Source organism: Nomascus leucogenys, chromosome 3 (genome assembly GCF_006542625.1).
Source record: "Nomascus leucogenys isolate Asia chromosome 3, Asia_NLE_v1, whole genome shotgun sequence".
Lineage (NCBI taxonomy): Eukaryota > Metazoa > Chordata > Mammalia > Primates > Hylobatidae > Nomascus > Nomascus leucogenys.
In genome coordinates this window covers 100,157,367-100,301,545 of record NC_044383.1, presented here as the reverse complement: position 1 = coordinate 100,301,545, position 144,179 = coordinate 100,157,367, and the positions used below count along the sequence as shown (strand labels likewise).

Sequence of the window (144,179 nt, the reverse complement as noted above, 5' to 3'; positions counted from 1 at the left end):
ATTAATAATGTTAGCAATCATTGAACTAGAATATCCAAAGGAATATTCTTAATCTGGTAATTAAATTTGAAAGAATTGTTATAGAAATGCTTTTGTATTTTTTTAGCTAATTAATTTTATGAGACTAGAGAAGATTGTGGTTTCACTGTGTGAGTTTATCTTATCAAAAATAACTGTCACTGTTTGAATGAAAAAAAATTTCTCATTTAGAGTAAGAACTATATATTACTTATTTCTTTGTCCCTTGTTCTTCTGGGAGTGCCTGGGAAATAGAAGGTTGCTCACAGATGTATTTTGGATAGAATTTTGATGTTCTAAGATTTTTTTTGTAATCTTTAGGATAGGTTAAACTAAACTCCTATTAGAGAATTTGATTCTCTCCTCTTTCCCTTACATTACCCAGTATGTTTACCAATATTGATCAACATATATAATTAAATGCTTGTCTTCAAAATTCAAATAAGTGAAGCTATAATTAAAGTCTAGCATGTGTTCATTTAAGCTGAGATTCACTTTAGAAACCCCAAGTAAGAACAATTCTACTCAGCAAGATGGAAAACTAACGATCAATGTCATAGGGTATGAAGTTGTATTAGACCATTCTTGCATTGCTATAAAGAAATACCTGAGACTGAGTAATTAATAAGAAAAGAGTTTTAATTGGCTCATGGTTCTGCAGGCTGTACAGGAAGCATAGCACCAGCACCTGCTTCTGGGGAGGCCTCAGGAAGCTTCCAATCACGGTGGAAGGTGAAGGGGAGCCGGCGTCTTACATGGCAGGAGCACGAGCTAGAGAGAGAGTGAGGGGGTAGGTGCCATACACTTTTATTTTTTTTTTGAGATGGAGTCTCAATCTGTCGCCCAGGCTGGAGTGCAGTGGTGCGATCTCAGCTCACTGCAAGCTCTGCCTCCTGGGTTCACACCGTTCTCCTGCCTCAGCCTCCTGAGGAGCTGGGACTACAAGCGCCCGCCACCACGCACAGCTAAATTTTTGTATTTTTAGTAGAGACGGGGTTTCACCGTGTTAGCCAGGATGGTCTCCATCTCCTGACCTCGTGATTTGCCCTCCTCGGCCTCCGAAAGTGCTGGGATCAGAGGCGTGAGCCACCGCGCCCGGCCGGTGCCATACACTTTTAAATGACCATATCTCATGAAAACTCACTCACTATCATGAGGACAGCACCAAAGGGAAGATGTTAAACCCTTCATGAGAAATCTGCCCTCATGACCCAAAATCATCTTTCACCAGACCCACCTCTAACATTGGGGATTACATTTCAATATGAATTGAATATCAATTGAATATCAATATGATATTCAAACCATATCAAAGTTGATTGCTATTCAGTGGAACCACCCATGAAATGCCAACTAGAAAGATGGAAAGAAAGCTGGCCAAATTATTTTCTACAACTTTAAAAAAATGTGAATAAGGGCTTATGAAACAAGATTCAAATCAAGTACAGTAAGCATTTATTGAACATCTACCATGTGACAGAAGCTGTGCAAGTTATAGCTCTGGTTTGATTCTTACAATAGCAACAATGTATCTGCTCTAAATTAGTGATATGGTTTGGCTGTGTCCCCACCCAAATCTCATCTTGAATTGTACGCCTATAATTTCCACGTGTTGTGGGAGGGACCTAGTGGGAGATAATTTGAATCATAGGGATGGTTTCCCGCATGCCGTTCTTGTGGTAGTGAATAAGTCTCATGAGATTTGATGGTTTTATCAAGGGTTTCCACTTTTGCATCTTCATTTTCTCTGGCTGCTGCCATGTAAGAAGCGTCTTTAGCCTCCTGCCTTGATTCTGAGGCCTTCCCAGCCATGTGGAACTGTAAGTCCAATTAAACCTGTTTTCTTCCCAGTCTCAGGTAGGTCTTTATCAGTAGTGTGAAAACAGATTAATACAGTAAATTGGTACCAGTAAAGTGGAGTGTTGCTGAAAAAATACCCGAAAATGTGAAAGCGACTTTGGAAGTGGGTAACAGGCAGAGGCTGGAACAGTTTGGAGGGCTCAGAAGAAGACAGGGAAATGTGGGAAAGTTTGGAACTTCCTGGAGACTTGTTGAATGGCTTTGACCAAAAGCCTGATAGCGATATGGACAGTAAGGTCTAGGCTGAGATGGTCTCAGATGGAGATCAGGAACTTGTTGGGAACTGGAGCAAAGGTGACTCTTGTTATGTTTTAGCAAAGAGACGAGTGGCATTTTGCTGCTGTCCTAGAGATTTGTGAAACTTTGAACTTGAGAGAGATGGTTTAGGGCATCTGGCAGAAGAAATTTCTAAACAGCAGAGCATTCAAGAGGTGACTTGGGTGCTATTGAAGGCATTGAGTTTTATAAGGGAAGCAGAGCATAAAAGTTTGGAAAATTTGCAGCCTGACAATGTGATAGAAAAGAAAAACCCATTTTCTGAGGAGAAATTCAAGCCGGCTGCAGAAATTTGCCTAAGTAATGAGCAGTAAGAGGGGATGTTAATCCCCAAGACAATAGGAAAAATGTCTGATGACGGTGACCCCTTTCTTTAAGAAATGATGGGATCTGGATGGGAAATGTACATCTTTGGAGTTGTTTCAACTTGAACTAATTTCGAGAGAATATGCATTTATCAATGAGGACTTTTTAAAGTGTTTATTTAGTTAGAGACAGAGTCTCACTCTGTTGCCCAGGCTGGAGTGCAGTGGCATGATTATAGCTGACTGTAACCTCAAAATACTTGGCTCAAGTGATCCTCTCTCTTCATCCCTCCAAGTAGTCAGGGCTACAGGTGCACTAACATGTTCAGCTATTTTTTTTTCTTTTTCTTTTTTTTGTAGAGATGGGGTCTCAGTATGTTGCCCAGGCTGATCTTGAACTCCTGGCCTTAAGTGATGTTCCCGCGTTGGTCTTCCAAAGTGTTGGGATTATCGGCATGAGCCAAGGATCATGGACCAATGAGTACTTTTTATAGTGACGAATAATAATATTACTTCCTTGGAACATTTATAGTAAATTAGCTGATACATTAATCAGCTGATAATTACATTTTGGTGCAGTCAGAAACTCAATAAACACATTATTGAAAACTGATACTTACTAATTATAACAATAATACTAGATCCTAGATATTGAGACTCATCGTGAATATTATGGAGCCTATTTGGTAACAAGCAAGAAAAAAATTGAAAATGTAGGTTCAGTCGTAGCAGAAGATAAACTACTCATTAAAATCAATATAAATGCGTGGCAGATTTGATAAAGCAGTAAAGATTATTTTTGGCCACTAGAGGGAGCTCATACTTTAAAAACTGTTTGGAGCACCCGTCGTGTTTCAAGGACCACTGCAGGTTTTAAAAATCAGTAATGATTTGCCCTGAATTGTTTTTGGAGGCTTCTTACACCCTAATATACCAGAGGGATGGGTAAGTAACAAAAATTGTAAGTCAATGTGAATATTTCAGGACTGGCTATAAATGTTCAAAAAAAAATCTCTGATCATACATATTTAAAGTTAGGGATTTAATTTACTCTTCTCCCCCTAAACATAAAGTATTTCTTTGAAAAGGTATTTTCTTTGAAAAGCCACATTTCTCCCAAAAGGAAAATCTGTGGAATTATTTGTTTTCACTTATTCAGGGAATAGGAGAATTTGGGTTATAATTTTGTCATTATGTGTATTTCACACTCTTATCTACCTCTGGAATGTCTCTTATGCCTACTCCCTTTAATCTCAGTCCCATGGCCAGCCTTATTCACGGGCTCAATGCTTCTCCCCTGGCCTGTCATGATAGTTTCTTCACCAGTCTCCCCATCCTCACTGACCACCCCGTCTAGTGTCTCCCAAATGCAATTGCCTTGTACGTCCATCATTTTCAGAACAATGTTTTCATGAAACATATTTTTGATCACATTCTTTTCTGCTCAAAACGTCTTAGTAGCTCCCTACTTCTACAAAACAAGTCCACAAACTTCTACTTGGCGTTCAAGGCCCAATTCATTTATTTTATTTTATTTTATTTTTTGAGATGGAGTCTCGCTCTGTCGCCCAGGCTGGAGTGCAGTGGTGATCTCGGCTCACGGCAAGCTCTGCCTCCCAGGTTCACGCCATTCTCCTGCCTCAGCCTCCGGAGTAGCTGGGACTACAGGCGCCCGCCACTACGCCCAGCTAATTTTTTTTCTTTTCTTTTTTTTTCTTTTTGTATTTTTAGTAGAGACAGGGTTTCACCGCATTAGCCAGGATGGTCTCGATCTCCTGACCTTGTGATCCACCTGTCTCGACCTCCCAAAGTGCTGGGATTACAGGTGTGAGCCACTGCGCGCGGCCTCAAGGTCCAATTCAATGCTACCTCCTTTTCAGGCCCACTGGCTCCAGGCTGGAATAATTCTGTCCCTCTCTTTTCTGAGTTCTCATGGTAGCCATTTTCTGTACAGACCTTGTGGCATACCTCCTTACTGCTTTATTTTATAGTTGCTTATGAGCATGTCTTATATCACCTCTATGGCCAACTTCCTTAAAGCATGCCTCCTTGCTCGGAAACCAGAGAAGAAGCTTTGCTTCAGCAAGGAAATGATGTTGAAGGCCAATTTAAGAGATCCAGATTTGGGAGAAATTCTGATGTGGAATTGATAGAACTGGATGTTCTGGCTGCATAACAAGCCACCGCAAAATTTAGGAGCTTCAAATGAAAGCTTATTATTATCTCTGAAGCTTCTGAGGGTTGACTAGACTCAGGTGGTTCTCACTTTGAGTTTCAAGTGTGATTGCAGTCAGATGGTGTTTGGACTGGGGTCCTCTGAATGCTCAACCAACCTCAACATCCAACGCGGCTTCTTCACTTGCATGTCTGGACCCCTGGGCTGGGATGGCCAAAATCTCTATGGTTTGGCCAAATATCTTGCTTTCTCCACATGGCCCCTCCATGTGGCTAGCTTGGGCTTCCTCAGTGCATGGTGGTCTCAGGTTAGATGTCTTATATGGTGGCTGACTTTCCCTAGAATAAGGAGGGAAAGAGCCCTATTCCCTAGAATAAGGGCCTTTCAAAAGGCCCAGGTAGAAGCGGCAAGGTTTCCTATGCCCTAACCTTGGAAATCCCACAGTGTCACTTCCTCCAAGTGCAGCCCAGACCCAGTGTGGGAGAAGACTGCACAGGAGCATGGGTGCTAGAAAGGGTGCTTCCTCAGGAGGCCATCTCTGAAGCATGGCTACCTCGCATGCTAACATTTTCAATGGGAAAAACATCCTGCTCTGAGGAAGGGAAGGGATAAGCTAAAGACACACCAATCAGAAGAATGGGAAAAGATCAGCATGACAGAAACTTAGTTTCAAGAGAAAAAAAAGTGGTCAGTCACTACTGTTTAATATGTCTGCAGACCTTTTTACATTCTTCTCACTGAGAGGTAGGGCTGTATTTCCTCCCCTTGAAACTGGGCAGGCTTTTCTGAATGTTTTATCCAGTAGAGTATAACAGAATTCATGCTATGCAGCTTCCAAGATAAGGTCAAAATAGGGGATGCAGTTTCTACCATGCTTTCTGGAATATTTGTTCTTGAAATCTTCAGCTACTATGTGAGCAGTCTGATTTTTCTGAGGCTGCCATGTTGTGAGAAGCCCAAATTAGTCCACATAAAGTCCACATGGAGAGGTTTTGATACTACATGAAGAGAGAGATGCACAGCCAACCCTTTCCCAAAACCCTGACCCACAGAGGCCGTGAGCGATAGCATGACCGTAGCTGTTTTAAGCTGCTATGTTTTGGGGCGGTTTTGTTGTTGTATTTTGTTTTTAAAAGACAGGGTCTCTTCTCCCTCTGTTGCCCAGGTTTGAGTGAAGTGGTGCAATCACAGCTCACTGCAACCTCAAACTCCTGGACTCAATTAATCCTCAGGCCTCAGACTCCCAGGTTGCTAGGACTACATGCATGCACCACCACAGTTGGCTAATTTTTTTAGTTTTTTATTTTTTTGTAGAGAGAGGTTCTCGCTATCTTGCCCAAGCTGGTCTCAAACTCCTGGGCTCCAGGGAGCCTCTCACCTTGGCCTCCCAAAGTGTAAGCTACTATGTTTTGGAATGACTTTTCATGCTGCAAAGTATAACTGGAACAGGTGAAGACTGAAAAAACCTTATATATAATGACTACGTGATTGTCTTCCTGTCCTTCTTTCTGTCTTTGTTTTTAACAAGACAGAAGCTTCTCATGATGCAGCTGTCATTCCCCACCTGCCTCCTTCTAGACAGGGGCTGGGGCCCTCCACGTGAGGCCCGCTGTCCCAGGGCCCTCCACGTGAGGCCCGCTGTCCCCGGGCCCTCCACGTGAGGCCCGCTGTCCCCGGGCCCTCCACGTGAGGCCTGCTGTCCCCGGGCCCTCCACGTGAGGCCCGCTGTCCCCGGGCCCTCCACGTGAGGCCCGCTGTCCCCGGGCCCTCCACGTGAGGCCCGCTGTCCCCGGGCCCTCCACGTGAGGCCCGCTGTCCCCGGGCCCTCCACGTGAGGCCCGCTGTCCCCGGGTCCTCCACGTGAGGCCCGCTGTCCCCGGGTCCTCCACGTGAGGCCCGCTGTCCCCGGGTCCTCCACGTGAGGCCTGCTGTCCTTGGGCCCTCCATGTGAGGCCTTTTGTCCCTGGTCCTATGGCTGCACCTCTTCGTGGATGCAACCACGGCCATGTATCCATCTCATCTCTACCACATCTGAGTCACAGTTTCCAGAGCAGAAAACTCTTGATAACATTTAGGATCTAGACAGCATCTCTTTGCTTCTCTTTTCCCCATTTTAGACTTCCCTTCTAAGGAATGAAAACCATTATAATTCTGAGAAACCTAGGCCAGACAAAGCCTTCCGAAGCCTCATGGTCATTTTCCTCAGCTCATAGTGCCCTGCTAGGCCAGGGGCAAGGCCACTCTCCCTGCAGTCCACCCATCCTGCTCCAAGTCAGGAGCCCTCACAGAGTTTCTCAGCTTCCCACTAGTAGGTCTTTGTTCATCCCATTCTCCCACATTGAAGCAAATTGGAGCTACGTTCTTTTTTCCCTCCTCTTGGGAGTTGCTTTATTTTGGGTTTCTTTGTACAAATTGTTGCCATAGCCCTCGATGGGAAGGATGAAGATGGATCCTCTCATCCTTCCCTTTACTGAGCAGAAGTGTCTGACCCTCTGGCCTTCTATGAACCACTGGGACCCACACACATCATGTCAGATCCAAAGAGCACTGGCCTCCGAACATGGAAGTAGGTGGGCAACTGAAGGAAAGGTGAATAGTGAGAACAGGGGAGGGGAGGACAAAGGGAAGAAGGGAAGGGCCGGGAGATAAGACACTGACATGTGCAGTGAGCTTAGCTGGGCATGGTGGTGTGAGACTGTAGTCACAACTCCTTGGGAGGATGAGAGGAGAGGGTTGCTTGAGCCCAGGAGTTCACGTCTATCCTGGGCAATATAACGAGACCCTGCCTTTTAGAGAGAGAGAGAGAGAGACCAGAAGTCCTGGACACAGCCAGGCTGTGGGCAGCCCACGGATGAGGTGAGATGTCAATGTGATCGTCCCTGGAAGTGTGAAGGAAGGTAGGGTGGGGTTATTGAATACACTGTGTCATTCAATTACTGTCATCATTTGGATTTTATACGGGATGGGGGCTGGGAATTCCTGGTCTACTTGTGCTGGAAAGATGTTTAGGTTTTCAAGGATGGTTGATAGAGGGCACCAGCAGTTGTTTGGTGGCATTGGAGGAACAGATTTTGTATCCCAAATGACCCTTTTCAGATAAAATTGAAGCTGGATTGAGACTTTGGGAGGATAAGTATAAAGTTGTAAGTGGGTGGGATAGAGAACAGCCATGCGAATGTCAAATCTTCTGCCTTTTCACTCCTGTCTTAGGCCGAATGTGAGGTGCCCCGTTCTTTCCTTTGGTGGAGCCTTTGAAGATTTTTCTTTTCTTTAAAGCTCACTTAGCAGTTAAAGACTTGAGATGGGCTGTAAAGCTGTGAAAAGCCGGGGAGGAAATGGTGTTGGCATGAAGGGGTAAAGCCAAGCTTGGAGGGGTGCCAGTGGCAGGGACCCACACTAATTCCTCTTGTTCTTATGCCCTTCTAAATATGTCTCTGAAGCACAGGAGAACATTCTTAGGGAAAAACAACGTCCATTCACCTCATTCCAAGAAAATCTGTAACAACATCCACTTGTCTTTGAGAGGAAAGAAGACGACATTGGGAGACACGGCATCTAGAGGAAAAGCGAGAACCACCGGTCTTCCTTTCAGACTTCACAGTGGGATCTTGGCGCCTCAGATAAACAAAGGCACTGGCAGGAAGGAAAGCAAAAATCAGAGGACAGGTCTGGCAGGCCACAGCCAGAGCAGGGGCAGTGGGTGAGAAAACCCTGGGTTTGAGGATCCTGCTTCTCTACCCTAACAGCCTTTGGGTCCCTCTTTCTGAAACAAGGCTTGAGAGCATGTCCTCTGGCCTGGGGGACTTGGGTGAATCTGAAGCACCCCAGGTAGCAATGATGGCAGGTTTTGCGCTTGAGCTGGGGAGAAAGCCAGTGGTGCTGAAAGCAATGGAGATTGAGGTACAGAGATCTTCCTGCCAAACCCATTCCCAGGCTTTCTGCCTCTCTAGGAATGAAGAGAGAGAGAGAGAATGCCTTGGCTGGTTTCCTGAAATCCAGTTCGTGGAGCCACAGCCCCAGCGAGTGCTCACTCAGGAAACAAATGCTCAAGAAAGGACAGGCACCAGCTAGGAAACTCCACTCCGAAGGCGATCAGCTGTTGCGCTCACAGGCACACTGCTTTGGTCCAGGAAGTCAGTAAAGCGCAAACAGGATCCCAGCGAGGTCATTTGTTTTGGAGAAGACAGAGGGAGGAGGAGGGAGGCGCAGCCGTGTGAACGTGCAGTTATGTCAGGGCCTCCCCCGATCCCTGGAACATCCTGCCTGAGCACACCAGGGAAAACCTCTCCCTGCTCACTAGCCCTCGGGAAGTACAGCTCTCACTGAATGTCTGTCAGCATAATTAAAAAATGAACACCCCTCCAATCGCAAGATCAACGCCAAGGGTTACCTTCCTGGGGAGCTGCCCAGGGGGAGCATGGTTTCCTGAGAAGACTTTTGTGATCTGCATAGAACATTTTTGCTCCTATTTTTTTTTTTTTTTTTCTGAGACAAGATCTGGCTTTGTTTCCATCAGGACATGTTTGGATGTTCTTCCAGAAAGTCTACTGGTAAGAGAGCTCAGCTGGTCTTCCAGGAGAGATAATTGTTGACATATCAGGGGCCAAAGGCTCATCTCTTCATTCCCTGCGCTTGGGGAAGAGGTGGCATCATTTCACTTTTAGAGCACAGGATAAATATTATGATTATTCAAGCAAAAAGACATTCTACTGGCTACTTTTGATTTAGCATTACAGTTTCTAATTTATCCCAAAGATGTACTGACAGAAATGGAAAGATGTATTCACAAGGCCACCTATCAGAGCACGATTTGTGTATTAGAAACAACTCAAATGTCCATCAATAGGGGACCCTCAACGATGGTACATTCACACAATGCAGTAGTACACAGCTGTAAAAAAAAGAAGAATAAATATCTCTACATGCAAGTATGAAAAGATCTCCAAAATATATAGTTGATAAATATTAAGACATAATCATTAAAACTCAAAACAAAATGAAAAAAGTTAAAGCTAACTAGATATTGAGTTGGTGGCACATCCTCTTGGGAGAAAGTATTTCAAGTGACATTAAAACCTGGGAATTGACTGTAGACCTCAAGTGGGATATACCTTTAGAACAAAAGGAACTGCAATAACACACACACACACACACACACACACACAAACTTCAAATGTTTCCAGTAATTACATTGTCATGGAAAATTTTCCTATTGTTATTCTGAGACTATTGTATATGTTTCCTGGTATAAAACAAGTGAGTAATATGTAGGTGTTATTGAGAACCAGAAATTTAGGTTGAAAAGAGATGTAAATTTAAGTGGGATCAAATAAAAGCTGTATAGTCCTGAATCAGACTTTGAATTGGAAACATTCAATTATAAATATGATGTTTTCTCTACATTATCTGTCTGTCTGTCTGTCTGTCTGTCTATCTATCTATCTATCTATCTATCTATCTATCTACAGATCCATTCATTAACCTACCTCTAATCTCCTAGCTTTGTTCCCTGAAAAGGCCTAGAAACAAAGAACAACCTGTTAGCAATGATCATCCCTAACACACAGATAATGCTCCCCTATGAGTCGGGGCTCCTTAGAGAAATACCGAGCTCCAGGTCTTAGTGAAAGATGTGCAAGATGCACCTTTAACACATGGTCCTACCTGAAAACAAGTATACTGTTGAAGACTACCATGGTTGTGTCACAAAGAGTCAAGAGCCAATTTTCAGGGATTCCCATTTGAATATCAGAAACAATAACTGCAATAAGTTAAAGCACATCAATTAAATTTAAATTTATGGGTTTATAATGAGTTTATAAGAAAAGAAATTCCCTGGGACATGATATCTGTGTGTCAGTGACAAATCGCAATGATAAGTCCAGAGTAATAGTGTGACCACAGCAATACCAGCAGCAAGGCAGCAGAGCAGGATTCAGGGATTGACACTGGCGTAGCGGTGGCAACAGGAGCCTGAAGGTCTTGAGGAGAATGGGTGCATGATGCTGGGGCCTGGCCAGTGGACAGGAAGGCCGAGAAGGGCACAAGTGGGACTGAGGTCCAGGGAAGACTGATGGAGACTGCAATCTACAGGGAGGTCTCACTATTACATTCACCTCCACGTTGTTGCCTTCCTGGTGCTATGGCCCAAGGAAATTTTGTGTTAGCATTAAGGAAATTGAAGTCTGTCACCCCGAGAATCTCATATTATTGTAGAAAAGTCTAAACTCAGAGTTTTATTATTAAAATCAATCAATTTTATTAGAAACCAAAATGTTTTTCTGCTCTTTTATTTCAAGTAGAAAATTTGTTTGAAAACTAAGATCCTCTGCAGCCATCTCACTGGGATTCATATCTGCAAGAGGGTTTTCTCTTGTAATTTAAACTCTCCACAGTCCACCAATAATTCCTCTTCGCTCCTGCCCTCCAAGAGCTAAGTAAGTGATTCATTTCAGTTTAGCTTTAAATTGTCTGTAGATACTATCAGGTCCTTCTGTGGGGGTGTGCCTGAGCAGTGATTGAGGCTAAGCTTGCTTGGCTCAGGAGGCCCGATGTTTTTCCTGACTGAGGTGCCATGATTCAATTTATGTTTTTTTATGACTGTAGGCTTATTTCCTGGTTTTTCAGGTTTAAAAAGTACATTTGAAATAATAAGCTGCCTTGTTTTCTTTTGATTGAATCTATGGTGGTAATAAAAAAATAAAGAACAGCTGTGCGGAAAGGTAACAATGACTCCATAACTTCTAGCCAACTTTGGATAACAACGAAGGCCTACAATGCAAGAGAATGGAGATCTTCCTTGGGATAAACATTCTGGAAAAACCTAACACTAACCTTTGTGGTTTGCGTAATGTTCTGTATTTGTAAGAGAGAAGTAAACCACAGAGTTTAAAGCCTGGAGACCCAGGAGTTGGGGGAAGCAATTTGGTAGATTTTCCTCTTACTACCTGGTCTGATGTACTGGTAAATCTAAAACCCATCATTTCTCTCTCATCTTCCTCTGTCCAGGTTACACTCCCTTGATCCCCCAATGCAAGTGAACCTTTCAACAACTGGCCTGACCTCAGACCCAAAGCAGAAAGGAGTTGAACATTGACTAAAAGATTTAGATTCCTCATCTTAGGTAGGGAGATGCAAAGTGCATAAAAACAGACAGTTTTCTTATTTGATATAAACACCCAATTTGACCTATATCTAGTGGTGGGCTTTATGTTATACTGCCACGTGAGTCTTAAAAACAAGGTTCTGGAATGTCATTCTGGCTTGCATGTTTGATTCTATGAAAGGTGTTTGGGAACTGAAATTCTATCTCATTTTCCCCACTAAATTTGCATAGTTATACATAATTTTCTAAAATTGTGCAGGGCCAATTTCTGATGCCTGCTCATGGTTCATATTTATACAAGGACTCAGGAGATTGCTGAAATGGCTGTATCCTGGGAAAGCTTTATAGGATAGATGATTTATGAGAATTGTTTGAAGAAGGAAAAAGGTAGGCTGGTGGAAAGGAGAGGCCAGGGAAAAGTTTGGAGGGGAGTAAAAGGCTTGGAATTGCCAGAATAATGTCAAGTGATGTGGAGGGATAAGAGGAATTTACTGGCTAGAACAGAGAAATCCAACTTATGTAGGTGGGCAAAGGGATGCTGTGGAAATAGTCATTGGTAACTAGCTTTATTTAACTAAGCGTAATTGGAAACTTTAATTTAAGTAGTGGAAAATTGGTAACTCGGATTTGTTGAATGATTGAGTGGTAGCCGTTGATAAGTTTCTGAGTGGGGATATACATTTCAGAGTGGTGAATTATGTCATTAAAAAATATAGAGGGGCTAGGTGCACTGACCCATGACTGTAACCCCCGAACTTTGGGTAGCCAAGGCAGGAGGATTATTGAGGCCAAGAGTTTGAGACCAGCCTGGGCAACATAGGGGAGACTGCATCTCTACAGAAAGATTAAAAATGAGCAGGGTGTTGTGGTATACACCTGTAGCCCCAAGTACTGGGGAGGCTGAGGTGGGAGGATGACTTGAACCTGGGAAGTCAAGGCTGCAGTGAGCTGTGATCATGCCACTGTATTCCAGCTTGGGTGACAGAGCGAGACCCTGCCTCCAAACAAACAAAGGAAAAAGAAAAGAAAAGAAAAGAAAAAAGAGATATGAGAAAGTTCCTTCTTAGTTTCGATAAGGGAATCTGGAAGAAAGGCATCTAGAGAAGGTTGAGGAATCCACACTGAGGTCCAAAGGGCCTTGAGTCAGGTCAGTAGTAAGTCAAGGGCTCAAAGTGTTGTATGTAGGAAAAAGAAGTATTGTGAGAGGGCAGCTCCAGGGCTAGGTATGAGGCAGAAGAAAGTTTTTGGTTGAGGGGAAACCCAAGGTAAAAAGTCAGGAAAATGTGAAGAACATAGTGCCACTTCTAACAATGAAGCAAATAGAAGAAAGAGGGATTGCTGCAGTAAAAAGAGTGATTGCTGTGTGTAGAACACGGCATGCAACAGCTTTTTGAAAGCTAAAAGTTCGCAGAGAGTTATGGTGCATAAAACATTTTGCAGATGCCTGAAGATTATATTTAAGTTTTATTGGGATGGTGTAAAAGAGTTTTCAGAAGGATATTTATTTTGGTCTTTGCCTTAGCAATGGCAGTTTGGGTTCTTCCAGTGGCCTTGGGGAGGCACAGTAGGAGACCTGCAAGGAGTGCACCATGTGGGCACTGAGGCACATCCACAAAAATAGAAGAAACTGGGAAAGCAGGCCAGTTAGAACAGACGGAATAGACCACACCAGGAGGTTTAGATTTTACTCAACAACTAATGGAGGAATTGCTGCAGAAATTGCTAAGATGAAGGCAATTGATGCTTTTTCAATCCAGAGAATGAATGGCATGGTCAAATGTACATGTTAGAAAAATCCAACTGGCAGCAGTAAGGACGACAGACTGAAGGCGAGGAGACCCTACACGTGAGACCGTCACCTAGAAAGGAGTTATTTAAAGAAGGACCAGAAGTCCCATTTACTAGAAAATGTTAGTTATGAAGATGCCAAGATGAGGACAGTTAAACAACATGGGCTAAATTCCCATGACATTTAGACTTAGTGCCATAGCATCTATCGTACAGCCAGAATACTGGGGGTTCTGAAACAGTTAGGGGTTAATTTGCTGCAGAAATTGCCAAGATGAAAGCAGGAAAGCATTTGAATGAGCAGAACCCTAAATGGGAAAAAGATAAAGAGTATTCTGGTTAAGACATAAATTACAGAAACTGCCTGTATCAGTCAGGGTTCAGCCAGAGAGGCAGAATCAATAAGATATATATGTTTATAGGAAGGGATTTGACTCAAACATGCATGAGGGCTGGCTAAGCAAGCCCAAAGTCCATAGAGCAGGCAGCTGGGAAGGGAAGGTCATAAGCTAGCTGGAATCCCATGAGCTTGAGCTGAAGCTTGGAGTCTCTGAGCTTTAGGAAGAGTCTAGTTGCTCCTTAAAAGGGCTTTGGCTTGACTAAATCCGGCCCAACCAGTATGATGCCCCTTTTTTATTAACTCAAAATAAACTGACTTGGGACTTTAATTATGTCTATATAATCTCTGCTCAGCAGCACCTAGATTAGCATTTGGCAAAACAATTGGAATAAGGTGTGGATAGTCCACAAAATGGCCACTGCTCCCATCCATCCTCCAACTCTGAAGAGAGAATATCCTTGTGGTCCACCCTATCCAGAAACATGCTAGAGAGGGAATTCTGGGGGGTACAGTCCAAGCCATAACACTGCCATTCTAAGACAACTTTTCAGGTGGAGGATACAATTCTTAAGATTCTGAAAGTTGAAAATACAAATTATATTCTGTCTTTAATAGTCATAAGGTGTAAGTTTCTCCATGAAGTATTGCAGGACTTTATTACTATTAAATGAGAATGTCTTATTTCAGAATCCATTCACATTTTAGTTATATTTTATTTTGTATTAAGTAATATACACATTTAATTTAACAAAGTAGAATATATATTTATAATTTAAATAAAAGATATTCATAAATAGGACCAAACTTACAATCAGGACACTAATTTTATAAGGAAAAGTCAAAGGACCTCTGTTTCCATCCATGGCTTAGCTTCTAATTAGCTTAGTCTCCTTGGCCAAATCAGTTACCCCATATCTGAGTTTTCTCATGAATAATATAAGGTAGCTGACTAGACTTACTCCAAGGTCTTTCAAGGTCTAGAAATCTGTTGGCAGCATTCACAAAACAAATGATAAATTATTTCTTAAAAACTGTCTATTTGACGTTATTGATTGCTTACATACAAATTCACTCAAATGATTCAATATCTCCTGAAAATTAGCAAAAGTTTCTATTGTTTCTTGTATTCATTACTTTCTAGAAATCTGTATTTTATCATGGACCGTCGACCTCCTTCAAGCAAATCCTCTTAGGCAAGCTTCAGAATGCGTCAGCCTTCTCTGGATGGAAAATTTGAACTGCAGTGGGCTCCCTATATCAAGGTTGAACTGACAGGCTGGGTGTGGTGGCTGACGCCAGTAATCCCAACATTTTATTTGGGAGGCCAAGGTGGGCAGACTGCTTGAGCCCAGGAGTTCAAGACCAGCCTGGGCACATGCAAAACCTCATCTGTACAAGAAAAAAAATAAAAATAAAAATTAGCCAGATGTGGTGGCACACACTTGTAGGTAGACATGCCTGTAGTCCTAGCTACTAGGGAGGTTGAGGTGGGAGGATGTCCTGAGCCCAGGGAGGTTGAGGCTTCAGTGAGCCATGTTTGTACCACTGCACTCCAGTCTGAGTGACAGAGTGTGACCCTGTCTCAAAAAAAAAAAAAAAAAAAGAGAGATGGAACTGACATGTATTAAAAATACCCTTTTCTTTTTCTACCATCAGCATTCCCTCATTCTGAACCCCGTGCCTCAGAAAGGCTATGAGGTCGGCAGAGCCGTGCAGGGGAAAGGCACCTGCAGGTAGAGTTTGAGGAGGAGAGCTCCAGTCAGGGCCCTGCCATGACCCTCCTCTTGGTTTGGTGGGACATAGCACCTTAGGAAACAGCTAGTGGGGCAGGAAGTGTGTTGTCTTGAACTCAGCCCTGGTTTTAAATTCTGGCTGCAGCTCCAACTAGCTTTGCTCTGGGCGAGCCATTTAAGCGGCAAGCCTCCCTCTCCTCTTCTGTAAAAGTGACAATGTAATCCCTATTTCCCATGATCGCAGAGCTCATCCTGGTAAGTGTCCTCCTGGCCTCCCTCTGGGCCTCAATTTCACTAATAATGAGCCCCTCTGTATTTGGGGCTTCTAACCACGGCAAGAGAGCCTATAATCCAGGTAGAGAACCCTTCAGTGTAGAGACACAAGCCAAGCTCTCTTCAAGTAGAAAAGGGAATCTAGAGACAATGACATTCAGAGAAATGACTGCTTTGGCTTCCAGAGCCAAGGCTCCCAATCTCTATTTGAACTATTGAGCTTCCCTGGAAGCTCAGGGAGCAGGAAAAGAGGATGTGTTGTATTATCTGGTGTTAAAATAATCCAAAGGTCCATGCAGAAAAACAGGTGAGCAAAGCAAGCTGGCTGGCTGCCTTCAAGGACCCCAGCCCTCCTGCATCATGCTGGGCACTGTTTCTACCTCCTTCCATCCCTGTTTTTTCTGTGTACCCCCCACCTTGGCTGCATTAGGTCTCACACTTGTAGGCTGATGCACTATGATTTAAGGGTGATCCTCCCTGGAGGATTCCAACTCAGAACTGTGACTGCTCCACACACCTTCCCCTCCTTTCCTCTCCTCTTTCACAACTGCCTTTTCCCCAAGTGTTCATACTGTAGTCTGCCAAGAAGAAGCTCTCAGCAAAGATAGTGGCCTGGTTTGGCCCTGCCTGGGTATTGGCTTTCTGAGTTTCCTTAATTAGTGTATATAATGGTCCGACCATTTCGCGGTACCTGGGAATCCATATTCAGCAGAAACCTGTTATGCCAAGGAACCCTCTTAGTTGTTTTAGGGTTTTGGGATGAGGATAAGTCAGTATAGGCTGAATGCATTCCTCACTGAGGGCCCTGGTGCCTTTGGATAATTTTAGCCCTAAGTATTTAAACTGCTGTGAGCAGAGTTGAGCCTTTGGTTTGGAAATCTTGTAGCCACAGGTGGCGAGGAAATTTAAGAGCATTTGGGTGGCTTGATGGCACAAAGTTTCCGAACAGGCAGCTAAAAGTAAATCATCCACGTACCGAAGGATAAGAGTGTCCAGGTATGAGAACTGGCTCAAGTCTTGGGCTAATGCCTGGCCAAATAGATTGGGGCTATCCCTGAACCCTTGGGGTGAAATAGTCCAGGTGAGTTGAGATGTTTGGCTTGAAGGATCTTCAAAGGCAAACAAGAATTGAGAGTCAGGATGTACAAGGATGCAGAAAAAGGCATCCTTAAGGCCCAGGACTATAAACCACTCTGTTTCCTGTACTATTTGGGAAAGCAGAGTATAAGAGTTAGGTACAGCTGGGTATAGAGGAAACAACAGCCTCATTGATAATCCTGAGATCTTGCACTACCTCCACTGTCCGTTGGGTTTCTGTACTCCTAAACTTGGAGTATTGCAGGGGCTACTGCATGGTTTTACTAGGCCTTGGGCTTTTAGGTCCTTAATCTTTTGGAGTCCTTGGTGGGCCTCGGGTCTAACGGGGTACTGCCTTTGGTAGGGAAAGGAGGCGGAATCCTTTAGTTTAACTTGAACAGGATGGGCATTCTTTGCTCGTCCATATTGTCCTTCTGTTGCCCAGACTTCAGGATTAATTCCTTCCTCAAGCAGGGGACAACAAATGGGTGTTCCTTCTTCTATGTTCAGTTGTATAACGGCCCCTGCTTTTGCTAGAATGTCTCTCCCTAACAAGGGAGTGGAGAAGCCTCATTTTCTTATTTGAAGTGTAGGCTGCCTGTGTCTATAGCCGGCTCTCCATCCCCTGTCCTCCATAGTCCTGACACTCCACTCTTTGTCCTTTTATCGATCACAGTTTTTTTTTTTTTATCTTCAGTTACCTTAAAATAGAAATATCCCCCACATTCCTCAACTTCGCCAGTAACAGATTTTCCTCTCCACCTTGGCCACCATACATATCATGACTCTCAATGACTCCAGAGTCAAGATCTCCAACTCCAAACATCTGCTTGTTCACAGTTACCTGTCACTTTGCCTTGTCCTTTCCCCCAATGCATATGCATGAGCACAGATGCACACACCCCTACAGAGAAAGACTCGGCCTTCGACTTCCCTGATAAAGTTAAAATGATCCTTCAGTTCATCTCCACACCTCCAAATTTCTGAATGTCCCCATTCTTTTATTCTTCCTTTCTTTCTATTTAAAAGATGAAGTGTATTTCAGTCTTATTACATCATCCTTTTTAAGGTTAGACCTGTTTCCTTGGTGTCTCACAAATTCTCCAAGATCTGGCTTTACTTATTAATCTTCTTTCTGGCACCTTCATTTTTCCCCTGTCCACTCATCCCTCCTCTTAGAACTCTAAATATGATAAAAAGTATCTTCTTAAACACCAAGATAGCATTCCTATAACCACACTGCCCCCTCAAGCATCTGCCCCCTCCTTCCTATCACCAAACATCTTGAAAGAATAGTTTGTACTGATTTCCTGTCATCCACTCTGGCCTTTCCAATGAGGTCTCTGCCTCTGTGCTGTAGCTTTTTTTCCCTAACAGCTGAGTTAATTCCATCTGTTATATTCCGTGGCTTCTTGCCTTCCTCTGACCAAAAGTTTTATGTTAAACTCTGTTTTCATTTTACATTGTCTTTCCTGACAATTTCACCCTTTCCTAAGGCTTCTAACATTATCTCTATTTCTATAATTGCCAAATCTTATCTCCATCCCTGAATTCTCTTCATAGAACATAGGCATGACTCACAGACTGCCAAAATGCAAAAATGTATAAAACTCTGAAATGAAAGTGGAGGCAGATGGTCCTAGATGATAGATGGCAGGTATGATTAAAGCTGCCGGAGATGACAGAAGTATGGAGGGATCCCAAGCCCTTCCTCCCCAGGTCATCTTTTCCCAGCTTTGTATTATCTGCCAAGATGCTCATGCTGTGCTCACATATTCTTTTCTCATCAAGACTATCCTTTCCTCTATTCCCTCATGTTCTTCCTCAATTCTGAGTTCAGATACCTCTTAGACACAATTCTCAATATTCTTGGCCTTGCCTCTTGTTCTAGCACTGTTTATAACATCCATTTCCACAAAGGCTTGGACTGACTTCAGGCAAGAGCAGGAAAACCCAGTGCCACTACCTGGGATGACTGTGGGGGAATGGCCAGCACAGTGCTCGGGCAACCTGGAAGTGTGAATGACAGAATGCCCTGTGGGACAGTTGTTGACCAATGGAGGATGGAAACTGATGGATAAATTCTTCACTTGTCTTCTTATTTCGTAAGTCTTCTCAGAAGGCTCCAGTAGAATTGAGCCTCCACAATGGTGGCTACCTGCTAAAGCATCTTTGTCCTGGCTTCCTGCTTATTCCCTTTTGCATTTTCTCATTCCTCATTCCTACTCCCTGCAATCACATTACCAAAAAAACTACTGTCAAATGACAAAATTACAACAAATTTAGTTATAAATCATACGGGCTTTCATTTGTGATTCATGAATCCAGTCAGCTTCCATTCTAAAAAATAGGATGAGAGTTCCCACTGGACAATGACAAAATACTAGGTTAGGCAGAAACAAGGAAACAGAATAGTAGGGGGGGAAAAAGCTGATTGGTTAACATCAGGTTACTTCAGGCTACTTTTTTTTTGGTGAAGGTTAAAGCATAGGGAACTTCCCAATTACACTGACTCAGCAAGACTGGACTCTCCTGTTTTCAGGAAAAACAGATCTGTTTAGGGATCTGTCTGTTTCCTTAAACTTTCCGTTCAACTGTGTGGCATTTGGTTTGTTCTGTACAACTGGGGCCTCATGGAGGAGCTCAGTAGAAAACAGTGGCTTCCCACAATTTTTGTTTAACATTGACCACATGTAAGTCTTTCTTTCAGGCTTTACTATGGGGAAATCCAAGCTAAGATTTCAAAAAAACAGTTAATCATATTATGTAGCCTGTAAGATATGTTATGATAAATATGCATTACAGTGAAAACACAAAGGAAGGCACCAAAACTATACATAGGAATTGGGGAACTCTTCCCAGAGGAAGTGATGTCCACTTGAGAGTAAAGGGTAAATAGCCAGAGGGAGTGGGAGGAAAATATTGGGGGCTGCGGGAGCAAACTTACAAGACAGAAAAGGATGTATAAAGGCCTGGAGGTGATAAAGAATATGACACACTTTTATTAATAATGTCACAATGGTCCCAGTAACCCAAGCTCAAAATCTCCTTGTGACCCTTGATTCTTCCTCCACTCAGGACCTTGACTCCTGCTAATCACCAAGTTCCACTGGTGCTGCCTCCTCCACATTCGTTCCACTACCTTTCCTTCTTAGGGTGACATCCTCGGTTCAGGCCCTCCTCCCTCTCTGTTGGCCACTGCTACAGCCTCCTAACTAGGATCTCATGCTCCTCCACCAATTCATCCTGCACTCTGCAGTCAGAACAATGTTCTCAGAACTCTGAACTCACCTCTTTCCTATTTGAACACCTCCAGTAGTTCCCCCAGTTATGACTGCTTTCCCCTCAAGTTTGCTTTATTGCTAAAAAATGCTAATAATTATCCGAGCCTTTAGCAAGTTGTAATCTTTTTCTAGTGGACAGTCTTGTCTTGATGTTGCTGGCTGCTGATCAGGGTAGCAGTTGCTAAAAGTTGGAGTGGCTGTGGCATTTCTTAAAACAAGGAAATGAGGTTTGCCTCATCAATTGACTCTTCCTTCCACAAAAGATTTCTCTGTAGCATGCAATGCTGTGTGATAGCATTTGCCCACAATAGATTTTTTTCAGAATTGAAGTCAGTCCTCTCAAACCTTGCTGCTGCTTAATCACTAAATTTATGTAGTATTCTAAATCCTTAGTTATCATTTCAACAATGTTCATAGCATCTTCACCAGGAGTAGATTCCATCTCAATAAATAATGCTATTTGCTCATCCATAAGAAACAACTTCTCCTCCATTTAAGTTTGATCACAAGATTGTAGCAATTCAGTTACATCTTCACATCTTCATCTCCACTTCTAATTTTAATTATCCAGCTATTTCCAACTCAATCTGTAGTTACTTCCTCCACTGAAGTCTTGAACCCCTCAACAACATCCACAAGGATTGAAATCGACTTCTTTCAAACTTCGGTTAATGTCAATATTTTAATCTGAATCTAATGGCCTCTAGAATGGTGAATCATTTCCAGAAGTTTTCAGTTTAATTTGTTCATCAGAAGAATCACTATCTATGACAGCTATAGACTTATGAAATGAATTCTTAAATAATAAAATTTGAAAGTCAAAATTACTCCTCAATCTATGGGTTTCAGAATTAATGTTGTCTTAGCAGGAATGAAAACAACATTCATCCCCTTGTACATCTCCATCAAAGCTCTTGGGTCACTAGGTGCATTGTCAATGAACAGTAATCTTTTGAAAGGAATTTTTTTTTCTTCTGAGCAGTAGATCTCAACAGTGGACTTAAAACATTCAGCAGACAATGCTGTAAACTGATGTGCTGTCATCTAGGCTTTGTTGTTCACTTACAGAGCAAAAGCAGAGTAGATTTAGCATACTTTTTTGAAGACCTTAGAATTTTTGGAATGATAAGTGAGCACTAGCTTCAACTTAAAGTCACCAGCTGCATTTAGCCCCAATAGGAAAGTCAGCCTGCCCTTTGAATCTTTGAAGCCAGGTATTGACTTCCCCTCTCTAGTTATTAAGTCCTAGATGGCATCTTCTTACAATACAGTATAAGGTTGTTTTGTCTTCATTGAAAATCTGTTGTGTTCTACCTGAGAAAACTGATTGAGAAAAAAAGAAGGAAATGTATTGTTTAGTGTCGCCACCTTCATCAGTGACCCTTGGGTAACTTGCTGAAGCTTCTATATCAGCACTTGCTGTTTCACCTTCTACTTTTATGTTATGGAGATGGCCTCTTTCCTTACACTTCACAAATCAACCTCTGCTAGCTTCAAATTTTTCTTCTGCAGCTTCCTCACCTTTTTTAACCTCTATAGCATTAAAGAGAGTTGGAATCTTCCTCTGGATTAGGCTTTGGCTTATGGGAGTGTTGCGTCTAGTTTGATCTTCTATCCAGACCACTAAATCTTTCTCCATATCAGCAATAAGGCTGTTTTGCTTTCTTTCTTTTTTTTTTTTGACGGAGTCTTGCTCTGTGGCTCAGGCTGGAGTGCAGTGGCACAATGTTGGCTCACTGCAACCTCTGCCTCCCAGGTTCAAGTGATTCTCCTGCCACAGCCTCCCGAGTAGCTGGGACTACAGGTGTGCACCACCATGCCTGGCTAATTTTTGTATTTTCAGTAGAGACAGGGTTTCACCATCTCTACTAAAAATATGGAGTTTCACCGTGTTGTCTAGGCTGGTCTGGAACTCCTGACCTCAAGTGTTCTCCCACCTCAGCCACCCAAAATGCTGGGATTACTGGTGTGAGCCACTGTGCCCAGCCTTTCTTTTCATTCTTGTGTTCATTTGAGTAACACTTGTGATTTCCTTCAAGAACTTGCCCGTTGAATTCACAACTTTGCTATTTGGCAGAAGAGGCCTAGCTTTGGCCTATGTTAGCTTTGGACATGTCTTCCTCAGTAAGCTTAATCATTTCTAGCTTTTGATTTAAAATGAGACACATAGAACTCTTCCTTTCACTTGAATACTTAGGGGCCACTATAGGGTTATTAATTGGCATACTTTCAATAGTGTTGCATCTCAGGGAATGGGAAGTCTTGAGAAGAGGGAGAAAAATGGGGAACGACTGATCAGTGGAGCAGTCAGAACACAAAACATGTATTGATTAAGTTAGCTGTCTTCTATGGGTGTGGTTTTTGGCACCCCAAAACAATTACACTATAACAGCAAAGATCACTGATCACAGATCGCAGTAACATATATAATAATAATGAAAAATGCTTAAAAGATTGAGAGAATAATCAAAATGTGACACAGAGAAATAAAATGAGAACATGCTGTTGGAAAAATGGCTCTGGTAGACTTACTCAATGCAGGGTTACCACAAACCTTGAATTAGTAAAAAACACGGTGTCTGAAAAGTGCAGTGAAACAAGGTATGCCTGTATATATATGTGTGTACACAAAGACACACACACCCCACTTTTCTGCACCTTGGATTTTCTCTAACAATATACCTTGGATATTGTTGTGTTTATTTTATTTTATTTTTATTTACTTACTTTTAGCGACAGGGTCTCACTCTATCACCCAGGCTGGAGTGCAATGGTGTGATCATAGCTCATCTCCTAGGTTCAAGCAATCCCCTTGACTTAGCCTCCCGAGTAGCTAGGACTACAGGCATGTGTCACTATACCCACTAACTAAAACAATTGTTTTTTTGTGGAGACAGGGTCCTGCTCAGGCTAGTCTCAAAACTCCTGGCCTCAAGGGATCCTCCCATCTCAGCCTCCCAAAGTGCTGAGATTACAGGCATGAGCCACTGCACCCAGCCTGTTTTTTTTATTTTATTTTACCTAAACAGCTTCATTTTATTGATGTGCCATAGTTCATAAACAATCACCTCAAGATGGTTAAGTTTTTCTGATCTCTTGCTATAAAAATGGTGCTGTAATGACTATTGTTGAATCTACATCACTTTGCTCATGAATTAAATTTTTTTTTTTTTTGGACCGAGTTTTACTTTGCCACCCAGCTGGAGTGGGAGTGCAGTGGCATGATCTGGGTTCACTGCAACCTCTGCTTCTTGGGTTCAAGCAATTCTCATGCTACGGCTAATTTTTGTGTTTTTAGTAGAGATGGGGTTTCACCATGTTGTCCAGGCTGTTCTCAAACTCCTGGGCTCAAGCAATCCACTTGCCTCCACCTCCCAAAGTGCTGGGATTACAGGCATGAGCCACTGTGCCAGGCTGAATTGAATATTTGATCAACAATTTAGTGACATGGAAGAATCACATCTGAGATTCTGTTCAAGCTTTATGTTTTGCTGAGATATCGGAAGCTATGAAATTCTCACCGTATAATGCTACTTTTTTCATCTTTTGCATATGCCTGACTCATACGACTAATTGTTTAGATCCTAATATAGCTTTGACAGATACAAACATGTTGAACATCCCCAGCATCTTTCTCCTTATCTAGTTTTTTTGATGAGGACACACTATAAAGTTCAGCTTAAAATCAGTGAAATAAAGGAGGAGAAATCACAAAGTCCCATGACTCCATGACTCCAGGGTGCTTCCTACTGAGTGGCCCTTCTGGAACACAGCAACCACATGTGGTTTTCAAAGTGTTACATTTCAGATGTAAGAAAATAGAAACACATGAAAACAATTACACAAGGAAAAAAATCAAGAAAAGTTGGAAGTATTTTTAGGATAACATAATGCAGCAAAAACACAAGTTTAGAAACATCTTTGAAATTCAAACTAGAATTCTTAGGTTATTTTTGAGTAGCTGAAGGCAGTTGAGAAGAAACAAACATGTAAGACACCAACAAATCCCATAATTCTGTCACTGTGTGGTAACGGATAGGGGTGTGTGTGTGTGTGTTTGTGTGTGTGTGTGCTGCGTTTAAGAATACAGTGTTCAAGAAAAAATGTCAGGCCAACCATATATAAACAAATCTCTCAAAGTTCCAAAAATTTCCTGATGGAATATCTTACATCATCTCAGAATTTCAAAGTCCCTGAAAATAAGCTAATCAGTTGAAGGCTGACCTAAGAGGTTACTCTCTAGGCCAAGTGTTTCAAATGCCCATTGCAAAGTGATGGCAATGGATGTCTGAAGGCCATTTCTGCACTTGTCAGGGTATTCATCCCTTGGTAGCCCTTTAAAAATGCAATGTTAGAAGAGGAAGCTTCACCTTTGAAGGTTACTTACTGATCTTTCTCCAGGCTTGGTCCATGCAGAAGAAAAAAGTCAGATGCACTTCTGGGTTTCACTTGGAAGAAAAACTGAAGCTGTACCTGCTCTCCTGCCTCTCAGATGAATGAATGTGGCCCTATGGGCTCAGTCTACCCTACTACCTTGGATCTTAATCATGACTCATAGTGACTTACTCGGAAAAGCCTATGAGCTCCTAGATTGCAAGGCATATAGTTCCCCAGTTTGAGGTGAGGCTGGGCACCTGTCTGCAGTTGAGCACACATCATTTGTGGCTCACCTCCTGATGTTCCTGGACTGGGACCCTTTCTCTGGGTAGAGCCAAATATGCAATGCCTGCCTTCTTCCTGCTCCCCTTATCACTCATGTCCTCCCCTCACTTAATTTTTCTCTGACCTCTAACTCCATACCTCTTCAGTCTGACACAATGGACCAGATACCAGCTTTGGAAACAAACAGATTTAGTTCAAATCTGGCTCTACCACTGAACCAGTGTGTGAACTTGTTGTTGCCTAGAAGAGTTAGCTCCTGCCTCCCCTCCCAATACCCTAAGCCTAAAGAAACCCATGTTACTGCAAAACAGATCTTAACCTTACATGTGTACATAAAACCAGTCAAAAATTATATTTAAGACACTCGAATACAGATTATCTGCTGGAGAGGGCATAGGAACTAGGCTATTGTGGGGCAAAAACGGGAAGTATACTTTCTGTTGCATCTCTTTTTAAATTTTAAGTATTTGAATCATTTGAATATATTATCCACACAACAAAAGTATAAGAAGAGAAATGAATAAAAATACATCTTAGAAAATTTTTATGCAAATCAAATGACTTTCCCATAGATAAAATATAATAGATTTATTTTATTTAATATAGTTTGACAAATAAATTTACTGAAATAGCCACAAATATGAAATGTAATGAACTGTATTATATCTGAATTATAATCTAAGGCAATGAACAAAAACTGCATTATTTCAATTCTCTTTCCTTATTCCATCGAGTGTGTGATAAAAATTTATTGAGTAAAATGCTAACGTTGATAGAGCACTTAACAGTTTACAAAGTCTTTCATGCACTCCAATTATGATCTTCCACTCACAGAAGCAGCCAGGGCAGGCATGATTATTTCACTTCCCAGCTGAGGAAATAAATTCCCATTTGTCCAAGGTCACAGAGCAAACAAGTGGCAGAATTGGAATGTGAATCCAGTTCTCCTGGCTCTGAATGAGGCCATAATGTTTCCCCTAATTTCAGGCAGAATTCATACATTAATTGTTTAAATTTAACTCAAGAGACTGGAAAAAGAAAAGTAAAATTTAAATAACTATCCTATTGACATCACCACTATACTCAAACATACTGTGTTTTACCCCTCACTGGTTCAATTTCTCTATTCTGAGACCACCAGCGTATTGCTCAGGAACACCTGACACCTTCTCAGACCACAAAGTGGACATATTTATGGTGCATGCCTACTTTGAATGGAGTTAAGAGTAGAGAATTGGAAACAGATGGTCTAGGTAAGAAATGAAAATCAAGGCTGGGCGTGGTGGCTCACGCCTGTGATCCCAGCACTTCGGGAGGATGAGGCAGGCGGATCATGAGGTCAGGAGATCGAGACCATCCTGGCTAACATGGTGAAACCCCGTCTCTACTAAAAATACAAAAAATTAGCTGGGCGTGGTGGCACATGCCTGTAGTCCCAGCTACTTGGGAGGCTGAGGCAAGAGGATCACTTGAACCCAGGAGGCGGATGTTGCAGTGAGCCGAGACTGCACCACTGCACTCCAGCCTGGGCGACAGAGCGAGATTCAGTCTCAAAAAAAAAATAAAAATAAAAAAATAAAAAATCAAGGCTTCTCTTACCCTGAAGAGCATGATGAACTAATACTGATACTATACAATGACAAGATATGCTATGTTGCACATTGGAAAAAGAGAATTTTTACATATTTAGTTTATTTAAGGGAAAATGGTAAATTGAATTATGTGTGCACTATGGTATGAAAAAATGTGAAAAAGGAGAATTTCACTGTTTTGTTTTTTTCTCCCACTCCCACAAGCAATTCTCTTTTTAGCAGTAACTAAAGAAAGCTAAACATTTATTTTTATCTTTTAACTATTCCATTTTGTCTTGTCATCACCTTTTGGTTGCATATAACTGAGTGTTTTTTAATTTAATCAGGGAGTTTAGGGCAATCTAACTGCAGGGATTAAGTGTGCACATGCACGCATGTGTGCGCACACACACACAGACACACACACACACAAGAACTATTATTTCATAGCATAGTTGTTGAAGGGCTTTGGAATCAGAAGGCCTGGGTCATGCCCTGATATTTAATACCTGTGAGACTTTGGGCAAGTAACTCAGTCATTCTAAAGATGACTTCCTACCTTAGAATGATGTGACAATCAAGCTAAAAAACATAGGTAAGTAAAAGTGTAGTTCTTGGAACATGGCATTCATTTGCTCACGTATTCACTCATCATTTGTTCATGAATTCATTTGATGACTAGTTACTAGCACCTATTTCATGTAGGCCCTGAGCCAGGTCCTGGGGATACAGCAGGGAACAAAACAGAGCAACTCTGGCCCCAGACAGTTTATATTCTCTGAAAGGAGACCAACAATAATATGTAAGGTAAAATTTTAGAGTGGCAATGAGTCTATTAAAAAAGTAATAGGTATAGGGGACAGTGTCAGGGGTGCAGTTTTGATTGGAGAAGGCTATGCTAAGAAAGAATGGGTTTAATTCAAGTTAGTTGTTAAAATTATTATAATTGTTGCTGGGCACAATGGCTTCCGCCTGTAATCCCAGCATTCTGGGAGGCTGAGGAGGGCAGATCACTTGAAGCCAGGAGTTCGAGACCAGCCTGGACAACATGGTGAAACCTCATCTCTATGAAAAATGCAAAAAAAGTAGCCAGGTGTGGTGGCACATGCCTATAATCCCAGCTACTTGGGATGCTGAGGCAGGAGAATCCTTTGAACCTGGGAGGCAGAGAATGCTGTGAGCTGAGATCGTGCGACTGCACTCCAGCCTGGGTGATACAGCGGTACTCTGTCTCAAGAAAAAATTATTATAATAGTAATATATTCTATATTCATACATTATATTTGCAAGTCTTTGTGAGTAAACTAATGACTGTGATATAATTATAATAGCAAGCACAGAAGATCATTAAACACACATGGAAAATGGCCACGCTCAGCTTTCTTCTCTGAAAAGAATTTAACATCCTAGAATTGTTCTGTGGCTCCCTATTATTAAACACTTAGTTTACATAAAATTTTATAGCAGATCTTGAATAAAAGTTATAATAATATTATGGTGAAAACTGGCCTGAATTTACCAAGCAAACGAAGGAAATAGATCTAATTCTTCAAAATAAATGCTTTCTGTAGTGTGGAGTGTCCATTTTGCAGTTCCTTGACTTGGCAAAGTTACTTGCTCCTGGTCTGAAGCTTCCTTTGAAGCAGTTATTACATCTGGAGAAAACAGGCCCCTGTACCTGGGGTCAGGATATAGGGAAAGGTATTTTATTACTCTTTAGAAAATAGAATCTTTATTCAGATTCCTTTTATTCTCTTGGCCCCACTAGTTCTTCCCTTTATTTCTTCCCTTTTAATTTTTTTCTTTCTACCTTTTCCTTTCTTCTTTACTTTCTTCTCTCAGATTCCTCCTCTTTCTCTCTTCCTTCCTTCTTTTTGTTAGTTCTCTTCTCAGTGCAAGCTATGTAAAGAATAGGAAGCATTTTACCATCAAGTGAGAACATTTCAGACTACACAGAATGAGAATCTTCATAGTCGATAGGCTCCCTTCACTCAGGAGAGCTTGAATCATCTGAAAGCTTTGCCCAAATCTCCAGTAAGAGGAGTGGTGCCATGCACCAGCTGTGTGTCTCTGAGAATTCAACCTCTCTGAATCTCAGTTTCCTCAACAACCGCAATTACACATTCTGGTGGAAGTTTGTTTTATCCATTAGAAATACTAGATGAAAGTGCTTGGCCCTTTGGCATTGCAATGCGGCAACTGCTGAGTGATGTCAATGCATGAAATTTGAAAGGATGGTGATGGATTCATTACATGTTCCAATAAAAATATTAATAAGTTATTTTTAAAAAGTGCTTGGCATTCTATAGGCACTAAAAAATACGAGTTATTGTTTCCTCACTCGGAGGTGTTCTCTGCAGTTTTCTCTTCAAGCCCAGTCCTTCCTTTCTGTCCTCTTGAGTGTGTCTGTTCTTCTTCTCAGTCTAATATAAGCTTTTCCTCAGTTTCTTTGGGTTACTGAAGCAGCAGGTCCTTTCTCTCTGATTCTAAAGACCTTTGCCTAGGTCTGTGCATGCATGAGCTGATCACTGTCTTTCTCAGTTAGTTGCTGGCAATGCCAGGGCAGGAACCAGGGCTCCTTGACTATGGGTGTGCGGCTTTTCCTTCATGACACCATATGGCCTCTGAGAGCTGGCATTTGATTTTCATGTAATTGAAATTCTCGTAGAAGATCATCAACAATACCATTAGCAGGAACCAGCTTTTTAAATGGTCAGAATAGTCCTTGTCTGTTTTTGGAGATGTTGTCCTGCTCCTAGAGTAGCTGTGAGTATGTGAACTCATCAGTGATGCGGACACTGCCCAAATAGTAATCAGCAAAGAAATCTTATAAAATTACCAACAGATTACTGCTTCAGCCTGCCAGCACTTTCAATGCCAGCCAGCCTGTTTTTGTTTTTCTTTGTTTGTTTTCCACTGCAATAGGTTGCAATTTAGAGTAAGTCTTTGTGGACTATGAATGAAAATAGAGTTTCACACTCAATTGATAAGCTTTGACAAATGAAAAAACACATACACGGTATATTTGGGAGAATAAACAGAAACCTAGAAAACTAGGGATTCATCTCCCCCTTTCCTTTATCTTAATAATATGAGACAAATGTTATAAAACTCTGTCTTACCCCCATCATAATGCTGTACATGTAAGGAATGCCAAAGAAGTATATGATATTTCTTGTCCTTCATGGATAAATGTCAGAAATTGTATCACAATGACCATGGTACAAATAATTCACTAGGACGGAAAAGAAAAAGAGGTTAAAAGTTTCTATTTGCATATATTTCAATGCATTTTGAAGCCCAAAGGATACAAGTTACATAACATATAAGTTAGATGCATTTCCCCAAGTGCAAAAGTAAATATCTTAGTGCTACCTCTGCTTGCTGTTGCTCACATTCTCACTTTTCCCCAATGCCTCCTTCAGCTATCCCTTAATGACTTCTCTAAGTTAACATTTTATAGATTCTTCAGAGAATCCTTGCTTCTGTGAGGTTACCTAAACCAGGATCCCATAAAATTAAGACAATAAGACAGGAACCACTGAGAGCACTGCAGGTGGCAGAGCAGCTCTCAAATCACCAGAGATTGACGTCACCAAATGGCTCCAGGCCTGAGCTTCTTCCACGAGCTCCTACCTACTTTCTACCTCAAGGGAACTGTTCATTTTTAAAAAAAACAGGTTTACTGCTATTGCTATCCAAACAGCTATGCACTATTTTTTCTACTCTATTCTATGTCCTTCCTTTGGAGGCATTTTGAAATTCTGTTTTGAAAGCATTTAGATATTTGGGGAGCATAAATTTTTTAAGATTTAAATCAGTTTTGTCTTCACTAGTGATTATTTGCTTTTATTTTTAATTGACACATAATAATTGTACATACTTATGGGGTACCATGTGATATTTTGACACGCCTACACACTGTGTAGTGATCAAATCAGTGTAAATAGCAAATTTATCACCTCAAAACTTTATTTCTTTGTGTTGGGAGCATTCAAAATCCACTCTTGTAGGTTTTGAAGATAAATTATTCACAAAAATTGAAAGGAAATTTTTGTTAATTGTAGTCATTCTATAGTGCCATAGAACACTAAGATTTATTCCTCCTATCTAGCAGTAACTTAGTGTTTGCTAATCAACCTCTGGCTAGCTCCCTACCACCCCACCCCCAACACACACACCTTTCCCAGCTCTAGGAGCCACTGTTCTACTCTCTACTTCTATGAGGCCAACTGTTTTGCCTTCCATAAATGAGTGAGAACATGCAGTATTTGTCTCTCTATGCCTGGATTATTTCACTTAATGTAATATCCTCTAAGGTTCTCATTTTAACCAAACAACATGTCCTGGTATAGAATGTGAATTTAGATTTAGCAGGTCAACTTTTATTTCAACACTGTGGAGTTTGAAAAGCACCCAAGAAGTCAACAAGAAACCAAACCTTTTAAGAAGCCTGGGGCAAGTGCATTTAAGTCCATTTTCCCATCTATCACCAGGGCACTGGGCGAGGCCACACAGGCTCTGTCCTGCACAACTGCAAGGAACATGCAAAGAGGCAGCCTGTGTATAACATGACGAAGGATGGACAAATTAATTGATCTTCAAAGTCCCTTTGAACTGAAATGTAATCATTCTGACAATGGATACTCCAGTATTTCTCTATATCTTCTTCACATTTGCTTTTTAAAATGTCATTTTTTAACATTTATTGTTTTAATAACTGTTCTGGATTAAATTTGGTTTAGAAATAATTTTCAGTTTGTTTGTGTGCTGCTTTATGTAATAAAATGAAATAGTAAATATTTAAAATGTTAATGAGTTTTAAAACATTATAAACCTCAGGAAAATCAAAATCTAGTAACTCATCTGTCAGGCCATAGGCACGGTGATTTAAATTGCGATCACTAACAAATGTAAATGGATTATTAGATGTCAAATACTTTTACTTTCCATCGTAATTCAAATTGAATATGGGTAAGGCTTAAACATCACCATAAACACTATTTGCTCTAGAGTGAACCTCCTTATAAGAATTACCGGTCTTGGAACTCAACCAAGGGAACTTAGTTACTGAACTGCTAACAGGAGACCCAGGGTGAAGTGATTCTCCCTGTTAAGTGACTCTAATAGTAGCAGAATCCAGCTCTTTTGTTTTAGGCAGTAGTATATTTATGTCAAATCACTATACTTCATATCCAAAAAAGATGCAGGGAAGCTTCCAAGTTTATTAATGCCATCTTGACTGATATTCAGTAAGTTTTCCTTTCTTTGCAATTTTCATCTCAATAGTATCTTACAGTGCAATGTGCCAGGAAGTCTACAAACTTGAAACTAAGCCTTTCCTGCTATAAATTAAACCTGTTTCCTCCTTAGTACAAACCAAATGCTTAATTATCTCTCTCCTCTTTCACAATCCCTTCATAGAGGCCAGGACTCTTTGATCTTCCTATTTTTTTCCACCTCTAGAAATGGGCATTATTTTAAAACTTCCACCAGTTTTATGGTTCATCTGGAGTCTACACCAACTTAAAAACTGGGCAGAGTATTCACTTTGATGTCTGAGTGCTTACTATGTGCCAGGATTAAAGTTCACAATATCGTGTGATACATATATTATTACCTCATGAATCCTCACAGCAATCTTAAGAGGGAGTTCTGTTATCCTCCTTTTACAGGTGAGGAACTTGAGGCAGAGAGAAGCTAGGTAAATTGTCCAAGGTCACGTTGAGCAAATTCCCCAAAGCAGAATGTGTGCTCATAACCATTGCTCTGCACTCCTTGTCCATTACATTAAGCTTGCTGGTTTGGTTACCCAATTCCTAAACACTGATGACCAATATATACTAAATTGCCTCTGGAACATTTTTCTGGTAAGTAGTATTATTGAAGTCTAAAAGCAGGTTTACCCATGAAACATATTCAAGTAATCTGAGAAATTATGCTCTAAGCCTGGCGTAGCAGCTCACACCTGTAATCCCAACAATTTGGGAGGCTGAGGCGGGAAGATCACTTGTGCCTAGGAGTTGGAGACCACCTGGGGAACATAGCAACACCTCATCTATACCAGAAAAAAAAAAGCGAGGAATGGGGATGTGCACCTGTAATCCCAGTTACTTGGCAGGCTGAGGTGGTAGGACTGCTTGAGCCTGGGAGGTCGAGGCTGCAGTTATCCATGATCGTGCCACTGCACTCCAAACTGGGTGACAGAACAAGCAGAGACTCTGTCTGAAAAAAAAAATAGAAAGAAAGAGAGAGAGAGAGACAGAGAGAGAAGGAAGAAAGAAAGAAGGAAAGAAAGTTATGCTCTAAATTCGTCTCCTCATCCAGCACAATCTCCTCCCAGACCACTCCCACCCAGTTTTGTGGATTTCTTTTTTCAAATGATGATTTTGATATTCAACCCCTTTTTCATGTTGAAAATATGGTATATATACACCAAGGAATACTATATGGCCATAAAAAAGAAGGAGTTCATATCCTTTTGCAGAGACATGGATGGTGCCAAAGGCCATTATTCACAGCAAACTAATGCAGGAACAGAAAACCAAAATACCGCATATTCTCACTTATAAGTGGGAGTTAAATGATGAGAACACATGGACACACAGAGGGCAACAAGACACAGGGGCCTTTGAAAGGGTGGAGAGAGGGAGGAGGAAGAGAATCAGGAAAAATAACTAATGGGTACTATGCTTAATACCTGGGTGATGAAATAATCTCAACAAGAAAACCCCCAGGATACAAGTTTACCTATGTAACAAAGCTGCACTTGTACCCCAGAAGTTAAAAGTCAAAAAAAAAAGAAAACATTGAATTCTACTTTAACTATCAGATATTGTCTGTGCAGCATTTAAAAAGGTACTAAAGCGGCCAAGCCAAGTGGGAGATAAAAATAATAATAAGGTAAAAAAAGTAATGTACTAAAAATATGGAGATTATATAGAAAACTATAGAAAATTTAGACTAGCATTGGTAACTGAAAAGTAAAATAACAATCAACAAAATGATAAATATAAAAATAATATATTATTCTGAATTGTTCATAAGATAGACGAAAAAGACTTCCTAAGGAACAATTTTCTACACATTATACTCAGCCACTGCATAGTATAAATGTGTGTTTTCAGATAATTGGGACAAACCTAATAACTTTGAGATAATAGAAATCAAAACAAACTGAAATCCTAGTTTGAAGGCTAAGACTATAATTTCAGTAAGTCTAAATTTAGTGCTTAATCCACTAAGGAGTGTCCTTGGCAGTGAAATTGAGATACAGTACACACCAGTGACCTCTTCGTGTCACTGGTGAGTTTTCCCCGGCTCCCTTCTACCTATCTCTTCAACGGGTTCCCACTCCAGTGCTATCGGTGTGCTTGCAAAGGCAAGAGCTAAAGAGAACAGGTTTTTAAAAAAAATTTTAAATCACAGCTAATCTTTTCCCAAGACAAACAGTATTCAGTGTGAAAAGAAAGCTCCCGGTTAATTTATGTTGCTTAGAAAACCGAAACAGATAAAGGAATCTCCTTTAAAAATCACCACCAGACTGTAATATAATCAGGAACTGGGTAAATTCAACAATAGCAGGAAGTCAAATAGACTGACCTTTCCCAAGTTGTTTTAAAACTGACATGTGAGTGGAAGTTACTGGTGTGGTTTTGTTGCCGCTTCTTGTTTTCCTAAGGAATTTGGAATCTGAGCAGGGAAGTCGCCTGTTCTTTAAACTAGCAGTAGAACAAGAAAGAATACGCTCATCCTTCTGGGGGACAAAAAAATAAAGTTATTCTAGCTGGGATGCACCTCCCCAAAAGAGATAGATAAAATCACCAACCAAGAATTTGAACAAGAAGTATTATTTATCTCTTACTATTGGCCTGTACTGTCCTAAATATTGGTAGTGATGAAGGGAACAATTGTGCAAAAGGAGTATTGAAACACACAGAGTTCATCAATGGTCTCTTCTCTCAAGAAGTTTACAGTCTAACTCAAAATTGTTGTATTTTAAGCATGTTTGGAAGTATTTAATTTTTTTCATCATTGTTATTTGTCATTCTAAAAGTTACTGCTATAATGTCTACAGAAACTGTGGTTCCTGAGTTTTCTGACATAGAACCAATATATTGTTATATGTTACATGTTATTTTGTCTTTTCATATAAATACATTAACAAATTACCAAAATGTAGGGGCTATTGCTAAGCCATCTGCTTTAATTTGGGTTTATAAAATATGATCACTAGAACTATGCCCCAGGTTTTTAAGGGCGCTTATCCAATTTATATTTTTCAGTCAAAAAGTATTGTCTCCAAATAAAACCTAGAAAAATAGGTTTCTAACAGCCAGTATTAGAAGCAGAACTCCATGGTCAGTCATTCCAGTCTAGGTTGTATCTTCTTTCACCCAGAATTGTTTCATGTTTGAAATCTTCAACTTCAAACCAATAATCAAATTATCTTCTATTCATCTAACTTCACTACCTTCTCTCCCATTACCATCTCTGAGTCTGCATGGGTGCTGCTGAGTTTCCATTGTCTACTGTTTCTTCTGGGTTCCTGTGCAGGACTGTATTGTCAGTGGCTTTTAACATCTCTCACATCAGTGTCCTTTCACATTCCTTCATCCTCCTCCCACACCTGCGCTGTTCATCCTCAGCCCTGCATCAATTCATGATCTGTTTCCTCTGTAACTGAGTAGGCAGAAAAAAATCTCATCGCTGTGTTGATGACAGTGTGGCAGATTCATGAATTTTTTGACCTGGCTATTCTACTTGTTCTTACTTTTTAAATTCATTTCCTATGGAAATGCTGTTAACTTTTTTCATTCTCTTCAAGTCTTCCTCTTCATTCTCAAAAAATCATATTTAAGAGATAACTTTGCCTCTTCTTTCACATAAAAAATAGAGGCTGGGTGCAATGGCTCATGCCTGTAATTTTGGCACTTTAGGAGGCCGAGGCGGGTGGATCACTTGAGGTCAGGAGTTCAAGACCAGCCTGGCCAACATGGTGAAACCCCATCTCTACTAAAAATACAAAAATTAGCCGGGGGTGGTGGCGTGCTCCTGTAGTCCCAGTTACTCGGGAGGCTGAGGCAGGAGAATTGCTTGAACCTGGGAGGCAGAGGCTGTAGTGAGCTGAGAGCGCACCACTGTACTCCAGCCTGGGCAACACAGCAAGACTCTCTCTCAAAGAAAAAAAAGAAAAGAAAAAAATAAAACCATCAGGTTTGACCCTTCTCAGTCTTCTTACTGCAACTTACCAATATTTATAGGTCATCATTTCACTCTTCAAGACCTAGCTCAAAAGCCATCCCTCTGTTGTGGCCACCCTGGATCATTCTCTTCCAGTTCCGGTGTCAGTCTTCCATCAGTCACATTGTGAAGATAATCACTATCAAAATGACAGATATTTTAGGAATATATTTCAAATTTCCTGCTCTCTACCAAATATCTCTTAATTTTTAGTTCAGGAAATGTAGCCTATAATACGTGTTGTAATTTTTAGAGTTTAACTTTTAAAATAAGGTAATACATTCATATTATTCAAACTTCACCAGGCACAAAGATGAATTAGTGAGCATTCTTACACTTTTGGGCTTAACTACACAGTTTCTTGTGTATTTTCTAAAGATATTAATGTAATATGTAAGTAATCAATCTTGCATCTTCTCCTGTGCCCATACTTTTTGCATACATACATAGTATAGTATGTTTGTATCATTATACTGTACTGATGTACACCCATCACTTAACAATAGGTACTAGAAATTATTCCAAATCAATACATAAAGTATTACCTCTTTCTATTTTATAGATACATAGTATAGATTAGAGACTGCCACAAACTCCTGGCCACTTCTTTAATTAAGAGGTAGAGTCCACTTTTCTCCCCTTGTATCTGGGCTGGCTCTGAAACTTATTTTTCTTTATAGAATGAGGTAGCAGTGATGCTGTATAATTTCTGAGATCTACAGCTTTTGAGATCTTAAGATATCTACAACTTTATGTCCTGAGAAGACTTACTGTTGGAAGCTAGCCACCATGCTGGAAGAAGCCCAAGCCATGAAGAGAGGCCACATGGAAGGAAGCTAATGCTAAAACCCTCCAGTTCAACAGTCTATGCTGATTTCCCATCCAACAGCCAGCACCAACTAACATGCATGTGAGGGAGCCATCTTGGATATTCCAGCCGATTTAACTCTCCAGATGACCCTGTGATGACCCCAGTGGACATCACACAGAACAGAGCTTCTCAACTAAGCCCAGTCACCCATGGAATTGTGAGAGAAAATAAATAATTGTTATTGTTTTAAGCCACTATGTTTTGGGTGGTTTGTGACTATCAATAGATAACCAAAACACATAGTAATCCATCATGTGGGTATATGCTGTTTTATTTAACCCAACCTCTACTGATGGACATTCAGGTTGTTTCTCCTCTTTTGCTATTATAAATAATGTTGCAATTAATAATGATGTAAATATATCACTTTTTATGGGTGACTGTATCTGTGGGATGAGTTCCTAAAATTAGAATTTCCGGATATAAGAGAATATGCACTTACAGTTTTGATAGATATTACAAAATGGTTATCTGGGAGATTTCACCAACCTACACTTTCAGCAGTAATATATGAAGTCACTATTCTCCTACACCTTGACTAATACTATGTTATTAAACTTTCTGATTTTTGCTAATCTAATGGGTAGAAAATGGTATAATTTTAATTTGTATTTCCATTTTTAAAATAACATTGATCATATTTTAATATATTTAAGAGCCATTCGTATTTTCTTTTTTCTAAATAGTCCATGTTCTTTGCTCAGGTTCTACTGGGATGTTGGTTTTTTAAAAAATTGATTTATAAAAGCTCTTTAGAGATTTTAATCATTGATTTATGAGTGGTAAACATTTTTTCTCAGTTTGTCATTTTTCTTTTGGCTTTACTTAGAGTAGTATTTGCCATGCATAGCTTTTTACTTTTATGTTGTCAAATTTATCAAAATTTTAACTACTTTGATAGAATTTCTGCCTTGGATTCTTCTAACACTTTTTTTTCACATTTAAATTTTGTTGTATCTTTTAACATTTAAATCTTCTCTGAGATATGAATTTCCTTTTTTAGGTCATTTTCTGCTGTATTTAATTATGTTTCAAATCTTGCCTATTGCCTGTGTGCTTCTCAAGGGCAGGAAACCTGTCTTTTTCATGGCTGTATCCTGAAAACCTAGCACAATGGATCATATATAAAACACTCTCAGTAAGTATTGATACCATATGAAATAAACTTTAGGCCTGCACTGGGTTCCAAAGATAAAGCCACTCTTTCTGACATCATCTGGGAGGAATTTGTTGACCACGAACAAAGAAGCTATGTTTTGAACAAGCATGTTTGAAACTCTAGAACTTAAGGCTCAGCAATAAAGAAATATTTTTGAGTCTCTTTTTTCTCCAGCTATATTTACTGTCTACCATGTCTGACTTCTCTCTCTTCTGATGCTAATTAATTAATACCCCACATGCCAAACCCTTACTTACCACCCCACACACACAGACCTCTATTAGAAGTCTGGAATGTTGATGGTTGGGTAGGTATTTTAACCTAGCTTAACCTCTATCACAATAATTAATTTTAATTGCTTTTCACCTTGGTTACATGATCCCCCAACTCCATGGAAATGATATAACCTTGTAAAAAATAAAAAAAAATAATAAAAACCTTGACATGAGCTTCTCAAAGAAACAGACGTGAGATTTGACTTGTGCATTCAGTAACCAAAGGTATAAGATATCCAAAACAAAGGAAATGTGGTGCTTTCACTGCTTGTTTTTAGTGCTGCCACTGCTCTCCCAAGGAATGTCGCTGCCTTAAACTCTGTTCCGTGGCAGATACTTCCTGCCCCTATACATCACCTTCAGATGTACTAAATGATCAAGATCTTTACCATCTGGCCACTCCTCTAGCTCTAGTGTTCCAAATGGCTTACATTTTTAATGGTTCTTTGTGATCTCCCTGATATAGAAATACATGTATGCAAGGACATGTGCACACAAAAATAGTCTATCTTCCTTCTTTGCATTCCTGTGTGCTTTAGCCAGAAGAGATGTTTTAGGATGGTGGTACAGTGAGAAATTTATGAAACAGGGGCCACTGGGCCACTGAGATGACTATTTGTGGTTAAGTGGAATCCAAAAGGATGATATGGGGTATTTCTTTCTTTACAAGTAGTAGCCACTGCCATTGAACAAATATTTAAATAATACAAACAATTGTTAATAATTATTTAGCTCCTCTTAAATGAGTCACGTGTCCCCTTTCCATGTATAAAAACTGTATTTATACTTTGTTTCCCTTGTGCTACTCAAAAGATCACAATAGAAACATTCTCTTGAAAAATTTAGTTTATTTCACTGACTTAGAAAAATTTGTTTTTACTGCATTTTATGCTAGATTCACATATTTCACATGGTGGTTGAACATATAATGAAAGATATATTTTTACCATGGCTTGATAACATTTCTTCAAGATGCTATCCTCTCAACAGATTATATTTATTCAGAAAATTTGAAGCCATCTATTTGAAATTACCTCTAGTAGTTTGTTAAAATGTAACAGCTCCATTTATAGACTTTTAAAAGATGGAATTTGTATAAAGGTACAGTTTGTTTGTTTGTTTTTTAGACGAAGTCTTGTTCTGTTGCCAGGCTGGAGTGCAATGGCACGATCTTGGCTCACTGAAATCTCCACCTCCTGGGTTCAGACGATTCTCCTGCTTCAGCCTTCCTAGTAGCTGGGATTACAGGTACACGCCACCATACCCAGCTAATTTTTGTAGAGATGGGATTTCATCATGTTGGCCAGGATGGTCTTGATCTCCTGACCCATTGATCCACCTGCCTCAGCCTCCCAAAGTGCCGGGATTACAGGCGTGAGCCACTATGCCCGGCCAAAGGTACAGTTATATGTCAATTATACAATAGATTCCCAATAGGGTAAGACCCTAGGGGAGTAACATCACTAGAATCTGATGTGTTCATCTCAAATAGTTTTTTACTGAATTGATTATGTCTCAATACTATTTTGGAATCTTGATAAAAACTTACATGGCTAAAGTATACCATTAACATGACAATATTCTATAATAAATAAACAATGGTATTTACCATATTACCTTTACCATGTGTATTTGTATCCAAAACACACTCATTTATACCATATCAGGGCATAGCAACTCCAGCTTGTTTGAAGAATATTACTTGATAAACAGCAATGAAGACAGAAGAGTCGATGGAAATTCTGATATTACTACCACCTCCTTCCCCTACTACTGCCCTTGTAAAACACAGAAATAGTTTGTTCGTGTGACCAAATTGAAGTCTTCTTTCACTCAGGAATATAGAGTATCCAACATGCATTGTGGTGCTTTAAAGATGGTCAAAATTCTTTGACATTATCTCATCAAGAGGTGGTGTCAATGTCCTTCTTTCCCAGAATCTGGGTGGGCTCATTGACTGCTTTGACCAATAAAGCATAGTGGAAGTGAAGCTGTGCCAGTGTCTCGGGCTCAGCCTGAAAGAGACTGGCAACTTTCACTTCCTGTCTCTTGGAAGTCTCTTGAAAATTCCGACCGGGGGGAAGTCAGCTGCTGAGTGAGAAGTCTGACTATCCGGAGATCGCGGTGAGTATAGAGAATTTCTGCTAAGACTCCTGTGTTTCAGCCATCCTAGCCCAGGCACTACGGCACATTATCAAAGGACTATCTTGGACCTTCTCATCCGAGCAAACATCCAATGGAGAAGAATCAAGACCCCAGACATATGATCCCACTCTAGCCATCCCAGGAGCCCCCAGCTATCCAAACAACTACAGCTGTGGCCACAAACATCGTGTATCAGGGACAAACTCTCTCTGCTTATGGCTGCTCTAATCCTTGACCTACAGAATCATGAAATTTGTGGATATGGTCATGATCTTGATTTTGGTGATGGTTTCACAGGTGTGTACCTATGTATGCTTACCAAACTGTGCACTTTAAAATGTGCAGTTTATTATATGTCAATTATATATAAAGCTGTTCAAAAATTTAAAAATAATTGTTGTTTTATACCACTGAGTTTTCAGGTGGTTTGTAATATGACAATAGATAACCTGAACATGCACTTCCTATGTTTTATGTTTATTTCTTCCTGATATTTATTAAAATAAAAATATTATTAAAATACAAACTTGGCATATAAAACTTTTCTAGGTATATTAAGTACTTTTTTTTGCAATATTCAATTTGTTTTTATTAAATGTCTATAATCTAGACTATAGATTGTACAGTCTAGATTATAATCTAACCTATTATATTAGATATAATAGATTAAATGAGTTGGCTTTAAAAAATCACATTATGGATTATTATTGATAATATTAGTATTGTTTTTTACTCAAGTGAATTTCTTACTAGAACAGATTCTAGGCATTTGTACATTCACTCTTAAGTTTCTAGACCCAAGTCCATTCCCTAGAACATATTAGATATTTAATAAGTGTTTGGTAAAAATATAAATGAAATATGGAATAAAATCTAAACCTTTTCTTTTGTTTTAATATCTTTATCTAGTATATCTTAGTTTAAATGTATTGCAAATGATTTCAGGACACCAGTGTCTACCTGAGCTAGATTGCTCTCAAGTTTTAGTTTAATATTCAACCAAAAATGCACATTATAAAACAATGTACCTTCTATTACAAAAAGTTCGCATGTGATGGAGCCAGGTCCCTTTGAGTCCAGCACCTAAGTGTCTAATCACTAATTCATCCTCGTGACCCCATCAGGAAATAACATGACCACAAGTCTAACTGACAGGAATGAGACCTACAGAAGGGACAAAAAAGGAAGAAAAGTTAATAATCTTTTTTCTGTCCATTTTCTTCTTTATTGTAGCTCAGATGTGCGTGATGGTTACCATTATAACTACATACTATGAAAGATTAATCAGCGGAAAAAAAAACAAATTAAAGACACACAAAAAACTTCAGAGAATCAACTTCTGGTCAAAAAAGTCCTCCTTTGGCCAACTCTAAACCTCATTCAACCATTATTCTCTACACTCTTAGAAAGCATTCAGAAGATATATTTTTTAAGGACTTCAAGCAGCAAATGGCAGAAGTGACAAAAGTTGAAAATAGAGGAAAATTTTGTTTTGTTTAAAGAATTCTAATTTTAATAATGGGAAGTATGCATTCATATTTATGCCTGATTCACATATATGAAATATATATATATATTTCTTGTAAATGTACTTTTGCTAACGAAATAGGAATTCAGGACAATAAGAAGGTCTAGAGGAAGCACGCTTTATGAGTAATTGGTTTCAATGATCGTATTCTTAATCTAAACAATAAAAAATCAAAACTGCATTTTCTCAATAAATATGTTTTTCTCTGTGTTTTAAGTCTCAAGAAGTTATGGTAGAAATGCTTTACAGAAAATATTTTTCAAGCCTGGCATGGTGGCTCACACCTGTAATCCCAGCACTTTGGGAGACTGAGGCAGGCAGATCACTTGAGGTCAGGAGTTCAAGACCAGCCTTGCCAACATGGTGAAAACTTGTCTCTACTAAAAATACAAACAAACAAAAAAAATTAGCCTGGCATGGTGGTGCACACCTGTAATCCCAGCTACTTGGGAGGCTGAGGCACGAGAATCACTTGAACCCAGAAGGCGGAGGTTGCAGTGGGCTGAGATGGCACCACTGCACTACAGCCTGGGTGATGGAGCAAGTAAGACTCTGTCTCAAGGAAAAAAAAATATTTTTTCATATGATAATACTACAGCTAGAAAGCTAGAATTCTTTTTTACTGATTGTTATATTAAGTCCTTTCTGTTCACTAAGCATTACTAAGCATGAAAAAAATCTTTGTGCTGTGGTAAGAATGCTGAAAAATGTATAATTCAAATCCGGATATACGAATAACAACTTTCACTACAGTTTGGAAAATAAACTGGTATTGGTATATTTTTTGTTTGTTTTAAATAAACTCATCACTGGAGTTCTAATAAATTTTGCTTCTAGACCATGTGAAAATTTTAAGTTAGAAGCTGTACAGCAACTAATTTTCAAATTAACATAAAAATTCTCATTTATAATGTTCTGAAAAATTTTAAACATAGGCAGTTGCTATAATTTAATACATTCCTCTGTCTTTTACTGTCACTTAATACATTTTTCTGTCTTTTCTGTATCCCTTGTATTTCCTGGCAGTAACTCATGCTTTCAAAATATCAGGAAGCAAATGAGAAAAGGAAAAAAAGACATTCATTGTATATTGTAAGCCAAATAATGAACCAGCTAGATAGTGCCTCAGAGACTGGAGGAAAATGGCATTGTTAACATAATTGTTTTTCCAGTTAATAATTAATATTGTATAATCTGACCTTAATCTATAGGCTTCTCTTTCATTATAATCTCACCAGAAGTCCTTAATTCTACTCAAATGTTACCTATTTTAGATTATCTATTGCTTCATCTAGTGGTTCCCAGTTTCTCAAATACACTAAAATAAATAGCTCTAGTTGGTGGTTTACTTAGAAAGAAATGTTACCCCGTGGTCACTTAAATCCAACATCCTCAAAAGTTCTTTTTTTTATATAAAGCTGTGAAGTAATCCTGCCAAAGGACACTCTGGGCTCCGCAGTGAGTATAATTTTTCCTTAAAAATTGCCAATTTCTTGATCTATATTCTATGATAAAAGTTTTCACATTTTGCTGTTAATTAGTATTGCCTATTGACCAACATGTTCTATTTAGTGTACTGCTTCACTAAGTGCCAACGTGTATGTCTCCAGTGACTGCTGATGGCTGAGTCTCCTTATATTAGTAAATTTCTAAACATTTTTCTTAGTACATGGAGTAATGTGTTATGTTGCTAAATGTCCGATGACACTTAAATGTGACTACACTGCAGTATTTCGAAGGTAAGAAAAAGTTGCCATGACTCCCATTTCTTTGAAATTGTGTACAATGAAAGGCTTCTGAGCATGATACCCCAACTAAAATTTAGGGGTGTGACAGCACTTATAAGTAAATCCATTTTGTTTGAGTAAATATTGAGTTTCATTTACCTTTTAGCAAATTCCCAGGTAGCATCTCCATAAATTTAAACTGATTTTACTTATTGAGTTTTATTATTAACTTTAAAAGACAATCTACTTTGGATCATTTTGAGCATCACATATTGCTTACATAAAATAAGTTTAAATTTGAATCAATAATGATACTAAGCAAACAAATAAAATCATTGGTCACTGTATTAAGTCTGTTTTCATGCTGTTGATAAAGACATACCCATGACTGGGCAATTTACAAAAGAAAGGTTTAATTGGACTTACAGTTCTATGTGGCTGGGGAAGCCTCACAATCATGGTGTAAGGCGAAAGGCACATCTCACATGATAGCAGACAAGGGAAAAGAGCTTCTGCAGGGGAACTCCTTTTTCAAAAACCATCAGATCTCGTGAGACTTATCCACTATCACGAGAACAGCACGGGAAAGACCTTCCCCCATGATTCAATTACCTTCCACCAGTCCCTCACATACTACATGGGAATTCAAGATGACATTTGGGTGGGGACACAGCCAAACCATATCAGTCACCTTTGGAGAATACTAGAGAATTAACTAACTATTCTGAAAATCAGTAAATAAAGGGAAAGAAGCAAACATTTTTTCTGTCTTTCCATAAAAAATTGTACTTTGAACAACCAAATGGGTGATAATGAAAGAAAGTTTCTCTTTATAAAAGTAACTGAAGAGGCCAGGCGTGGTGGCTCATGCCTGTAATCCCAGCACTTTGGGAGGCTGAGGTGGGCAGATCACTTGAGCCCAGAAGTTTGAGACCAGCCTGTGCAACATATCTAGACCCTGTCTTTAAAAAGAAAGAAAATATTTAAAACAGTAACTGGGCATCAGCTATTGTGGGCACACTGCCTATGGGTAGCCCGGCTCCACAAGGAGCAGTTAAAAAAAAAAGTAACTGAGTAGATAAATGAGAAAGGAATGATAATTACAATAACAAGATGTGGCAATCCTGATTTAATTAACGAATCTAAGCAAAAAGAAATGGCTTTGAATAGAACACAGAAAAGAAACAACTAAATATTATGTGCCTCCTGGTTCAAATATACACAATTATCTATGATTTCATCTTTTGAATCTGAATCTGATCAAGCCTCTAGATCTATTCATCAATTTATATAAAACACAAGAGACACAGAAAAGACAAAGGAATGTACTAAACTGCAGCATGAGGTACAATCAGCAAAATTCATACCATGGAAACTATAGAACAAACAATTTAGCTTCTTGCAGAAATAAATTGCAAGGGAAAAATAAAGACATGGATAAAGACACTTCGGAGATATGCTTACCAGATGCAATTTATGGATGTGTATTAGCGGCCTCCAGAGAAACAGAACCAAGAGGATATATATGGGTATATCAGAGGGAATTTGTTACGGAAGCCAGCTCACATGATCATGGAGGGTGAGAAGTTCCACAACATCCCATCTGCAAGCGGTACAACCAGGGAAGCCAATGTTGTAATTCAGTCTGAGTCTGAAGGCCAGAGAAACTGGGGCCATTGGTGTACTCTTGGAGTCTGAAAGCTCAGTGAAGTCAGGAGAAGATGGATGTCCCAGCCCCAAGAGGGAGAGAATTTGCCCTTCTTCTTTTTTTCTTCTATTGGAACCCTTAACGGATTGGATGATGCCTGTCCATATTGATGAGGGTGGTTCTTCTCTACTCAGTTTACTGCTTCAAATGCTAGTCTCTTCTGAAAATTCTCTCACAGACCCACCCAGAAATGTTTTACCAGCTATCTGGCTATCCCTTAACCCAGTCAAGTTGACACATAAAATTAACCATCACAGAATGTTATTTGGATTCAGATTTTAATCAACAAAGTGTGGAAAAATAATAAGATTATTGGAGAAATTTGTATGTTGGCTGGATATTTAATGACAAGAAAGTTTTCATTTTTGCAGGTGTGCTAATGGTATTGTGGGTTTTGTTGAGTCTTTTTCTTTTAAAAATACTTCCTAAAATAGTTACAGAAGAAAAGATTTATAATCTGAAATTTGCTTCCAAATTATCCAAGAGTCTGGTGTTGGGGTTGGGGACTGAGTATAGACAAGGCAATCTTGGCCGTGGGTTCATGTCCAAATTTCTTATTCTTATTATAAGGACACCAATCAGATTAGATCATGGCCCACTCTAATGGCCTGATTTTAACTTAATCACCTTTAAAGTTCTCTTTCCAAATACAGTCACATTCTGAGGTACTGCGGGTTAAGGCATTAGTGGGAATTTGCGGGGACATAATTCAGTTCATAACAAGTCCATTCAGAATCTTGCTCTGTTTATTTGTAGTATCAATGCCATATAAATTGCTTAAAATGGTTACCTTCAATATTGGCTCAAAAGCTAAACTTTGTAAGCTCCTGGCATTAATCACTATGCTATACTTTGCAAAGTCCATAGCCCAACAATCCTAACCACTCCTTCACTTTCAGACTAATTCTATAGTTCTATTTTCTCCAATATGGTAGTCACACATGAACTAGTAAACTCTTGAAATGTGGCTGATCCAAACTGAGATGTGTTGTAAGTATACATTACACTGGATTTCAAAGACTTAGCAAGAAAAAGAGAAAGATATCTCGTTACTAGTTTTTGTATCGATTACATGTTGAAATGATAGTTTGGATATACTAAATTAAATAGATTATTAAAGTTAATTTCAGCTGTTCCTTCTTACTTAAAAAAATGGCTAGTAAATAACTTTAAAATTATGTGCTCACTTTATATTTCTATTGGATGGCACTTTTCAAAAATACAGGTACCTGTCATTTGACCTAAGATTTGCTTCAAAGACTTTCTTAGACTTCCAATTTATGACTCTCCCCAATAATCCCTTTCCTTTTTGCACCACACATTTAATAACCTAGGTGCAGAATTCTAGCGCTATACGCAGTCCTTAATTCACATTTCAAACCTGAAGAACATGTGCCTACTTCTTAGGCAGACAATATGTAATGCTAACTTAGAAAAAACCACTGAAATTTGTTATATTTATTGAAATGTTAAGTGATGGATAGTTCTGTTGCCTTTTACCATTTCCAAGGAAAAAGAGAAGCTATAATAATAGCAATTGACAAAGATACTCTCATTTTTCCTTTACCAGTGGTACTAGATATTCTCAGGCTGCCGCAGTGGCTTACACCTGTAATCTCAACACTTTGGGAGGACAGTGTGGGAGGATCACTTGAGTCCAGGAGTTCAAGACCCCATCTCTACAAAAAAATAAAAAAAATTGGCTGGGTATGGTGGTACATGCCTGTAATCGCAGCTACTTTGGAGGTTGAGGTGGGAGGATCACTTGAGTCTCAGAGGTCGAGGCTGCAGTGAGCCATGATTGCACCACTGCACTCCGGCCTGGGTGATAGAGTGAGACTCTATTTCAAAAATAAATAAATAAAAAATGTAAAAAAGATACTTTCATATTTCATTTATAAACAACACTAGAAAAAGTGTTATGCTCCAATTTTACCAAAACACTAGAACTGGGCTTATACAGATTTCTAGAAATTTTTGCGATACTTACATATTTGCAGCTGCTAAATTTTGTGACAAAGATAAATATTTCATTTTGCTTAAAAGTTGATGCTGAGAGGAGGAATTGTAGTTAGGAGTATTTCAGCATCAGTAATTTTTTACTTTTTCAGGGACATAAAATATGATTAACATCCACTGCTTGTATTTCTTGGCAGGCTCAGTTGTATCTTACCCAGATTTTCATTTTAGTACAATTAATCCATACAGGCTTAATTAGGTAGATTTAAATGCTCATCAAATGAGTATACTTATTTGGCAGCACAACAGTGGCTCAAAACCTACAGGATTAAAAACTGCGTTTTGGCTTATCATCTATATCCCTGAATGATAGTTTCCACAATCATCAAAGTAATCTTTAAGAATTGCCAAGAAATCAAATAATGAAAATGTCAGTTTTTAAAATAAGTTTAAGGCATTGAAATAGGAAAAAAAAGGTTTTTGGAGAGTCAAGTTTTTATCAAGGCTCCTTGTAATTAGATCTCTTTTTCACATCCTTAATTTTGATTGTCTCCTGTAAAATTATCTTAAGTAAAGTCAACATAGAATCTCAGAATAATTATTTTTATAGTTGAAGTATCCTTCCAAACATTTCTTCAAGCAGTACTTTTGCAGCATTTTGGGGTGACTGGATTACACGTTTGGAGGATTGAGATGGAGGAAAAAGGGGAGAGGGAGAGTACCCTGTTACAGAGAAAGCAAAATACTATAGAAGTGGATTGCTGAATATCTTGTTCATTGAATGCACTTCAACACTGCACATTAGTAAGCATTATAAAGAATCAGTGCAAACATTAATCTAGCTTTCTCAACATTACAGTCTGTAAATGAAATCCTTTAGATTTAAATTGATTACTATAAAAGGTTTACTTTTTTTCCCTTCTTGTATTTCCAAGGGCATACTATGCCACTTAGCTGTGTATTTAACTTCATTTAGCCTCTCTCAAGGACCTGAAACAAAATGCTTATAAAGAATGCTATTTTGTCTTGGCGCGGTGGCTCATGCCTCTATCCCAGAATTTTGGGAGGCAGAGGTAGGCGGATTGCTTAGGCCAGAAGTTCGAGACCAGCCTGGCCAACATGGCAAAACCCCGTCTCTACGAAGAATACAAAAATTAGCTGGGAATGGTGGTGCATGCCTGTAATCCCAGCTATTTGGGAGGCTGAGGCACAAGAATTGCTTGAACCCAGGAGGTTGCAGTGAATTGCACTCCAGCCTGGGCAAGAGTGAGACCCTATCTCAAAAAAAAAAAAAAAAAAAAAAAAAGCTCATATTTTGATACTAGATGGTTGTTAACTTTGTAATGTGGAGTTTGAGACCATAATTACCCCAGAATTCTATAAAGAGTTACACAGTTTATTTTTGAACATTCAAATTTCAAGTCTCATAAGCAAAAATTAAAAAAAATGTTTCATTCACATTTTCAACACCAATCTATAAAGAATTTTCTTTCTTAAGAACGAAACACACCTTATATATCTAAATATGGGGCTTCCCTTACAGTGGTCTTGAAAGGTTTATTCATTAATTTAGTTGATGCTTTTAAGATTCAAAGTATTTTTAGAATTTAACAAGAAATGCCTATTATCCAGAAGACAATTTTTCTAAATGATGCCAAATCCTCATCTTTTGAGAAAAGGTATGGCTTACAGTAAGTCATTATCACTCAAAGTATTAGGCAAGAGATCAAAGTATGTATTATCATTTTTTCTTAAATATGAGCCATAACTATAAATAAGGAGTGATTTCCACATGTCTCTGAAAGAGGAGTTTCAGAGAACCTTTTGGGTTGAATAAATTCCAGACAAAAAATTGATCTGTTTCACCTACCTACAACTTAAATGAAGAACATACGTAAACAAGTAACACTGAAAAGATTGCTTTTTATAATTCATTAGTGATTGGCATGTTACTAGAATAAAGATAAAATAGAAAAAAAGATAATCTCATCAGTTTTAGTCAACTACACCCAAGTATATCTATTGAATACTTTAAAAATATTGAAAACATATAGGAAATCCTAAAGTTGTTGAAATTGACACCTAACCTTTTAAAAGTATTTATTTTCCATTTTCAGAATAGCATTCTTGAGTGTAATTTAAAAAGAGTGCTGGAACTTCAATCCCCAACAGGGGGGACTAGAACATTTACACATTAAAAGCATTTTAAAATTCCTGTGTGGCACACTCTACTTTCATAGGATGTGGAGAGGGGAAAAAAATGCTCAATTTGCAGTGAATGATTAAAGGGAAGTTAAAATCTAATAGATCTCTTACTTAAATACTTTAAAAATTTTTCAAACTTGACTGAGGCTACATTAAACTATACTCCCCTACGAACTGCTAGTCAAGGATCTATCTAAAAAAATATGACTGCACGTCCAGGGATGTGTGGTGGCTCACGCCTGTAATCCTAGAACTTTGGGAGGTCGAGGCAGGAGGATCGTTTGAGCCCAGAGTTCAAGACCAGCCTGGGCAACATAGTAAGACACCTGCCTATAAGTAAATAAATAAACATATATATATATATATATATGGCTGTGAAAAGTACCTTACCCCAAATCCTTAACTTTAATTGAAAGGATATATTGTTTATATTCATATGATAAAAAAATTGCATTGTTTCTCAAATATATTATCAAGTTCGATCATTAAAATTTTTAATTGGCTTGGGGGCATACAACTCACCTTCAATGGATATAATTTTATTTGTTAAATATAATGCTAAGCATATCGTTTAAATTTCTTAAACTGAATGCTTACCTTTAACACAAGATTTAAAAATTTTCTCTAAAAATATTTGCATTTTAAAATAAAATTTGTAAAAAAAATCCTATTTTAGCAGGCTTGATTATATCAACTGGTAAAACTTTATTTTACAAGCAATAGGAATTGGATCAAATGATTATTATAACCCAGAGGAAGTATTTTGTAACCACAGCAAATGCCATTATACATACTGCCAATACAGATTTAATAGACAATACTGAACTGTACAAGAGTTATTTATTTTTCCTTAATCTCAAAGCTATTTTTAGTAATACAAAAAAGCCATATTAACATTTTTTTCCGTTAGAAAACATGATGTACAAAACTTTGGATGAAAAGAGACGTCAAATTTCATTTAATCACTTGGAGGAAAATCCACCAACTCCATCAATACCACCCAAAGTGTTTTAGGCAGTGAATAAATCAAAATAATGCATCTTAATAAATTCCAGCTGTTAAAAGAACAAACTTAGCAATATATAACAGTTTGCTACACAGGATTTTTGACTATTCACTTTGGGAGTTATTTTTAAAAATCCACTTTTTTACTGAGTCCTACTACATACCAGGCACTGTACTTGGCCATCTAGGTAACTAAGAAAACGTTGATTAACATAGGAAAGACCCATAAATCAGTCCTTTGGTTATCAAATTCAATTTTTAACTTTCAAACATCCTCCAAGATCAAGAAACCCTAACTAAAAATACACACCCTTCTAAGTGTTATTTGATTTTATTAGTAGCAAGGGTGTTTGGTAAGGTCATGAACCACTATTTTTGATCCATTATTCCAATTAAGAATGCATGTCAAAAGCTAATTTGTTATTTTTCTAATGAGTTTAAGATTTGGCATTCAGTTGTTACACATGTGGTTCAATGATTTATCATGAACCCTAAACTGCACACTGCTCAAAAACAGAAAAACAGATGTGCATTAAATAATGGTTTTTGATACATATCTTAAATTTCAATCAGTTTAGGGTCCAGTGAAGAAAAAGATATCCAGTTATCAGGTGGCAAAGAGCAGAGGAGGTAAACTAGTAAAGATTATTAATATTCAGTGAAGTATTATTGTCTATGTTATCCCTTGAGTAACAAGATGCTAACACACTTTCAAAAAAAAAAAAAAAAAGATGCTTAAAACTATGCTAAAGGCCCATGAACTGACATCATCCATTCAACACCATTACTTTGTTACATAAACCTGTTTTCTTAAGGTAGAACATATTATGCAATAATTTGGAAATTAGCCAAGCACTAAGCAATTACAATAGCAGGTAATACACCATCAATTTTTGAAACACATTTGGCCACATTTCATGACCCATCTGCAGTATGGATTCTATAGACTCTCACTCAGTATAAAATTTGTTTCTGGACCTGAATGACAAGAGAATGGCTTTATGAAATTCTCTCATAAGACATTTAAATAGTCTTAGGTTCACACCCCTTTTGTTCTAAATGATTTAATCTGACATGCTACATAACTACAATAAAAATAATTATGTTCAATTCTTAAATGAAAACTAAATGCCAATAAATGGTTAACAGATTTGACATGGAATGTTGTAAGATCTTCCTCTACGTAATCTGACACTGCGGATTATGAATTTCAGGGCTTGAAAACTTCAGATTAAGAACCACAAGAAAATTTACTCCTGATGGCATGCAAGATCTTCCTAAAAATTAACCTAAGACCTAGAAGTCTCAGTATTATTAGAACATAAAAAAACACAACAAATTTGTACATTTTATTCACATTTATTTTTCGCTTTTAGTGTGCTCACAGAAAATTAGAACACCTTAAGCAGGAGTTTAATAGCAATTTTTGTAAGCAAAGTTACATTCCATCTCTAAGTCAAATTGGTCAAAGCTTCTCCAGTATTTACAAAACATGATAGACAAGATGCTACACAAAACCATTGCATCTGAAGATTTTTTTCCTTTATTCTCAAAGACGACTGGAAAAGAAAGCATTATCTGCTGTAATCAAAAACATACCACAGTATAAACAGTAACCATTCCACTTATCACAGCTTGGTTGAGTTTAAAATTTGTGTTTTAAAAGGTCCAAGATGACTGCAGTTTTACAAAAATGGGCAGGGTGGAAAGTTGCAAACTTCATGTGCTTCTGGATATCAAGATTTGTTTTTATACAATAGTCACAGTTAAAAACACCCTGCTGGTAATACATAATTACACTTTATTAAGGTCATAAACCAGCAATAAACAATAAAGCCTATACAACTTGTAGTTCTACTTAATCACTGACTGGTACAGCTAACATGAGATAAGTGAAAAGTTCCTATGGTTTAAATGAACTCCTAAGACTATGATCGTTTTTTTTTTTTTTTAATCTGGGTATTGGTGTTTTTTCTTTTTTCCTCTTTCCTTCTTAGTCAAGACTTGTAGTGTTGTAAACCTGCCTCACAAAATACATGGTAATAACTTTTCTTTAAAAAAAAAAAAGACAGCCTTTACACCATTTCTAGTGGCACACTATTTTGGCAATGTTATGCACCACTTCAATTTCCCCATTATTGTGAACCCTATCACTTCATTTGATATCCCTTTTTGACCCACCCATCTCCTTCATATATGGGCATGTCCATAGATTGACAAAGAAAGTTTACATTTTTGAATAAAGATGCAAAGTATGCAAAAACATTAATACTGATGCGAAAAAATAAAAAATAAAAGAGAAACAAGGCAGAGGAAGGTGTTTAAGCTCTCCTCGACCTGTTGGAATGGTGGTTAACAGAATGATCTGAGATGGGATCTGTGGGGAGGGGAGAAAAAAAAAACACAAAATTTGGCGGTTAAAAAAAAGTAAAATAAAAAAAGACATCTTTAAAATCAATCCCTGGTTGTAGACAAGTTCTCCAAAACCAGTACCTGGCACCACTCCAACAAACAAACAGGGGAGAAAAGTTCTTCGATTATCTCACAAAAGCTTGCTCTTTTACTCTGCCGCCTCCGCTGGGGGGGCTTCTGGACTGAACTCGGGCTGGGCCTCCTGTGAGGGGGCTGCGCAGGCTGACGAGGCGGCGGCGGCCGCGGGCTCCTCCGCGGGGGCGGCCTCCTGCTCCGGGGGCGCGCCGGGCCCGGCGGCCGAGGGGGCCTCGCAGGCGGCGGCGCTGGCCCCGGCCTCCTCGGCCTTCTTCTCCTCCACCTTGCTGGGCTCCTCGGCGGCCTTGGTCTCGTCGCTGGCGGGCGGCTTCTCTGGCACGACAGCGGCCTCCTCGGGCTTGGCCTCCTGCGGGTCGCCACCCGCCGCCCCCTCCTCGCCCGCTGCCGCCTCCTCGCCCGGCGCCGCTGCCTGCTCCCCGGAGGCCGCGCCCGCCTCGGCGGCGGCCGCAGCTGCGCCGCCGGCGGCCTCGTCCTTGCTGCCTTCGGCAGCGGGCGCCTCAGCCTCACCGCCTTCTCCAGCCTCCTTCTTGTTCTTCTTGAAGGAGAAGCCGCTCAGCTTGAAAGACTTCTTGAAGGAAAAGCGCTTCTTTTTTTTTTTCGGGGTCTCGTTGCTGGGCGAGGGCGTGGCCCCGTCCTCGGCCTTGGGCGAAGACGTCGAGGAGGCGGCCGACGCGGCCTCTCCCTCCGCGGCCGTGGGCGAGCCTGGCTCGGCAGCCTCGCCTTCCGCGGGGGCCTCCTTCTCTACCGGGCTGGCCCCGGCCTCGGGGGCGGCGGCGGCCGGCTCATCTTTCTCGGCCGCGGAGGGCGACGCCGCCCCGCTCCTGGCGGCCGCGGGCTCCTCCTTGTCGGCGGCCGGGGCGCTGCCGTTGGCCTGCAGCTCCTCCTTGGCGCCCGACTCGGCGGCCGCGGGCGAAGCGTCGCCGTTTACCTTCACGTGGCCATTCTCCTAAGGGGCAGAGAAAGCGGGAGCGTCACTGAAGCGGCCAGGGCGCCGCCATTCCCGCCCCCAGCCCTGGACCGGGAGTGCCCCGCTTCCCCCTAAGGCCCCTGTGGCCATCGAGACCCCACCCCCGCCGTTACGGGGAGGGAGGCGCGGGTGGATGCCCAGACGAGAGCCCCACGAACGAGGAAATGGGCACCGCTGCCTGGAGACCCCCCAAAACACAACTGTAGCCCCCGAGTACGGCAATGGCCTCCCAGCCATTCAGCAAGTGCCCTAAAGACGAAGTCCGAAACGTAGCAAGCAAAGGCTAACCATGCCAGCCCTCGCCTTATTGGGGGCTTGGGGGAAAAAAGGTGCCAGGGAATAGTTGACACAGCAAACGCCCTTTGGAAGAAGGCACAGAGCCAGAGCTGGTGGTTCGCGCCTACGTTTCACATCCCTCTTTCGCCCTAAATACATAAAGGCCTCTTCAAAATACCAGGAATTCCCAGGGGGATCACAGCACTCGAGCCAGGAGCGCCCGCGCGGGGCCCTCCGAGCTCCTGCGCCCGCCCAGGCCTTTGGGACCGGCAGGGGGCGCTGTGCCTCCACCGCACCGCGTTGGGCGCAGGCCGGCGAGGAGGGGCGGAGTCGCCGGGCCACCCCGCCCTGCCCAGCCGGGCCCTGCCCGCAGGCCGAGGCGCCCCCGATCCCGGATCGCGCAGCCCAACAGTCCGCAAACAAAGCTCAGGTGGTTTCCTGGCCTGCCGGTCGGGCTGAAACCAACACGGCAGGGGGAAACCCATTATTTCTGAGGTCTCGCCTCTGCTTCCACGCCCACCTTCCCCTGCGATTCTGCGAAGCCTGGGCGCTCCTCGGTGGCTCATTTTGCATTTTTAACGGGTTTAAAGCCTCTTGGCAGACCTCGCTTTCCCCAGTAGGTTAGAGCAGGCGAAGCGACACGATCTCTTCTCTAGGAAAAGAGGCGTGGTGGGTGCCCATGTTTGCGAAGCAGCCACCCATGGCCGACCTCTCGGGTCCACCCAACCGTGGCTATCTGCCTGGGTCCGGGCAGCGCCGGGCGGCCCCCCGCGGGTGGTCGAGGCGCCACGCACAAGAACAATCCCGACCGAAAGGCACGAACCGCCTCATTTTGACCATCTGGAAAGGTTCTTAAAGGACCCACCGAGTGTTCCTACCCCACAGATGCCATTTAAAAATCAAATGGGTGTGTAATTCCACAGACAGCTACGAATAAAGATTTAGGACAGTGGGAAAGCCTCATCAAAAGGTACTGTCTAGCCGCAGCCAGCCACCTTTCCAAGAACCCAGGGCACGCCGCCGCGGCATACAATAAGACAGCCCTTCCCTCCTCGCCCTTCTCCACCACCATCCCCATTGCGCCCCCCTTTCCCGACTCCCCCCCCACACACAATCACACTACCAGTTCAGAAATCTCGAAGACAATCCAGCTTCGACAACAAACCCGAGAGCCACCCAAACACCATTGTGCCCCCAAACACAAATGCAACCTGGCTGGGGGCGGGGGAGGAGGGCACCTAGCTAGTCACGTTCTGCCAATCTCCAAACCACGCCATTTTAGACGATTTATCACTCCCTTCCTCCCGTCTACTCAAGAATTCTCCAGGATTCTAAGGAACCACTCCTTTGCTGTGGGGGGCGGGGGGGGAGACCCCTGCTATGAAAAATCCACAATTTAGGCTATCCATTTCCATTCAACTTTCAGACCAGAATCCAGCCACACTCCTCTCCACGAATGAGCCTTGGGAGCCACCAGGAGGGAAGGAGAGAAAGACACCAAATAAATGACCACAACCACAGGTAGAATTTACCTGCCCGTTCGCTTTGGAAGGCGAGGAGGCCACAGCCGCCTCCCCGGGCCTCTCCGCGGCGGCTTCTCCCTTCGCTGCGGTCTTGGAGAACTGGGCACCCATGCTGGCTTCTTCAACAAAGAAACTCAACAGATCCAAGAGGGGAAACAAAGAGCCTCGGGTTGGTGTAACGACGGGGCGAGCAGCAGCAGCAGCGGCGGCGGCAACAGCGGCAGCGGCACACACACCGGAGGGAGGGGGGTGGGGGTGGTGGAGAGGACAGAACAGAACCGATTAAATACACTCCGGATAAAAAAATTTTAGTCGAAGAGATCAAAAAGCAGCAGCACAGGAGGGAGGGAAAAAGGGTGGAAAAGTCGAGCACAAAAAAAGGAGCCCAAGTGTAGTTCGAAAAAAAAAGAAGTAATAAAAAAATCCCAGATTTGTAGCCGCACTGTAGACAAGAGGAAAATGGAGAAATCTCCCTGGTTGCTAATAAGATGCGGGGTCCAACGCCCAAGTGCACAGATGAATGGGCTCGCGGGCGCTGACGCGGCCCCCGCGCGCGTCGGCCAATCCGCGCGCCGCACACAAAGCAGGGGGCGGGGTCTGCGCGCCTGGCGAACAATGGAGCCGCGCTTTGCAAACGGTTTGAAAATCAGCCTCAGACCGAGAATTAATGTCCTCCAAATAAATAAATCAATTAAAAAATACATGGCACTCGCCTCTCTCTGCTTGAAAATAATAATGCATTTCTTGATTGGCTTGCTTTGTTTGGAATTAATTAACGCGGGAGGGGGGTACTTGTGCATCGGGGCGGAGAAAGCGTTAACTTGACTCGCATTGACTCTCGTCGGTCTATATCCGTGTGTCTCTCGCTCCCCTCCCCCATCTTTCCGTGTGTTTATGTGTATGTGTGTGTATGCGAGTGTTAAAGACAATGGTTGCGATTTGTGTGTTTGCAGCATGTTTTCTTTCTTTCTTTCCTTCTTTTTCCATATTGGATTTACAGATAATGCTCAGGGTTTGTTTTTTCAACTGCTGCAATGGTTAAATCGTCCCAAATTGAAAGGTATTTAAACCACGAAGATTGAATTTCATCAAGCGAGATCCCAAGTTAGAATTAGGTCTGTAGGCCAGATGTGGAAAATGCAAAAGCGGCAAACAGCGAAGCCACACTCCCTTCCCTCTCCCACATTGGCATGAAATAAAATATTTCGAGATTGGACTTGGGCGCTCAACAAATTCCCCCTTCTCTGGCTATTCCCAATTAGTGATTTTTTTTTTCCACAATTCAAAGTGAGAGGCATTTACAGAAGATCGAAACTCTTCGCGTTTTATCACTGTTTTAAATGACATAATTTTCCTCTATGGTGAAATGAGACACAGCCTCGAGTATACGAATCCATATTTACAGTTGGGATGTTATTCGCGTCAATATGGATCGTTTTCAGCCTACTGCCAGAATCGAATGGACTCTTTTTGAACGTGTGTGTGAGTGCGTACGCAGGCGAATGTGCTCCTGGAAGGAAGGGAGGCAGCAACGATGACATTCTAAACCGGATTGCAGTTCTAAGGAGAAATGTTCTGCGTGTTGAGAGATAGCAAGATCCCTAAGCTCTCCAAGTCTAACTTGGGTTAGAGGAAAAGCTTCTATAATGGTACACAGGATACCTCCATCTGTCACTGCACTCCTTGCCATCGAAGTACCAGACGCTTTTTGTGCGTGAGAGACAAGTCACTGACTTAAAAGTATGGGGGGTGAGGGGGACCAAGGAAACAGCTTAATAAGCATTTTCTTCCCAAAGTTTTCACTCGTGGCAAAATCAGACCACCTTTTCTCGTTTACATTTGGTGATCCTGCAAGGAATAATCTTTCGCTTATGAAGGTGAGAAGCAGTCGAGGGAATGGTTCATTTCTCCTGGTGCTGGCTCTGAATTCTCAAACAGTTTTATTTTCTGCTCATTGTAGGGAAATAGGTCACACTCTGAGTGAAAAAGACGGTTGGTTCAAGCCAATAACTCTTTGTTCAAGCGTTGCTTTGAAAATCACCAAGCTGAACATTGTTACGTGAAGCTTCGTCTTCTCACTGTCCAGTTCCTTCAGATGCATTATTCGACCATGGTCATATTCCCCAGAGCTGATGTAAAGACGTTTCCGTAGAAATGCATCTTGCCAGCAAACGTGTTATTACCCTTAAGAGAGCCCGCTGGCCTGGCCCACGAGCCCAGCCGCCAGGATGGACGCGAATCACTTGTATTAGCATTTCCAACTTGAAAAGCCAACTGGGCTGATCCGACACCACCATCCAGGCGATTCCCAAAAGCCCATTTAAGGCTCTTGATTTCCCTCCACCCCCAACGTGAATCATGCCCCTTCCTCCGCATCCCCCTCCTATTTTAAATTGGGGTGACTGCTAGCTCGCTTTCAGATTTTCTCCCAGACGCGTCCTTAGCCCTTCATTTGGGGGCTGCTTTTATTGCTCCTTTGTTACCAGGCTGCCGTGTAGCTTTCCCCCCTCTTCTTTCTGGTACGCCTATTTGCCTGGTATCGGCTGGTCTCCCTGGCAACGGCCGGGGAAGATTCGGAGCACGGGGCCGGGGAGGGGGAAGAGGCGGAGCCGGTGCTGGGGGGTGACGGTGGGGGAGACGGGGACTGGGAGTGGTGGAGGGGAGAGGGACCGAGTGAGAGACTGAGAGACAGACTGCGAAGCAGATGGCCGAGCGAGGGGGCGGGGTGCGGGCGGGGCGGGGCGGGGGTACAGTCCCAGCGTCAGGGGCGCAAGGGAGCCAATCAATTCCCGCAGCAGCTCCGGGGCAAAAAAAAAAAAAAAAAAAAAAAAAAATGTAAACACATAGATTCCCTCCCCACGAGCGGTCTCGGTCTCTAGTTTACAGTAGAAAGATGATTTCTTTTTGATACGCAAGCGCATTCTACAGTAGCTGGAAAGCCGACGGTCCCCAGCAAGTGGCAGGCAGAGGCTCCTTGGCGCTGCCAGCGGCCGCTGAGGGCTGGGCCACCCTTTCCCCAACCTCCCCCAGCGACTAGCGTCGTCCAAGCAAGGGATTTCTTCAGCTTATAGGGAAGGGGGTCCCGGCGGAGGATGGGTAAGGAAGAACGGGCTGGGAAATTGGAAACGGTTGTGATTCTTCTTGAAAACCTGCATAATGACAGGGAAGGAAGGCCAAGAACGTGGAACTAGTAGGGAAGCAGTACAAGTGCAAGTGTGGCTCCTCAGGAGTTTGGTGTGCTCACACGCAGAGTTAAAGGTTTCAAATAAAGCGCCAAAAGTGTTTATATAAATATGACTAAAGAACCCAAGAGTTCATAGTGAAAATGTAAAACCGGTGTCTGTAACCAAATCAGCAGGAAGAAACGGTCATTTATTCTTTATTTGTAATCCCCTTTCACCCTGCCCTAACATATTTGCAAGATAATAATAATAATCTGTATATAGGTTTTTTTTTGTTTTTTGTTTTTTTTTTTTTAGAAAAAAAGAGCAATTTATTTAAGAGACCTGTTATTTTTCTGCAAAATGTTAGCGTTGGAAAGAATTTTAGAGACCATTCCACAAAATCCTGAGGGCCCAGTGTGGCAAACACAATAATCTAGATCTTGTTTTCATATCATTGAACAAGATAAACTCAGTCTCTGACCTCAGGGGGCTTCCAATTTAGAAGATCATCTAGTGAAGTTGAACTGGAGCACCTGGCTTCCCTCTCTCAACGATGAAGAAATAGGCACGAGAGCGTTGCCAGATTTCTCAGATGGTAGAGCCACGAATAGAGCTCAGCCCCCTTGATGATTCTGAGTCCTGGCTTTTTCCACCACTGCCGGTGCTGCCATCTTCCCTTGATGGCACAGATTCACTCAGTAGGTCAGTCATTCATTCCTAAAGTATTTATTAAGGTCCTCCTAAGTGCCAGGAAAAAGGCTTTAGACAACAGCTTGCACCAGGGACAAATATGGACATGGTCTTTCCTCTCATGCAGCTTATATTTGTATTATTATTTCTTAAAACTTCTTAATTTGTGAAGAAAGAAAGGAAAAACAGGATTAACTGTGTGCTTAAAAAACAATACAAAAGATGACAGCCACTTTGTAGATTCCAAATTAAATACGCCTTTTTCACCTGGAAGCATTCATGCATTCACAACATATGCAATCCCACTGTGCAGGCAGTGTTCTGCTCCATCCTTCATCTTAGATTTTATGCTACTTGAAATTTAATTCCACAGAAATTGATTAGCTTGCAGTGTGGTGGGGAGGAAAACAGACACAGCCCCTCAGTTCATTCGGCAAGTATTTATTGAACTCCTATCATGTAGTAGGCATTTGAGATATATCAGTGAACAAAACAGACAAGAAATCTTTGTGAAGCATACATTCTTGGGTGGGGAGAAAAGCACAAGTTAAAAAAATGTAAGTCAGCAAATTATACGAAATGTTAGAAGTCTGTAAGTGTTGTGGGAGGGGCGGAGTGGTGGGGGAAGCTAAAGCAAAATAAGAGAGATGGGAGTTCAGGGGAGAGTTGAGATGTAATTCCATATAGGCCGGGAAAAGCCTCATTGAGAAGACAAACTTTGAGCAGATTTGAAGAGGTGAGGGAATTAATAATGCAGATGGCTCACTCAAATGCTTCTAGCCTAACAAGAGAGGGGAGAAGACAGCATTTAACAATGAGTTCACAGACTGAAATATAACTTTAAACTGTCATATGTACTCTGAACGAAAATAGGGAGTACATGTGACCATTTGAAGTTCTATTTTGTGCTATAAGATAGTATAATTTCATCAGGAGAGTTAAAGAAGGCCTTTTGAAATAAGTGACATTTAAGTGGAAACCTAAAGGAAGAGTAGGCATTAGCCAGGTAAAGAGGTGAAGAACTGTGTTCAGATGGAGGAAATAGCAAAGCCCATGAGGAGGAAGAGTTCGGCATGGATTTGGGAGGAAGGTAGAGAGATGAGTTAGAACATATTTTCAGATTTCTATAAAACGTCTCAGTAGAAGAGTGAAGTTCACAGATGTAAGTCTGGAGTTCAAACTATGGTTTTGAATGTAAATATTGATTTGTGATCATTCCACATGAAAATATTTTTAGAAGCCAAGTCACAGGAAAATGCAAAAGGTAAGAGATTACAGAATGATGCCCTGAGTAATTTCTGCTCTCAGAGGACCCATAGAAAAGGAGCCAAGATGGCAAAGAAGACTGAGAAGGAACTCTCAAAGAGTAGACAGAAAGCCAGGAGAGTGTGGGGTCAGGAAAGTCAATAAAGACAGTGTTTCAAGGGGGAAAGGTGAGTTTTGTCAAATGCTGTTGAGTGTTCAAATGAAATACTGAGACGTTTCCATTGGATGTTGCAGGACAGAAACTACTGGATACAGGCTCCAGAGCAGTTTTTGTAGTATGTTGAGAATGGAAGCTGGATTTCATGTGTTGAGGATAAAATGGAAGACGAAGAAGTTGATGGCATAGTCACCTCTTTATGAAGCTGGACTCAGTAAAGGTTTAGGGAGACAAGGCAGTAGCGGGAGAGGGCTGGGACAGGTTGAGCATCCCTGATGGGAACATCTGAAATCCAAAATCTGAAATTTTTGAGTGTTAATATGACACCACAAGTGGAAAAGCCCACATCTGGCCTCATGTGAGGGGTCGTGGTAAAAACACATGTGCACAACACACAGTTTATTCAGTGTCTCCAAGGAGAAAAAGCATCCCCCCAGTCCCTGTCAGCTGCAGTATATGTTTTCTTTGCACGTCCAGATTCCCCCATGCAAGCACACCACAAAGGGTAATAAAGTAGTTCAATGTACACAAATTTTTTTCACAATGTACATAAATTTCAATGTACACAAATTTTGTTTCATGCACAATGTTATTTAAAATATTGTATGAAATTATATTCAGGCTATGTTTATAAGGTATATTTGAAACATAAATAAATGTCGTGTTTAGACTTGGGTTCTCATCCCCAAGATATCTCATTATGTATATGAAAACATTCCAAAATTCAAAAAAATCTGAAATCTGAAACACTTTTGGTCCCAAGAATTTCAGATAAGGAATGCTCAACCCACTTAATGTTTTTTTGGCTTGTGTTTTGCTGTCTTGGATGGAAGGCATCAGAGCACGTTTAACTGATCTGGAAACTAATACAGTAGAAAAGAAAATGAAGATACAAGAGGAAAAGGAATAAAGAATGGAAAAACATTTCTGAGAAGGCAGGAAGGGATGGGGATATAGGGCACATGCTGAGAAATTGGGTTTTAAAAGATATTATGCTTTTAAAAATATTCTGTAATGAGAGAAGAAGAAGATGGCTATAGATTTGCTGGTGGGAAGATGAGAAAGTTTCCCTCTGATGGTTTCTATTCAGCTAAGAGGAAAGAAGAAAAGGGAGAGTTGCAGTTTGATGACCTTATAGAAGGTGTGGAATAATGACTGGGAGGCATAGGATTGAGACTTTTGGGCATGGTAAGACTTTAGAGCAGTAATGAGGGCCCATTTGTGGTTGATAAATCTCAAGGATGCTTAATCAATATATCAAATATATCTTTCTACAATCCTCTTTAAGATTTCCAGCCATTCACTCTCTCAACCTATGCCCAATTTGTATTATATCTGTAAGTCAATATTCACACAAAAATAGAATATAGATTAAAAGGCAGTGCTATTACAAAGCACGATGTCAGTTAATCCTATATTATTTCATACAGATATGCATAAAGAGAAAGAGGGAGGGAAGATAACCTACTCTGTACCAGGGATTGCACTGTGTGAGTCCGCTAGGCTTGTGTTTCACCCTTCCAACGGAACCTGAACTTGTATCATTTTCCCATTTTACAGATTTGGAAATTGATGTTCAGGAAGGTTTGGAAAATAAAGTTTAATAGTGTGTTAGCCATTGTTCATTGAAGTCTATCTGGCATCTAGGAATCTAATAAGAGCTCGAATGATTGTAATAGGCACAGAACCTTATATGTAGTTGGAGTTTTTTTTTTTAATTAAAAAATAGAGACAGTCTCACTATGTTGCCCAGACTGGCCCCGAACTCCTGGGATCAACTGATTCTCCCACCTTAGCCTCTCAAAATGCTGGGATTACAGACATGAGCCACTGCCCCCAGCCTGTAGTAGGAGCTTTATTAGTTTTTAAAATTGATACTAAAACTGCAAGCTTCTTTACTTTTAGACTTTGCTTTAGTGTTCCTTATTAACTATCCAGTAGTACTCAAATAGAAAGATTCTTTCATAATTAGGAAACATCGGAGTCACTGCTTATCTGTCTGAAGAATCAAGAACTAACACATCTACGACGGGAGTGAAGTTTCTGGCATGTTAGATCTCCACATGGTCGGAATAGGTGATCACTACAAAACCACTATAAGCAGGAGTGCATTTTTTGGTCACTGCTATTCAGGCACACCAACTGAAATAACCATATATATATGTATACACACACACACACACACACACGCATGTATATACATATATATACACACACATATATACACACACATATACACATATATATACGTACACACACACACACACACACACACACACACACATATATATATTCTTTTGTTGTTTTTGAGACAGAGTCTCGCTCTGTTGCCCAGGCTGATCTAACTCCTAGGCCCAAATGATCCTCTCACCCACTCCCCAGCCTCCCCAGTAGCTGGAACTATAGGCACATACCACCATATCCAGCCAATTTTTGTATTTGTTGTAGAAACCGGGTCTCCCTATGTTACCCAGACTGGTCTCTAACTCCTGAGCTCAAGCAATTCTTTCATTTCAGCTTCCCAAAGTGCTGGGATTACAGATGTGAGCCATTATGCCTGCCCAAGATTTTTTAATATTTGAAAGACTAATCACAGAGTAGGACATAATATTAGAGACCAGTAAACAAAAAGTAGGAAAATCTTTAAAGAAAAAGTTTTCTCCAGAAATTTTGAATCAAGGCTTATCCATAGTAGCATTTCTCAAAATTTGCAATATTTATCCTCCAGGGACAGGCTGAAAATTTTCCACATAAGCTTTTGGAAGAACGGAATGAAGGTGGGGGATTGGGGAGGGCACAGGGATAATTCCCTTTCCAACTACTTTGTTCTCAGAGATAAGAGGCAAGTAAATAAAGAAAAGCAATCAAAGTTTTCATTAAAAGGATCAGGAGATCAGGTTCCTGGTCTTATAGAGTTACCTAGTCATTTTTCTCATTGTTCTTAACTGGCGGACCAGAAGTGGAGGTAAAACATTCACATAGAAAAAAGTTGAATCTTCGGCATGATGAGTATAGGGACCATACAAGGGGTAAGTTTTCATTGCTTTTTTAGTCATAAATACTTTCTGATATTAAAAAGGAGATTTAAACAGTGGCTGAAATGAGCTGTTTAAACTAATCTATGGTTCTAGAAATTAAAGTACAAAATCAAACACCTTTATTCCAAATAACAATGCAGTTTTTTAAAAAAGATGTATTAAACTCTTAGAAATAACTTGTTGCAATCAATAAATAGAAAGTTTTTATTAAGCTACTGCTAAAGTAGAACTTTAGTAAGGGCCCTTCCAGTTTGATGGACTTTTCAGTGCCTTCAACACTCTATTAGGTTTTGTGATGAGATGACTGGGAAGGAGTTCATTTGCTCAGCAGATATTTATTAAGTACCTACTTTATACCAGGCACTGGCGTACAGTGATTTGCCTCCATTACATATTTGAATCCCTACAGTAATCTTATAAAATAGAAACCATTACTGCCATTTTCTTTGTAAATCAAATCCCTGAGGCATAACATAACATGCTCAAGTTTATGCTGCTCATAAGTGGTCTGGACTGGGTTCTCAGTCCAGCTCTTGATGATTCCAAAGCTGTGACACTGTTTCCCTGACTATATCATACTGCCTCAGATAAAGATAAGAATTTTATGGGATGTTTCTAGTTTTTGTGAAGGTTACAAAAATGATCAAGATACACTAAAAATTGTCTGAAATGTATTAAATATTAAACTTTATCTGTTGTAAGAGAAGTATTTAGGGCTACATCTGCAAGGTGGGAATTAGCATTCAAAGAAACACACACACACACAAACAGAAACTGACAGGTCAGCTTCTTGAATCTGGAAACATCGTTAGTAACTTTATCCAGAATATTGTCATCACAAGACATATTTTTGGACAACTGAATAAAAACATAAATGGTTAAGTTGTGCCAAAACTTACCTCTACCTTTCCTGGGGCAAAAGTGTGAGTGTTGCTTAGAGCAGAGTGAAGCTTTTTGGAATGTAGGTAAAATAGGGTGTAGAGAAAGGGAGAGAATGTTACAGTTGGAAAGAGAATCCAGATGTGAGATGCGGCTGAGAGATGAGATCAGAGATAAGAAGGTACAGCCCTTCGCAGTGGCACTGTGAGAAAACTGTAAGGATTCCTGGGATGGAGAGGACTCATGGCGGAGAATGTAGGGAGTGATGAAAATGTGACATTCTTCCATTAAGGCTATGGTTGGAATTTGATTTACATTTTGATTGTAGGTATAAATACTTGACAGTTTTAAAATTTCAATCACTATTGTATATATTATTTTATTTAATACCCATAGTAAATTCAGAGATCAATTAGATCAATTAGGTGAATTCCCAGTTATAAGGCTGTTAAATAATTTGCTTAAAATCCCAACTACAGGCCGGGCACGGTGACTCATGCCTGTAATCCCAGCACTTTGGGAGGCCGAGGCTGGCAGATCATGAGGTAAGGAGTTCGAGACCAGCCTGACCAACATGGTGAAACCCTGTCTCTACTAAAAATAAAAAAATTAGCCAGGCATGGTGGCACGTGCCTATAATCCCAGCTATTCAGGAGGCTGAGGCAGGAGAATCACTTGAACCTGGGAGGCGGAGGTTGCAGTGAGCGGAGATCACGCCACTGCACTCCAGCCTGGGTGACAGAGAGAGACCTCATCTAAAAACAAAAAAATTCCCAATCTCAACTATAGCTACCCAGACCAGCCCGTATCTTGTGGTCTGCTGGGACAGACAGGGACTTTGTCACTGCCCTATCCTGAGGTCTCTGCCTCTTTTACATGTCTTCCACTCCCCTTCCCCTCCAGTGTGTGTGCGTGTGTGTATTTTTTTTAAGATGGCTTTTCGCTATGTTGCCTAGCTGGAGTGCAGTGGCTATTCACAGGCCTAATCATAGCTCACTGCTGCCTCAAACTCCCAGGCTCAAGCTACTCATCTTCCTGAGTAGCTGGGTCAACAGACATGCATCACCACACTCAACTTATCTCCAATATTGAGGAAAAGATACTTAAGGCAAGTTTTCAATTGACTTTGGATTTTTTCTCATTGCTTTAAATATTGCTTTATGCCAATGACACAACAATCAGAACTTCCTATCCTAACGGCTAACTGAAATTCCAGCTCTGTATTTTCCATTGTCTCCTTACTGATCTGGTAATTGCTGCTTGTATATTTCTCACCACTTTCTTAAAGTCAGGTTATTGTTTTCCCATCTAAACCACCTCATCTTCTGAGTGATCTAGTGTACCATGTCTTACACTTTCCACTCAAGATATTTTATAATGAGTCCAAAATGTCTCCAGGAAAGCCGATGGTTTCCTTCCCTTCCTTTCCTTCCCTTCCTTCTCTTCCTTTCTCCCCTGATGATTTCTTCAGCTTTCTTGGAGACATTTTGGACTCATTTCTCTCCATTTTTCAGGCTAAGAATAGAACCAGGTATAAGGCCTCTTTAGGTTTCACTATGGTTAAACACTCCACTACCAATTAGAATGTAAAACAAAAAATAAAATAAAACAAAACCTGAAGGTTTTGCCCATTTGTTTAGTTTATAAACCTCTTTTCACCTCCATCATCTTTCATGTCTCAGGCACATATTACATTATGTTACTTTTTCCTCTAAAATTCCTATTGATTAGACTTTACTAAATATAAAAATAATTGAGTATCAAGGAGAAGACTGGAATTCTCACTGTATAATTTGTTATCAGCTCAGAACACCTCACGGATTATCCTTGTCAAGTTGTGTTGATTTATTTTCCTTTCAGACATCTCTGGTATTTTCTCCCTTCCAAGGACTAAAACTCAAGTCAAAGTTCTTGATATTTTCTCCCTGAATTACCTCCTAGGTCATCGTTCCCCTCTCCAGAGCGTTCAATGCCACAAATATCTCTCTTATCACATCTCTGATCAAAAATTGGCTTCTAGTTCCTGGGATCTAACCCTCCCTGCCTGACTTCCAAGGCTGTTTATAATCTGTCACCATAATCTCTAGACAGAGGACCAGTTTGGATCACTGAATGATGATTTATTAAACTCTACCTTATGATTGTTTTAATTTGCCTCCCAATAAAGAACTAGTAGTTAAAAGTTTTAAATATAGACCCAATAAATATACTTTACAGAGAAAAGACTGAAGAATTCCAAGATATTTTATAATTTAAAAAAATTTAGGAAGCCAGTTTTCCACCAGCGTCTCTCCCTCTCTCCTTTCTTCCCTAAAAACTAAGAGATTTCAAGGAGGTTGTGAACTGATCTCCCTTTTTACTGAGAAGAGAGCCTTGTCTTTGAACTTCTCAGGGTCCTGTCACAGTCTTTTATGTTTGTCTGACTCAACCACAGCAACAGTTGCATCAGTAGGGGCAAAATGTCCTCCTAAGAAGCAGAGAAGAGAAAATGACAATTGATAAATAATAGATATTTCCTCCTGATTATGTTGACAAGACCAGTTTTCCTTCTTGATCAAAATATTTTTTTCATGTCCTTAGCATTTTATTTTCTAACACTAACACTTAATTTCTTTATCTCCTGCTTTTTCCTACTGTAACTTTTTTTTTTTTTTGAGAGGGAGTCTTGTCTCAGTCACCCAGGCTGGAGTGCAGCAGCGCAATCTTGGCTCACTGCAACCTCTGCCTCCCAGGCTCAAGCGATTCTTCTGTCTCAGCCTCCCGAGTAGCTGAGATTACAGGCATGCACCACCACGCCTGGCTAATTTTTGTATTTTTAGTAGAGACGGGGTTTCACCATGTTGGCCAGGCTGGTCTCAAACTCCTGACCTCAGGTGATCCTCCCACCCCGACCTCCCAAAGTGCTAGGACTACAGACATGAGCCACTGTGCCCAGCCTCTACTGTGGCTTTAAATGTCCTGAATACTTGAACTATAGAGTGGCCATTAATTCAATAAAATGGATAATAGTTTTCCCTGCATCTACTTTTATATTCTTTTCACCAAATTACCAAAAAAAAAATTTTTTTTACAACTTTTCATTTAAAAAATCCATATTATTGTAATTGTGGTGTTTTGAAAATATCCAATAACAAGCAGGATAAAGAATTATTAGTCTAAGCATCATCACTACTTTTCGAAAATAATTTGATTTTCATTTTAACTTCATTTTATTAACACAATCAAAAGATTCATTCAATTTACTGGGGGAGAATTGTAAAAAAAATTATTGGATATCAAGTAGGCAAATATCTAGTTAAATTGTTTGGTCCCTATCTTTTTATTTAATGCTTTATTAAAAACTTTTAAAATTCTTAATGAGCTCCTCAGGACTATTTCATGGAGCATATTAAAATGCAGCTTATGTCATTTTATACATAAATATATATAATTCCTTATCACAGTGTATATATATGTGTATACATATATGCATGAACATGGCAAGAATATAAAGTTGAGAATGTTGATTTCCATTGTCATTGTATCAGAACTCATGGGAACAAGCAACTATCCTTTGTAATTATCACTTTATCAGAACACCCATCAGACCCACGCCAATTTTCAAATCAATTTAGTGGGGGCATTCCTCTTTGGGACTGGCCCCAGAAGCCATATAAGAAACTGTTTCAATACTTTATGATTATATTTTATGATCACTTTTATTACTGGAAGCTCTTTAATAATACTAACACCGCCCAGGTGCATTAAACATTTCAGTGTTCAAACAGCTTTCAAAATACAATTTTATTCACTGTGCTTTTGGCTGTTGCTAAAATAACACGGTACTTGTCTTTGGGGAATTTGCTCCCCTGGGGTGAAGAAGCTGCAGTGTAGTAGGACTACACTATTTGAGGACATGGGTTCAATTTCAGGTTCAAACATTTGGTGGCTATGTTGTGAACTAATGCAGTTGACTTCGGTTCTCTAAGACCAAGTTTCTTCCTTTGTAAAATGTAGATAAAAGTTTCTATCTTAAAGAAAGAGTTCTAGTTCTAAGATTTAATAGAGATATCTAAAGTTAAGGTACGGTGATATTGTTGTTTTAGGTGTTCTTTTTAAAAAAATTATTTATTTATTTTTGAGACAGAGTCTTGCTCTGTCGTCCAGGCTGGAGTGCAGTGGGGAGATCTCACTGTAACCTCCGCTTCCCAGATTCAAGTGATTCTCCTGCCTCAGCCTCCCGAGTAGCTGGAATTACAGGCAACACCACCATACCTGGCTAATTTTGTATTTTTTTTTTTTTTTTTTTTAGTAGAGACGGGTTTTTGCCATGTTGGCCGGGCTGGTCTTAAACTCTTGGCCTCAAGCGATCTGCCAGCCTTGGCCTCCCAACGTGCTGGGGATTACAGGCATGAGTCACCGCTTTAAGCGTTCTTTGTAAGAAGTTTTCTGGTGCGATTTGGATGAAAATAGGCAGAAGCTGTAATGAAAGTTTTGAGATTTAGTAGACCCAGGCCCTAGCATTTAGCAGGTCCTCAATAAAAGCTGGTTTTCCTTTCTGTCTTATCATCCTAGAATAAGATGGGTTTGGAAGTGACTCTGACTAGATTTGAAAGTGAAAGGAAAATAAGAAAAACCTGTAACAGCAGAGCTGTAATAAAGTACTCACTTGTAAAGTAAGCATTTGCAATGAACCCATTTTTTGACTCCTCCCTTGGGAAGAATTCCCGAAGGAATTCTGAGACACTGACCAGGGATTACTGAAGGCGCTAGATAGTCTGTAGGACAACTGGTGATTCCAAGTTGTCCTTTCCTTCCAGTAAGCCAGCCTCTCTCTTGAGGGAGGTGGGATTATAGTTCTTAATTAATGTCAATTTTAATTAACGTTTAGACTTTTACGTGATTAAGCAAATGCTGTGTCCCCACATTTTGTATTTCTTAAGCTATCTTTTCTTAGTCTCTGCTTTTCCTCAAATATTTTACAAGCCAGAGCTGTTTAATGTAATTGGATATTTCATCTGCACTTAGCTAGGAGAGCCAGCCTTGCTGTTTATCTGGGGGTAAGCAGCACTTTGAAAAAATTTACATTAGATTAAAAAAAAAAAATCTCATCCAGCCTGGTGCAGTGGCTTACGCCTGTAATCCCAGCACTTTGGGAGGTCGAGGCAGGAGGGTCACTTGAGGTTGTGAGTTTGAGACCAGCCTGACCAACATGGCAAAACTCTGTCTCTACTAAAAATACAAAAATTATCCGGGCATGGTGGCGCATGCCTGTAATCCCAGCTACTTGGGGGGCTGAAGCACAAAAGTCGCTTGCAGAGGTTGCAGTGAGCCAAGATTGCACCACTGCACTCCAGCCTGGGCAACAGAGTCAGACTCTATTTCAAAACAACAACAACAACAACAAAACAAAAAAAACCTCATTCTTCTCACAGAAAGTCTAGATAGATAAACGAGCTTTCTTTGGGTTCTCTTGCTCTCTCTCTTTTTTCTTAAGTGCTAATTACCAATCTTGTTAGCAGCAGCATATTAATAATTTATTTACACCCTGAATTTCTTTGGGCAATATTTTATTAATACCTATGCAAATTTTATTTTTGCAGGCTTGCTTTTCTCCCAATTTTGAAAAAAAAATTGTTGAAAAGTGATAATTTATAGCAATTATAATTCTCATAATAATTATTATCCTCATTGGTATTAAAAGATATGAAACATCAATATACTTGGAGGCAGTGCTCTGTTAGAAGCAGCAGTTAATAATTTTGGAATCAAATAAACAGCTTTGAATTTAGGCTCTACTATTTCCTGGCCTTGTGACTTGGGGTTAGGTACCTAATCTTCTTCCTCATCTGAGAAATGGGGGTAATAGGAGCATTGCCTTCCAGAACTGTTTTGAGACTTTTCCTAAGGACCTGAATATAGGAAGAGTTCTCATTAAATGATAACAAATCTGACTCCAGACCATAGAAGGGTAAGGGTGGGGGTAGGAATATCAAGTTGATTTGTGGAAGATCAACTGTTCATATTGGTAAAAACAATGTTTTACAGCAACTTCGTAACTTCCAAAGCATTTTTGGATTCATTGTTTTACTTAATCTTTATAATAAATGGCAGGTGAGAATTAGTTTCATTTGAATGATGAAATAGATACCAAGGTCTGGAAATTTTTCTCTAGATTATACTGTAGATAAGTTGCAGAAAGTGATTTCAGATGCCTGGTAACTGCGTTTAAAAGAACCCTCAAGAATCTTAGAACTTCATAGATCAGCCGTCAAATTTGAATGGAATTCTCATTATGTGGTCACCAGTATCATGTGTTTCAAGGCTGATGTCCTGCCCAGTGCATGGCTGCACCGCATCATTTTGACACAGCATCTTTTCCGCAGTGGTAGGTCCTCTGGAGGCATTCAGTTCTCTGGGAAAAATTACGGACTTCTAGATCATGCTTATATTAAAAAGCCAGCTTTAAAAGTTGGCTTTGTGTATATTTAAAAGGGGTACAGAAAAAAACCTTGATAAAATTTTTAGTACCTTTGTAGCTGAGCTTTATAAAAGCTATAGTTATTTACATAAACACAAAAATTAAGGAGGCAAAATGAACATGTAACAAAAGAAAGTTCTGGACTTTGTAATTCTGCTGTTTTTTATATTACCAAGTAGTTCTGGATAAGGCAGGAACAACATTAATAGTACAGTTTGCTAACTCCTGTTTTTTCCATTAAAAATTTTAATGAGAAAAAAATGCATTCTTGTAACATTTTCAAATAGAACAGGAGTATATGAAATAACTGAAGTAAATTCCTTTTCATTGATCCTTTTTAAGAATTCTACCTCCTGTTAACAAGTTGTAGTATATCTTTTCAGGCTTTATTTTATTCCCATGCTTGCTCATGCACAGATATATACATGAGTTTTACAAATGGGATGAATGACATTATTATATGCAATCTATCTAGATTGTTTTCTGACTTCTTTTTTGAACTTTATATCTTGAAGAATTTCCTTAGGAGTATATATAAAACAACCTAATTCTTTTAAATAGCCATATAGTGTTTCATTGTGCATATGGAAATATTAAAACTTACTTAGTCATTTCTTTCACTGATGAATGTTCAGGTTGTTTAAAATTTTTCTCTATTGTATCATTAATATTCATATATATATTTGTCTACATGTGTAAGTATTTTTGTAGGATGGATTGTTAGAAGTAATATTGTTCCATCAAAGGGCATAATCTTTAACATATTGATGAATGTTGCCACACTGACCCACAGAAATGCTATGGTTGTTTATATTCAGATGCATAGTGATGAAAATGCCCTTTTCCTTATACCCTTACCAAAACTACATACTATCAATTGTTCAATTTTCTTTAATCCGGTGGGAAATCACTAAAAAATTATTGATCTTTAGATTCATTGATCACTTTTTTCTTTTTATTTTGTTCATTTTTATTCTTTTACCTTATTATATTGGATTGTCTTTTCATTACTTAATTGAAGGAACTCTTCAGTTTTTACATATTATAGCAGTTAATCCCTTTCTGTTGTATGTTACACCTATCTCCTTTCAGTCTGTTTTGTCTTTTATTAAACATGGTTTATGTGATCTTTTCCTGGGCAGAAAAATGTAAAGCATCATGTAGTTATATCTGTCTGTTGTTTCCTTGTGTTCCTTGTGGCTTCTGAGTTTTTTTTTTTCCTCCCCAAGTTCAGGTCAGATGGGTAATGTGCCAAGATTGTGATGCATTTCACAGATGCATGTGGACACCCAATCATCATCGCTCATGAGCTACAAAAGAAGCAGGCTTCTAAGTTTTCTATCTTGTTTAGGAATGATATTTCCTTAAGAGTACATACATATTTGGGTTGGGTGAGGTGGCATACGTCTGTAGTCCCAGCAGGTTGGGAGGCCAAGGAGGAAAGATCACTTGAGGTCAGGAGTTAGAGACCAACATGGTGAAACCCCATCACTACTAAAAATACAAAAAATAGCCGGGAGTGGTGGTGCACACTTGTAATCCCAGTTACTTGGGAGTTTGAGGTGGGAGGATTGCTTGAACCCAGGGAGGCAGAGGTTGCAGTGAGCAGAGATTGCACGTGAAGGACAGAGCAAGACTGTCTCAAAAAAAAAAAAAAAAGGGTACGTACATATTCTTATGCTTTCCTCATATTTGTTAACATTTTTAATCTTATGATTAATTCAATTGGAATTTATGGCCAGGCGCAGTGGCTCATGCCTAGAATATTAGCACTTTGGAAAATCGAGGCAGGTGGATCACCTGAGGTCAGGAGTTTGAGACCAGCCTGGGGCAACATGGTGACACCCCATCTCTACTAAAACAAAAATTAGCCAGGCATGCTGGCATGCACCTCTAATCCCAGCTACTCGAGGGGCTGAGACAGGAGAACCGCTTGAACTCTGGAGGCGGAGGTTGCAGTGAGCCAAGATTGTGCCACTGCACTCTAGCCTGGATGACAGAGCAAGACTCCACCTCAAAAAAAAAAAAAAAAAAAAAAAATTGGGAATTTATTTTGAAGTATAGTGTGAGGTAGGAATCTCATTTGATTATTTTTCCCTTATGTTCTACCACAATTGATTTGAAATTCTTTCATTAGTATGCACTACAGTTCCCATGAAAACATGGGTCTATTGCTGGATTCTCTCTTCTGTTTACTGAACTATCTTTTTAGTCCTATGCCAGTACATTTTTGTTTAATTACTATAATTTTGTAACGTATTTTGATATCAGGCATGGAAAATCATCTTTTCTTTTGCTTTAAAAGTCAGCATTCTTACTTATTTACTCTTCCAGATAAAATTAGGATCAGCCTTTTAATCCTAAACATATTTTTTCTCTGAGTATTTGATGCGATTATACTGAGTTGATAAATCGGCATAAAATTGATACCTTCATAATGTTTTTTTTTTTTTTTTTTAAAAAAAGCTTGGCAAGTTTTATTAAAGGAAAAATTTTGCATAGTTTACTTTCCACCAGTCTGTTCTGGAATGCTTCTAATGATAGCAGAATCACCTGGATCAGTGAGCGCCAGTGTGCATACTCTGTAGTATTTTCCGCATGCTGTGCCCAGTTCAATATTATTGCCACTGTAGTGATGGACACCAATTTTGGCCAACATTGTATAGTACTCTACTTCCAATTTCCTCAAAGCTGGGCAGTTGTAAGCAAGGATGACCAATTTTGCTGTGCCTTGTCTGATCATCTTTAGAGTCTGCTTGTACTCCAGCATGTAATTTCCACTTTTCCTGAGTTGGAGCCGAGAATTAATTGACTCCAGTGAATTTTTCATCTCCTTGGTTGGGATGGCCCCAATCAAGAGCAGTTGCCAAGATGGCTGGGGAGTGAGAAAGGTGATATCTGTATAATATTATATATACAGGTATTCAGGTCTTTTTTTCATCCTTACATATAGGTTTAGAGTTGTCTTCATTATATGTTATGCAAATTATTCCTAGATAATCTATAATTTTATCTTCTTCCTGTTGTTCTTAAATGAGTTACCTACATATGTGCCACATGCAGGAGGAGATGGCAGAAATAGCAAGTGATTTGCCTAAGTGCAACTAGTTAATAACAGAATTTAGATTAGATACCAAGTCTTCTGACTGGGACTCCTCCCACAATAAGGCAGATTCTTTTACTACTGCCCCATTCTTGTTGCTATCTTTCTCTCTCTCTTTTATTTGTTTTGTTTTGTTTTATTTTATTTTATTTTATTTTGAGATAGGGTCTTGCTCTGTCGCCCAGGCTGGAGTGCAGTAACGCCATGTAAGCTCACTGCAACCTCTGCCTCTGGGGCTCAAGCAATTCTCCTCCCTCAGCCTCCCTAGTAGCTGGGATTCCAGGCACCTGCCACCATACCCGGCTGTTTTTTGTGTTTTTAGTAGAGACGAGGTTTCACCATGTTGGCCAGGCTGGTCTCGAACTCCCGACCTCAGGTGATCCACCCCCCCTCGGCCTCCCAAAGTATTGGGATTACAGGCGTGAGCCACCACACCTGGCCTCTCTCTCTCTCTTTGAATGTAGCTTCATGTTGAATAATGAATCTGATTCAAGAAAATATAGCCTAATCCCATAAATTTTAGACTCATAAGAAATTGGAATACATGTGTAAGGTTCATTTCTCAAATTCTATTCATGTTCAAAGCAAGTAATATTTACGTTGATGGAATTTAGGGAGTCTGTTTTTAACCTAATGTTTCTTTAAAGGTTCACACAAATGAAATCTAAGCAAAATTTCTGAAATAGTAATCTCAAATTTTATCTATGAAATAAAGCTCTAAAAGGTCATCTTATTCATAAGTTTTATATCTCATTAAAGACTGAAAAAACATAATCTCATTATAATTAAACTTTGCATTTTGTCTTTTATTTAGTGCAGTTGCAAAACAGAATTGTTTGATCACTGTCAACAGTTGAAAACATGATGGTAGTTTCAGCAATTATTGGTACATTGTGAGTGTATCATCAAGTATTTTAATACCAGTGAAAATCAGTGATTTCAATAAATAACTTTTGAAATAAATAAAACCAGAATGTTTTAACAAAACTTAAACTAAAGGCACAAAATGTATAGATGCAGGCTTAATGGTATACCCTAATAACCGCTTCTGCAGGTGGCTTGTCAGGAGGAAGCTTGATGCATTCTGTCCCTTGAATAGGCAAAGGTATCCAGCCACTTTCTTTAAAGTTAGTAGGTGTGCCGACTAATTCCATTTCACAAGGAGAACCCTGAAAGATTTAACAAACTGCATCTTCCCCCCCATTCTTAAGCAAAGTGCCTCAAACAAGTTGCTAGTTATGTCTGTGAGATCAGATCAAATCCATAACAGTGAGAAATTGAAATTCATAGTCAGTCCACTTAAATGCTCATCCAGTCAAAAATAGATTTGGTAAATTATAAAAACATGGCTTGTTTTAAATAGAAGACATTTAGAAAAGGAACTGACTGAGAGGATCAAAGATGAGTGGAACCAAGTTTCATGGTGTGGAGGCCAGTTGAACAAGTGAAGAACACAAAATAAAATACAGACAGTTTTCTTCTTGATTCAGGAGGTAGCTGAATTTCCTGCACTTGTGGAGAAAGTCAACCATGCTTGAAAAGGTCTAGGTGTCCTGGTTGAAGCAGTATAAAAGCTGAGGATTCTGACACTCTTGTTTTCATGGTAGGCTCCTGACTTGATAATGAGCCAGTTGGATATGAACCCTCTTTGACATCCATTGGTATGCAGATGCCAGCTGTGGAGTCTCCCACAAGTGAAGAGTAGGACTTGAGTAGGTCTTACATGTTAGTAAAATCTTTATGTTACTATTTACAGAGGTCTCACAGAATATCTTTGCCTTCTACTTTTAGTATTTGTTGCTCCCTTCTGGTGAAGAGTCCTGGGAAGACATAGTGCTGATAGTGATCCAGTACATCAAATACCATGACTGTTCTTTGTTTGTTGTCCTCAATCCGAGTCCTCTTGACAGAAAATTTATTATTTTTTAAAATAAGATGTCTTCATTTTAAAAATGAAAATATTTTACACCATTACATGTAAACTTCAATATCTTTACTATTTGTGTCTCATTCTCATTTTTGCCCATGTGAAACCTGCAAGTCCTATCAGACAGGCCTCCTGTCTTCGTTCTTGCACAAGGCAACCACACCTGGAATGAGAGCCACTGGGATCCAGTGCTCAGCCACAGGGGCTGGAGGTAGCTGTGTTAGGAAGATGGTGCCCCAGCTTTTCACTGAGGCATTGATGCTTCTTTGGCTGACACAAATCTGCTCTACTGAAAAACATTTGGAAAGGAGCTTTGCAGAGTGTAACCTGCCTGGTTGGCAGTCTTGTTTCTTTCTTAGCCAAGAGGAAGCAAGGGGCTCATCAAACCAAATTTCAACCTTCAGCTTCCCTTGAAAAATCATGGTGGTTGACATAGGGATCAGCAAAGTCTTTGAGGTTCTTTGGCATGCAAGGAAAATTATAATTTGGTTCTTAAGAGAAATGTTTTTCCTTTTGTGCTGTTTGGTATCCTGGGCACAGAATTCCTTCCCAGTTTTCCATAACCAGCATCCTGGGTATTTTTGTATTAAAATTATACCTTACGTTTTATCCTTCTTTTACTGGGTATGTTTCATCCTTTTTACTTGAATAATTAGGCCAAGAGAATAAAAATCTAGTCTTGAGTCAAATAAATTAAAATTAAGTGGTTATTGAGAAAGAGGCATTTCAGTTTCTTCGTTTGTGTTTTTATTTCCAGTGGAGCACCAGCAATAAAGACTCTTACAATCAAATATGATAGAAATTCAGGACCAGGCGAGGTGGCTCATGCCATTAATCCCAGCACTTTGGGATGCCAAGGTGGGCAGATCACTTGAGGTCAGGAGTTCAAGACCAGCCTGGGCAACATGGCAAAACCCCATCTCTACTAAAAATACAAAAATCAGCCGGATGTGGTGGAGCACACCTGTAATCCCAGTTACTCTGGGGACTGTGGCATGAGAATTGCTTGAACCTGGGAGGCGGAGGTTACAGTGAGCTGAGATTGAGATTGTCCTACTATACTCCAGCCTGAGAGATAGAGGGAGACTCTCTCTCTCTCAAAAAAAAAAAAAAAAAAAAAAATATATATATATATATGTTTTGGTGAATTTCTATTTTATATATAAATATATATATTATTTTATTTATTTATCATATACATATAACAAATTCACCAAAAACCTGACTCTTCTTTAAATCTTACCAATTAATAGAAATAAATATTTAATTAATCAATCAGCATGTATTTTTGAGCGCCTCTGAGTTTAAAGATATTTAAAGTACTGCTGTTAGACTGTAGTGGTGGTAACAGTTCTTCCTAGAGCCTGGTAAGAGGTGGCATTCCTCTTGCACCAGGTTCAGACTTAGCTATTTTGAATCATTCCTTACTGAGAGTCGGCTAATCCCTCCTCAGTTTCCTCTTTATTACTGGTCTCAAATACACTGACTGTTTGTTGCACTTATGGAACAAATGAATAGGTCAGTGGGGTGCTCCTGAACTTCTTTATAAGTTGAAATGCCATTGCTGAAATTCATGTAATGCAACATAATAATGTGTGATTGACACTAAAATAGGTGTTCAGCATTTTGCATTTCTGTAAGTTTTAGAAAAACTGTAAGGTTTTTGTTGTTGTTGTTGTTTTGTTTTGTTTTGTTTTAGAGACAGGGTCTTGCTCTGTCACCCAGGCTGGAGTCCAGTGGCATGATCACAGCTCATTGCAGCCTTGATCCACCTGGGCTCAAGCAATCCTCCCATCTCAGCCTCCTGAGTAGCTGGATTTATAGGACCATGCCATTAGGCCTGGTATATATGTGTGTGTATGTGTGTGCATACATATATATATATGTATATTAGAGACAGGGTTTCACTATATTGCCCAGGCTGGCTGGTCTCGAACTCTTGGGCTTAAATGATTCTTCCATCTTGGCCTCCCAAAGTGCTGGGGTTACAGGAGTGAGCCACCATGCCTGGCCTAGAAAAACTGTAAGTTAAATGAGGGCATGTGTGGTAAGAACTGCCCTCTCCTATAATTCCCCTATAGTCTCTTAATGCTTTTATACCTTACCAGGCCCAGCACTGCCCTGGTTTAGTTGACCTAGGGTAACTTAACTCTGTGTGAGTTTTCTTCCAGAATGCAATCCTCTATACCAGGGCTTTATACCAGGGGTCAGCAACAGTTTTGGGTAAAGTGTCAGGTATTTCAGATTTGGGGAATGAATTGGTTTTCTAGGCTGCTGTAACAAAATGCCACAAACTACGGCATTTTGTAGCTTACAATAGCTTACAATAACAGAAATGTATATACCCTTGCAGGTCTGGAGGCTCTGAGAGAGAACACATTCCATGCCTTTTTTTTTTTTGAGACAGAGGCTCATGCTGTCACTTAGGCTGGAGTGCAGTGGCATGATCTCATGGCTCACTGCAAGGCCTGACCTCCTGAGTCCAGATGATCCTCAGGCCTTAGCCTCTTAAGTAGCTAGCACTATAGGTGTGCACCACCATGCCTGGTTAATTTTTGTTTTATTTTTTGTAGAGACAGGGTCTTGCTAAGTTGCCCAGGCTGGCCATTCCTCTTTTCTAGCTTCTGCTGGTTGCTGGCAATCCTTGACTAGTAGATGCCTCACTCCAATTTCAGCCTCATTACAGCATGGCTTTCTTCCCACTGTATATCTGTGTTTTTATATAAGGACACCAGTGATTGCATTTAGGACCCACTCTAATCCAGTATGGCTTCATCGAAACTTAATTACATCTGCAAAGATCCTATTTCCCAATAAGGTCACATTCTGAGGTTCTGGGTGGACTTGGGAGACACTATTACTACTATTCCTGCAGAAAGTCATCCAGTCTCTAGTGTAGCAGCAAGGCAGCCATGGGCAATGCATAAATGAATGAGTAGGCTCTGTTCCCATTAAAATTTTATTTATGAACATTGAAATTCGAATTTTATGCAGGAATTTAAAAGATCATTCTTAGTTTGTGGGTCTTACCAAAAGGGGGATGGGGTGCAGAGGGAAGATTCAACCCAATGCCTATAGTTTGCTAACAGATATGATATAGTGATGGTGAGGAGGTAGATGTAACTTGAGGGTAATTTTTCTTCTTTCTGCTCATAAACAAAAGAACCACATTCTGAGGAAACCTGTTTGTGATTTGCATCAAGAAACTTTCAATGGCCTCATGTTTTAGCAGGGAGGAAGCCAGACTGATGCCTGTTTGGCAGCATCATTCCTGGTGTGCTTGCCAAAATTTTGGTGAGGATTTTGCTGTCAAGATTAAGAGGTGATGCAGGCTTAAATGAAGAACATGACCCGGAGTCCTTGTGTTGAAGGATTAAGACATTTCCCTCATGGGATCATAGCATTCTCTGTGCCAAATGTCTGAGTATACTTTTGAGGTGATTTTCAATTAAAGGCATTTTATGATTCAATACTACGTGGCATTCTGGTAAGATGTTGTCATTCCCTAGGTACTCATTGAAAACTAGATATTAGATAATATTCTGCACATCTGAACAGACTTCATCTTCTAATGCTAAGCGCTGCTATTTTATCTTGAGGCAAAATAAATCTAAATTTTCTGATTTATTATGCATGTACTTCTAATGAGATTTATGTAATGTAAAATTTGAAGTTATTGTTAAAGATTGTGATTTACTTGTTTTTTCTAATTACAAAACCAAAACTTGCTCATTGTAGAAAATTTAAATAATGCCAAAATAGATAATATAAAAATAGGAAAATTTCCCATAATCTCAATTCTCAGAGATAATTTCTGAGATTTTGGTATGCATTTTTTCTTTTTTTTTTGAGATGGAGTCTCTCTCTGTTGCCCAGGCTAGAGTGCAGTGGTGCGAACTCTGCTCAATGCAGCCTCCACCTCCCAGGTTCCAGTGATTCTCCTGCCTCAGCCTCCCTGGTAGATGGGATTACAGGCACGTGCCACCATACCCGGCTAATTTTTGTATTTTTAGTAGAGACAAGATTTCACCATGTTGGCCAGGCTGGTCTTGAACTCCTGACCTCAGGTGATCCGCCTGCTTTGGCCTCCCAAAGTGCTAGGATTATAGGCGTGAACCATCAGGTATGTATTTTTTCAAACATTCCTCCTACCAAGTAATTATAAAAGCAAGTGAAAAGGTAAACACTGAACAGACATTTTACATGTTTTTAAGAGATTTTAGGATGAAGTATATGACCAAAGTATCATTAGTTATTATACCTAATTATGCATTAGACTCATAGCATGCTAATAATAGAATATGAAATAGTCGTACCTCCTAATGTTAAGGGATTTGTCTTTGTTTTGTTTTTGTTTTGTTGTCAACAAGCAGAGACTGACCTATAGAAACAATAACATCCATATACATATATAGTAAAGTCCTATTATTCAGAAACTCACTAAGCCATGGGTTGAACAATGAGTCTTTTCTCCTTACTAGAGAGACTTGAAACAGGTATCCACCTTCTTCAGTAATAACATCAATAATTTAATAGGGTTTATCATCCACTGCATGTTATTAGTAGAGGCTTTATCTGGCTGAGAACTGAGAAAATTCTGGGAGCCTGTTTCATTTAGGTAGGAGTTCACCATCAGGATCTCAAGTGGATATCGTAATGATTGCAGTGGTTTATGCCCTTAGCAGCCCAGAACAGAATGGTTGAATTACTACCCTCCTTAGACAACATGGAAATCTTGTGTATAAAAGTGGATAATCCTCCACTTGTATACAAAAGTGGCTAGATAATCTCAACACTTTGGTTATGCCTACAAGATGCCAGCATACTTTAGTGTCTTGGGAGGTACTACGGGCTTTGGAAAGACACAGACGTGGACATGAATCTTACCTCTATTTCTGTCATCCATGGGGCCTTAAACAAGTTACTTAAACTGCGTTTTGGTTTTCTCATCTACAAAATGGAAATAAATAGTAATGTGTCCGGAGTTGGTTCCTTCTGGTGGGTTCATGGTCTTGCTGACTTCAAGAACGAAGCTGTGGACCTTTGGGTGAGTGTTACCGCTCTTAAAGATGGCACGGACCCAAAGAGTGAGAGGTAGCAAGGTTTATTGTGAAGAGCGAAAGAACAAACCTTCCACAGTGTGGAAGGAGACCCAAGTAGGTTGCCGCTGCTGGCTGGGGTGGCCAGCTTTTATTCCCTTATTTGTCCCCTCCCATGTTCCATTTCTGTCCTATCAGAGTGCTTTTTTTCAATCCTCCCCACGATTGGCTACTTTTAGACTCCCACTGATTGGTGTGTTTTACAGAGCACTGATTGGTGCATTTTATAATCCTCTGGCTATCTACAGAGCGCTGATTGCTGCATTTTTACAGAGCACTGATTGGTGCATTTTAAAATCCTCTTGCTAGCTACAGAGCACTGATTGGTGAGTTTTATAATCCTAGCTACAGAGTGCTGATTGGTGCATTTTACAATCCTCTTGTAAGACAGAAAAGTTCTCCAAGTCCCCGTTCGACCCAGGAAGTCCAGCTGGCTTCACCTCTCAGTAACACTTTGCAGGAGTGTTAAGGATTAGTGTTGATGGGTGTGTAAAGCACTGAACCAGTATCTCATATTTAGGAGGAGCTCAAAAATACTATTTTTTATTGTTATTACTTGAGTTTTTTTGTCTTTTTTTTTTCCTTTTTGTAGAGAACAGGGTCTTGCTATATTGCCCAGGCAGGTGTCAAACTCGCAGGCTCAAGCTCTTCTCCTGCCTCTGCCTCCCTAAGAGCTGGGATTACAGATATAAGCCATTGTGCCTGGCTACAGAGAGATCTTTAGATGACCTAATCTGACTCTCTTATTTAACAAATGAAAAAAATTGGGTTCAGAAGGCTTACTGCTCTTAGGTTATTCAGGTAGTTGGTGGTAGACCACAAAGGACAATTTTGACACTATGTTTCTTACTCCAGTCTTCCTTCCATCATTCATTCTTTCTTTTAAAATTTTTATTTAATAGTCCCAGACACTGATAAATTCATTCATGTCTGTGATTTCTTTAGCCATACTGATTATTACATAACAAGTTCTCATTCAGTAAAAAGTCTGAAGATCTATACATTGCTTTTAAAGAAAAATGTCTATATAAATGATGTCCTCATTAAAGACTCAGTGAATTCTCTTTTTTTCTGTCTGTCTTCCATTTCTGGTGTTTGCTAAGATTTATATTCAGTTTTTTCCACATTATACTTATAGGTTTACTGAATTTCATGACTGGCTCAATTTCACAAGTTTGTCTGGACTCTAAATATTAGCAACTGCTGTGTTCGTTGTTACTGCAAGAAATACTTTTATTTTATATTTTCATATAATTTCAGTATACTATATATATATGCAAATATATCCATGTGTACATACACATCTGTGTATATATGAAACCTTATATGTTTTATTTTACACTGCACGAGCATGATTCTCCAACAGAACACGTAGATTTTTCGAGCACCCTAGCCATTAAATTTACACATAGGGTCCCAAAGACTTCTTTAACAAGAGATCAATATTCCTTAAGCCTATACTTTTTACACAATAATTGGAGAATAATGGTCCTTTCTTATCTGGTTTTCACTGAGATCTTCTCATACAATGACTGGTGAGATGTGCAGTCCTGGGCACAGGCACAATATGCAGCCAGCAGCTAATATGTTCCTTGGCATAATAACTCACCTTGCCAGAATGACCCAAAGACGCTCTGCCTGGTGAATTCTCCTGAGCCATATGGGCTGTTAGTTGACCTTGGACTGGCTGCTTACATTTTCTTAGCTTCATTAACTTCCCTTACATAGTTGGGGAAGGTTCAAATGAGGTAATCCAGGTAAAAACCATTTGTAAACTACTAAAAGCTACAGAAACACGAGCTGTTAATATAAACATGCTCTAATAACGTACCAATAGGAGAAACCAACATAATTATTTAAAATTTTTAATAATTAGGTTCATAAAAATTCAAGGATTTTGGAATCACTCTCTGTACCTTTTCTGTATCTTTAGGTTTGGCAATACTCAAGAAATATCCCAATTATGGGGAAAATCACAAATGCTATTGACTGCACAAAGCCAGGAATTCAGTCTAGTGGTGAAATTCTTATGGTTAACCTTTTGTCCCCATTACTAAACCTTACCCCAAAAGAGAATGGAGAGAGTGTGTGGAATCTCTTCGGGAGTCTATTCAAGAGGAAGTAACATTCCTACTTGTCCATTCTCTGCCTGCTTCCCCACACTGCACAGTACTTAGGCTCCTCCTCATCCTTGGTCTGGATTCTTTTAGCGATTCTAATTATATGCATGACCTTGGCTTTCAGTCTAAGGTAACCTTTATGGCCAATTTGTGGGCTATTTTCAAAGAAATTTCCTGGTGTTTTACAGGGACTTTACTTTCACAAGACCTCATCCATGTATTCATTATAAAGAACCATATTGGTTTGCTTTTCTACTCTTTCCTGCTCTGCCACCTCTACAGGAAATTACATTGCAGGCAGAGGCATCACGCAGAGAAAAGACGCCTCCTTATTCAGTGGAAGCAATTTCTGTCTTATGTGTTACTTCAACTGTCATAACATTCTCAGGCATGAACTTCACTCTCTTGATTAATATTTATAACCTCCTCTTTAGACACCTGTAATGTCAGTGCCTGTTGGGGTGGGAAACTCAGTACATGGCAGGCAGGAGAGTTAATACAGTCTGTTAATACTTAAAGAGACGAGGGTTATCTAAAGGTTCCATTGTCAAAGGAAGCCCGGGGATGGATTCTGGCTACAAACCAGGGAGGGACATTTCTATCTAGCCTTGCACTAGTCCTAATTGGAAGTGGCATGACCCACCGGACTCGGAGCTGGAGTATCTACTTGCTGCTGGCTTGTTCTGTGAGTTGGGGTAATTCCCTGATGTCTGATACCTTTATTTCCCCAACTGTAACATGGACTAACTGAGTGATTGCCTACCTGGGCTTGTTATAAATAGGACAAATAGCATGTCTGTGCAGCTGCTTTAATTCTTCTGCTCTCAGAATGGTTAAAACCAGGGTATTTAATTTCCCTTGGAAAGAAAGATTTTTAGGGGCAGCTTGGAGTTATAGGCACTGAAAAGGGAGGATGGGTGCCCATCACTCTATTGGCTCTCAGACACTGCCCACCTCTGGAGCAACACAATATCACACACGTCTGGTAGATCATGATACAGGATCTGAGAAGACTTGAAGATTAAAAGAAAAATTAAAGCTGGGAATGTATATTTGGACTGAAAAGGGTTCATGGGGCCTCCTAAGCTCCAGTCCTGAACATTTAACAAATTGTTTTCTGCCTGCATCCTCTGCACCCAAACATTCAATTGTATTTTCAACCTGAAAATGCCTAAAATGGAACGCATTATTCTATAAGCTTTTCTAATCTTTGTCATTAAATTAGTGAATGATTTTTGATAATGTACATTGTTTCTTTGTGTCCATTTTTATCATTCATTAATTCATTTATTGTGATTTATCCAATCAACTTGTATTCCTGGAGAATCTAATATGTCTAAGACATAGAAGGTTATCCAAACATAAAGGTGCAAATGCTGCCTTTTCCACAATTTTTTTCTCTGGTACTCAGTTGCAGGCAATCTTCTTTCCTTGGCTTCACTACTTTCTAACTTTCTTACAATACTTATCATGTGCTGATACATATAATGTTATTTGTGTACATGTTTTATTTTCCATACTATAAGTTTTATTATCTTAAAACCTTTAAACTGTCTACACCATCCCCTTGTACTTTACAGATAATAAATATAGAATGGAAAACATATACAAAAATAACAATAATGTAACACAATATAAAATGACATAGGGGCATATGGGTGGTAGACATTAAAAAGTGCTCTGGGAATGAAGAGATGAATTGATCAGGGAAAAGCACTTGGAAGTAGGGTGGTTGGTATGGTTTGGCCCTGTGTCTCCATCCAAATTTCACCTCAAATTATAATCCCCATAATCCCCATGTGTTGAGGGATGGAACAGGTGGGAGGTGATTGGATCATGGGGGTGTTTTCCCCCATGCTGTTCTCATGATAGTGAGTGAGTTCTCACAAGATCTGATGGTTTTATAAGGCAGTTTTTCCTGCTCTTGCTTGCTTTCTCTCACCTGCCATCATGTAAGATGTGCCTCTTCCCCTTCCTCCATGACTGTAAGTTTCCTGAAGCCTCCCCAGCCATGCGGAACTATGAGTCAATTAAACCCCTTTCCTTTATAAATTACCCAGTTTTGGGTGTTTCTTTATAGCAGTGTGAAAATGGGCTAATCCAGTGGTCATGGGAGAGGTGGGGTGAAGTCATTCCAGGTAGAGAAAAAACATTAGCAACTGGTGCCCATAGGAAAGAATATATCTTTGGGAAACCAGGGGTGATGATGATGGACAGTAAATAGCCACTAGAGGATGGGACATTGCAAATGCCAAACTAAGATGATTAGGCTCTTCTATAAGCAAAGATTAGATACAAAATTTTTTTGAGCAGTTGAGTGCCATATCAAAGAGACATTTTCAAGAGATTTCTCAGGTAATGGCATGCGAGTTGGTGAGACAGCTTGGAGGCAGAAAAAATCAGAAGAATTAGTGACTTGTGCAAGAGTATGTGAACATCTTGAGACAGATATAAAGGCGTAAGGCAGAGTAACTAGAGCAGGAGAGTGGAATCCTCAGATTATAAAGAGATGATCAATAAGACATTGCAATTGAGTTTGAGGATAAGGAAAGGGGTAAATAAAAACCCATTTCTAGGTCTCGTGTTTAAATTATGTTAAAAATTGTGATACCATTGATAAACGGTGGAAAATCAATTTTGGAGGAAAAATAATGCATTCAGTTTTAGACATTTTCAGGTTGAAAATGCAATGGTGGAATGTTTGGGTGCAGAGGAAGCAGGCGTTAACCAGTTTGTTAAATGTTCAAGACTGGAGCTTAGAAGGGAGATCAGAGGTTAGAAAGTAAATACAAGGCCTGCATGTTAGCTCACACCTGTAATAACGGCATTTTCGGAGGCCAAGGCAGGAGGATCGCTTGAGGCCAGGAGTTTGACAACAGCCTGGACAGCATAGTAAAGACCTATCTCTACAAAAATATAATCAAAAAGTTAGCCAGGCATGTGGTGCATGCCTGTAGCTCTAGTTACTCAGGGGGCTGAGGCAGGAGGATTGCTTGGGCCCAAGAGTTTGAGGCTGCAGTGAGCTATGATCATGCCACTGTACTCTACCCTGGATGACAGAGTGAGACTCTGTGTCTAAATAAATAAATAAAAAGGAAAGTAAAAATGTATAGATGAAATGATGAAAAAGAGTTGTCCACTTCCTTCCTTTATTGTAATTTCTCTGTTATAAGCTCCTTGAAGGTAGGACCAATTCCTATGTGTTTTTGTTATCTGGCTTTGCATGTGACATACCTGGTACATAATCCTCATTTTATGAGTCATTTTTCTGGAAGCTACCTAGACCCATATGTCACCCTATGTTACTTGTGCTAATGAGATACAAAGAGAACACTTATGTGTAAAATTCACAGACAAGTGGAATTTTTAGGTAATAGCCTCAATCTTCCCTTTCTCCTAGAAAATAATTTATTACTACAAGTTACCAAATTAAAATTTATATATATTTTTTCATCTGATGATAGGTTGAAAGGCTTTAAGCCTATTACAGATAGGAAGTCTTAGTTAATTGCTATTTTGTACTTGCTGATTTCTCAGGTCCCTTAAAATTTTAAGAAATCTAAGTTTAAGTCGGGTGAGAAGGAACTAGATAAAGCTACGAATCCTTGACATATTAGGAGTGCACATTACTCCAAAACCTCTATTTATTTTTTTCTCCGTGTTTCTCTGTAAATTAGCCCAGCACTGAGAAATGATGGCTGAGCCTTGTAAAAGAGCACCTTCTGGTTCAACTTCTGTAGCTTAATCTGCTTCTCCCCTCCCAGCATGGGAGAGCTCAAGCAATGCATGTTTCCAAGTGTGGAGGGAAAAAGTCAGGGCCCTGTCTCCGCCAGCCCAGCAGTTCTCAGAGGAGCTGGAGCGATGCCCGGTTGCTCCTGGGAATCGTGCGGTCGCCAGTGCAGCTGCACTCCTCATTACATGGTGGCCAAGAAGAGTCTCTTTCTATGCGCTGATTTTTCAGCTCATAGACATTGAGGCACCAGGATGTTGTAGGGGATTGGGGAGGCACTCTGCCCTACAAATATGACTTTCCCAAAGTTGCCCCTCCTTCTCCTCACTCTGGCCACAGTTTACACAGGAACACAGGAGAAAGATTGCATATTTAAGTCTTTTCTTCCTTCAAGGGAGAGACAGTCACCCCTGCTTAGGTGCAGAGAAAGAGAGGAGAGTGGAGAGACAGAAAATAGGCCTCCTTTAGTCTCCCTTCAGTGGCTGGAGGAGGTGTGGCACAGTGGCACGGTGGGAGAGCCCCAGACTCAGAGGCAGTCAGAGATCTGCTACTGGGACTCTATCACCCTGGATCTTCATTTCCTCTTTGCAAAATGAGGGGCTCTAACTAGATCTCTAAAATCTCTTTCCTGGCTGGGTGCGGTGGCTCATACTTGTAACCCTAGCAATTTGGGAGGCAGAGGTGGGTGGATCACATGAGGCCAGGAGTTCGAGACCAGCCTGACCAACATGGCAAAATCCCATCTACTAAAACTACGAAAATTAGCCGGGTGTGCTAGTGCACACATGTAATCCCAGCTACTCGGGAGGCTGAGGCACGAGAATTGCTTGAACCCGGGAGGGGGAGGTTGCAGTGAGCTGAGATTGCGCCACTGCACTCTAGCCTGGGCCACAGAGTGAGACTGTGTCTCAAACAAAAACAACAACAACAAAACAAAACAAACAAAAAAACAAAACAAAGAAACAAAAAGAAAAGTATCTTTCCTGTCCTAATATCCTATTTTTTTTATTTCATGAAATGAAAAATAATACACACTCCAAGTTATTCTTGACGTAATTCCACTAGAGTACTGGGCAACATCTAGCTCATGTAGAAACACTTCTCCATGCCTTTTGAAATACTTTGGAGGAGAATACGGAAAAGGTAAATCTGAGAGAATACAATTAATTCTGACATTTCTGTTAAATTTGGAAAACTACAATCTTGAACTAGAATTTGTAGGTTGGCCAGAACCTAAGTTTTGAGGAAGTATCTTCTAGGCTGAACTGATTTATGCTGGCCTTGAGCATGCAAGGACTCCCAGCCTGAAGGACTGCGATACAGTTTGGAGGCAAACTGTCTTTGATTAAACTGTTCCATCTAGTCCTGCTCCTGGTTACTGAGGGTGTGCTGTTAGTTACCACTGTGGGTGAGAAGTGGAGTCCACGTAGATACTTGGCAAGGGTTGGCATCTATGTGGTCATGTGTGTTGTTTGTGCTGAAATCCCATAATACCTCCAGGCAGTTTAATTCTGTGGCGGAACCAACTTGAATAATTAAACAAAGCTAAGATTTGACAACACTGCACTTGTGGTACAACACAGCTGTGATTCCATGAGCTCAGCAGGGAGAAGGAGTTGGGGGAGTCTGTCATAGCAAAAGCATGCTTTGTAACAAATAACAATTTAGCAGACATCCAAAGTGCTATGGAACAGAGGCTATAAAGAGTATGGTCTGTCAGGAGTGAATGGGTCATCGTGTCTGTTCTTGGGGGGTGGTTGATCACATCTGCTTGAATCATGGGTGTCTTATGAAATGAAACTTCTTGCCAGAGATGGATCGCCCCATGATGCTCTCCTCCTATAAACACTTTTGTCAACTGATTTATAAATTGTCAGTAAGTAAACATTTTTGGGGAGAAAAGATCACTTTTGGGAACCACTAAAAATTTGATACTTTTTTGTGTGTGTGTGTCTGGGATAGCCCTAGAGATTAAGGAAGACTAAAGACTCTTTGTTTATTAGATACAATAGAAGTTTGTATATTTGAAAGGATTTCTTTCCTGCTGCCTTTTCTTATTGGGTAAAGCTTAAACAAATAAAAATCCTTTTGTGAAGTAACTAATTTTCTGATGCTAGACTTTGGGATCTCTATTGCAAAAGGGTTCTTCTTTATTTTATCCTGAGTGTGATGGCTTTTTGGGTTCCCAAGTCGTTCAGGAGGTGCTTTTCAATGGCTGTTTCCTCGCCAGTCACATTTAGTCCTGCAGAAGCCATTTGTATAGCTAACATGAGCCACTCAGCAAGTGACAGCTGGAGCATATTAAGCACTGGAATCATTTTACTGCAGAGCAGAAAAGATCTTGGATTTTAATGTTTAAGACTTTTGAATTGTGGGGCTCAGCTACCCAAATAGATCAGTATGTGATTCTAAAGAGCAGTAAAATTGATACGTGATTTGCATGCTTGGACTTCAGAAGTCTTCAACATAAGTTAAATTACTATTATGCTTTTGTTTTGTGATTAATGTAACTGTAATTGCAGATGTTTTCTCAAAAGATCAATTTACCTCAGAATTATCTTTTCTCTCTCTCTCTCTTTTTTTTTTTTTGAGATGGAGTGTCCCTCTCTTGCCAGGCTGGAGTGCAGTGGCACGATCTTGGCTCACTGTAACATCCGCCTGCCAGGTTCAATGCCTTAGCCTCCCAAGTAGCTAGGACTACAGGTGCGCACCACCATGCCCAGCTAATTTTTGTATGTTTAGTAGAGACGGGGTTTCACCATGTTGGCCAGGATGGTGTCTATCTCTTGACCTCAGGTGATCCACCCACCTTGGCCTCCCAAAGTGCTAGGATTACAGGCGTGAGCCACCGCGCCTGGCTTCTTTTCTCATTTTTAACATGGGCAATTCATTAGCTTAAAATCATAATAAACTTCTAGAATGATATATTTCAGATTTTATAGAAGATGTATAAAAACAAATATTAAACACTGATTTATAAAAAACTCTTTAAAATCTTTCTTTTAATCTGATCTGTCTTGGCATTTTTTTTTCTGCTTCTGTTCCCATTAATTTTTCCTGTCTTGTCTCTGGATTCTTCTTCTTTTTTGTTTTTTAAATATAGAGACAGGGTCTTTCCATCTTGCCCAGGCTGGTCTTGAACTCCTGGGCTCAAGTAGTCCTCCTGCCTTGGCCTCCCAAAGTGCTAGGATTACAGGTATGAGCCACCATGCCCAGCCTGATTCTTCTTTTGGAGGCATTTTCTTTTTGTCTTCTGAAAGAGATTCCACTGAGAATCCACCCCACTTTCCTGTTATAGTTTCTTCACTGTCCAGTGTCTTTATACTCTTTTTTTTTTTTGAGACAGAGTCTCGCTCTGTGGCCCAGGCTGGAGTGCAGTGGTGTGATTTTGGCTCACTGCAACCTCTGCCTTCTGGGTTCAAGCGATTCTCCTGCCTCAGCCTCTGGGGTAGTTGGGACTACAGGCATGCACGGCCACGCCCCCTCTAATTTTCGTATTTTTAGTAGAAATGGGATTTCACCATGTTGGCCAGGCTGGTCTTTAACTCCTGACCTCAGGCAATCCGCCTGCCTCGGCCTCCCAAAATGCTAAGATTCAGTCATGAGCCACAGTGCCCAGCCCTTCATACTCTTCTGATGACCACTGCACAACCCAAATGTCTGTCAATCGCTCCAGTTCCTTCCTTTGTCAGACTTCTCGTGTCCCTGCTACACAATAGCTGCCTGAGAGGTCAGCCTACACAGAGCCTAAGTCATTTTCTTTATAAAGTACTTCTCTTTACTCAGTTCCTACGGTTAGTCTCCCGTCTCAAAACCCTACTCTGTATTCTAATTCAGTCACTTAGAGAACTCTGGCATTTCTTCTGATGGCTCACCCTCCCATTCTCAGGTATCTCTTGCCTGTATATCAAGCTTGTCCAACTCACAGCCTGCGGGCTGCCTGTGGTCCAGAATGGCTTTGAATGTGGCCCAACACAATTTGTAAACTTTCTTAAAACATTATGGAATTTTTTTTGGCTTTTTTTTTTTTTTTAGCTCATCAGCTATCATTAGTGTTAGCATATTGTATGTGTGGCCCAAGACAATTCTTATTCCAGTGTGGCCCAGGGAAGCCTAAAGACTGGACACCCCTGCATATTTTTACTTGATTTTCCTGTCTGAAGTTTCTGGATTTTGGTCACCATAAAATGCTTCAGTGCAAAAATTTCTTTGCTTTCTGGTGTGTTTTTAACTCACTTTGCTTCAAATTCTTTCATCAGGTTTCTTTTATCTTTACCTGTAATTTATCCATTGGTAATTTTTAGGATGAAGCTTTCAGCCTCCTGTTACTTGTACCCTTTCTATAAAGTCTTGTCCATTGTCAGCCACATTCTTCCCACAGGCTTATTTCCAAATGTGCTTTACATCTTTTCCTGTGTTCTGGAATACACTCCTGTCTCTTCTTTGCCAAACCACCTTCTGTATGGCGTAGTGGTTTAGAGTATGACCACTGGCACCAGAGTGCCTGGTTTCAAATTCTAGCTCTGCCACTCACTAACTGATTCACGGTTGTGTGGGACACTTAACCTCTCCAAGTCTCAATTTCTTCATTTGTTACATGGGGATGTTAATGATAGACCTGATCATCATTGATAGACTTAGTAAGGCTGTTGTTAGGATTAAACGAATCGATACCAATGGTCCCCAACTTACATGGTTTGACTTATATGATTTTTTGACTTTATGATAGCATGAAAGCAATACACATTCGAGTAGAAACCATGCCTTGAGTATTCATACAATCATTTCATTTTTCCCTTTCAATCCAATATTCAATAAATTACATGAGATATTGAACACTTTGTTGTAAAATAGGCTTTGTGTTAGATGATTTTGCCCAACTTAAGCTAATGTTAAGTCCACTGAGCACGATTAAGGTGGCTAGGCGAAGCTACGATGTTTGATAGGTTAGGTGTATTAAATGGATTTTCAATTTATAATATTTTTAGCTTATGGTGGGTTTATTGGGATGTAACTCCATCATAGGTTGGTGAGAAGCTATACATATAAAGTGATTAGAATAGGTTCTGACACAGAGTAAGCACTATTTAAGTGTCAGCTCTTAATCATTTACTCATATCCAGTGTTTCCAGTCCAAAGTCATCTCTCTCTCTCTGCAGCCGCTTTTCATTCCTCTAAGGACCTACCACAAGAGTCTGCACACAAAAGTTGCCCAACAAATCTTTGTTGAAATCATCTAGACAGCGTTATGAGAGAACTGAATTCCATGGATCTCGAATGTGACTCAGTTGCCTTAGCACAGTCCGAGGCATTGTCGTTTGTCACATTAGCTTATGCTGTATCCAAGTCCCCTAGAAGAGTGCCTAACATATGGTAAGTGCTCAAAAATTGTCAAATGAATGAATGAATGAATGAATGATCAAACTGCTCAAAGCTTAATTTATTAGCCTCTTGGGTCACAATGAAATAAAAAAATATAGTTTATTTAAAAAAATAAGTTTTTAAGTTAGTAGAACTATATATCTACATACAAAATACACTTAAATAAAATATAGAGTATATCTGATGTGTGTATATTGTACAACTATATGCATATAATTTATATATGCTTTTGTAAGTTAGCAAAACTAAAATATAAACAATCACATCATCAAAAATACTCATTTGGTGTATAAGTGTTTTCACATTTTTTTCTGTGCAGTATGTGTATAAATTTAAAAAAATTTGGATCATATCATACCTAACATTTAATAAACTCTACCATTTTGTTTACTTAAAATTGTAGTGTGAATTAAATGTCTATAATAAACACCAAAAGTAGGTTTAAAAGGCCATCTATTTTTGTTATTTTCTTCTTTCTACGTATCTATTGTTTTGGTCTCACGTTCTTATCCTTATGATAAGGTTTGCAATATTACAATTTAAAATGCCGTTTCTGAAGGAAGAAGGTCTAACTTACACTAGAACATGTTAGCATTCCAGAAAATATGCTGAATAACTTTGCTTTATACTTTATTAGTTTGGTTTTCCTTTTATATTGATTTTTTTAAAAAATATTTTATTTTACATCAACTCACAGGTGAAATTCCCTATTAGTTTTTAGAACAAACACTGAAATTAAGGATTTTATAATAAAGTATAAATGTGATGCACACTTAGGTTAGGAGGTCAAAAACATTGATTTTTGATTCAGGGACTCCACAGTTCACCAATATTACAGGACCTCACCACTGGCTCTCTCCTCCTGATAGGTGTTGAGAGAGAGTAAGGACACTGCTGTTTTTCTAGATTCCATTTTTATTTAGAAACAACACTCAATTTTAAAGGTCAGAATAGTGGCAAAATAGGTTGGCAAAAAGGGAACAACAATTGACCAAAAAGAAAAATGACAATAATTTAAACCAAGTAAATTATTGGGACAAAAGTAATAGAAAATGTGCTGAATCAAAATAAATCTGATTAGATCCTTAAGTGGTAACTCCTTTCCGGAGCATACACTTTCCTCCAGTGTAGCCCTGTCCAGGGGCAAGGCCACATCTGTACTATGAACCAGGAAGTCTCAGGTTGTCAATAAACTGCCTTTGCTTTCACAAATATTTACAAACCACCACCTTCTTCTCCTCATTGCTATAGAAATAAAAAAACAAGGGGAAAAACAGATAGGATCATGAATTTCAGTTTGAGACTTATGAAATATTACAAATAAGAAAATATAAAGAACTATTTTATTTAAAAAAAAAAACAGGATTTTTGACTCTCGATTCTCTAGCACAGCATAGCAAGTAAATGTTTAACCAGAACTCAAGATATAAGAAATGAATTTCATGTGGAACCTATAAATGAAATTTATCTAAATATCCAATCTATTTTATAAATTTTACAGAGTCTGGAGTTGAGAGGATAACAGGGGAATAAGTAATAATATTGTTATCTTATTAAGAATTATTAGGGTGCTTAATTACATCTACAGATAAAATATTTAATGAAATGACAAAGGTAACTAAAATAAAGTTTCTACACAATCGCTATATTAAACAATACCTTAAACCAAAAGTTACAACATATATACCAGTCAGAGTGTCCATGTAAGTATTTTGAATAATTATATGTAGCGTATTTTCTTAGTTCAATGGTTAACATCATGCACAAGCCAGAGATACTTCATTATTCCAAAGGTTCTCTAAAAGGATTTTTCAGCTGAAGTGAATCTGTCACTATTAGTGCTCTAGTCATGTCCCTATAGCTACTAGTAGAAAAGTACATTTTTGTGACATTAAATTTTATTTGCTTGGAGTTTGTCTTCCAAATGAGTAATGTCTAAAGAGAATCACAATCTGAAAAGACAGTGAAGCTTCAGCTGGTCAGTTTCATTTCTCCCTCCCTTTAAATCTGTCTTTGGCTTACGCAATACCAACAGAATGGAGTAATTTTTGAAGTATTTACTTTGTAAAGATAGTAATTATCTAAACAAACTTTTTATATATCAGAGGGTGTATGAAAAGTGAAGCCTTATCTATCTTTCTCTTTCTTTCTGCCCTCCAGTCTCCCATTTAGTAAAACTTGTAGAGCAAATTGTTTCATTGACCTTGAACATTTTAATCACATCCTCTGAAGAAAGGCAAGAATACAGAATGATTTTTTATAAGGTACTGTATTACAAAAGAAAAAGAGTGCCTGATAGTCAGTGTTCCAGGTAATAATACTTTTCAGGCTTCCGATTTGGGAATGCACAGATAACTAGAATATTACAGCTAGGAGGAAAGACTCTTAATGATAACATCAAACCCTTTTGATTTAATATAGCTAGAAGAGATTTAAGAAATTCCTTATTTCTGCTCCAAACTCAAAATGCTATCTATTTTTTTCTTTTATTATTGTTACTATTATTATTTTGAGCCAGGATTTGGCTCTGTCACTCAGGCTGGAGTGCAGTGGCATGAGCTCAGCTCACTACAACCTCCAACTCCCAGGCTCAAGCAATCTTCCTGCCTCAGCCTCCTGAGTAGCTGGGACTCACAAGCGGGAGCCACCACACCCAGCCAATTTTTTCTTAATAAAAAATAATATGGAAGTTTAATGTAAAAATTAGGAAAAAACAACAATTACAAATACTTCTGTGCATTCTATCCAGCTTAAAATACAGAACGTTACCCTAATCAATATAATGTTGAGTTTTGTATGTTTTTTCAAACTTGATATAGATGGGAATCACAATGTATAATAATTATATGACTTGCTTCTTTGGATCAATATTTTTTTCATGACGTTGAGCCATGTTGATACATGTGGCTGCCCATAGCTTATTTATTTTCCTATCTGTATGACATTCCATTGTGAAAGTGTACAATAATTTATCTATTTTTTTGTGACTGAATGTTACTTCCAAATTTTGCAGCATAAACATTGCTGCCATGAACACATGACTACTGGTGGACACGTGCAAGAGATTCTCTACATTATATATCTAGAAAGAGAATTGCTGATCATGTATAATATGCGTTCTTTATTTACTAAATATTACCAAATTGTTTCCCAAAGTGCTTGTACCGGTTTATACATACATACAAAGTGCTATCAACAGGGTTTAAGTTCTGATTATTCCACATTCATGCCAACACTGGATAAGGATAAACTTTAAAATTTTTGCTTCCCTGGTGGTTGTGAAATGGTATCTTTTGATCTTAATTAGGATTTCTGTGATTACTAACAACATTGAACATCTTTTTATGTATTTTCTGGAGGGGGGTCCATTCTTGTTTTCTTTTGATTGCTTTTCTGTTTAAGTCCTTGCCCATTTTTTTCTATTGGGTTGTTTATAGTCTTCTTAAAATTTATAGAGATTTTAAAGTGTATTTTGGGGCTGGGTGCGGTCACTTATGCCTGTGATCCTAGCACTTTGGGCGGCTGAAATGGATGGATGACCTGAGGTTAGGAGTTCGAGACCGGCCTGACCAACATGGTGAAACTCCATCTCTACTAAAATTACAAAAATTAGCTGGGTGTAGTGGTACATGGCTGTAACCCCAGCTACTCGGGAGGCTGAACTGGGAGAATTGCTTGAATCCTGGAGGTGAAGGTTGCAGTGAGCTGAGATCCCACCACTGCACTCCAGCCTGGGTGACAGAGTGAGCCTCCATCTCAAAAATAAATAAATAAATAAATAGTTTGGATACTAATCTTTTGTTAATTATGTTTTGCAAATATATTTTCTCACATTTATATTTTTACATCATTTGCCTTTAATTTTGTTTTTATTATGGAGGTCTTACCTACAATCAGCAAAGTGGATAAACCTGTGTACAGAATTATTATATATGTGTATATCCACATAGCCATCCCCTAGATCAGTGTATAAAACACTTCCAAGACCACAGTAGGCTCTCTCATGCCTCCGTTCCGGGTAATGTCTCTGAATCTCCCACACCTCCAGTATTTTCTTCACTCCCACTCGGGATTAATTTTGCCTTTTTTGAACTCTTAATGAATAGAATCATAAAGTAGGTACTATGTCATATTTGGTTTCTTTCACCCAGTATTTTATGTGAGGGATGTTGTGCATAAAACGATTGCGTTCTTTTCATTGCCATGTAGTATTCCAATGTGTTAACATTTTATGATTTCCCATTCTACAATTGATGTGTGTGTAGGTTGTTTCATAGGTTAGACTCTTATGCATCTCTGTACTCATCCTTTATTGTACAGCAGCCCTCAATTTCCTTCAGCAGGTATCCAGGAGCAGAATTTCTGGGCATAGCATGTATGTATGTTTGGGTTAGTAGGTATAGCCAGAAAGTTTGCCAAAGGGGTTGTGCCAATATATACTCACATCCACGTATATGACAGTCCAGTTTCTTTATGTCCTCATCAGTATGTGGTGTGGTTAGTCCTTGAATTTTAGCCACATTGTATTAGGTTGGCACATCTAAAATAATCTTTTTGTAGGTGATTTTATTTTCATTTAGTTAGTTAGTTTTCAGAGACAGAATCTCGCTCTGTCACCCAGGCTAGAGTGCAGTGGTGCGATCTGGGCTTACTGCAACTTCTGCCTCCTGAGTTCAAGAGATTCTCCTGCCTCAGCCTCCTGAGTAGCTGGGACTACAGGCGCATGCCACCATGCCCGGCTAATTTTAGTAGTTTTAGTAGAGACGTGTTTTCACCATGTTGGCCAGGCAGGTCTTGAATTCCTGACCTCAGGTGATCTGCCTGCCTCGGCCCCCCAAAGTGCTGGGATTAGAGGTATGAGCCACCGTGCCCAGCCTTTGTAGGTGATTTTATGTGTTTTAACCTAATACTGTCATTCTCCCTTTGATTTACATTTTTCTCATGACTAATAATGTCAAACAAGTTTTCATAGGTCATTCATAATTTTTTTTTCTATTTTTAAAAATTTTTATTTTAAGTTCAGGGTTGCAAGTGCAGGTTTGTTATATAGGTAAACTTGTGTCATGGGGATTTGTTGTACAGATTATTTCATCACCCAGGTATTAAGCTCAGTACTCATTTGTTATTTTTCCTGATCTGCTACACCCTCCCACCCTCCACCCTCCAAAAACCTCCATGTGTCCACTTGTTCTCATGATTTAGCTCCCACTTATAAGTCAGAACATGTGGTATTTAGTTTTCTGTTCTTGGGTTAGTTTACTAAGGATAATGGCCTCCAGCTCCATCCATGGCTTTGCAATGAACATTATCTCATTCTTTTTTATGTCTGCATAGTATTCCATTTTCTTTATCCAGTCTATCATTGATGGGCATTTACTTTGATTCCATGTCTTTACTATTAGCAATAGTGCTGCAATGAACATATACATGCATGTATCTTTGTAATAGAATGATTTATATTCTTTTGGGTATATACGCAGTAATGGGATTGCTGGGTTGAATGGTATTTCTCTCTTTAGGTCTTTGAGAACATAAATCTTTTTTATAAAGTCCTATTATCTTTTGCTTGGTTTTTCTGATATTGATTTGTATTTCTTTACATATTATGGATTGATATCCATTGTTGGATGCATATAATGAAACTGTCTTCTTCAGGTTTGTGACTTTCCCTTTTATTCTCTTCGTGTTGTCTTTTAATAAACAGAAGTTCCTAATTTTAATCAAGTCCAATTTATAAATTTCCTATGGTAGTGTTTAACATTACACAAAGGTTTTGTGTTTAAGAAATTTTTGCCTACTGCAAGATTATATGTTTGACTATTTCAGCTTTCATATTTAAGTCTATAAGCCATTTTGAATTTTTTTGTATGTAGTGTGAAGATGTCCAAGTTCATGTTTTTCTATATTAATATTCAATCAACCAAGCACAATTTGTTGAAAAGATTACCTTTCCCACTGAACTGTAGTGATACCTTTATCATAAATCAGGTGACTGTAAATGTGTTGGTCTCTTCTGGGCTTTCTATCCTGTTCTATTAATCTATTTGTATCATCTCTATGTACCTTTTGTGGATAGTAATTCCAAGATTAAATCTACACAAATATATCAGTCTTTTTCTTTATAGTTTACACAATTTTTGTCTTCCCTAAGACAAGGTAATACAGATATATTTCTATATTTCTTCTAAAATATAGTTTTTTATAGTTTTATCTTCCAGGTTTTAAGGTTTTTCAAATTTATTTAATCAACTTGGCACTGATTTTTGAGACTGGTTTGAAGTAGAGATCTGATTTTATTTTCATTCATGTGTATTTACAATTGTCCCAGCATCATTTATGGAATAGTACTCCCCCTTGGTTTTTGTGTTTTTGTTTTTGTTTTTGTTTTGGTAGAGGTGTGATCTTACTATGTTGCCCAGTCTGGTTTCAAACTCTTGGGCTCAACTGATCCTCCTGCCTCATCCTCCAAAAGTGCTGGGATTATAGGCGTGAGCCATCACACCTGGCTGAATAGTCCCTTTTTTCATCTTTGAGCTACTATGCCAACTCTGGTACAAGTTAACTTTTCATATACTCATGAGTTTGTTCTGGGCTCCAGATTGTGTTTCATTTGTCTATTTCTGTGTCAAGATCATACCATTTTAATCGTAATAGCTTCAAGTCTTCCAGCATTGTACTCATCAGGAGTGTCATGATGATTTTTGATCATTTATAATTCCTTGTGAATTTTAGAATAAGTTGGTCAACTCCACAAAAGTCCCTATTAGGATTTTGATTGGGTTTGTTTTTGTTTTTGTTTGAGATGGAGTCTCAGTGCGTACTATGATTACATTTCTTTTTTCTTTTTTTTTTTTTGAGACTGAGTCTCGCTCTGTTGCCAGGCTAGAGTGCAGTAGCGATCTCGGCTCACTGCAACCTCTGCCTCCTGGGTTCAAGTGATTCTTGTGCCTCAGCCTCCCTAGGAGCGCCCGCCACACCATGCCCAGCTAGTTTTTGTATTTTTAGTAGAGATGGGGTTTGACCATATTGGCCAGGATGGTCTTGATCTCTTGACCTCGTGATCTGCCTGCCTTGGCCTCCCAAAGTGCTGGGATTACAGGTGTGAGCCACCGTGCCTGGCCTTCTTTTACGTTTTTAAATTCCCAAAGCTCTTTATGTTCTCTGAATGTTTTCTTTTATTCTTTCCTTTCTTTTTCTTTCTTTCTGTCTTTCTCTCTCATTCTCCTTCCCTCCCCTTTTTCTTTGCTGTATTTTTGTTTGTAATCTTTAAAAATTTTTTTTTATTCTGCTCCCTGCATTTTTCCCTATGTACTTGTTTATTTTGATCTTATTTGAGGTTTAAACCAAATGTCTGTGGATCCTTGGCTAGTCATTCATACGATGAGTGAGGCACTAAAAACCTGATTGACATCTCTAAGAACATAGATTTTTAGCCAGGCGTGGTGGCAGGCCCCTATAATCTCAGCTACTCAGGAGTCTGAGGCAGGAGAATCACTTGAACCCGGGAGGCAGAGGCTGTAGTCAGCCGAGACTGTGCCACTGCACACCAGCCTGGGCAGCAGAGTGAGACTCCGTCTCAAAAAACAAACAAACAAACAAACAACAAAAAACATAAAAACATGGGTTTCAACATTATGATTTTGTTTTAAGATTCTAGAAGGTCCTCTACAACAAGTTTATTTAAGAACATTTTCTTCTATTACTGCTTTGCTAAGAAATGTTTCAAAAACAAAACCAAAAAGAACAGGAATGAATTTCATATTTCAATAAATGTTTTCTTGGCATATACTGAAATCATCATATACTTTTTAACCTTTACTTTGTTAATGTAGTTTCCTAATGGGAGGGGTTTTCTAACAGTAGTCTTTCAGGATGGCTTTACTACTCTTCTCCGAGGAGACACTGAAATATTTTTTAGGAAAGGGGAAAATTTGAGGTGGAAGTCTAACCAGGCTGTTTCTGCTTCCTGTGTCTAGGATTGGTGCTGTACTCTCTTTGTTCTGGGCCATGCAGAGGTTAAGATTTTCCTTTGCAAAACAAGGATTTGACCTAGAATCACTAAAACATATTTTAATAATTCAACTAAATTTGTTGCTATTTTTACATTTTTGTTTTAATGGAATTTTTGCTTCATAAACACTCCATAAGAAATTAATCTCCTTATTAGCACTACACCTAACACATTGCATTTGACACATCTTAAGGGTAAGAAATGGAATTTACAAAATGTTTTTTCAATGAACGCCTCATCTGTGGTTCAGCTACTTTCCTTACCACAGCATAGTTTTCCTCCTACTCTTTATCCTCACATGGCAGTCAAGAGACAAGACTTTTTTTTTTTTTTCCTTCTGCAGTATCTCTCTCTTCCATGTACTTCCCCTAAGAGGAGGAAAGAGGTAGAGGTCTGCTCTTATCATTAGTATTAACTGTGGACCCACAGTCTGAGTTGCCGGGTATGCCAAAGAATGTTTGGCTAAGACTCTTCCTTAACCATTAAGCTAAGAAACTTTGCACAGAGGCCTCAGAATGATTGGTAGAGTGACAAAATGAGAGGCAGCTAAAGGTTTAGTAATGGAAGAAATCTAGACCTGGGAATCAAGCCATGAGGTCTCAGGCTAGCTTCTGTCCCTCTTGAGCCTCTCTGAGTCTTAGTTTCCTCATATATAAAATAAGGAGGCTTGACTTTACTAGATTGTCTTCATGGTCTTTTTGGGCTGTAACATTCTTTTGCATTTAAAATAATACCGGCTAGACATGGTGGCTCACGCCTGTAATCCCAGCACTTTGGGAGGCCGAGCTGGGCAGATCACCTGAGGTCGGGAGTTCGAGACCAGCCTGGCCGACATGGAGAAACCCCGTCTCTACTAAAAATACAAAATTAGCCAGGCGTGATGGCGCATGCCTATAATCCCAGCTGCTCAGGAGGCTGAGGAAGGAGAACCACTTGAACCTGGGAGGCAGAGGTTGTGGTGAGCCGAGATTGTGCCATTGCACTCCATCCTGGGCAACAAGAGTGAAACTCCATCTCTAAAATAAAATAAAATAAAATAAAAATAAAATAAAATAAAACTGAGGCCCAACTGGTGGCTCACACCTGTATTAGTACACTTTGGGAGGCTGAGGTGGGCAGATCACTTGAGGCCAGTAATTCTGAGACCAGCCTGGACAACATAATGAATCCCCATCTCTATTAAAAATACAAACGATTAGCCAGGTGTGATGGCACACGCCTGTAATCCCAGCTACTGGGGTGGCTGAGGCAGGAGAATCACTTGAACCTAGGAGGCGGAGGTTGCAGTGAGCCGAGATCACGCCACTGCACACCAGCCAGGGTGACAGAGACCCCTGTCTCAAAAAAGTAAATAAATAATAAGAAAGTATCAACTCTAGAAAATCTTCAATAAATGTGTAGATTCCATTTAAGTGTGAACTTCACTGTTTAAATTGAAAGAGATCTTACAACGTTTCAGAATTGAATCATTTTCCTTTCTGTTATGAATACTGTTTTGTTTTTTAAATATATGATACAGAAAGTTTCCTGGAAATCCCTAAAATATTCCCATGGTAGGCAAAATAATGGCCCCCCACAAAGAAGTCCATGTCTTAATCCCTGAAACCTGTTATGGTGTTATCTCACATGGCCAAAGGACTTTGCAGATGTGGTTAAACTAAGGATATTGAGAAGGAAAGACTATCCTGGATTATGTGGGTAGGCCTAATTTAATCACAAGGCAAAGCCGCGATTACTTTTGCACCAACCTAATAGAAGAGGTCAGAATGATGTCATATGAGATGGACTTAACCTGTCATTGCCAGCTTTGAGAGTAAAGGAAGGGAGCCATGAGCCAAGGAATGTAGGCCACCTGCAGAAGCTGGAGAAGGCAAGGAAAATGGACTCTGCCCTAGGCCTCCAGAAGGAACACAGGCCTGCTGATGCTTGATTATGGCCTTGTGAGACACAGTTTAGATTTCTGATCTCCAGAACTATAAGATAAATTTGTGGGTTTTTTTTAAGCCACTAAATTTGTGATAATTTGTTAAAGCAACAGTAGGAAATTAACACTATCCTTCACCTCTGGCCTTTATTGTGTTGAGCAAACGTACTTTAGTTTTTGTTTTTATTTCTCTGCTATTGCTCACATAGTAGCAAACACTTCTGTTCTGCCTTAATAACCAAGAATTATGCCATGTTGAATTATTTGTTTATATTATAGCTAAAGGAATAAGTAGAAAATTGATTAATTATGCTTCTGTGTACCGTTATGTTCCCAAGTCTAATTATTTCCTAGGACTATGTTTCATTCTTCGAATTCACAGAATGTTGGATCTGGAAAGAACCATTAATATGATCTCATGGAGTCTAACACTCTACTTTTTTAAGAGAAGAAATTGTGACCTATTAACAGTAAACCCATGAGCTTCCCCATATGCATCTAGCTAGTTGCTTATAACACTAGGATAAAATTTGAGGACCTCTGGCTCCCAGGCAGGCATTTGCCCCACAGTACCATGCTGTTTCCACAAAAGCGTGAGAATGTGAAAATATGTAATAAACCTGGTCTCTTAATGCAAAAGATGAAGGAACGTGAAATTCAAATATGCCTTGTATAATTCAACCCATTCTCACTTGAGAAGCAGTGTAATGCAGTAGTTACAACTAGGACCCCAAAGCTCGATTGCCTATATGCAAATCCCATGTCTACTACTTCCCAGCAAAATAACTCTAGACAAGTTACTTAACTTTACCATTCCTCTATTTCCTCATCTGTAAAATGGAGATGATAATAATAGTATTGAACTCATAGGGTTATGGGGAGGTTTGAATACATTAATAGGCCAGGTGCCATGGCTCATGCTGTAATCCCAGCACTCTGGGAGGCCGAGACGGTGGGTTGCTTGTGGTCAGGAGTTCAAGACCAGTCTGGGCAACATGGCGAAAACCCATCTCTACTAAAAATACAAAAGTGAGCTGGGCGTGGTGGCGGGCGCCTGTAGTCCAAGCTACCGGGGGGCTGAGGTGGAAGGATTGCTTGAGCCCAGGAGGCAGAGATTGCAGTGAGCTGAGATCACACCACTGCACTCCAGCCTGGGCAGCAGAGCAAGATTCTGTCTCGAAATAAATAAATACATACGTACAGTAATATTAAGTTGGTGCAAAAGTAATTGCGGTTTTTGTCATTACTTTTAGTGGCAAAAGTGCAGTTACTTTTGCACCAACCTGTTAACTGTAAGGCTCATAGAAAAGGCTTTGGACCAAATTTAGTAATAAATAATTATAAGCAATGATCATTATTAGTGGTAGACTGTATAATAAAGACAAATTATTTCAGTTAAACAAAGTAACAGTTTTATTAATATTATTATTAATATTTGTTCCTACTGTGCCTATTAGCCACCTCCTATGGTGAAGTCCTGAGCACTTAATCCTAATACAGGGCCCAAATGTTCTGGTGGACTGCCTGTAGATTGAAAATCATGTACTTTTCTATGCCAGCAGACATTTTGTGGACAGTTAGCACATGACAGTCATGAGTGTCCTTGCTAAAGTCACGTTAATACCAAAGAACTGTACAGTGACTTGCTCTATACTGTCATTTCTTTAAGTTGCGTTGTTTCAAGAACTAAGTGGCTGATGCACTGTTTCGTTTCTTTCATAATGCTGAGCATGGGTATCTGATAGACTTGCTTAGGCTGGCAAAGTTTTGCGTAAAAGTGCTAGATTTGTATGCATCTTTGAGAATGGGGCGGTTCAAAGCTAAAGTGAGCTAGGAACAAAACAGGAAGTGAAAAAGTAGAACGGAAAGACATAGGTAGATAGAGGAAGAAAAAAGGGGAAGGAGGAAAGGACCCACAAAAGGATTTTAAAGATAAATGAAAATATTTAAGCCAAGAAGAGAGTTTCAGAGGCAGTTAAGACAAAGAGGAGACAATGCAGGCAGAGGTGTTTTATATGAAGCGTCTCTGAGGCCTAAACCAAATTTTACCGGGCACGAGAGTCACCTGGATTGCTAAACGATTTCCTGCATCCCGGCCCCACGGATACTGATCTAGTTGGTCACAGCAGAGTCCAGTCATTCGCATTTCTTTCTTTTTTTTTTTTTTTTTGTGGGAACAAAACAATAAACACCTTTATTACGTGGGTGAAGACCGAACGAGGTTTATTTGCCTTTCCGGGCCTTGATTTTCCTAAGATAGAACTCCAACTATTTGTCCTCTAGCACATAGCCATCTGCTCGGCCACACTGTCCCGGCCCCGAAGCGATGCACGCAAGAAGCTTGCCCTGCTGGAACTGCTCCTCCAGGAGACTGCTGATTTTGGCATTCTCTTTCCTTTCATCGTATTTCTTCTGAAATTTTTTAGATCGTTTTTTGTTTAAAATCTCTTCTTCCTCAGGAGGCAGCTTGGCTCCCTTCTTGCAGCCCAGGGGCAGCGCACAGTGGGACTTGTACCACTGTCGGTAAGGTGTGCTGTGGATGAGCACGATGCAATTCTTCACCAGGGTCTTGGTACGAGCCAGCTCGTTATTAGATGAATTGTAGACAACATCGATGATCCTTGTTTTACGAGTACAACATTCTGAGCCCCAGGAGAAATTCTCCACGTCCAGCCTCAGGGCACGGTATTTCTTGTTACCTCCCCGCACACGGACTGTGTGGATGCTGCCGGGGCCAATCTTGGTGTTGGCAGCTGGGCGCCCCAACTCATACTTCCGCTTCTTGTGGTAGGGCTTTCTCTTGCCCCCGGTTTTGCGGCGCTTGTGCCAGTTGTCCCAAGAGATGCCCATCGCTCGGCGCTGGCTGGAAAGAGCAATCATTTGCATTTCTAACAAGCTCATCAGTGGTGCCAATGCTGCTGGTCTGAGGACATTTTGAGAATCTTTGAGCTAAACTATATTTACACAAAGTAAATATAATTGTTCTCAGTTTTTTATGGAGCTCTATTTTACATACAGTAAATTGCACAGATCTTAATGTTTCTGGTTTCCTAACATAAGCAATTCCCCACTAGGTTGTGTAAAGATCTATCTGTTTCCATATACTGTCTCTGTCAAGAATACCAAGATACTTTTTTGAATAAAGTCCTAATGGCCTGATATTATTTTCCACCAGAATAATATAATGAACCCCAGTACATTTTCTATCTTTTTGAAGAAAAATATGTATTTCTGTAACCTAGAATTGAAATGCCAAAAACTACAAAGCACCTACATTACTTTGACTGCATGTGCAATGTTCCTGGTCTCATGTAAGCTATATATAGCCCATTTGTTATTCCTTATTATCCCACTTGAGAGGAGGAAATTTGTTATGTTATATTGAATTCTCCCCCCTTCCTTGAATTAGCAACTTAGCAGATTTATGTAAAAGGTAATCTCAAGACATTGGGCAAGAAACCTATTGAGATTAACCCTTCAACAGTGCTTCTCTAACTTCACTGTGTAACTGAATCACGTGGGATCTTATTACAACGCAGATTCTGATTCAATGGGTCAGGTGTGGGTTCCAACATTCTGTACTTGTAACAATCTCCCAGGTGATATTGATGCTGCCAGTCCATGAATTATATTTTCAGCAGTAAAGTCCTGTCTAGTGTATATAGACAGTTCTCAGACTTCAGCATCAAAATCGTTGTTAGAACCTAGATTGTGGACCCCTAACCCCGTGTATCTGATTTAGGGGGAGTGGGACCTGAGAATTTGCATTTCTAAGTTCCAAGATGATGCTGGGAAAGTGTGGGGAATACATTTTGATGACTACTGATCTATTGACCAATCTTTGTTTTGCTGATGCTAATTGACTTGCCAGCAATTTAAATGGCTAATAGGTAACATCTCCCCTCAAACTTCTCTGCCAAAGTCATCAATGGCCTCTTCACTGGCAAATCCAATGGAGTCCTCTTCACATTACTTGGCTTCTGACTGTTGTTACTTCCTTCTTGATCCCCTCTTCTCTCTTGGTTACTGTAATAGAATTTGCTCTGTTTGCTTCTCACTTTCTAACTCAAACTCTATTCTATCTCAGACTCCTTTGTCAGTTTCTCTTTCTTGCCATTCCTCTGCTCCGCCTCATGATTGTGCCTTAGTTTAGCCTTACTTCTGCTCCTTTGACCACATCAGTACTCTTCTAATGAATCTCCCTGCCTTGATCTTGAGTCCCCAAGGCACCTCTACCACAGCAAACTTTCTGAAACACAAGTGTGACATGTTGTCACCCTGCTTAAAAACCTTAAGTTTTAAGGGTTTCCCATTTGCCATAGGACACATTCCAAACTCTTCAGCTTGACTAATGTGGCTGTCAATAATCTGGCCCTTCCTTATCTACCCTTTAGCATTTCCTTTCACCAGGCCTACTGTAGAATCTTACCAGATATACTTAAAAGCATCCAATATCTGCAGAGGTTATGTGATTGTATACCTCCATACCTCTGTTTATGATACTTTCTCTTCCAAGAATTCCCTCCCTCCCATTCTTAACCCTCTTGGCCAGTAAACACTTCTTCAGCTTTTCTGTGTCTCTCTTCTTTGAACCCTTTCGTGACCATCCCAGGAAGCAGTGGTCACTTCCTTCTCATGCATATACATAATAATGACGTTGTAATACTTTATTGTACTTACATGTCTGATTCTCCCTATCAGTTTATAAAGCTCTTGAGAATAGATTTATTTTTCAACTTTGTATCTCTCGTGCATTGTCCAATGCCTGACACATTCATTGCCTGTTTGTTTACTGAACAAACGAATGAATAATAGAAATTGTGAAATTAGAAACTGAAAAAAAAAGAAAACAAACAAACAAAAACCTTAGTTTACTGTATTAGTTTCCTGAGGCTGCTGTAACAAATTATCACAAATTTAGTACTTTAAAACAACAGAAATTGATTCTTTCATAGTCCTGGAGACCAGAAGTCTGAAATCAAGTTGCTGATAGGGCACGTTACTCTCTCTGGAGGCTGTAGGAGATATTTTTTTCTTTTCTTCTTCCAGACTCTGGTGGTTCCAGTTGTTCTTGGCCTGTGACTTCCTCCCTCTTATCTCTGCTTCCATATTTCCATGGCCTTCTCTTCTGTCTCTCATAAGGACACTTGTCATTGCACTTAGGGCCCACCTGGATGGTTCAGTATTACCCCATATAAGTTCCTTAACTTGATGTCATTTGCAAAGACCTCTTCTCCAAATAAGGCCATGTTCCCAGGCTCTGGTGGTCAGGACATGGACATACCTTGTTGGGATTCACCATACAACCCATTACAGAGATTGTTAAAAAAAAGACTAAAGGGGTTGTCCATCAGTAGAAATAAGGGGCAGAAACTCTTTCTCCCTGTATATCCATGTAATAACAATGACTAGAAGGTGGCTGGGTGCGGTGGCTCATGCGTGTAATCCCAGCACTTTGGGAGGCCGAGGCAGGTGGATCACCTGAAGTCAGGAATTTGTGACCAGCCTGGCCAACATGGTGAAACCCTGTTTCTACTAAAAATACAAAAATTAGCCGGGCATGGTGGCATGCACTGTAGTTCCAGCTACTCAGTAGGCTGAGACAAGAGAATTGCTTGGACCCAGGGGACAGAGGTTGCAGTGAGCCGAGATCACCGCCATTGCACTCTAGCCAGGGCAACAAGAGCAAAACTCTGTCTCAAAAAACAAACAAACAAACAAACAACAACAAGAAAAAATGAGTAGAAAGTGATAGACAAGGACTCTGTTACTCCAGTTCTCTTCAAATCAATGATTCCCCCAATCATAAACTCTTTTTCTTTAAAAACAAAAAACCAAAAAATGGTGTTTGTGTGTGTGTTGGGAGGCCAAGGGTCAAGCACTGAGAATATTCTCCTTTTTTGCCGAAATCATACCAAATCATCCTCCTTAAGCTTAAAAAACACAACGATCTCATCTGTTGGTCTTTGAAAAATATAATCCTTTCTTAATTTGTTGTTTTATAACTTTACATTGGTTCTAGCAGGGAGGAACCTATCCGTTTCACTTCTTGGTACAGTATCTTTGCCTTCTTCACCAGTTAGGAACTTCAATACTTCTGATTAAAGTGTTGATTTGTGTTGGAGGAAAACAGGCAGAGAAGTGGGGTTGGGATAAGCAGCTGTGGAAATTGTGGGGAAGGGAGACTCAGCCAAGGGACAGGAAGGCTGTTCCAGAGTTCTGGCCTGACCACTTATTCCATGGTTTGCACATGATCCCCCAGCACCGGAGCCAGGGTTTCCAGAGTGCACAGCTTTCATTTCCATTAGTGACTGACTTAGAATCGTCAAGACCAAACCTTTCCCTCTGACTTTACAATTGGAGTTCAAAGGCTTTTTCATCTAGTCTACACCTATCGGTGAGTTCAGGAGAGTTTTGGGAAAATAAAAAATACAAGATAAAACTCTATAGAGTTACGTTTCCCTTTCTTTCCACAAGATGAGAGAACAATACAGGATACTGTAATTTGTCAAAACCCCAAACAAAACAAAACAGGTCTGTTGTTAATACAGACAAATGGTCACAGCTGCAGAAAAGTTTCCACATGAACTCTTTCAGTCCTAAATAGTCATTTTTGCAGTTCTGCGATCACTTTTCCAGGACTCCTTTTTTCCCTCCTCAGTATTTATTCATATTAACTATTTTTTCCATGTTAGATTTGTTCTGTTCAATATATTTTTTAGACAATGCTGCTTTCTATACAGCAGCTTTCTAATAGTCTACCCAGGTTCACCATACATATGTGTCATTTCAGTGCCACAATAGCTGTACAGTGAAAGTAAATATTTTGATTACGTAGTCCATCAGAAGAACTGCTGTTAGATTCCTCTCTCTGCTCCGATTCCCGACATTCCCGTGATATAGGCCTCCCTTCCCAAGCATGCTGCTAACTGTTGTGCCACAAATCAATGCAATGAAGCTTGAGGCCCAGGTTGTCATACAGCTGAAACACGCCAGGTGTGTTGAGAGTTTTCCAATGTTTGACTAATTTAGGTTAAGTTGAATTGTCTAAGCTGGCTTAAATTGCTGAGAAAGCAAGAAAGGCAGGCCTGGAGAACTGGTGTTTGATCATTTAAGGCTGAAATTTAAACCTCAAGCGAAACAGGGAATGCAAAACCAATTCAAAACAGAAAGAAGAAAGTTGTATGTGACATTTCTGTAATCGAAACTGATGAGTTATACATTTTTACTGTTGATTCTTAGCTTGTCTTCCTCTTTTGCCAGTATATATTTATCTCTTCAGGCATAATACCGTGTTACAGCAGAACTGCTTTCATTTTGACTCCATTTGTGATAGACACGTAGGGGTTGATGTTTACTTTTGAACTCACAAGAAAGAGTCTCTAAAGTTTGGAGTATAAGATTATGAGATCAATGTTTAACCCCATACAAGAAAAAAAGGAATTTCTGGGCCTTTGAAAAACACTTTGCCAGCACAGAAAGAATTTAAATATACATGTAAATTATTACAAAATTGAAATGACAAAATATTCATATCTAAAGCAATGTTCAAAGTTTTGTACTTGGCAAATTTTATGAACTTCCAGAATTATTCAGTGTAAATGAAAGATATAAAAATAGAGCTAAAATACAGTAATTGTTGGAATACTTTTCACAATATGTCCACTTATTCAGATGTACTTTTATCATTTAGATAAAATATCTTACTTATCTTTAAGATATTTGTGATTAGAGTCAAACTTACAAGTTTTTAAAGTTACATTTATTTATGTGCATTTTAAGCTATTATTTTGCAGGTTTTATGCTATAGCTAAAGGAAAAGAGGAAAAATGAACATGAAAATTTAAGAGCTTTATCTATTTTTAGATTACGAAGTAATACAGGTTTATTGTCAAAAATTAAGAAAACACAGAAAGGTATAAAGAAGACAAGAAAACCACTTATAATCCTATTACTTAATAATAACTATCATTAATGCTTTTGGTTTTACAGTTGACCCTTGAACAACATAGGTTTGAACTGCATGGGTCCACTTTTATGCAGATCTTTTTCAACCAAACTTGGATAAAAAATACAAAATTTGGCTCTTCTGACTATGAAGTAGCCATTCTTTTATTCCTTTACTTTCTTAATCAACTTGCTTTCACTTTAAAAAGAATACAAAATTCATATTTGAGGGATAGGAAACTTGCATACATTGGCGGTGGGAGGGGACTGACTTTTCACATACATGGGTTCCGCAGGTCCGACTGAGGGACTTGAGTATGAATAAGATTTTGGTATGCACAAGTGGTCCTGGAACCAGTCCTCTGTGTATACCAAGGGACAACTGTACTTTTAGCCTTTTTTGTCTGTATATTATACTTTTACAAAATAAACCAAGAGCAGCTGGGTGCAGGGCTCATGCCTGTAATCCCAGCACTTTGGGAGGCCAAGGTGGGAGGATGGCTTGAGCTCAGGAGTTTGAGACCAGCCTAGGCAACATGGTAAAACCCTGTCTCTACAAAAATGCAAAAATTAGCTGTGGACTAATTTTTAATTAATTTTAAACTAATGCCTGTGGACCCAGCTACTCAGGAGGCTGAGGTGGGAGGATCACCTGAGCCCGGAAAAGTTGAGGCTGCAGTGAGCCATGATGGTGCTACTGCACTTCAGCCTGGGTGACAGAGTGAGACCCTGTTTACAAACAAACAAACCAACCAACCAACCAACCAACCAACAAACAAACAGACAAACAAACCAAAATCAGTCAATGTACCAAGTCAATTTCCAAAGGATTTAGCAATGCTGCTGGAGCAACTGAATATCCATATGGAAGAAAACAAATGAACTTTGACCCATATCTCATTCTATACAAAAAAACTCATTTGAGACAGATCATAGACCTCAATTTAAAACCAGAAACATAAAGCTTCAAGAACAAAAAGAGAATATCTTTATGATCTTAGGGTGGGCAAAGATTTCAAGGACAGAACACAAAAAGCATTAACAATAAGAGAAAAAAATGTGAAATTGGATTTCACAAAAAATTTTCTGCTTTTTAAAAGGCATCATTCAGAAATGACTAGACAAGTCTTAAACTGGGAAAAAATATTCTCACCTTATATGCATGCAAAAAATTTGTATGCAGAATATATAAAGAACACCCAAAATTGTTCTATTTCTTGTTGGATGGTAGTTATGCTAGTGTATACAATTGCCAAGATATGTAAAACCGAACACCTAAAATTTGTGCATTTTATTTTATGTTAATGTTATAATAAAAAAAAAGGAAGATCACTAAGAGTTTTATTTAATGCTTCATTGAATTCACATTATTATTTTTCTATGCTCTTTACTACTTTTCGAGAAAATGTTTCTGATAGCTATGTATTGTTGCATGGTATGAATACATAAAAATTAGGCTGAACTCAAAAAAATTTTAAAAGACAGATAAATTTTCTTTTATCTTTGGATGTCTTGTTTTGTTGGCATTTCTGATTATGAGAACATCATATTTAAGCTTTTATATCAAGAATATCTGTGTTCCTGATTGAGCAATGAGGGTTAAGATTCTCTTATACTTAGTTGTTTTCTCCCTCCCTCCCTTCTTTCCTTTTTTCCCTTCCTTCCTTTCTCTCTTTCTCTTTCTTTCCTTTCTCTTTCTTTCTTTCTTTCTTTCTTTCTTTCTTTCTTTCTTTCTTTCTTTCTTTCTTCTCTTTCTCTTTGCATCTATCTCTCCTGACTTTTGTATTTTACATATGTATATATATATATATATTTTTTTTTTTTTGAGATGGAGTTTCGCTCTTCTTGCCCAGGCTGGAGTGCAATGGTGTGATCTTGGCTCACTGCAGCCTCCACCTCCCGGGTTCAAGAGATTCTCCTGCCTCAGCCTCCCAAGTAGCTGGGATTACAGGCGTGTGCCACCACATCCGGCTAATTTTGTATTTTTAGTGGAGACAGTGTTTCACCATTTTGCTCAGGCTGGTCTCGAACTCCTGACCTCAAGGGACCCACCCCCTTGGCCTCCAAAACTGCTGGGATTACAGGTGTGAGCTACTGCGCCCAGACTCATATTTTTATTTTGAAAAAATTCAGTTTTACAGAAAAGTAGGATGAAAGTAGAATATAATGAAGACTGTATATTCTTCACCTAGATTTGCCAATTCTTAACAGTTTGCCACATTTGCATTCTGTGTGTGTGTATTCACAGTTTTTTTTTTAAGTTTCAGGTGTTTCTTCAGTATGTGGAAACAAGTTAATATCTTGCATAACAAAATTATTACTCTCTCAAACTTTAACACTGATGCACTTATACCAAATAGAGATAACACATTCAAATTTTTCCCACTGTCCCAGAAATATTCTTTACACTTGAAAAAATGCAGGACCCAAGCAAATATAATGCATATATTAGTTATTGGATTTCCTTAGTCTCCTTTATTTTAGAAAAAGCTCTCTACTTTTTAAAATGTCTGACATACATTGATATTGTGAGGAGTCAAAATCAATTGTCTTATAGAATAGTCTACACCTGGATTTGTCTGATTATTTACTCATGATTAGGTTCAGGACAAACATTTTTGGCAAGAATACTTTAAAGGTGATGTGTATAATCTGTTATATAATGTGCATTATATAAAGATTGGTGATGTTAAGTTTTATGTTTTTGGTAAGGTATTTTCACCAGATTTCTCTCTTTTTGGAGCTGAAAAGTATTAAGTGAGGTGATTGTATGAATATCCTGTCCTCCAATAACCCCTCACCCAATAGTATTAACATTTGTTAATAATGATCCTTACCTGGCTCATTTATTACGGTGATGTTTCCAAAATGGTGATTTTCTAATTTCATCCTCATTTTTACATTTATTAATTGAATAATTTTCTGTACAATAATGCTTTTTCTCTTTTCCTCTTCTTTATTTTAGTATCATGAATTTTTTTAAAAAAAATTCAGAATGTTATAATCTTTTTTGGACACTTTTATTTGACTAGTGGAGACCAGAGACAATATTTTAAACTACTTTTAGATTGTTTCAGGCCACTCTAGCCTCCCAGAAGTCCTGTAAATTTTCAAGTCCAATTGATTTCTTTAGTATTTGAAAGTGGTGTTCCGTGGTGTGATGGTTAAGTATTTACCAATCAGCTTTCTAAGAAAAAAATCCTATTTGTAGTAGTTGCCGATTTCCATGGTATACACATTCCCACTTTGGTTGACTTTAAGTAAACAATGGCAGGAGTTGCATGATAGTATGTTATTATTTAGTATTTCCACCGTATAAGTATAATAAATGTAAATAACCTCAACAGCATATGTGATAGTAAAATATAATCCAACAATTAGGAAGTGATGAATTCTAAGTATTATTACCTTCTAAAATATAATTTAATTTTAAGTTTATATGGTTTAATTTTTAACAATATTTGGGTTTAGCAGCTGGCTTACCAATTTTTTTGCCAAAATTTAACGATCAACTCTTGCAAGCAAGTACAAGCCAGCTTTAGTACCCAACCACAGTGTTTGCTTCCAGTCAAGGTCTAAGCCTAACTCTTGGCTTCAGTACTAATTAAATATGATAAAATTATGCCTAAAAGCAAGGTGGAATATTTTTGCAGATTTTTTTTTTCCCAGAGAAATAACTTTGTCAAAGAAATCAATTTCCCTCCCTCTTCTCCACCTACACTTGATGCTCTCAGTTTAGCAGTGTCAAGAACCATAACTATCTTCAATTTATTGAACTGGAAAGTTGGGAAGAAATTCAGATGATATGCAAAGAGGAAATTAAAGAACATTTAGGACACTGGTGTCTTATCCATAGTCCGGCTCTCCTGTGGTATAACATTGTTTCCTCTAACCAGCTTCCCTCCCTTTTAGGAATGGCTCCCCTTTTCCTAGTCAATGCCCTTTTCCTACATCAGGTAGGTATATGGCTCCATTCCCATAGTTGTTTGTTCCTTGGAAATTTTTGAACTGGATCCAGGAGAAGAGACTCAGTCCTTCTCTGGAGGAGAAAGTGTCATAAGAATCTTGGAAGAAACTGGTGGCCATGATTCCTACCATATTTGAAAAAAGAAAGCATAGAAGAGGTGGAGGAAGAGTTCTGGCAGAACTCTAGGGCCTTTCTAAATTGTTTGAGTCTTTTGGCAAATTTTTCTTCTCTGGCCTAGAACAATTTGAGTTGGGTGTCTGTAGCATGGCTTAAAGAGAAGGAATTTGAGTTCCAGAGAAATTCAGAAATACTAAGACTCACAGAGCTAGTTGGTAGCGGGGAAGAAGAGTAACCAGATTTCCTCTTCCAAGGCTTGGTGCTCTTAACACCACTGTAAAGCATAGCTCCATGTTCTCTGTGTCTCTAGAAGCCTGCGAATGCCTCTACTTAAAGTAAGATAGAGAAATATCACACATGTGGATATGTGTATAATATATACACTCTGCCTATATTTGTATCTGTATGTATATGCAGAATATATATACTTGTATACAATAAGCATATAATGATATATATATACACGTATACACACACTCTAACCCTAACCCTAACCATATATATGTGTGTGTGTGTATATATAGACACACTCTCATAATATATGTATATATAATATAAATACTCTGCCTATATATGTATCTGTATGCATATGCAGATATATCCATCTACCTATCTATCTTTTAGTCAGTTCAGGCTGCTATAGGCATGGTGGCTTCTAAACTACAGAAATTTATTTTTCTCAGTTCTGGAGGCTGAAAGTCTGAGATCAGGGTGCCAATATAGTCAAGTTGTCATGAGGGCCCTCTTTCAGGTTGCAGACGGCTGACTTATTGTATCCTCACATGGCAGAGAGCAGACAGAGGAAGCAAGATCTCTCATGACCCTTACAAAGGCATCAATCCCGTTTATGAGGGCTCTACTCTCATGATCTCATTTAATCCCAATTACTTCCCAAGGTCCCACCTCCTAATACCATCACATGGGGTGGGGTAGTGTTTCAACATATAAATTTGAGGGGGGGCACAAACATGCAGTCCATAACACGCTCTCTCTCTCTCTCTCTCTCTCATCTATCTAGCATTTATCTATTTCTCCTAATATCCTAATATATATTATATTATCTATCATCGATCTCTCCTTATATACATACACACATGCACACACAGTAATATAAACACTAATATATATTTTCTAAGTGAAAATTACAGAATATACACATAGATTCTGTGATGCCAATATTACTTTTTAAAAGTGTATATGCATGGAAAAAGGAAAAAAATACTACAAAATGAAGAGTAGGTGGTGGGTTATGAATGATTTTATCTTATTCTTTTTTGATATGTTTTCATAATTTTCAATATTTTCAGATAAAGGCTAATTTGGTTGGCATCAATACTCAAAAACTATTGCATTGTTAGAAATATTGCTCAGTTACCATAGATCTTAAATTGTGTGGTGTATTAGCCTTCTAGGACTGCCATAACAAAATACTATGGCCTGGGTAGCTTAAATACAGAAACTCATTTCTCACAGTTCTGGAACCTGGAAGTCCCACATCAAGGTGTAGGCAGGTTTGATTTCTCCTGCAACCTCTCTCTTTGGCTTGCAGAAGCTTTCTTCTTGCTGTGTCCTCACATGGCCTTTCTTCTATGCATGCATGTCTCTGATAGATCTTCCCCTGAATGTAAGGCCACCTGTGCCATTGGGTTAGGGCCCCAGCCTTATGACCTTTTAGATCTGAATTACCTCCTTAAAGGCCCTATCTTCATATACAATCACATGATGGGTTAAGGATTCAACATATACATTTTTGGAGTAGAGGTTGGGATGGAGGAGCCACATTCTTCCCATAACATGCAGCATGTAAAAATGAGCTTTAACTTATAAAACTGGCTCAAGATAAAGCAAAGAAAGTCCTTACACAAAACAAAATTTCTATGTGGATTTTTTTCAGCTAGTGATTATTTGTAACATCCTCATAGATTTGAAAATCAGTGTCTAGCCTCTAAATAAATGCTTCCATCTCCATTTCCCACATCGCTACCCCAATATTTCCTCAATTATGTTGTCATCTAATTATGTGAGTATGAATGATATTATTGTTAAGAATAATTTGTGCTTTAGAAATTAGCTTATCTTTGAGACTTGATCAAACAAACATTGTTTGATCAAATAAAATCAAACAATGAATTGATTTTATTTTCTAAAAATTAACCAGGTGCACATTTTGTAAATGACTCGATTATTTACATTAAAATGAATGAAAATTTATGTTTAGGTCTATGGAAATGTAGTCTTAAGTATAAGAAGAATTTAGAAAACTTTATTTGTTGCGTCTTTCATTATGAATGATGTATAATATATACCTAGTTTCTCACTTGAAGATAAATATGTCTATACATAAATATGCATATAGGTGTATATACAAACAGCAAGATACATATTTTTTTTCTGATTTAAAAATAATATATGGGCTGGGCACAGTGGCTCACAGCTCTAATCCCAGGACCTGGGGAGGCCAAGGCTAGCGGATGGCTTGAGCCCAGGAGTTCAAGACCAGCCTGGGCAACAGAGTGAAACACTGTCACTTAAAAAAAAATACAAAAATTAGCAGGATGTGCTGGCACGCACCTGTTGTCCTAGTTACTCAGGAAGCTGAGGTGGGAGGATTGCTTGAGCCCAAGAGGTGGAAGTTGCAGTGAGCTGAGATCATGCCACTGCACTCCAGCTCGGGTGACAGAGTGAGACTTTGTCTCAAAAAAAGAAAAAAAAAACGAAAAGAAAGAAAAAGAAAAGAAAAGAAACCACAACAAAATAGCAAAACCATGTTCATTGTAGAGATTTTAGAAAAGACAGAAAAGTATGAAGAGGAAACGTATAACCATTATCCCATTACTCAGAGCTAACATGTTTAGTATGTTGCTATGTATTTGTGGCTGGCCTCCAAGATAGCACCCAATTCTCACCTCCTGCTATTCACATCCTTGTGTAGACAGCCTCTTCCCCTATGGAATCAGACTGATCTATGTGACCATTAGAATAACTGGAAAGCAAGACTGGGCATTGTAGCTCAGGCCTGTAATCATAGAGCTTTGGGAGGCAGTGGTGGGAGGATCGCTTGAGCCCAAGAATTTGAGACCAGGCTGGGCAACATAGCAAGCCCTCATAGCTAGAAATTTTTTTTTTAATTAACTGGGCATGGCAGTACATGCCTGTACTCCTAGCTACTTGGGAGGCTGAGACATGAGGATCACTTGAGTCCAGGAGTTCGAGGCTGCAGTGAGCTATTATTGTGCCACTGCACTCCAGCCTGAGCGACAGAGCAAGACCCTGTATCTAAATAAATAGATAATAAAATAAAATAAAGAATAACTGAAGGCTGAGCTCAGTGGCCCACACCTACAATATCAGCACTTTGAAAGGCCAGGGCAGGCAGATCACTTGAACCAGGAGTTGGAGACCAGCCTGGGCAATATGGTGAAACCTAGACTCTACAAAAAATTAACGAGCCTGGTGGCACGTGCCTATAGTTCCAGCTACTCCAGAGGCTGAGGCAGGAGGTCAGCAGGTTGGGCTGCAGTGAGCCAGGATCCTGCCACTGCATTCCAGCCTGGGTGACAGAGTGAGACCCTGTCTAAAGAAGAAAAGAATAACTTGAAAGCTACTGTGTATGATTTTTAAGTATAGGTCTTAAAATAAATTACAGTTTTTGTTTTGATCTCTTGGATTGGTTCCCCTGAAGGAATCCAGCCACCATGTTATAAGGATGCTATGTTATGAGGATATTCAAGGACCCCTGGGGAGACCCATGAGGAGTGAAACTGATGTCTCCCACCAACAACCAGCCTCAGCTTGCTTGCCCAATGGGTGAGCCAGCTAGGAAGTGGGTCCTCTTTCCCTGGTCAGACCTTCAGAGGACTGCAACCCCTGCTAACATCTGATTGAAACCTCATGAGAGAACCAAGGAAAAACTGCCCATCTAAGCTATTCCCAAATTCATGACATATAAAAAACATGAGAGATGATAAGTGATTATTGCTGTTTTTAGCTGCTAAGCTTTTGGGTGATTCAGTGAAACAATAGATAAATAATAGATTATGTTTCCAATCTTTTGTGTTATATTTATATTTTTATCCAATAAATTGTTCATTGAACGTTTGTTGCATCAGTCAGGGCTGAACCACAGGGTCAGAACCAGAAGGAAATGTAGATGTGGGGTGTGTGTATTCATGGATTCACTACAAGGAATTGACCTATGACATTGTGGAGGCTCACTAAACAAGCCTGAAGTTCACAGGGCAGGCAGCCAGGAAGGAAAACCATGAGCAGGCTGGAGTCCCAGGGGCATGACCTGAAGCTTTTTGTCCACTGGTAGCAGCCAGAGAGGGATGAAGATGCAGACAGAAGGGAGCAATTGCACACCCAACTGCTGTTTGGAGTCTCTGAGTTAAGTGAAGCCCTAAGTCTTCTTTTAAAGGCCTTCAAACTGATTAACCCAGGTCCACCAAGCAAAATCTCTCTTTCAATTAACTTAAAGTCAACTGATGTAGTACTTTCACAAATTACATTTGTGAAACCTCTTCATAGCAGCACTTAGATTAGTGTTTAAATAACTGGGAGAAGGTGCTTGCATGCCACAAAACAGCTGCTGCCTCCCTTCCATCCTCCAACTCTCAGAAGAGATTATTTCTTGTAGCCCTCTTTATTTGGAAACACAGTAGAAAGGGAACTCTAGGAGCTATAGGTTAGCCTAATGGGGTTGCACATCACAAAGCCATCACACACTGCATATGTGCTAGACATGGTCTGTGATATGGTTTGGCTGTGCCTTCACCCAAATCTCATCTTTAATTGTAGTTTCCATAATCCCCATATGTTGTGGGAGGGACCCGGTGGGAAGTGATTGGATCATGGGGGTGGTTCTCCCATGCTGTTCTAGTAATAGTGAGTGAGTTCTCATGAAATCTGATGGCTTTATAAGCACCTGGCATTTCCCCTGCTTGTACTTCTTCTTCCTGCCACCTTGTGAAGAAGGTGCCTTGCTTCCCCTTTCGCCTTCCAACATGATTGTAAGTTTCCTGAGGCCTCCCCAGCCATGCTGAACTGTGAGTCAATTAAACCTCTTTCCTTTATAAATTACCCAGCCTTGGGTGTTTCTTCATAGCAGCATGAGAATGGACTAATACAGTCTATGTCCTTGGGATACACTAACAAATAAAACAGACAAGATCACCTCCATAATGGAGCTTATAGCTTAGTAGGAAAAGACAAAAAATTAACATGTGAAAAAAAAACTTACTGAAACAAATAATAAAAACAATATCAGAATGTGATGAATGAAAACAAGAAAATAAAACTAGATAGTGGGGTATAGGGTGACTATTCAGAGGTTGCTAAGGTGGTCAGGAAAGCCTTCTTGGAAGAGATAATATTTGAGTGGAGCAGAACAATGAAAATTCACTGTCTAGTAATTGAAGGCCAACAGAAGAGCCTCCCACCCCGGAAATAGCAAGTACAAGGCTCTGAAATGGAAATGAGCTAGACTTCTTTCGAGGGGCGGCAAGCAGGCAGTGTGGATGGGGCCAAATGGGAGAGGAATAGAGGATGAGTGCAGAGAGGTAACACAGGGCCAGGTCGGGATTTTATTTTTGGTGAGATGGGAAACCACTGTAGGTTTAGAGTGGAAGAGTGACATGATGTGACCTACATTGTAAAAGCAAGCAAGGGCTGAAGCAGGGAGACCAGTCCAGATGGCATTGCTGGAATCCAGGTAAGTGATGATGGTGCTTGGGCAAGATGGATATGATGGCAGTGCTGAGTGAGAACTGATGAGAGTTTGAATATATGCTGAAGGTTTTGCCGATGGTTTGAATTTGGGGTGTATGAGAGAGAGAAGAATCAAGAATGACTCCTAGAATTTCTGAACACAGAATTTTTGAATGTCTGTTTTGTTGTCAAACAGGCTCGAAACAGATGGGACATTATAAAGCCAGAACCCTTCTTTCCTGAAACTTTCTTCCAGTGCTGGTTTTCCCATATTATCACCAGCTTATTACTGGTTAATGTGCTACTCTTCTGCAAATTTTGCTTATTCAGATTCACTTAACATGAACCATGCACACAATATTACATATCAATTCTATGTCTTTCGTCCATGATATATATAATTTTTAGAAAGGTTTTTAAACACGTCCAAGCTATTTTCTATATTAAGTAATATGTCTAAGATATCAATGAAGAACAATAATAACTGACTTAAAAATCATCCACAAAACTCAAACATTGTTCAAATAATTTTTTATTGTTTATTATCTAAAGATAAATAACCATGCCTTGCATTTGCATTGGAGTTTTCTTCCCATTTTCAAAACATTTTCATATCATCCACCTCCTATATCTCTGCAACATCCCTGAAGGTGAGCAGGGCAGGAAGGGCACACAAAATAATGGACCAAGATAGAATGAGGTTAAACTATGAAGTTTAAGATTTAGAGCAGAAGGTACAAGGATTAGCAGGACTGTTTCTATCTTAAGTAGTTGTCAGTCTAGAAGGGGAGAAAAATATGTAAACAAATAGCTGTAAGACATTTGATGTAATAAGTAGTATTATGAACAGCAAACAGAGATGAATTTTGGAAACATGGAGATGGAAGAGTCAGATTGAATGAAATCATGAGGAAAGACAGAATATGCCTCCCAAAATAGAGGCTGGGAGTGGTGACTCATGCCTAAAATCCCAACATTTTGTGGGGTTAAGACAGGAGGATCACTTGAGCCCAAGAGTTTGAGACTAGCCCAGGAAATATAGTAAAACCTCATCCTTTATACTAATACTGATACTGATACTAATACTGATACTGATACTAATACTAATACTAATACTAATAAGCCAGGCATGGTGGTGCATGCCTATAGTCCCATCTCCTTGGGAGGCTGAGGCAAGATGTTTGCTCGAGCCCAGGAGGTCGAGGTTGCAGTGATCTGTGATAGCACCATGAACTCCAGCCTGGGCAACAGAGCAAGACCCTATCTCAAAAAAAAAAAAAAGAAAAGGAAAAAGAATATGCCTAAAATGTCCTGTCTGTAGCATATCATAGCTTTCTTGGCACATATTTGCCATGAAAACTTGGGCCACTAGCAAGTCATGAACGTAAACAACAAAAGTAGTATATGAGTCTGTCTCAAATAACATTTCCTTGAAGTAAGCACAGAAGATATTATTTTACCACGTAGAAGAAAAAGCTTTGTGGAAAACATGAGTTCTTTCCAGGGCATCGATTAAACTATGAATTTTCTGTGGCTGAAAATTTTCATCAGGTTGGTAAATGACATTGAATTTTATCTTACAGGGGATTGAAATCTTTTACTATTTAGAACATGTTTGTTATTGACATGGAAAACCTGTGGGGCTGGTCACAAATGGAGTAGGAGGAAGGGAAAACAACAGATGACAGCCAGGAAGGAGCCCTGAGGGTGCAATTGTGGCCCCGCAGTGGGGTGGCACTGTGGACATGCAACTACTGGAACCAAAGTGACTGCCATCCTGGTAGTCATCTTGGGCACTGCAGCCTCTGCTAGACCGGTGTGCACATTTCTTCAAGCAGGGACCATGCATAGTCTAATGGCAATTAAGTGTATCCTTCTGTCAAGGGGAGAAAGAAAGAAGCTTCTGTCCCTTCTGTAGGGAGGGTGGGGAAGGATGAAATCAGAAGGTATATTCTTCAGATGTTTATCTTTTAAGAGGCATTGACTTCCAGTTGTAGCTAAATAATATGATCAATAAGTCAGGACACTTCTGCACACTATGCTAGGAAACATCTCTTACTTAACAAGGTTCTTCCTCTGTTCTTTTGAGTGAGGTGTCTAATGGGAGCAGTTAATTCATTGTGTTTTGAGTAATAGTATTTTCTTAGAATGCCCTTAGGGGAAATCTCAGCAAATCATTAAATGTATATATATGTGTGTATAAATATCATTGCAATAAAAGTCATTAGATTGCAGATCTCTATGCAATAAAACTGTTTCTGACAGTGTTTATTTCAAGCACTCTTTGCTTGAATACTCTTTTAACCTCCTCCTACACACTTGGAATTTCTTTGATGTCAAAATACATAACAGATATCCCTGACACCAAAAAAAAAAAATACAATCATTCCTTAAACTATTAGCAGCCAAAGGAAAAAATGTGGAGAAATTTCAGGGCTTCAAGGGAATGCTGTGTCTTAATTTTTATATGAATGACTTGAATAATGTTAATGTCAATGCATAATAGAATTAACCTGGATGGAGCAAGAAATAAACTTTCTTGCTTCATGTGTATAGTATCTTGATTTCAAATTCAGAAACCCCTAATTAACTGGAATTCAGTAAAGTGAAATTGTAAGTAACCATCATTTCCTTTCTTAGAATTTCTTCAAAAGGAGAAGAAAGATCACAGGAATCAGCAGGCTGCATGGTGGTCCAATTGAGAAAAAAATGTGACTGCACCATTCTTCTGCCAAGGGTCTATGAGTGGCTGCAATATAAAAAGAAGAAAACTCACCTCGAAGACTTTAAAAAGCAACAGAAATAATGGTAGGGTCATTGTGGGGGTGAACATGGATTCACGTCAATATTTCTTACTTTCCTAGTCAAATCTACATAACTACTTAATTGTAATTGCCATCAGATAATGACTCTAAAATAGGAACATTTTCAACCATAAGATAAATATTAAGACAATTTTTATACACTGTTTACTAAAGCAGAAAATATATTTAAAAATTTTAGAAAAATTGTCAGTCATTAAGATTGAAACAAAATGGGATGTCATTTGAGTCCACCTAAAATTTTGTTTGTTTGTTTGGTAGTTTTTGAGACGGAGTCTCACTCTGTCTCCCAGGCTAGAGTGCAGTGGTGCCATCTTGCCTCACTGCAGCCTGTGCCTCCTGGTTTCAAGCGATTTTCTTGCCTCAGCCTCCCAAGTAGCTGGGATTACAGGCACCTGCCACCAGACCAGGCTAATTTTTGTATTTTTAGTAGAGATTGGGTTTCACAATGTTGGCCAGGCTGATCTTGAACTCCTAACCTCAAGTGATCCACCCACCTCAGCCTCCCAAAGTGCTGGGATTACAGGCATCAGCCACCACACCCCGCCTAGTTTTTATTATCTGAAAGACCTCTGTCCTTTAACTTCAGGCAATAATTAACTTTCCGTTTTGCTTTGGCCTAAGTATTGCCACTTTTTAAATGAATTCTAATAGCTAAAGGCATAAACTATTTAGTAATTACTAGAACTATTTTCTGAACTTCTGAAAAAAATTAAAATTTCAAAGCAAGCATGTTGGGAAATTTAAGGTAACCTCTTTTCTGCTCCCAAATTTAATTATACATGTACTCGTGATTATGTGATCATGCGCTCATAACATTGTGTGAACTGTTAGTTTGTTTCTCATTCTATTTGTGTTTTGTTTTGTTTTGCTTTTGGCTGTTATCAGAGCTAATTCACTCAACAAGCAGGTCCCAATTTGCATGGAAAAATATTATCTGTCTGGTTTTCTAATATCCATAACAAAGGAAATCTAGCCAAGCATCCCATTCCAGATTTAGTGAGAATGATATGTTTGGCAGGAAGAAGAATATGATTTACCAATTGAAGAGCAGAATATCAAAGTGAGTAGAGTAAAAAAAAAAAAAAAAACATTTTAAATAGATCTCTATTTTTACAGGGAAAGCTGATGAAAATAACATTAAAAATAAAAGCTATCTCTTTAAATTGATTTTTGTGGTCTTTATTAATATTTAATATTTCAATTTTATGTGCTATATTTCCTTCGGTAATCTTCTGTTTTCATGGACAAGTTCAGCCTATAAACATGCACTTATTGTCAGTAAGTTCCATCTTCCTCTCTTACCAGGCCTTATTTAAAGCTAAACAAATTCATTCTGGATTTTAGGTGTATATGTTGTGGAGTTTTTGTTTCATTTTGTTTTTAAGTTGCAAGTGTAAGACGCAGTTCAGACACTAGCACTAAATAAAAATGATCGCAAATATATTACTTTTCTAAAGATTCTGGAAGGGTCCCTTTTTATAGGCTAGATCATAATTTTAAATGTTACTATGAAAGCAGGCACACAGCACGGTGGTCTTCCGTCTGACCAACTGCTTCTAATGTTTAACCCAGCATCCCTGAGTAGCTCTCAGGAACCCTTTGGGTCTAGCTTCTGTGTCTGTGAAATGAAGGCTTGCACCAGCTGATTACTAAAGGTCCTCTTCTTACTTTATGATTCTGTAAAAACAATTATCTTTGCAATGTTCTTTTAAAATAAGATATAGGGGAAACTTTGGATCTTTTAGTATAAGAACTGAAGAAAATAGGGAGCAGAAAGTTATAATTGAATGTTAACCAAAGATACACATTCTTATAAAAATTCTCATACAGAACTAGGTAAAATGAGAGTCCCACCAACAGTATCCGCATGTGCTGAATTTTTTTTCTTTTTAATATGTTTTGATACACTGTTGTGCCAGCGCTAACAAAATGAGTTTTCAAGCGATAATGTTTTCCCAAAGGAAAAAATTGTCGGTTTTTGTCCGTGTGGGAAGTGTGTGGGCAGGACTCTCAACTTTCAGGAAAACTTCTGTCTTTTTAGAAAGAAATTTTCCAGATACTTTTTGAATTACTTCTCTGAAAATAATGAGAAATCTATGAAAACAGAATTGTCACAACTACTTGCTTGTTGGTGGGGGTGACCTGTGGCTGCTTCCACCTCTCTAGGTGTTGAGAGCAGAAACCAAGAGGAAGGAGGGAGAAGATGCCCACAGTGAGGCTAGGGAGCAGTGGGCCCACGGCTGCTTTGGATCATGATCTGATTAACCAGATCTCCACAAGGGATATAGATTCTGGATATATAATGTTTGTGTCCCACCAAATTTATATACTGAAGTTCTAATCCTACTCTTAATTTCTGAAATACGATAATTTTTATGTTGAAATACCATGTGTGTCAGTGTTAGAAGATAAGGCCTTTGGGAAGTGATTATGTCATGAGAGGAGAGCACTGATGAATGAGGTTAGTGCCCCTATAAAAGAGGCCCAAGAGAGACCCTTACCCCTTCTACCATGTGAGGACACAGAAAGAAGGCACCATCTACGAACTTGAAAGCGGGTCATTACCAGACACTCAATCTGCCAGTGCCTTGATCTTGGACTTCCCAGCCTCCAAAATGGTGAGAAATGAATTTCTCTTATTTATAAGCCACCCAGTTTATGGTATTTTGTTATAGCAGCCTGAGTGAACTGACACATTTGTTATGGGTTGAATTGAGTCCTCTCAAAATTCCTGTGTGGGATCCCTAACCCCTAGTACCTTGAAATGTGACTTTTTGGCTGGGCGCAGTGGCTCACTCCTGTAATCCCAGCATTTTGGGAGGCAGAGGCAGGCAGATCACCTGAGGTCAGGAGTTTGAGACCAGCCTGACCAACATGGAGAAACCTCGTGTCTACTAAAAATACAAAATTAGCCGGGCTTGGTGGTGCATGCCTGTAATCCCAGTTACTCAGGAGGCTGAGGCAGGAGAATCGCTTGAACCCGGGAGGTGGAAGTTGCGGTGAGCTGAGATTGTGCCATTGCACTCCAACCTGGGCAACAAGAGTGAAACTCCGTCTCAAAAAAAAAAAAAAAAGATGTGACTTTTTGTAGAGATAGGGTCTTTATAGAGGTAATTACCATAAAATGAGATCATTAGAGTGGACCCTAATCCAATATGACTGGTGTTCTTATAAATAGGGGTGAATTTGGACACAGATGCACAGGGAGAATGTCATGTGAACACAAAGGCACTGATTTACAAGCCAAAGAGAGAGACCCTGGAATAGATCCTTTCCTGGCAGCCCTCAGAAATAATCCTGCCAACACCTTGATTTTGAACTTCTAGTTTTCCGGAACTGTGAGATAATAAATTTCTGTTGCTGAAACCACTCAGTTACGACACTTTTTTACTACAGAGGTAGCAAACTAATACAACACCCAGTCTAAATAAATTTAAGGATTCAGTAAGCAGCAAAAATCCTAATTGTATTTGAGCTATCTCACAGAGTTAAGTAACATTTTTGTTTCTTTGAAGTCAAATTTTCTTGTGGTTTTATGGGTAATCAAAATAATTTTTAACTGAAAAATATTGTATATATGTATGCATGTGTGTGTATATGTACACACACATATATTGTATAAAATGTTAAACTAACTGAGGCTGGGCATGGTGGTTCTCTCCTGTAATCCCAGCACTTTGGGAGGCTGAAGCAGACTAATGACTTGAGGACAGGAGTTTGAGACCAGCCTGGGCAACACAGCAAGACCCTGTCTCTACAAAACATCAAAAAACCTAGCCTGGTAGATTACTAATGCCTATAATCCCAGCTACTTGGGAGGCTAAGGTGAGAGTATTGTTTGAACCCAGGAAGTTGAGGCTGCAGTGAGCTGTGATTGCACCATTATACTCCAGCCTGAGCAATAGAGCAAGACCCTGTCTGGAAAAAAAGAAAAGTTAAATGATATGGAATATAAAATAAAAGTCATTCTTCATCTCCCTTTCCCCAGTTTTAATTACCTCCCTAGAAGTTAGCTGTTTGGAACCTAACATTATAGTTTTACAGTGCTTGCTTCTTAATTCTACACAGTACAGACTTGAGTAAGATTCTAGTCTGATGTTGGAGTTTTGCTAAAACATCACATTTAGAGTTCATGTTGTGGAACTATGTTATAAGTAGGATCTTACACTTCTATTATCTCAGCACTATGGATAGGCTCCAAAATAGGCCTGTTATTTTAAAATTCCATCCTGTAATAGGCCACATGTTTAGAATTTAGTATATTATCAAGCAAGCGAGAATTTTAAAATATCAGTCATCAACTGTGTTATTATCTGGCTTTGTTTTTTACTTATTATTATTATTATTACTATTATTTTTGTGAAAGAGTTTCACTCTTGTTGCCCAGGATGGAGTGCAATGGTGTGATCTCAGCTCACTGCAACCTCCACCTCCCGGGTTCAAGCAATTCTCATGCCTCAGCCTTCCGAGTAGCTGGGATTACAGACACCCGCTACCATGACCGGCTAATTTTTTGTATTTTCAGTAGAGATGGGGTTTCACCATGTCATCCAGGCTGGTCTCGAACTCCTGACCTTAGGTGATCCATCCACCTTGGCCTCTCAAAGTGCTGGGATTACAGGTGTGAGCCACCATGCCTGGCCAATTTTTTTTTTTCTTTTTTTGAGACAGAGTCTCGCTCTATCACCCAAGCTGGAGTGCAGTGGCACAATCTCAGCTCACTGCAACCCCCGCCTCCTGAATTCAAGTGATTCTCTGGCCTCAGCCCCCTAAATAGCCGGGATTACAGGCACGTGCCACCATGCCCAGCTAATTTTTGTATTTTTAGTAGAGATGGGGTTTCACCATGTTGGCCAGGCTGGTCTTGAACCCCTCTCGTCAAGTGATCAGTCTGCCTTGGCCTCTCAAAGTGCTGGGATTACAGGTTTGAGCCACTACACCTGGCCTATTGCTTAAAATATTTTTATAGTTAAGAAAAGAACACTTCGATTGAGGGGAATGGAGAGATGTTGGTAGAAAGCATCAGTTAGAATGGATAAGTTCTAGAGGTTTATTGTAGAACATGGTGATTATAGTTCATAATAGTAATGTATACTTGAACATTGCTAAGAAATTAAATCTTAAATGTTCCATCACACACACATGCACAAAGATAAAAGTATGTGAGGTTATGGATGCGGAAATTAGCTCGATGTAATCATTTTAGAATGCATATATATATATATATATATATAAACATGTTGTACTCTGTAAATATATATAATTTTTATTTGTCAATTGTATCTTAATAAAAAAAAGTGGGGAAAAAAAAGGAACAACTGACTACCTCGTGTTCAAGCTGTTTTCTAGAAACCAGGAATAAATTACCTGCCTTCTATGAAGTTTGAATCAGTTACACCATAGTGATACTCTTTTTACAGACGACTCAATAAATCAGTAGCTCACCTGCCTGAAATAATAAACTAGTACTTCAGCTATAACGATTCTGAGCAGATTAAATTAATATTATAAAAGCCACACAAGACTGTTCATAGAGTGATAGACATGTTTCTTCAGTCCTTACTTGATGTCTGCACACTCATGATTCATATATCATTCTAACATTTTTTCCTGATGTAGTTCCTGGGTCCAAAGTCCTCTTCACACAAAGGAGGCAACATTTTACTTCTAATATGCTTCCTGGTTAAGATTAGGAAGAAAAAATTAAACTCCTAGTCATTAGGAGAGAACCAAAAGCTATAAAACGCTACAGTAGGTTGAAAACAGTTGTCTGGAGTCATTTTGTAACAAGGAAAAACGTCCCACTTGATTCTTTGTCTTGAAGTCATTCTTATATTAGAATTATTTTAGTTAGTCTTTTTTTGTTGTTTTTGAGACACAGTCTCCCTCTGTCACCCCGGCTGGAGTAGAATGGTGCCATCTCGGCTCACTGCAACCTCCGCCTCCCAGGTTCAAGCGATTCTCCTGCCTCAGCCTCTCGAGTAGCTGGGATTACAAGCACATGCCACCACGCCTGGCTAATTTTTGTATTTTTAGTAGAGATGGGGTTTCACCATGTTGGCCATGCTGGTCTCGAACTCCTGACCTCAAGCAATCTGCCTGCCTTGGCCTCCCAAAATGCTGGTATTACAGGTGTGAGCCACCGTGCCTGGCCTTATATCAGAATTATTAATAACCGAAGCTCAAAAGTGGTCCTGAGTCATTTTGAAAAAAAAAAGTGTTGTTATCAATATGCCCTCTTTAAGAAGGTAGAAAATTGTGTAATATATTTAAGAATGATTTCTGGCCAGGTGTGGTGGTTCACACCTGTAATCCCAGCACTTTGGGAGGCAGAGGCAGGTGGATCACTTGAGGTCAGGAGTTCGCGAACAGCCTGGCCAATGTGATGAAACTGTCTCTTCTAAAAATACAAAAAACTAGCCGGGCATGGTGGCACACACCTATAATCACAGTTACTCAGGAGGCTGAGGCATAAGAATCGCTTGAACCCAGGAGGTGGAGGTTGCAGTGAGCTGAGATCGTGCCATTGCACTCCATCCTGGGTAACAGAGTGAGACTTTGCCTCAAAAACAAAACAAACAAAGAATGATTTCCACCTAAAGTTGCTCAAATATCAAAAAGGTTTGGTACTTAAAGAGGGAAAGATTGGTTATCTAAAAAATTTTGCTATCTAGATAGATATCATTTTAAAAAATAAAGTATTGCCGGGTGTGGTGGCTCACACCTGTAATCCCGGCACTTTGGGAGGCCAAGGAGGGTGGATCACCTGAGGTTAGGAGCTCAAGACCAGCCTGGCCAACATGGTGAAACCCTGTCTCTACTAAAAAACACAAAAATTAGCCAGGCATGGTGGCGGGTGCCTGTAGTCCCAGCTACTTGGGAGGCTGGGGCAGGGAGAATTGCTTCAACCTGGATGGCAGAAGTTGCAGTGAGCCCATATTGTGCCACTGCACTCCAGCCTGGGCGACACAGCGAGACTCTGTCTCGGAAAAAATAAATAAATAAATAAATAAATAATAAAGTATTTCATTTATTAAAATACCTGCATTTATGATTGCACCTTAGTCTATTGGACTTTAGTAAGATAGAGATTTTTTCCATTGGTTGACAGTAAATTATATATATATATACATATATATATATACTTGTGTGTGGTACTGTTAGTTTATTAGGCAAGATGATAGCTATATTGTATCAGAATGAAGTGCGCCCCACAGCATTCGAATACAGAACAGGGTCACTAAGATGAATGGACTTCAAATAAAGAGGCAAATAAAATCTATGGCTTTCACTTATTTATAAAAAGCCTGCAGTAAAGGAGAATCAAGAGACCATGAAAAGGTGATGTACTGTTGGCAATTTTACAGGTATCTTCTTTTCCTTAGCATCATACCAATTGGCCCACTGTTATTCAAGTCATATTCAAATAGTCCAAAAATGTCAGTTTAGGATTGAAAACAATTCAAGGCTGGGTACATATCAGATGAAGTTTTCAGCATTATAATCAAATGAAGGCAATATTTGTCATATGGAAGAAAGGAACTGTCTAGTAATAAAATTTACACCAACTTCTAAACAATGAACTTATGCATGCATGCTATTTGGTGATTCTTTGATAACATATCTAAGTGTGAAGTTAGGTGCATTAAGCTAACAAAGGAAAAAAGCTTATTTATAACGGCACTGTAGGCAGAGGTCTTTGAAAGTGCAAAGATACCATCTTCCCTTTCCAGGGAGCAATTGCTTTGCACAGATGCTCTACAAATATCAAGCACAAGGAACCTGGGTTTTAATTACGAAGTAAAATATCATTTCAAAATTGCATAATTGGTGGTTGCCTTTTGCAATGCAATGAGCATAAGGGAACCTGACATTAAATGTTTGATGTGTTGCCATGACATTTTCTGAGATTTTATTTTATGCTGCTTTTAAGCTGCAAACTATGTTAAATTTGAATTCTTTAAAGGGTGGGTTAACAGAATGATACAGTTAAAAAACCTGACTCTGATGCTGGAATGCCTATGTTCACAAATTGTACAGTTCAGATTTTAGAAAAAAAGTAAATACAGAAGTAAAGACATAATGGGGTCTTTATGTTCTCCTTACAGTAGTGACATGTTTTCCTGGAGATAGAGGCCATTTAGTCAGGGAGGGATGTCTCTAGCTTTCCCTTTGAGTAAAGGGAAAAATAATAGAATGAGGAAAATACAGTGGCAGTCAGTGCCCACCACATTTGAATGTTCAGGCCGTTGAAACTGGAGAAAAATGTCACAGACACTGTGTGGTTCCAGAGCTGCTGGAAAGAACAGTGGTAGGACTGGTGTTGCTCTAGTTTTCTCTGTTCCAGAAAATGTCTTCAACCATTATATATATACTGATTGGCCGGTATGCACTAGAGTATATACTATTTGCTCAGCAGGGTTTGACTTTAAGAAGTCATCTATTCTATCTGTAAGAGCAAAGGACAATTAGGTATTGAATATTTTTCCTCATAGTAATGTGGTGGAAGAATATAAATAAATAAATTTATTTATTTTAATTTAATTTTAATTTTGAGACAAGGTCTTTCTCTGTCACCCAGGGTGGAGTGCGGTGGCACAATCGTGTCTCACTGTAGCCTCAACCTCCGGCACTCAATTGATTCTCCCACCTCAGCCTCCTGAGAAGTGAGACTACAGGCACCTGCCACCATGCCTGGCTAATTTTTGTACTATTTTTGTAGAGACAATGTCTTACTACATTGCCTAGGCTGGTCTCAAACTCCTGGACTCAAGCAATCTGCCTGCCTTCATCTCCCAAAGTGCTGAGATTACAGGCATGAACCAACATGTCTGGCCCTTTAAAAAAAGAAAAAAAAAAAAAAATATATATATATATATATATTTAAATAGAGATGAGGTCTTACTATGTTGATCAGACTGGTCCTGAACTTCTAGGCTTCAGTGATCCTCTAGCCTGAGCCCTCCAAGATGCTAGGATTACTGGCATAAGCCACCATGCCTGGTTGAAAATAAATGATTAATGGGAAAAATATAAAGTCATGGGTTGTTAAACCATTTATTCTCTCTTAAGACACCTACTCACTCATACAGGAAGATGCCTTCTTGGGTGGATACAATATATTTTGAATGCTTCCCTACTTTTGACTGCTTAATGTTCATATTGAAATAAGTATTGTCAGGAAGGCTGAGAATGAAATTGAGCCCAAGGAAGTGGTTCACAGCCCTGTGCAGGTAGCATCCTCGTATTTTACTAAACGTTAGCATTTCTTACTCAGTTACATTTTGGGGTCAGTTTCTCTGCCCCACATGGACATTTTTTGTTTGTTTCAATTTCATTATTGAAATGTCATTATTGTCAAATAACAGACGTAGGACCATCTATATACACAAACAACCTGTATTTCTGGCATTTTCCTTAATTTTAGAAATACGCATAAAAGTCTTTGTAAGCAGAGAAAGACCAAGACTCACTAGACTAATGAAAGAAGCTCGAGGCCGATACTCACATTTTCCCTTCTTTCCTTTAAAATGATGATTTCATTACGAATTTAAAATATCAAATTATTTCTGTTGATATTACTCATAATATTGCTTGCATTTATGAAGCAACACATACTCAAGATATTGATGAAGAAGCACTTCTGTTAACTGCTCTATAGGAAGTTGAAAGTCTTTCTCCCACAGTTGTTCAGCTTGAGGGCTAGAACTCCAGAACTCTCTTCTATTTCAGGGGTTTTTTTTTGCCTGTTGCCATGAAAAAATTTAGCTTGTCTCCAAACAAACATTCCCATTTTATATGCCCTTTTAAAATATCATGCTTTAGATACGAAAGCACACCCAAATCAGGCCCATTATGACATGCATAGAGGTTGGATTAATATGGAGGCTTCTAATTCAGCCAAAACAATTCTTCTTTTTAAAATTATGGTGCTATTTTTATTAGGTTGATCACCAGAATAATTGATTTGATTTTGTGTATAAGCTGCTCGAAGGAATGCTGCAGATGGACAATTTTGAATACTATAGGCTGGACGCAGCATCTCATGCCTGCAATCCCAGCACTTTGAGAGGCGAAGGCCAGAGGATCACTTGAGGCCAGGAGTTTGACACCAGACTGGGCAACAGAGCAAGACCTCATCTCTACAAAAAAAAATAAAATATATGTGTATATATATATATATATAGAGAGAGAGAGAGAGAGAGCCAGGTGTGATGGCATATGCCTGTAGTCCCAACTACTTGGAATGATGAGGTGAGAGGATCACTTGAGCCAGGGAGGTTGAGGCTGCAGTGAGCCATGATCATACCACTACATTCGGACCTGGGTGACAGAACAAGCTCCTACCTCAAATATCTATCTATCTATCTTTGGTCTACATCTATTTTCCAAGAGTGATTACTGATTCAGTGAAAAATCTATGCTTTAAAAGATATAGCAAAGACTATACTTCCCAGCATCATTGCTATGGTTCGTTACTAGAAAAGTTTCTCCAACTTTGTAGAGCACTAGAAGCCAGAAGGAGGAGGTGCAGTGTTCTCTCTTTAGTGTGAAGCCAGCTTTGCTCTTCGGGAAGGAATGCAGTCTGAGCAATTCCATTTTTAATTTAAGAAGTTTTTTCTTAAAAAAAAGATACAGCCGGGCGCGGTGGCTCAAGCCTGTAATCCCAGCACTTTGGGAGGCCGAGGCGGGCGGATCACGAGGTCAGGAGATCGAGACCATCCTGGCTAACACAGTGAAACCCCGTCTCTACTAAAAATACAAAAAATTAGCCGGGTGTGTTGGCGGGCGCCTGTAGTCCCAGCTACTCGGGAGGCTGAGGCAGGAGAATGGCTAACAGATAGGACGAGATCGACACCACTAAGAGAAATCCGTCAAAAAAAAAAAAAAAAAAAAAAACAAAGAGAATCTGAACACCAGGTTAATAAGGCGGTGAAGATTCTGAGAGTTGTAGGAGATGTTGTAATAATCCTAGTTATATTTCTTTCTCACATAAAAATGAAGGAACAGGATTTGTTTTATCAACCCTATAGAAGATTTGTTTAATCTCCTATAGAGAGTACATATATATCTTTACAATCGGGATTAAAAATATTATTTTCAATAATTGGCAGGCTTAATTTGTACCAGAAAGCTAAATTTAGGCCTTAGATAAATATAGTAAGAATGGTGGTAAGTTGTAGTGCCTTGGTTCAAGACACTGAAACATGTAAGCAGAAAATTCCATTTTCAGAAATTAAAAAAAAAACTAAGGAGAAAAATCAGTTTATAAAAAGACCACATCCGTTAAAATGAAGTGAAAATAACAGCTATAATAGATTTTGATGTTCACAGAATATACTTATGGGAATTATGAACCAATTTTATTTCCTGTTGTTGATAATAGATTAACAATATATATATACTTTTACTTTTTAATTCCTTATTCATGGTTCTTGGCACATAGTTTAAAATATTTGTTGTTTTTTAAGTAAAAGAATGAATGACACTATATTGGAGAATAATTCAATCTAGTTTTACTGGTATGATTTAGGCTCATATCTGATTTGTTCTATACCAGTCATATTATTATATAATTTATCAGCAGTAAATGACCGTGATTATATATGGGTTCACATTCATAAAACATATATAATATAAAAACCCAGGTTGTTTCACTTGAAATGGTTTTCAAAGGTTCAGTACAGACCAAATGCCTTTCACCTCTAAAACATCCAACATAGCTGAAAATAATACATTGAAGTTAGTGAGTGAATAGTAGTTACTTTGTAGATTATCATGAGTGGGGTTGATACAGAGATTTTAAAAATCTATTGTTTTTAAGTTTCACACCAGTAGCCTATCTATGCATTTTAACTCCAAAAGCTAAATGTTTGGGAACGAGTCCTTATTTATTTCCTTCAGTTCTGCCTAGAATGTTCTTGCCTTCCCTTCTGCCTGTCCAAACCCTCAGAACCAATCTAAAATATCACCATCTACGGCCCTGTTTCCATGAGAACTTTAAAATTCTAACCCCAACACAGTGTTATAACCTTCACTGAGCCCCAATGTTATTATTATACCTTTCTTACACCACTTTCTATGTTCTGCCTTTTTATCTGTGTCATTTACCAAACGGCTATTATAAGCTGCTTATAACTATTAGCTTTTAGTGATATTCTTATATTCTACTATTTTTAGCAGTGTTTTGCATATACCAATTACTTAATAAACATTTGCTGACCTGGGTCAACAGCTGCCTTCCTGCCAACCACAAGATACCATTTAGAATTTTCTTACTGTCAGGAGCTAGTCATCTGTTTGTTGACCTCTTCCTGCTCCACAATGATAAAAATACAGTCTAATAGAGATATTGAGCTCACCTCAGAGCTTTGCTAAGAAGTTCAAAAAATTATACACAATAGCTAACATTTATTCATATTTTACTATGTGTCAGTCATATCAAGGTCACTGTGCTAAGGCTTTTGTGCTAAGACTTGTATAATCATGATCTCATTTATGTCTCAGAATAATAATTTTGTGTAATAATAGTTTTACCCCATTGAGATCTTAGAATTATTAAATAACCTGCTTAATGCTACTCAACTCGTTAATGGCAAAGCAAAGACTTAAACCCACGCACCTAACTACTAATTCTATTGTGTCTATTCAAGTGCCCAAAGCCAGTCAAGAAGCAGGAAGAACTGAGTTCTAGAGTTCTTAGTGCATGGTTGAGCAAGGGGTTCATTTTGACCCCTTGATGCTTATTAATTCAATTTATTTATTTGAGGCAGAAGTCTTACTATCTTGCTTAGCTGACCTTGAACTCCTAGGCTGAAGTGATCCTTCCACCTCAGCCTTCCAAGTAACTGGGACTGACTACAGGCTTGCACCACTGCATCATGTGACGCTTTTTTTCTAACCGAATATTGTAAATCCAGTAATATATCTGAAACATTAGGTACATAGAATATTTGTGGAAGTATTAAGTCAGCCATCTAAATATGGTATTTATCAAAACATAATACCTTACGTTGAATTTTAGTTTAAGAATTTGTTTCATTTATATCAAGTGCTGTACATTACAAAGCATTTTCATATATGTTATATCTCACTAGATTCTTACAAACATAAGGTCATTGGCTATATATTATCTGTCTTTACTGCACAAGATTTGGGTTTGAGAAAGGGTAGGTAATTTTTATCAAATCACACAGCAAGTAAATGTCCAAGAATTCACTTTTTTATTACACTTTTCTGACTCCAGGACATGGTAGCACGTATTAATAGCTCAACATGTAATGTGCATTTATAAGCAAGATTCCACAAAACTACTAGACATACATGTTTACTATTTATGTATTTATTTGTTTATTTTTGAGACAGAGTTTCACTCTTGTTGCCCAGGCTGGAGTGCAATGGAGTGATCTCGGCTCACTGCAACCTCCGTCTGCCTCCTGGGTTCAGGTGATTCTCCCGCCTCAGCCTCCCGAGTAGCTGGGATTACAGGCACCCGCCACAATGCTCAGCTAAGTTTTGTATTTTTAGTAGTGATGGGGTTTGGCCATGTTGGCCAGGCTGGTCTCAAACTCCTGACCTCAGGTTATCCATCCGCCTCAGCCACCTAACGTGCTGGGATTACAGACGTGAGCTACCGTGCCTGGCCCTACAATTTATTAATAACAACAATAATAGTAGCTTTACTACATTCACACAGGTTGAGCACAAAAATTATCAATCATCCAAATCAGGACCCCTTGAGAATGACAAATACCAAACTAACTGAGAAGCTGGAAAACAAGCATAAATTGGGATGAGCTTAGACAAACTGGAATATGTGATTCTGTAACTTTAATAGCACCTATCATGTGCTAGGTCTTACTCTGAGAACTTTACATGAATTAACTCAATGAATTCTTTTTTTTTTTTTTTTTTTTGAGACGGAGTCTCACTGTCGCCCAGGCACATACAGTGGCATGATCTCGGCTCACTGCAATCTCTGTCTTCTGGGTTCAAGCAATTCTCCTGCCTCAGCCTCCTGAGTAGCTGAGATTACATATGCCCGCTGCCACAACTGGCTAATTTTTGTATTTTTAGTAGAGACAGAGTTTCACCATGTTGGCCAAGCTAGTCTTGAACTCCTGACCTCAGGTGATCCACCCACTTCAGCCTCCCAAAGTACTGGGATTACGGGCATGAGCCACTGCACCTGGCCTCAATTAATTCTTACGAAGTAGGAATTACGCTCATTTTTCAGATTAGCTTTTTGTGAGATGTCCCAGGCCACACGGCATTTGTGGATTCTTTCCAGTGAACTTTGCGGTCTTCAATCTCTTCGCTTGCCTAATACAGGGAAAGGGAGAGCAAAGGCCAAGAAGATAAGGATTTGGATAATGGCAGGCAATGATTATCAGAATTTAGTGGCTGAAAAAGTTATCTAGCTGTTTTCCAATGCCAGTATCAGCGTAGAAGTTTGTGGGAAGCCATCACAATTTTATACCAAGGAAGTATAAATGACATACCTAACAATCTTACTGATTACCCTTTTTCTATTGCATGCTTACACACTTTAGGTTTTGATGTACTTGGTGCTCTTGGAAAACTATTTGCAGATCTGTGAACAATTACCTAAGTAGAGCCATTAGCAGATAACTTATGCATGTTTCTAGGTGAATTGAGGCAACAGATCGGGATTAATATACTAGGCTTCAACCTGAGATTGATCCCAATTTCACTGCAGAAAGATCTCGGGCTGGCCCTGACTCTGCTAAGGCTAAAGTTTGTTTGTGTTTTCTAAGCGGGCGTCATCTGTGTGAAGTCCTGAACCATGTCTTTAAGTACATTCTTTTCTTCTCTGCTCTATCCTCTGAGTTTGTTGAGAGAAGATTGTTGGCATTCCACTTCACTTGTCAAGCTGCATAGAAAAGACTGGAGATCTACAAGTGAAAGGAAATATTTCAACAAACAATGCCTGGTGCTTACAATCTGATCACTTTACAAACAAGGGATGCTTTCTCTATTGTGCAAATGACCTCATCATGGAAAGTAGATTAAGCTCAGCATCACTCTACTCAGAGCTATCTTCCAACACTTCTCATAATCCTCTGCCTATTCTCCTACTCCATTGTTCCCTAAAACAACAGAGAAAACTCTGAACAACAATGTTCATTTGATTATTTTAAAGAATGGGTAAATATTTATACCTTCAAATAGTTAAATGTAAATAATATTTTTGTTAAGTGTGGTAAATTACATTCACAACTACCTTATAAAGCAACCTCTATTTTGGGCACGCATTATTCTTGGACCTCTTTCATGACTTATTTTATTCTCACAATATTCTGAGCAGCACTACTTTTTCCATTCTATACATAACAAAATCAAGGGTCAAAGAGATTACATAACTCACTCAAGGTCAACAGTAAATTCTTCAAGAAATAAATATGTTGCCTCGGTTGCTACCAATTTTTAAAAAATTGTCAAAAAAGGTACAAGAATATTTGCAATGCTCTTTATTATTTTTGTGCACTTAATATGCCAATCATGATGCTAAATTATTTTAATACATTTGTATTTTAGTTTTACTATAACTTTAGGAAAAATTCACTATTATCTTCATTTTACAGATGAGAAAAAGATGGTTGCATAATTTATCCAAAGTGATCAAGAAATAGAACTGGAATTCAAACCTAAGTCTGTCTGACAGCAAAGAAATCTTCATTATACTCAATTATTATTACTATTATTATTATTGTTATTTGAGACGGAGTCTTGCTCTGTTGCCCAGGCTGGAGTGCAATGGCACGATCACAGCTCACTGCAATCTCCACCTCCCAGGTTCAAGCAATTCTTCTGCCTCAGCTTCCCGAGTAGCTGGGATTACAGACATGTACGACCATGCCTGGCTAATTTTTGTATTTCTAGTAGAGACAGGGTTTCACCATGTTGGCCAGGCTGGTTTGAACTCCTGACCTCAAGTGATCTGCCCTCCTTGGCCTCCCAAAGGGCTGGAATTACAGGCTTGAGCCACTGCGCTGGCTCTAGATTGTTTTTAACAGTGCAACTGATGTCCTTTAATAAAGCATTCTGTCCATCATTGATAAACTTTTGCAACTTTAAGTTATTTTTTGACTTTTTTCTTTCCCCACAAACTTATATCCAGATTGATGAACTAAACATTTCTATTTGGAATTCTTAAGTAAAATTCTTCTACCATATGATGACCTTTCATTTATTTAGACAAAAGAAAAAATCTTCAGTGTTTAAGGAAGTGATTCTAGAAGTTAACTAATTAAATTGGATAAAGAAAATGACACACAGGGCCGGCATGGTGGCTCACGCCTGTAATCCCGCACTTTGGGAGGCTGAGGCGGGCAGGTCACCTGAGGTCAGGAGTTCGAGACCAGCCTGGCCAACATGGTGAAACCCCGACTCCACTAAAAATACAAAAAATTATCCGGTCATGGAGGTGGGTGCCTGTAATCCCAGCTAATCCAGAGGCTGAGACAGGAGAATAGCTTGAACCTGGGAGATGGAGGCTGCGGTGAGTGGAGATCGCACCACTGCACTCCAGTCTGGGTGACAGAGCAAGACTCTGTCTCAAAAAACCAAAAACAAGCAACAAAAAAAACCCACACAGGGCCAGGCATCACAGCTCATGCTGTAGTACCAGCTACTCAGGAGGCTTGAGGCTTAAGGCTGAGGCCAGGAATTCAAGGCTGCAGTGAGCTATGACAGAGTGTACCCACCACACTCCAGCCTGGGTGATAGAGAGAGATCTCGTCTTTAAAACATAAAAATGAAGAAAATGACATGCAGAAAAGTGAGGTTTGCTATCATCACATGGGTTCTAGACAAAATATCTCCTGACTTTACAGACAGTGCTCATTCTATCACACCTAAGGTACAAACGGTTTCTGCAATTATTTGTTTTGTGGACCAGGACATAATAATAACAGTAATTACAATTATTATTATTATAACCATGAACACTTATGAAGAGTTTATGATGTGTCATATGTTCATCACATGTTGTTCATATGTATTATCCCATTTAAGGCTCACAACGTTGTGAAGTTAGCACTAATATTATTCACATTTGTAGGAAAGGAATTAAACTCAGAGAGGTTAAGAATGTTCAAGGTCATACTGTAAGTAAACTGAGGTCAGTCTAGGTGAGAGCCAAGGTTCACGGCTATGCTTAGCTGTCAGTCTTGCTGGGTCTTTCCTCTCCACAGCAAGAGGCCCTTGACTTCTACCAGCATGCTGTTTCCTAGCTCAGCCACTGGAACCAATTCAGATTTGTAGCTGGAAAGACATGAAGTCATCTCTGCTGCTAGAATGGCTTTTATGTTTTCTGCTTGTTTTTGAGACCCCTCTCCTCCATCTTCACCTCTTGCCAGTTCTTGTTACTTTAGATCTCCTCTCCTCGTAGCTGTTGGTACCTCCTCCTGTGATGCAAGCCTCTAGGGATGGATTATAAGCTCCTGCATACTTCCTTGTCGAATCTGAGCACAGACTGGTTAACTTCTATTACAGCCAGTTTCACCATTCACTGCTGGGTGAAGATCCTATTATACAAGCACACACACATACACACACACACTATGTATATATATACAGTTTATCACCGGATATTAACCAGGAATGACTGACTCTAAATGAAGTGCTGCTTTTGGACTAAATTTATATATGTGTAGTATATATTTTATATATTTTCAATACATAAGTAGAAATTATTTTGATTTAATTGCTTTTTGGGGAATTGGCCTCTTACATTGAATGAGTCAGAATGTGTCATAGGATGTTACCAATTTAGGAAATAATTTCTTTTTCTCAAAAACATCTTTTGTAGATAAATATCTTCTTCAGAATCAATCTTCTGTTAATCAGAACATCATTAACCACTACTGCCAAACCTGATAAATGAGGACTTGTTGGTGAAGAATGTTAGCCTTAAATGTATTTGTGATTTTTAAAAACTGGCAAGGATGAGTATATTTCTAAAAATTATGTTTTTAAGTGAAAACATACTATTTGTGGAAATCCACACACACAAAAAAAGAGATTCAAATATCTCAGGAAATCCAAACCAAGCTTATCTATTAAAAAGCATTTTTGTTTTTTGTTTTGTTTGGTTTTTGAGACAGAGTCTTGCTCTGTCGCTCAGGCTGGAGTGCAATGGGATGATCTCGGCTCAGTATAACCTCTACCTCCCAGGTTCAAGCTACTCTCCTGCCTCAGCCTCCTGAGTAGCTGGGATTACAGGGGCCTGCCGGCATGCCTGGTTTATTTTTTAATTTTTTTTTTTTTTTTTTTTTTTTTTAGCAGAGATGGGGTTTCACCATGTTTTCCAGGCTGGTCTTGAACTCCTGACCTCAAGTGATCTGCCCGCCTTGGCCTCCCAAAGTGCTGGGACTACAGGCGTGAGTCACCACATCCAGCCTAAAAAGCATTTTTGAAGTAACCACCATTTTATAATTGCAAGTTTAAGAAAAATAATTATTTGTCATTTCTAAATTTTTCAAAATATTAGTTAAATGGAAAATAGTTGACGGCTCTTACCGCTGCAAATTTTGTTCTGATAATTGAGTATCCTAGATTTAAAAATTCAAAGTGCTCTCCAGCTGCTTGAGGCAAACGTGAAAAAGAGAAGAGATGAGTAATAAATTCTCAACATACAGTTTTTGCAAGATTTTTTGTTCAATAAATCTCAACCTTAAATCTTAGTCCTGACCTAAAAGAAACATCCAATGAAGCATGCCAATGTTGTGTATTGTTGAAAAATGCCATCAGGTCACACATAGTTCAGAAGGAAATTGGTGGAAAACTACTAGGTTCACATTTGTGAGAATCTCATAGACATCTAGTTAAAATGAATTCTGTTCTGTCTGGTCAACACTGATAAATCACGAAAAGGAAAAGCCATCCATCCTGCTATTATTAAAAGTTGAGAATCTGGAAAGAACACGTACAGATGAGGGCACAGATGTTTGTTTTGGGCGTAATGCCTTTATGCTTGTCTGTAGAATTACACATAAAATGGCATTTTTAGTTGAGTATTGTATGTTGTCAGTGCACTTAAGCATAGAGAGTTGCAGTAACATAGTACTCAAATGTGGGAGCTAGGTCAAGAGAAGTTCACACTCTCCAAGGTTGAATATAGTAAAAAAAATAAACACAGAATAGATGAGAATGCTCATGTGAAGAGACACCCACCTTCCTGATAAATATAGGGTGTTTCCCAAGTTTTTATTTAGAGAGCTGGTGTGTTCTCAAAGAATTCATGATTGGAATGTGACGATATAGAGAAACTGAAGTCAACTCAATTGTCTTGTAATTTGACTGTCTGAGATAAGAATGAGTTAAGGCCAGGAGTTGATTAGAGTACAGACAAACTTCCCAGCTTCTCTTTCCAGTGACTAGGAATTACTGGTTCTAAATGAAGTGCTGGCTCATTGGACTAAATTTGTTTGGAAGATAATTGTACACAACCGTTTAGTGGAATTTTCCTTGGGAAACATTCCAACATTTTTTGTCCTAATTTTTTCCTCACCAAAATTCCATCTAAATCCCAACAGAGGCTGGGTACGGTGGCTCACGCCTGTAATCCCAGCACTTTGGGAGGCCAAGGTGGGTGGATCACTGGAGGTCAGGAGTTCGAGACCAGCCTGGCCAACGTATTGAAACCCTGTCTCTACTAAAAATACAAAAATTAACCAGGCACGGCGGTGGGTGCCTGCAATCCTAGCTACTTGGGAAGCTGAGGCAGGAGAATCACTTGAACTGGGGAGGTGGATGTTGCAGTGAGTCGAGATTGCGCCACTGCACCCCAGCCTGGGTGACAGACGGAGACTTCATCTCAAAAAAAAAAAAAAAAAAAAATCAATCCATCACTGGAGAACTATGAAGAAGCAGAGAGTGGGTGAAGGAAAAGAGTTTAGAAGCACAAGAATGAATCTAGAACAGTCTAAAATTTACCCCTGACTCTGTAAAGCAGAGTTTCACAACCTCAGCACTTGATATTTTAGGCTGAATAATTCTTTATTGTGGGGGATGCCCTGTGCACTGTAGGGTGTTTAGCAGCATTCCTGGACTCTACTTACTAGATGGGGTAGCATCTCTCAGTGGTGCCAATCAAGTGTCTTTGACATTGCCAAATGTCGGGGGTGAGGGTTGTGGGGGGTTGGCAAAATTGCCCTGATTAAAAAACAATTCTCTAATGCTCTAGGAGGACTTCATGGGGCAGAACCCACAATGAAATAGTATTTCTTGGTTTTTACTGTTTTATTTTGTGGAGTCATATTTTCAAGTGTTAAAGAAACCAATAGATTGAGCACATGTTTCTCAAATGTTGAGAGTCTATGCACAGCTAATCAGTGGTCTTTGATGTGATGCACCCAGTGTAGGTTCTTGTATCACAAAGGAGCTAAAGACACCAAATGATATATAATTGTGTTTTATTATCAGCCATTAATTCTACTCTTTTCCAGATTATCTGGCAAAGCAAGCCATTTAAAGGGTTAGGGTCACACTTCTCTTGGATGAGTTGCCTTTATATTATGTTCTTATTGATCATTCTTATTTTATCTTACAATGAAAGAGAAAATGTATCTTGTACCACAATTTATTTTAAACAATACTTAACACAAGTGGTTTTCAACCTTTTTAAAAAGAGAACTATTTTCTTCTCTAGACATCTGTTGAAAAAAATCAGCATATACAACAGATGAAAACAGTATTCTATTAGAATGCTTGGTTGTAAAGTCACATTCATAGTATTTGCTTATAAAGTCAGATATGGTAACAAAAGCTATTCCTATGAACATAGATATTAAAAGTCAAGTGTAACAGAAAATAGTTGCAGAGTTTTATCAGTTTTACCATTCAATTTATTTCTGTTTTTAAATTTGAATTTGACAGTTAAAAATAATAATTGATATGGATAGGAATTAGTATCCTGAATGTGCAAATTTTTATATATTTAGAAGAAATCCTGAATTTAAAAAAACTCAGAGATATATATTGTTAATAAAGTACATATTTATATTAAATTCAAATATTTTTATAGAAATGGTAAGAGAAATTGGCTGCTCAAGTTAATGTGTTGGTGGGTTCCTAT

The 144,179-nt window shown here is 39.3% G+C and overlaps 2 protein-coding genes, 1 long non-coding RNA gene and 3 pseudogenes across 4 annotated transcripts; 2 read left to right on the top strand and 4 right to left on the bottom strand.

Annotated features, from left to right (window-relative positions):
* Nucleotides 1–40,102: 40,102 nt before the first annotated feature.
* On the top strand, nt 40,103–45,445 carry LOC105739580. The gene is made up of 3 exons (XR_001115517.2): nt 40,103–40,458; nt 42,716–42,781; nt 43,108–45,445. It is a non-coding gene; the product is annotated as an uncharacterized LOC105739580 (long non-coding RNA).
* A 4,528-nt stretch (nt 45,446–49,973) lies between these two features.
* On the bottom strand, nt 49,974–56,139 carry MARCKS (myristoylated alanine rich protein kinase C substrate). The gene is made up of 2 exons (XM_003255593.4): nt 55,577–56,139; nt 49,974–53,747 (listed from the first exon to the last, which is right to left on the bottom strand). The coding sequence occupies exons 1-2, from the start codon at nt 55,676–55,678 to the stop codon at nt 52,854–52,856; spliced, it is 996 nt and encodes a 331-aa protein (XP_003255641.2). The 5' UTR covers nt 55,679–56,139; the 3' UTR covers nt 49,974–52,853.
* A 16,315-nt stretch (nt 56,140–72,454) lies between these two features.
* Nucleotides 72,455–72,543, bottom strand: LOC115834599 (annotated as a pseudogene).
* A 1,181-nt stretch (nt 72,544–73,724) lies between these two features.
* On the bottom strand, nt 73,725–76,673 carry LOC100605029 (60S ribosomal protein L30-like). Its single transcript, XM_012505887.2, has 2 exons — nt 76,415–76,673; nt 73,725–74,119 (listed from the first exon to the last, which is right to left on the bottom strand). Exons 1-2 carry the CDS (start codon nt 76,671–76,673, stop codon nt 73,725–73,727), a joined length of 654 nt encoding a protein of 217 aa, XP_012361341.2.
* Nucleotides 76,674–104,785: 28,112 nt separating this feature from the next.
* LOC100590800 lies at nt 104,786–105,385 on the bottom strand (annotated as a pseudogene). Its single transcript, XR_120998.4, has one exon. The product of XR_120998.4 is annotated as a 40S ribosomal protein S8 pseudogene (transcript).
* A 28,134-nt stretch (nt 105,386–133,519) lies between these two features.
* Nucleotides 133,520–133,670, top strand: LOC115834622 (annotated as a pseudogene).
* The last annotated feature ends 10,509 nt before the right edge of the window (nt 133,671–144,179 follow it).

Coding starts and splice junctions, on each gene's coding strand:
- MARCKS (XM_003255593.4), bottom strand. CDS start 55,678: ATGGGTGCCCAGTTCTCCAAGACCGCAGCGAAGGGAGAAGCCGCCGCG. Junction 53,748..55,576: donor CTTCCAAAGCGAACGGGCAG/GTAAATTCTACC, acceptor TCTGCCCCTTAG/GAGAATGGCCACGTGAAGGT.
- LOC100605029 (XM_012505887.2), bottom strand. CDS start 76,673: ATGATTTTTCAAGGGAAGCTGAAGGTTGAAATTTGGTTTGATGAGCCC. Junction 74,120..76,414: donor CCCAGTGGCTCTCATTCCAG/GTGTGGTTGCCT, acceptor AATATTATACAG/ATATCACCTTTCTCACTCCC.